Source organism: Opisthocomus hoazin, chromosome 1 (assembly GCF_030867145.1).
Source record: "Opisthocomus hoazin isolate bOpiHoa1 chromosome 1, bOpiHoa1.hap1, whole genome shotgun sequence".
Taxonomy (NCBI): Eukaryota; Metazoa; Chordata; class Aves; order Opisthocomiformes; family Opisthocomidae; genus Opisthocomus; species Opisthocomus hoazin.
Window position 1 is genome coordinate 72,047,766 of NC_134414.1, and position 130,811 is coordinate 72,178,576.

At 44.4% G+C, this 130,811-nt stretch overlaps 2 protein-coding genes across 4 annotated transcripts; one reads left to right on the forward strand and one right to left on the reverse strand.

Annotated features, from left to right (window-relative positions):
• Positions 1–818: 818 nt before the first annotated feature.
• Positions 819–79,006, forward strand: TMEM255B (transmembrane protein 255B). Of its 3 annotated transcripts, XM_075425401.1 has the most exons (9): positions 819–918; positions 8,236–8,378; positions 12,997–13,059; positions 32,249–32,338; positions 59,968–60,048; positions 63,903–63,988; positions 67,461–67,620; positions 72,893–73,036; positions 77,893–79,006. In XM_075425401.1, the coding sequence occupies exons 1-9, from the start codon at positions 861–863 to the stop codon at positions 78,058–78,060; spliced, it is 993 nt and encodes a 330-aa protein (XP_075281516.1). In that variant the 5' UTR covers positions 819–860; the 3' UTR covers positions 78,061–79,006. The 3 variants fall into 3 exon arrangements, with proteins under 3 accessions (XP_075281516.1, XP_075281536.1, XP_075281527.1); XM_075425421.1 differs by lacking the exon at positions 32,249–32,338; XM_075425412.1 differs by lacking the exon at positions 12,997–13,059.
• Positions 79,007–82,169: 3,163 nt separating this feature from the next.
• GAS6 (growth arrest specific 6) lies at positions 82,170–128,422 on the reverse strand. The gene is made up of 15 exons (XM_075425436.1): positions 128,331–128,422; positions 127,876–128,042; positions 111,177–111,201; positions 110,315–110,377; positions 103,220–103,342; positions 100,905–101,024; positions 98,943–99,068; positions 97,699–97,820; positions 96,813–96,931; positions 96,227–96,416; positions 90,576–90,740; positions 89,010–89,178; positions 87,205–87,377; positions 86,163–86,391; positions 82,170–82,756 (listed from the first exon to the last, which is right to left on the reverse strand). Exons 1-15 carry the CDS (start codon positions 128,398–128,400, stop codon positions 82,605–82,607), a joined length of 2,013 nt encoding a protein of 670 aa, XP_075281551.1. The 5' UTR covers positions 128,401–128,422; the 3' UTR covers positions 82,170–82,604.
• Between the last annotated feature and the right edge of the window lie 2,389 nt (positions 128,423–130,811).

The window sequence follows — 130,811 nt, forward strand, 5'->3', positions numbered from 1 at the left end:
TCATATACATTTAGAGGTTTGAGCAAAAGAAAACTAAGAATGTTAAATGGAGTTGTGTTTTGTTGCGAGTGGGAGAACATACCTTAGCGTAAGCAAAACTCTTGGTGGCCTATCAAAAATCTTGTCCACGAAAAAACGTGCTTATGTTCTGTGCTGTGGGGAAGGCCAGCAAAAGGAAGAGCAGGCACCAAAACAGCGTGGCAGCCGTTGGCTGTTTCTCCTCCGTTGTCACCAGGCTCTTTCAGACAGAAGCCACACATCCCTGCCGTCCGCAGCACCAGGAGCAGCAGCCAGCGGTTCCTGGGGAGCAGTGGGACAGGCGGTGGGTTCTGCTGGGGGAATGAAAACTGAGATGGAAGGACAGAGCCAGCGAGGTTGAGAAATGGCTAGGCACCGCGAAAGAAACAGAAAAGCCCTACAGTATCCCTTGACTATTGACGTTGCCTGTGCAAGCCTACGCGTACCTTACCCTGTGTCTCCCAGACGCCTGTTTTCGTTCTTAATTTCATTAACATTTCTGGTTGCTTTGGTATCTTATTTCTGGCTGATACTGGTGGTGGGTTTTTTTGAAGGGAAGAGGAAAGCTGAAAGGAAACCTCGGTAATGCTGATCCCCACCGGCTGACGCACCGCCTCCCGCCGCCGTGAGCCGCGGGGCAGGGCAGGGTAGGAGCGGGGGGGGGCAGCGGCCGGCTCGGCGTCAGGGACCGGCCCTGCCGGGGGCAGCGCCGCTCGCCCCGCCCCGGCCCCCGCCGCGCTCCCCCGCGGGGCGGGCCCGCCGGCCCGAGGGCCGCCCGCACCCCGCGGCCGGGCCGGCCGCAGCGCGGAGCGGAGCGGTGCGGGGCCGCCCCGCGGAAGAGGATGGCGGCGCCGCCCGCCCCCGCGGCGTCGGGTCCGCTGGCCCTGCTGGACCCCGCAGGTGAGCCCCGGCCGCCTGCCCCGCCGCAGCTTCCCTGCCTCGCCGAGCGCCTGAGCCCCGGGGACGGAGCGGCGGGGACCGGGCGAGGCCGGCGGGGAGCCGGGGCTTCCCCGGGGAGGCGGGAAGGGCCGAGGCGGGGGCCGCGCCCGGGCGGTGTCCCGCACGGTTGCCGGCGTGCGTCGTGCTGCCTCTCGGCCACCGAGGTGTTGAAGGACACCGAATCCTCTCCGGGAGCTTTGCGGTGCGGGGCCCGTGGCCGCGGCGGGACGCGGGGTGCGGGGTGCGGGTTCGGTCCGCGTCCCGCCCGGGCGGCAGCGGGTTTCCTTCCTCCCGCTGGCAGCGGTTGCGGGCTGGCTGCCGAAGCGGTGTGCTGCCGGTGCCTGCGGCGGGCGTCCCGGGGAGTAAGGACACGCGACAGAAGGGACAAGAAATGTTCTTATTCCGGTGGCATTCGTTAAAGTCGGGAAAGCACAGAACTTACTGCTGGGAATCACTCTGTGTAGTGGTTGAGAGACAGGGACTTCGCTGTGCACCCGAGGTTTGTAACAGCCGGTTAAAAAATGTACTAGCTCCTAATTTTTGTCTTAAATTTGGAGGAAAAACGGTTTCGGTGTTGAAAAGGTAGCGGTGGCAGGTGTGCTGTAACTTAAAGATGCAGGTGGTCGGCGGAAAAAGAAGGATCTGTCTGCTAGCTTTAATGATTAGCTGCTTATTAAATTATTTATTAGTGAAACAGTTGCTTCCAAAGTCATAGTGATACTGCGTGGTATCAGTTACTATAGCTGTACTACGTGGTATGGCAGGGTTTATGAGTTTTTTGTTTTGTTTTGTTTGGTGGGGGTTTTTTTGGTAATAGAATTGTAAAAGAGCACAGCAGTGTTTCCTGTGGTCTTGAATATACAACACACTCGTGGATTCTTCCTCGACAAATTCCTAATAAGGATAAGAGGCGCCCTGATAAAACCTGCTATCTTGTGGCTTGAAATGAATGCTGTTGCATCTGGTTTAATTAGTTCAGTGCTCTGGACAAGTCAAGCATTTAATCAGAAAAGCGAAAGTAATCACCGACAGCAGGTGTGAATATCTTGTTTAAGCATCTCAGTCCATCACATTTAATTTTGGGAGGCAGTGAAGGATTAATTCACTTTCACTGGCATAAAAGCATTTTTGAAAATACACAATGAAAACTGTAGCCAAGAGAGAGATGGCACCGAAGTGAGCACTGCAGTAATTAAAAATTATTAATTTAGCTCCAAAGTTCTCCCCACAAATATTTTCTCCATAGCAGCAAAGCAGCAGATACCTTTGATATTATACTCCTCTGTCTATGGTGATTTTCTGCTTAAATTATCTTACTATATATGGTTAATGCCACTCTCTGAAACCTGTCACAATTTTTGGTAGTATTCATTAGGTAATAAAAATGCACTGTTTTTTCTGCTACAAAACTTTCCTCCCTTATCTTTTCTCTCATTAGGTTGCTAATATACATTGGACTGGGGCATTATTTGAAATAAATATTTCTGTTTAGACCACCTTTACTGATCAAAGAGGAAGGTATGAAGTTCTGTGGTGCTAGTATTCAGAAAACGTGATTGTGGCCCCAGAAAATTGGTACATCCTGCAGTGATTCTTTCCTTGCCAAAAATCATTCCACACTTTTTAATAGACGTTATGACATCTAGATTTGGGTTTTAAAAGGAAAGGTGAAGTTATCAAAGTATAGTTGCCTTGGTCTAAATGTAGACTTTTTTTGAGTTAAGTTACAGAATCACAGAATGTTCAGGGTTGGAAGGGACCTCTGTGGGTCATCTAGTCCAACCCCCCTGATGAAGCAGGGTCGCCTACAGCAGGCTGCACAGGACCTTGTCCAGATGGGTCTTGAATATCTCCAGAGAAGATGTCCATATCTCCAGCTGCAGATCAAATGCAAGTTTTCCAGAGTTGAGAGATGCTGTTTCACTCTATTCTTTCTTTCCTTTGACCACTGGCCACTTTCCATACCATGGACATGTTTCATCAGAAATTTGTTTGCTTGCCTTTTGAACTCACCCTTTGCTTCATTCCAATCCAAACCCCAACATGCATCATTAGATCCACCATGTTGCATTCTGCCAGCAATCTGATGTGTACGCTCCCCACAAACCCATTCATTTTCCATAGTCTTCCTACAAATTGAATTTAACCCCCAGCCATTGAGAACAGAACATTGTAAACCTAATTTTGTTTTCTGCAACTGATGAATGGGCAAAAGGGTTTGCTGAGTCCAGGAGAGATTGGTGTTCAGGAGGCACTTTTTACTCTCTGGAGGATGATCTCAATTTCTCTCTTCAAGGGCCTTTCTCTCTCCCAAAGAGACAGCAGTCTGCTGTCTCTCCTCCTTGTCCTGATGGCTTTCTCTTTCCTTCCGCTAGGGTAGCAGGGCTGAGAGGCTCAAGCAGGTACTTTGCTGACAGACGTTTAGGAAGCAAAACAGAGAGTGTTCCTGGGACTGCTCCTTTTCATGCACAGTTTAAGTCTATGCCAGGCAGAGCACAAGCCAGTGATGTGGAAGCAGCATTACCTCTCTAATTTATCTCCCAGCTTTTGCTGTAGAGCCCATTGCTGCAGTATCAAAACTCCGTTAATGCTGTGGTGGCCAAAACTGCTGAAGAATTTTGCCAATAGAAGGTAACAGCATGTTCACACCCTACCCTGGTCTCAAGCTAGTGCTAACAACAATATGATCAGAAGATATCTTTCTACACACTTGATTTTTGGTATGCTGAGGTAAGAATTTGAAGCTATAACTAAACTGGAGTAAAGATCCAGACTAAGAGTTCGTATGTTCATACTGATCATTGTTAAAGAACTTAAAAGGGGATAAATGTCAAAATTATTCTGAGAATCACTTCAGTATTAAAAAATTGGAAAGTCAGTAGCCTACATTAACTGTTGCCTGCACTACAGGAACGTCGACGTTGGAAGAAAATTCAACCTAGAAATACTGACAGCAACATTTCCTCCGCTCTTCCTTTAACTGCTATTCTTGTGCATGGTCGGCCTTCGGTCTGAGGCACAGAGAGTGTCAGGGCAGAAGGGTGTCCCTCTGTCTGTGCTGCAGAAGGGCTCCTGAGGGAACAGTCCAGCATTGGGTTTTGGCTGGTAGGTACGTTAAAAACAGATCCAAAAAACTGCATGGCAACTGCTACAAACACCAGTAAACAAAGACTCAAAAAATCTTGGGAGCCAACATAACTGAAATAGCAGAATGGAGCTAATAGTAGGAACCCTTTGCAGCTGTAGCATTTTTCATCTGAAGATACTATGGTGCTTTACAAATACTACTTAAGCTTCACAATATGCTGCTGACTTATATACATGTAATTATACACATTTTGATAAGGATGCCAAAGATTTTTGTTGATGTGACTGAAGAAAGCCAGACAGCCAGAGCAGAGATCACAATTTAGACCTGATTTCTGCCCATATTCTCTGAGCCTTTGAGTACACGGGCCATCTCTGCTCCAGAAGGGGCCGTTCCATGCTGCTGCCTGTAAGTCATCTCTCCTAAGGGTGGAGTTTATAGCTAACTACATGTGGTTATGAGAATTTCCAAACTGGAGTATGAAAAATAAGAGATACGAGTGGGTATTTGCCTCTGATTTGAGGTGCAGCTGGTAAAAGATCAATGAATGTGAGGATTGAAGGGTATCACATATGTAAATGCTTTCTGGCAAGTGTAAATTTCAAAGTAAAAATGTAGTTCAGCTCAAAAAATGACCTTATTAATAATGACATCCTTTTCTGTTTTATCGCACTAAATCCTTGTCTGATTTAATCCAGTTACAAATAAAAGCATGCTTTTCCTAAGACATTTCCCAGAGAACTCAGTCTGGGCAATAAAACTCATGTCTCTTTTTGCATATCATTATTGATAACCAAAACTCTGGAGGGCATGTTGGATCCTTAGTTTATCTCCATGCAATCTGACTAACCTTTGCCAGTACAGGTGTTACTTTGAGAAAAATGTGGAGGCTTCGCTTCTCAGGCACCTATCATAAAAGCAGAGATTCATTGGTTTTGGAAACACTTGGCTGAGGAGTGTCTGTCCCACTGACTTGCAGAAGGTTTGTGTTCCTATGTCCCATTAGAGTATGTCTATGTTGCAGCTGAAGTTTCATAATCATAGATATGAGCACACATACCCCAGCCACCTTTAGTCTAGCTGTCTTGACTATCATAAAACCATTGAATAATTCAGGTGGGAAGGTACCTCAGGAAGTTGCTAGTCCGAACTCCTGCTCATGGCAGGGTCAACTGTGAGGTCAGACCAGGTTGCTCATGGCTTTTTCTGGTTGGATCTTGACAACTTCCAAGGATGGAGACAGCACAAGCTCTTTGGGCAACCTGTTCCATTGCTTGACTGTCCTAATATTGAATTTTTTTCTCCTTATATTCAGTCTGAAACACTTTTTGTGTTTCAGTTTATGTCCACTGTCTTTTGTCCTTCTGCTGTGCTCCACTATGAGAAGTCTGAGTCTGTCCTCTTGACAACCACCTCACAGTCACTGAAAGATTGCTTGTAGCCCTGCCAAAAGCCATCTCATCTCTAGGCTGAGCAAGCCCTGTTCCCTCAGCTTCTTTGTGGTGATGCCCCTGTTAATACAGCCCAGGATGCTGTTGGCCTTCTTTGCTGCCGGGTCACACTGCTCCTGCATGCTCAGCTCATTGTCTACCAACACCCTCAGGTCCTTTTCAGCCAAACTGCTCCCCAGCCTGGCAGTCTGCAACCTGTATCACTGCAAGGTGTTATTCCTTCCTTCGCTCAGGACTTTTTATCTGTCTGTTGGATTCTGTAAGGTTTCTGCTGGCCCATTTTTCCAGCCTGCCTAGCTCTCTTTGAATGGCAGCCCTGCCCTCCAGGCATTGACTTGTCCCCCAGTTTTGTGTCATCTGCCAGCTTGATGAGCATGCACTCTATGACTTTCTCTACGTCATTGATGAATAAATTAAATGGACAGGTGCCAAGACAGACCCCCATTGTACTCCAATTGTTACTGGCCTCCAGGTAGAGCACAATCCATTAACCACTCCCTCTGAACCAATTTTGTAACCATCCTGCAGCCAATTTTTCAACCATCTGCTTGTCCACCCATCCAGGCCATGACATCCCAGTTGGGTCATGAGAATGATGTGGGATACCGTGCTAAAAACCTTGCTAGATTTGAGGTAGAAGACATCCACTACTCCACAAGTCCAGTCATTTTGTCATAGCAGGCAGTTGTGTTGGTCTGACACGATTTGCCTCTGGTAAATCCATACTGACTCCCAATCACCTTTTCTTTATGTGCCCAGAAATGTCTCACAAGAGGAGTTGCTCTGTAGTTTTGGTCCCAGCCTCCCAGGAAACCAAGTGAGGTTGATTTGCCTTTAATTCCCCAAATTGTCATTTTGGCCTTTTTTAAAGATAGGTGGAGCATTTGTCTTTCTTCAGTTATTGGGGATTCCCCGATCTCCGTGACTTTTTGAAGATGATAAAGTGCAGCAAGGATATCAGATATTTTTAAAAATCTGGTGGATATATTGAATTAATCAGTTTATGGGAAGGAAAACTGATTTGTGGAGTTGCAAGTCTGAAGTCTGCTTTCCCCTCTTGGACATGTCAGCTGGCTTCTTTGAAAGAGCTGCCTTTAACCCCATACACTTCGTGAAGAACTGACTGATAATGAAGAACCTCTCCATTTACATGTCCCCAGTGACCCTCCATGGATTAACAGGGAATTGCCAGAGGCAGGCAGCTGGGGCACAGGCTGGAGGGGAGGTATCTGGAGAATCCTATGAATTATTTCTTTAGCAGGAAGACTTTGTACATGCAGGTGAAAGAAACTCGTGTAAGCTCAGTAGATGGTATTTGTCCTTGGTAAGTTGCTTGCATTTCGTACTGAAAGACTGGACTCATTTTGTCTGATTGTTCTACTGGAGAAATGTCAGCAAACATACAGATTTTTATTATAAATGCATTTATTTATTCATTGGAATTATTTGACTTGGTTTGCAAACATCACTAATCTAGCCTGGCGTTTGAACTGTAGACATGGGACCGAGTTACCTGACTTTAAATTGGCCACGTAACTCAAATGGCTTGTGGTGAATGGCTTCTGCTTGCTTTTCGACTTTCCTCCATTCCCCCTGCTTTTGCTTGCAGCAGCCGCATCGTGGCTCACCCTCAGACCCTGATCCACACAAGGCTGCCTTCCCCTGTCACCTGCCCCTCCCTGGCAAGGGCTGTGGCCCCCAGTATTCGGCACAACACCATGGCCTCTGCCTCATCACAAGATGGGGCACGCAGGGAGTTTAGCGAGGCCATAGCGGGAAAGATGTTGGCCCTGGTGGGACAGGTTCTGGTCTCTGGCTGGAGCTCTGTGCTGCCTAGGGTCACATGGCATTGCGTGGCCCGGTGCTCCAGGGGTAGTCCTGCACGCTCTTGCCTTGCCTTTCAAAGCAAAAAGGACCAGAAAGAGGGACCGTGGTTTGATTCATTTGGGTGCCTTTTGTTAGTTAGGGTCACATTATTGATTGCTGGTTTTAAATGAGTCTTACATGAATCTGTGCTATGGGCTGGGGCTCTGGTGTTAGTGACCTGTGGTTGCAGCTCAGATATGCCACTGCCATAACAAGGTTAAGTGGCTTGAAGCAGGCTGAAAGCAGCAGAGGAGCCTGCCGTTTTTCACTTTGAGGTATCTGGATCCAAATCCCATCGGGACTGGATGTATTTCACTGAGCAGCTTAAAAGGGTAGTCCCATATATCATTGCCTGATCAACAATATCACAGTTTGCTTCGGAGATACAGATTGGTTTGATTACCCTAGCAAATATGAAGAGCGCATTCGTTTTCATGATTGCATGCAGAGCTTCTGCTGATCTTGTTTAAAATATAAATTTTTATGTTCTGTCCAGGTAGAGTCAAATTGGCACTTCACGTAGGTAAGCGTTTAAGGCCTGCAGGATCCGACTTATGGATGTGGGCAGCATTTAATTATAAATGTTACTGAAGACAAGGCATAATTATCATTGTCACTGACTTTCAGTTTAGCTGAATAAAAACTCATCTCGTGCTCGTACCCAGTGTGCCTGTGTTAAGCTGTGCTGAGCTGTAGCTAATTCTGTGTTTTTTAATTCTCTCTGTTGTCTGCCAGCTCTTTGCCTTAGTGGGAGAACAACAGTGGGTTAACAACGGGAAAGATTAATGAAAGAAAATCTTCCATTATTTTGTATTTGTTCTGCCATGGTTGCAATGAAAAGCTCTCTTTTTTTCTCCTTCCTACTCCCTACAGGACAATTTGTGAAAAGGAAGAAGACTTCGCTTTGGTTCACAGTTGCTCTGCTGGTAGTGTCTGTTTTCATACTGACCATAGGTCTGGCAGCTACCACAAGGACAGAAAACGTTACCGTGGGAGGCTACTACCCAGGCATCGTTGTGAGTAAAGATACCTATTTTACGTTATTGGGTACATCCAGATAAATTATTGTCAGCTGGATATGGGAAGCTGTGATCGATTTAAAAAAAACAGCCCTGTTGCTTTTCATGGGAGAGGGATACTTCTTTGTTTTTATCTAGTTCAAGTGTGTGATAAGGCAGGGGGTAAACTCTGTTTTTGTGAAGTGCCCCAAAGGGGAGGCTGGTCAGGGCACAAGGGGCTCGAGGTTGTGCTGCACAGCAGTGTGTTGGGCATGGGGGGGCCTCTGTGAGAACCTGTGCTTGGCTGCCCATGCTTCTCTATTAGATGTGGGCGTATAGGTGACTGGACCATAGGCATGGGGTAGATTTAAATGGCCTTTTAGAGGTTTGCTAAATTGATGGCAGAAAAAGCCACTCCAGTCTCGTGTCCATGTGCCAGGAATTGTGCTGGGTCCATCGCAGAGGAAGCCCTGCGGATGGGCACATGGAGGCTTCTCCCTGGAGCCTGCCTAACGAACACTCTCTTGTGCAGTCTTGCTGTCAGCCCTCTCGGACAAGATCCCCTTCCAAAATCCTTAGTCTTGTTTTTGCCTCAGGAGCAGACCGCTTAGACACATTCCTGCGCTGGGCACAAGGTCTGAGTTAGGTCTGCGTCACCCCGTGATGCCTCTGTGACTTCTGGGCAGGGGTGGCCCTGCAAGGCCCTTGCTGCTTCAACCCCCACAGCCCTTTCTGATCTCAGAAGGGATCGCTTGTAGCCAAAAGGGTGGAAACCCCTTGAGCCAGAAAGGTTTTTGAGATGCCTGGGCTGAGTTTTAGAAGAGAGGAGTGTGGGCAGCAGATGGAGAAAGGCCCATCTGCCTCGTTTGGTCTCCCCAAGCCAGCCAAGAGGAGGCAGAGGGTGCAAGGTGAAGAAACTGATATACTTAAGAGTTAGGCATCTGCTTAGGTGTGTGGCTCCACCACTACCGAAATGTGTTGCAAGGTACTGTTATTTCTTATTCTCTGTGGAATGAAATGCCCAGAGAAGAGGAATATGTATCTTTTGATACTGTGCATGCATTTTGCATTGCCATTAATAATTTGTGAGTTAGAACTCTTCCTACTAAGCAAGCCCTCTGACATCGTAGTGTCATGCTGAGAAGAAGTAATTCAGAAAGATAATTTTGGGATAATGATCTATAAGGAGGGGTGTTTTAAAAACAGAACGAAAAGTAGTTCCAAGAATAAAACCTTAAAAGAATGAATTTTCCTTTCATTAAGCTCAATTAGATAGATTAATACTGATAAAGGTCTCTTCCCCTTCTGTAATTTGAATTCGAATATTTCAGAAGACCATATGATCTGCATTCATTCCCTTGAAAGAAGTTGAATTTTTGAATTGCTGTCTTTAGAAGTGTAATAAGCCCATGTGCACAAGCCAGTTTATTTCAGCATTTAGTTTTTTTTAGGAATAACACAATGTCTATTCGCTCAGCTGAAAAATATAATCTACTAAAATAATTTTTTTGAAGAAAATCTTGGAGTCACTGATAACCAGACAGAATAGCTAGAATTTATCAGAACACTCTGAAAACACAACCTTTTATTAATAGTTTTCCCCCTCAAAAGATCGTTGGAGCTAAATAATTTTCCTAACATTCAGAATTCTTTTTGTGCGCAGGTGATGTATTATTGAAGTAGCTGACAGAGACTGATGGGTAATTGTCAGTGTAAACTTTATTAATACACTAAATATCCCAAACTTTTATCAAGAGTTAAAGATGCTGCACACAGCTCGTGTGGTGTCTTGCCCAAAGCCTAGCTAGATGTGTCTGACAGGGCTGCTGTGTTCCTGCCTCATTGCCAGAGGTTACTGACTCCAGAGCAGGCTGGCAGATGGACCATGGGGTGGCCTCCCTACCTCTGCCGCCCAGAGTCAGCCACTTCTTGCAGAATGAGCTGAATAACCTTCAAAAGGTGCTTCTTGTCTCCAACTTCTGCTCCACTGACAGCAGAGGGAGCTTAGAAAACCAACAGTGCTGATCCCAAACTTTTAGATACCTAAAGCTAGGGGAGTGAATGCGACACCACGTATTTAACTGTTGGGCTCAAAGAAAAGAAAGATTATGAGGACAGGCAGTGTTAATTACAATTAAAAATAAGGTCTAGTTCTCATAGAATTCAGTAGTAAAATATTAACTTCGGAGCTGATAGGTGAGATCTAAACTTGCACCAGCTTTGGGTAAGGGATTTTGGTCTTAAAACCCATGCAGAATTAGGCCCTACCTTGCAAACACCTACAAATGTGAATAAGACTATCCACTTGCGTAGATCTGCTTGCATCCAGAAGCATTTGCAGAGCAGGGCTTTAGGCCTAGATCCATAATACAATTTGGGCTTCTGTTTAGTTCCCACTGGCTTCAAGAAGAGTTAGGTGCCTTAATTTCTCTGCATATGTTGTCATTTCTCATTTGTTTTGGAAAAGGCTTTTTTCTAAAGGCGTTTTTATAGGGGTAGGTATTATGTGCATTTATGCATCTGAAGTAATTCAACATAAGGTATTTCTGTGTGTAGATGAGTTAGTATAACGTTCCACTTTGGAAGGTGTCTGCATTTAGTAGATTACTGCTTCACTATCCGCTTGGGTTTAGTGCTGTCTTTGTGGAACTGGCTGCAAAGCCGGAGTTGGAGCTTCTTCAACCTCACTTCCTTATAAATATTGTTTATACTTAAATGTTTAATGTCACTTCTCTGTGACTACTGCTTGTATTATTTTCATTTGCTATTTTTACAGTCTTTCAACCAGAAGTCTACAGAGTCTAATTGTCCCAGTCACCATACTGACCTGGCCTCCCAGAGTTCCCAACCCAGATGGCGTGTTGTCTAAACAGACAAAAAAAAAGCAACGCGCACGGCCCTAAACCAATCTCAGAAATGCCGTAGCTAACATCGTGATCTCTATCTGTGGTTCTGCTCCTTCTAATTTGATTGCTATTATTCTGTATTTGCTCATTTTTTCTTCACACGGATAATGTTACTCTGTCCTGTGCGCGCTGCATCAGCCAGAGATGGGGCTTTATGGATTGTTCCCGTTGGGATGAAAAATGGGGCTTAGAACCAGGTGTCATTTTGATGTAGCTATCTTAATTTACAAAGTTGCTGTCCCCTGAACAGAATGTCCTTGCTCAGGGTTCCAAGTCTCTGTCCTGTTCAGCTGTCAGCATGGATGCACTTGCGCACTCTTTCAAAGTCTCTGCTTTTAGTCTTTGTGCCCCCCTTTCATATAAATCTTCCCAAAGCACTCGAAGAGCAAATCTCCTTTCCCTACATTTGCTTTCTTGAGAGGTAGTGATGGATTCCTGTTATGGTACTGAGTGAGTAAAGTGCTTGCAGGAGATTTGCTCTTTGCTGTGAGCGGCTGTGCGTGACAGCGAGGAGTTCACGGGCATTGCTCAAGCCCTTGGCTGGGGCGCGTAGTCCTGAAAAACTTCACTTGTGCTTGGAGGAGAGGCTCTGAACCAGATTCAGAGACCTTGTTCCGGAAAGGGGCTCCGATTCCTTAGCAGAAACGTGATGCCCCATCCATGGGGTGGGTTGGGTGGGAGCCGAGGGGCTGTGTCTGGGCAGGGAGGAGTGGCCGCCCTCGTGAGGAGGGGAGCAAGAGGCGTGGAGCTGACTGGGATTGGGACTGAGGTGGCCACAGGGCAGCGTGTGGCCAGGCAAGGCAAGGAGGGAGCTCTGTGGAGAAAGCCTGCTGACACCTGCACTTCTGCTGTGGCTGCTTCTGAGTCCGGGGCCAGCTACGTCTCAGGTGTGTGGCACCAAGGGGACCCCTTTTCTCCAAGCCCACCTGAGCCCCATGGGAGTCCTGACTCCAGGAAGGTCTGATGAAAGGCTGGGCTCACCCATTGCTGCTTTACCTCATGTTAACGGCGAATCCAAGGAGTTTCTACCTCTCCAGACCTTCGTGGGCCTGTCATAAGGAGGGGGCTTTTTCTGCCGGCCTGGTGTTGAAGCAGCGCTGGTAGGAACAGCGAGGCCAGCTTGCTCCAGTGTCCCTTCCTCCTCTCTCTCCTGTGGCTGCTGGTGCTGCAGCTGTCCCGTGTTGAAATTAACTCTACTGGTCCTTGTGGCATTTCAGCAAGGACTGTTTCTGGGATGCGTGATAATGTTTAGTCATTACAATCAAACAAACCTAACTCTGAGGACTTGAACTTGGGTCACCTGTGTGGCAGCAACACATCCATTTTTTGAGGAAAACTGAAAATTGCCTAAAGCTTTGCAGTTTTCCAAAATAATGCTGTATGGGCTAAATTTAAGCGTCCTTTTCTCCTACTTCACTTGTTTTTCGCTTTAGAGTGAGTAAAACTATACGTGACTGTGGTAACAATAGCTGGTTATAGAAGCATATGTCTGTACAGGCTTCTGTTTACTACATGACAAGTTTTGCTCTGAAATACCAAAGAGCTGCAGTTCTGGTCGTTCCCCGTTACATTGTATGATTTCTGTCCGGCAATAACTTCCACCCTTTCCCCTGACCCACCCCAGTTGGCCCATCTGTGTGACACATCAGCTCACATCACTGTAATGCTTTGCTATGTTGACCAAAGAAGCTGACCTCATGTGTTTCTGTTGGTTTTGTTCTTTGCCTTAGCTTGGCTTTGGATCTTTCCTAGGGATCGTTGGCATCCACCTGGTAGAGAACAGAAGACAAATGGTAAGCAACAGCCCTTTTTGTTTTCATTTTCACTTATCAGAATGTCTTAAAAACACAAAAAGCAAGGATTTCCAGTTGACTTAGAACTGCTGCATCTGTCTCAAAGTGTTAGTCGTTTGCCTCACCTTTTCTGGGAAGTTTTAGAGAAACCTGAATTGGCTGGTGACTCTCTCTGTACAGGGCAAGGGATAGTTTCACTTCTGATAGGAGCAGCCTGCTTTTTTTTAACTCAGTTACTTTCCTGCTTGTTTAGTGAGTTGAATCGACCCGGGGAGGGCGAGATGAGTGCCAGAGCTCGGCCAGGACCATGTAGCTGGGATGAGGATGGGGAGAGAGACAAAATGCATGGGTTGTGCCTGTTTGGGCAGCAATGAGCCATGCGATCAGCTCAACCGTAACAGGCGATCTCATCCTGCGCAACAAGTTGAAGTCAAGAACCCTTTCCTGAAACTATACGTTTTTAAAAGAAGAAAAAACCCCAGAGCTCTTGCTATCAATATTCCCTGTCTAGGTCAGACAGGATCTGATGACACTTCGTGGTTTGTTTTTAGATTTAGCTTGGCTTTGCAAATGCCTGGCTTTTATTTGCATGAGGAAGTTATAGAACGTCCTTGGGGCATCTGGGTGAAGGAAGGTGTGTAGGACTGGATTTGTGGAAAGTCCTGCACTTTCCTTGCTCTCAGCAAAAAATAGCAGTGTCTTGGTTGAATAACAGCATGTTCAATGTGCACTTTACAGTAGACTGATTATAGCCAAACATCGTGAAATATGATTAATTTCATAATTCAGAGCCTTCAGTGTTATAAATCAAAAGTGGTGTTAAGCTCAGAGGAGGAAGTGGTAGGTTTACCTTGCATTTTACTAACAAATAACTGCTTTACTTACAAGGAGTCTGTTGTGATTTTCTGTTTTCTTCCTTGTAAGCGCAGTCATCTTGTCACTATTTGTAGGCAAACTTCTTTCATAATATCACTTTTTTTTGCATTGCCTTTAAGTTTCAGTGATGTATTTGCAAGTGTACCCCTGCTTTTAACTTTTGTTTCTAGCTGGGTTTCCCAGAGGTTTGAGATTTATAAAGCCATGATATTTGTTTGTGTTTCTCTGTTCTCAATTCCATTTTTTGAACGTGTTGACCAATTTGAGGCAAATTCAGCACGGAGGTAGAGACTTCAAAGCGTGCAGTTCCTTCAAGTTTTATGAGAATTCACAGGTGGAGAATTATTAATTAGTTCCCCCGTGCTGCTAAAGGCCGCAATGTCGGCTCACCTCTTATTAAACACTAGAAAATCGAAATGGTACATGACCTGTGAGACACAAATCTGCGGCAGGCCAGGCCTCATTAATTTTGCTACTAACAAAACATGTTATTGGTTTTTAAGAACTGTTGCCCCTGATTTCTGCATCAGAGACCAGAATGAACAGCAGGTTCCAAGCTGCGGACTCAATGGTGGGCAGATGAAAATAGCTTTGTTCCAAAGCATTCATGCTGCTTGCTAACAGGCATAACATTTTAGGGTTGTTTTATCTTTCAGTTTTCCTCTAATCTGCCTCTTAGCTTTCTATCGCTTCTGTCCTTAGCAGAAAGTAAAATGGCTGAAAAAGACGTAAGGTGGGTAAGCAGCAGTTAAACCATGTAACACTCAACGTGTTGTGTCATTTACACAAGGACTGTGAAGAAATAAGCGTCCAGTATGTTTGATATTAGTGCCTGTTTGCATTTCCCAGCATGGAACAAGGAAAACTGCTTTCTGCTGATAACAGTTAGTGATGATCTGGCTGTTGAAAGATTGGGTTTCTGGGGAACAGACAGAGAAAAAAACTAGAAAGTTTAATTACGCTTCTTGCCTTGAGTACCATCTACATTGGGCTAAGCCTTTTAACAATGTCTTTAGTAAGGCTGAGGGGCTTGTTCTCAAACGTTACGGAAATGAGATTGAAAGGGTTTATGTCATACTACAACTGAGGGCAGTAATTATTCCCTAGGGTGTAACTGAGTGTGTTCGATTGAAAGGGTTTAGGACAGCTTTAACAAATTTTCAGTGATCAGTAAGATTGTGAAAACTTACATAAGCACAGAAATGTAACAGAGATGTCATATTCCTGTAACTAAAAATTCTGTGCGTTGCAGCAGCACAAAAGGGAGCGGGAAGGAAAAGAAATTGTTTACCGAGTTGCTTCTATTTTAACTGGACTTCCTTTGAGCACTTAACTGCAGTATAATTTGAATTTAACCCAGTGTAGCTCTGACAGTTGTCTGGCCCTTGTAATGACTCAATACTTAATTTTTGTGTTTTGTTTTGTTTTTTTTTAAATTGAAGATGAATGTAGATTCAATTACACCAGGAAAAAAGTATCTATTTTAAATTGACCTTTTCTCCATAAATCTATTTCTCTTTTTGTCTTGAAATTCTATTTCCTTGTGACCTATCCTCTGTAAGTCCAGATTTATTCATGGTTGATGAAATGCTAAATGCAATATGAAATATGTAATGATGAGCAGAACTAGCACAGCAAAACCCCAGCACTCAATAAATGCAAGCACAGGGTTTGAGAAAGAAAGAAAACACAATTTGGCAGAATGGTTTGTTCTCAAAACACAGCATTAATAATGTTGCACCTCTTTGACTTCATTCTTGGCATCCCAGGGCCCACAGTGGGAGTTCAATGTGCTGACCAAGGTATAACCCTTAATTCAAAGGAACTGCTGCTTGCGGAAGCAGGCTCTGCCTCATTGCCTAGCATGATTTCACTTCAGCTCTTAGCATTTCTGCTTGGCTCTGCTATGTAGAACTTGGCACCAGCAGGGCAAAATTTCTCTTCGACTAAAGATTTGCACTGATTTGGGGTGTTTCTAACTGGCAGACAGCAGAAATGGAAGAATAATATGTTGGTGTCGCTTTTTGCCTCTCTTGCCCCCTGCAAAGCAGGTCATGGATTGAAGAACAGGGTATAGCTGTAGGTGGTTTTGTTCCAAAGACATGCTTAGTCCAGCTGGATAGGTGGAAAATATGATACTACTCAAATCAAATGGATTTTATTGTAAGACATGAAGTGTCCTTGCTTGTTTGCTTGCTTGCCATCTCCTCACATTACAGTACAAAGCATTTCCAGTTAGAAAATGAGATGCTGAAATTGCATACAGAGGTGGGGAAGACTGGGTGTGCGAGGGGTTCATGGCAGCAGAGCTGAGCTGAGAGCGGTAAGCAGGGACGAGGGAGTGCTGTAAAGGTTTCTCCTGAGATAAATGTGGAGGTGGTATGAGCTGGCACCCAGAAATGAAGCACTTTCTAAATGTGCGAAGTCATAAGACACCATGCGTGTTGTTTTAGCTAACCCGATGGATAAACCAAGCACTGGCTCACAGTTTCTACTCACACGTCTTTCCGATGCCAGTCTCATCAAGCCGTACGGTTCACAAGGCTGAAAATGAGCATGCTGAAACTGTGCTGCCTGCAAGGGTGACTGGGAGACGCAAGGGCACCATAATAACTGTCAGGGTTTGGCACATGTGCGATATCACAGTGCTGCCTGGAAGAGCTCTCGGTAGGGTGGTGGGCATCCCCCCGATGGCAGTGCCGCTGTGGCAGACAGCGGCAAAGGCAGGAGGGGTGGGAGGAGGTATGGGACTGTAAAGGACACAGAGAGGATGAGGAGGGGTCAGAGAAGCAGGAGTGACCCCTCGGGAGATGTGAGTTAGTGCAAACCTCAGTACTACTCACGATGAAGACAGTTGGCTGGAGCGGGTCTGAGACTTGAATTCATCCATTGCTGAGTCTTGCTTGTTTTTTCTTCATGCTAACACACAGTTAATTTTCTTGCTGACATGTCTAGGACGTGCTCAGTTGTAAATGTACTGCTCAGCTGGCTCAACCTGGCCCTTGACTTGTTCAGAGAGATGGTTGTAGCGATTTTAGCTGAGGAGTCATTGCTTCTGACAAAAATGGAATTTGGAAACGTGAGGAAGGTTGAAACATGGAGCTCTGCAGACAAACAGAAAAGACATAGCTATGTCTTCAGACTTCTCAAGGGATGCTAAGTTTAGGTGCCTTCATATGCTTGCTTCCTGATCTCTGTCAACAGTAGTTAGATTTCAAATTAAGTGCTGAAAAGCAACTGTGGCAGAAATTGCAGAAACAAAGTAGTAATTTTCTTTTCTGTTTTTAGTTGATAGATTTCCCTGACAGCGTGTGCATTCCTACCCTGTGTTGAGATGTATGTGAGGTAGTATTTCAGTATTGTCTGTCATTATTTTCTTGCCGCTGGAATCTGCAACTCTTTCAAAAGAAAAGCTTTTTCAAAGGAGTTACATGTGTGAGCCAGTTTTCAGAATTATAAGAGCCAAACCTCTTTTGCTTTTCAAAACTGATATATCTTGTAGATGGATGATGTCCATCAGAAAATGCCCACTGGACATTTTGTGTAAAGGTGGTGGTTATTAATATGTATACCAAAAAAACATACTGATATGGATACCTACCCTGCTCTGTTCAGAAATATGGTGCTTCATCTACTTTTTCATGCAAATTGAACATGCTGGAAGAAACTGACTTTAGTGCAGATTTTGATCATAGATGCTAATGGCTGATAGATTCCATATCACATATTAAGCTAATTAAAGCAGCTTGTTTACATAAAGAGAAAACCCATTACAATTCTGTAGATCTCCTGAGACTTTCTTTGATGTTCCTGCACAAAGAAATGGAAGAAGTCTTTATTGTAGTGCAGGGGAAATACAAATAATGTAAATGCAATTGTTGTCATTACCAAAGTATTATTTCTCCTTTGAACTCAAGCTTTAGAGAAAGTCAAAAGCACTTCTTTTTTTTTGTGATTATTTTTTGTGTGCTCATATTTCACTTAGTTCAGGGATAAACAATTAATGCTGATGTAAAATTATAATAATGGAACAAATTAGCAATCATCCTTGTCTTGTTTAGCACCTTCAAAATGATTAAAACTGAGAAAACCTACTACTATCTTTTCAGTCATAAATCTGCACTCGATTTTGTGGTGTGATCTAGCAGCACATTTCCGAAACAGACAAGGAGATTTATGTAAAGATAACCAATACAGGTTGACACTGACACTTGTGTGAGCTCAAGCATAGCTCTTCTTTAGGTGTCTACATTCCTTTCAAAATGTAACAGCATCTTATTAGCTGGTAAGATCGAGCAGGTTATTCTCTGAGAGCATCTTCAGGCTCTCTTATGCCTAGCTCTTAGACCCTTGTAATGAAGTGCCCTTTGGAGGCCTCTCATTCTTTCCTTGGGTTCTGGAAGGAGCCTTGAAGGATGTTTTAGACTAGACTCTGGAGTTTTAGGTAGCTGAAGTGTGGGAAGAAGAATTCTGTGTTAAGTGACAATTATATTTCTTTTCTGTAATATTGAGGAGATTGCTAAAGATACCATACTATAACTCTGCCCAATTTTGAGTTTAGAGCAGAGCAGCCTACGCATAGACTGTCCAGTCTCCTTTTGTGCTATAGACATGGTGCAGTCTTGGGTATTAGCTGCCTTATTTGGCAGGAGTCAGCTCTGTGACCACTTTTAAATCCTTTTTTGGAAGGATTTTGAATGTGGCCTGTCCATGGTAGGTCTGGGAAATCTGTGTTACTCCTTGTAATGCAGGAGAATATTCAGCAAAGTCATGCGCAGAAGTGAGATGAATAACTGGAGATGTTTTGAAGGCTCAGTTATTTCAGCTGAAGAGGAGTAGGACAAGTATGTCTGTGGGTATGAAAGCACCATCCAAAGTGAAGGCAGGTGAAATTAATAAAGTTTTATGGATGATAAAAATGTAAATAGTTGAAAAGTTTTTTATAGTTTATTTTAGTTAGTGTAATGTTATGAGAGACATTTTGCTGTTATTAGTATTATGTATTCCATGAATGAAGGACTGAGTAAAATATTTTGGAATTTTTTTGATGCAGTTCTCTGACCTTGTGCATTTAAAGTGAGGATTTCCAATTTATGACAAATATAAATGCTCACTGACACAGAGACTTCTTCCTTTCTCCTCTTCCCTTCTTTCCTCCTTCCTCTGTGTTGCCGACACCTCCTTCTCCTCTTCCTTAACACAGCCATAAAGAGTTTCCACTGGATTCGTGAATTAAAAGGTTTGTAGCCAAGTGAGCAACAGACATAGCAAAAGTAACTGGTGGGGCGAATAGAGAGGAGTCTGTGGAAGGAGGGAACAAGACTTGTCCCTTTTGCTAGGAACAAAGTGTTACATCAGTTCACTATGCCATGAAAGAGTCGTTTAAGTGCTGTCAGTGAGTTATGCCTGAGTATAAATTTCCCCACAGTGTCTTGAGAACGTTGAAGTTCAGGGGCTCAAGGACAAAAATAGATTCTGTGTGGATTACCAAAGGAAGTGTGGGGGATGTTTCAGCTTTTCTCTGCCTAGTTCCTTATGGATCAGTGTATCATGTCACATATCTACAGGTCTATGCTTCCAGATTTTGCCAGTGCAAATTCGTCAGTTAGTCATGCAAATATTTATTTATATGTAAATATTACAGTACATGAATTTACTATGACATTATAACTATAGAATATATAGCATGTAATATATGGTCACATATCTATATATATGTATTTACAGCTGATGTGCTGGCAAATAGCTGGCGTAATGATAAAAAAGTGTATGCCACTATGCCACCAACACTCTGTCTTTATTGTGCGAAGTCCTTTTTGTACTCTTTATGGAGGAGTCTGCCAGGATGGTTTAGCTAGTAAAGCTGTAATATGAAGTACTGTCAGGTCTGTAGTAATCTTTCTGTTCCATCATGAGGGCCGTGTCTGTCTGACATACCTAGAGAGATGCCACCAAGTACGCCCAGCTGTGGCCTAGCACAGTATTTCTTTCCCTCTCACACAACCCTGTGCTGCTCTGTTGGCTGTACCAGTCCCAGGTCTTATGCATCCCAGGTTCCGCAGCTTGTGACCCAAAACAGCATTAGCTCAGTCTCAGACAAGAAACTACCATGTTTTCACTGCTATCATTGGTAGAAGGAATGGGAAAATTTATTACAAAGGGACAATTTTAGGAAAGAGAGACTTTGGCTTCTATTTGGAGAGCTTTCTTGGCAACCAGAATGGCTTCAGTTTACTTTTGCAAGCTTAAATTCTATAGAAACGGAAGGGAGATTATACATACATACATACATACATATGTATATATGTATGTATGTATGTAATGCATGCATGAGCACAGCTTATTTTCAACACTCCAGTGTTTAAAGGCTGGCACTGTTCTTTTGAGTCAGAGACTCAAGCCACCAATTCAGTTTTTTAAGTCCTCCATCTTATTAAGTAGAAGTCTTTTGGGGTTGGTTCCTTTAAGATCTGTGCTTGGAGACAGCACACAGAATCAAGTGTGTAATAGAACACTTTTTAACTGCCAGTTTGTTTTCTTGCACAGTTCATGTAATGAAAGCATTACTGTCACACAGCTGAAAACAAAAGTAAGCTTTATGACCCATGAAATGCGTTTGCGGAACAACAAGGAAATCGATTACTCTCCCTAGCAAGCAGGAGCAGGGGATAAAACATCTCGGTAAGGATTCCGGGATAAGTGCTCATGTGTGCCTGGTGGAGAAAGGGAGGTGGGGTCTGCCGTGTGAAAAGGACAGGCGGTTTCTGATCCTCTTGTTGAAGAATGAGATCACATTAAACAGATGAGTATCCCGGTTGGTCGGATACAGCCTTCCAGACTCTGCAGGTAGAATTTCACTACATGAAAGCTTGTAATTTGATTGTAATGCATTTATGATCATTTGTATGTCTTGAGAAACCAGTGCAGTCACTGTAATGCAAAAGAGGATTTGTAAAGACACTAACAGACTTTGGTGTAAAAAAAAGTTCCTGCTGCTAGAACAGTGTCAGCTGTAGCAATCTTGGTCTATTTCAACTCCACCATTTTTTACCAGGAAGCATAAATTTGTGTGACACACAGTACGCTATTTATTTCTGGTTTATTGTTCTCGTACTGCTCTGAACAGCTACCTCTGTTTAAGTGATGAAATGAGCTTGTTCCATTTTATTCACTAAAAGAGCATCCATGAAAGGACATATGTGGTAGATTCCTATAATGTCAGCACTGCTGATCAGTGATTTTAAATTTATATTGCGCTTTAGTCCCCTTTCATTTTAATGCTGTGTTTAGTTTTTGCTTCCTGGCTGTATTTTGATATCCTCAAATCTGTAATAATTTTTAACCATTCTTAGAGAAGTGCTTTTGTTGATGTTTGCAAGGGGGAATTCCTACCACTTTGGAGTGCCTACTGGACTAAGGCTTGCCTAGGCTGGTTCCAAAACCATTAGCATTTCTCCAGGTGTGACATCCAGTGATTTTTTTTTTTTCTTTTCTGCATAACATCACTCCGTCTTCATCAAATCCCAGGCATCCTGCTCCTTCCACATAACTCTCCTCCCTCCTTTGCAAGTCCCAGGCAAATGGCTGAAGGAAATTTCTGCAGTGGAGAAGTGAAAGCACAAATCAGAGCAGCCAACATCAAGGGAATGAAGGAAGTATTGACAAGATGTTGGTTTTGGCAGCACAGATACTTCCTCATCTAGGCTGCCTCTGTAGCCAGTGGAAAAAAAGACAGATGCCATCAGAAGGTAATTCATCCCATTCTATAATAGGTGTAGAAGGTATCTGGAAGTGTCTGGCTCTCCACTGACTACAGAGGAGCACAGATAACTGTCTGAGACAAATACTTACATTTTCAGCAGGTGGAGTTGAGTATGATGAAGTCTACCTCTTGGGACAATTTTCTTAGCAGCTTCAGCACATACAAAACACCACAATTGGTACCACCCAGCAGCATGAATAAGAACTACTGCTTTGCTTTGGATGGAGCACTGTGACATTCCCCTTTCAGAAATACATACTGAGGCTTCAAACCCTGTACTTTTACTAAGCAGAGCCTAGCTGATTCCCAAACACAAACCCATTTGCTTTATGGACATGTGCTCTTCCCGTTTTTGGTATCCCCCAGTCTGTATCTGCACAAATGAATCAAGTCATGAGGGTATAATACCAAATGATCCGATAATTTTGGTCTCAAAAGTCATCTGGAATCAGTTCATGTGGTTTGCCATAGAATACAGCAATGCACCCCTATGAAATAAAAAGCTAAACACCATACAGCTGTAAAAAGATGAAAATTAAATCATTAGAGTGGTTGTATCTGCTCAGACTAGGGAGAAGGTACAGCAGTGCTGTTTGAACAAGCTGGGTGAAGCTGAGATGTGATGCTGCTGGAAGGAAATCTGTAACTGTGTGGTCATGGTTATTGGGATGTGAACAGGGATCCTCAGATGCTGTGGGGGCTTAAAAGAGCATCAATAATAAAAGTAACTCTGTCCGATGAAATTAGAAAAAAGGAACTTTTAAGGTTGCCTTCTGTTTCTTGCCTTGGAAAATGTGAATGAAGTACGATTCAGTCCGTTTTCCAACTTTGTTTTAGTAACATCTGCTGGACTCCAATGGCTGGAACTCTTAAGACTCTCCCAGACTCCCAGGGGACCTGACAGTGCATCATCAGTGGTGACAATTTTAACTGAATCAAGTCAAGCATTTACTCATCAGTGAATGAATTTGAATTTAATATGTGTTCATTTACAAATATATCAAATTCATTCTCTGATTGCAGTGCAATGGTGACTCCAGTTTTGAAGTCTAAGTGCACAGAAACTGCTTGATATAGGTTATTTCATTCAGGCTGGTCATTCCAGTAAAAATTTGCTTGTAAAAAAATTTGAAATCATCTCCTGGCTGTTCTAGGTCTGGTTTTGTAGCTGATGTTACATTGTGAGAGAATAAAGACTATATTAATCAGGTAACCCTTCTCAATAACTTTGTTTAATGTTTCATAATGGCTGTTGATTTAATTTTTGCCATTCTTTCATTGCTTGAAGAAAAAAATACAGGAAAATTCATCTTTATTTCATATAGCATCTTTCACAGAAACTGTATCTTCAAATGCTTTAGCAGTTAGAAGAAAAGACAAGATGGATTACAGGAAGAGTAGTGCAAAGTGGGTTGGTATAAATTAAGGATTAATGCTCAAGAGAGCGTTCCAAGAGGGTGAAATCGTCTGAGAGACCTAGACTAGGGAACTATTGGAGTTAATATACAAGGTTTTTATTTGAACAGTAAAAATGCTAAGGCAAAATGTTTCCATGCCACTTTTGGAAGTTGGAGTTGGGAGGGAGTTAAGCTGCTGTACTCAAACACCTGTGAGAACGGCACAGCTGCTGCTAGTTGGTAGGGAGGGTGGAAGGAGGACGGGAGAGATGCTTTATGCGTGGGTAGCTGGGGAAGCCTTGTGAGGAGCTTAACAACAAGGGTACTGAAGGAGTAGTTTTGAACCATGGAGTTTCATGTCCTAAAGAGAAATGGGAAGCAAAAGTAGCTGCTTGGGAGTATGCTTGATGCATACTCATAATGTCCCTGTTGGGCAAGGCAGTAGGTGAAGAGGCTATAAAGAAGAGTTCCACAATTCTGAAATGAAAATGAGAATTTAAGACTAATAGAGGCAGGGAGACGGTGATGAACATGCTGATGGATGCAGAAGTAATAATAGATGGATGCTTCTGGAACAGAATGCTGGATTGTGAAAACTATTAAGAAAATCAAAAGTGATGGAGGAAGGCATTGAAATGGGTTTTCCTGTGCTTCTCCTCAAGAAAATATTTGTTTTGAAAAGATGTAGCCAAAGGAGACAGAACCAAAGCTAGTTAAACAGTTAGTCAGAGCTTGCGGGGAAGTTTGCTGGGAAGAAATCATGGAGCATATCCGTAGTAGAGTATCTGCAGCAGAGAATCCAGTGCTAATACTAGAAACAGAGAAAAGCAGAGAGCATCAATACTGCCCATTGTCTTAGGTAAGTGTATTTGTAAATGTGTACAGACAGTTATGCGACATTATGCATTTAGGGAGAACGCTATATGGATACCTGTTAATTTGCAGAGCTCCCTCGAGCCTCAGGTACTGGGAGCAACCTGCAGCCTGCTGGTCACTGTCTCATGCTGCCCACCATGCAGTGTGGCACTGCCGCCTCTCCCCTGCCCACGAGAGCCTGGGCACTGGGTGATGTGTGGTGGTGGGTTGCTCAGCTGTGCCCAGTGAGAGATGTCCCGGAGCCTGGAGAGACACTGGCCTGTGTGGCAGCTAGCACATGCTGTATTGTTATGTACATTCCTCCATGGCAGCTTGGCTGTGAGCCACCTCCTGTGGTGGGACCCAGCACACCTATCGCACAACCCTGGGCACGTGTCAATATGATCAGATGCTAATTTCACCTATCTCTGTAACTGTTGCAGCAAATGGCACAAATAAAGTTCCCAGTAACTCAAAAAGTCTGTTTATCTGACCAGGAAAGAAACAGTCCCTGTCCTAAAGATCTCCGTGTGTGCCTGGAGGAGCTGGAGTAAGCAGCCTGAGAACCTGTGCTCCCTCTCTTGTCTTGCTCAGCTGTGCTGCGTGAGCCGTCTTGGGCTGGGGGAGAACTGGGACCATTAAGTCACCCTGTCATCCATGTCCTGTCCATGGGCACTGATGCAGTCGCTTGCCCTTCTGAGTAGCTTAATCGATGAATTATCTGAAAAAGTTGAGCATCAACACCATGGGAAGAGAAAAAGAGAAAGCAATATGCATTAACTATGCCTATACACAATAAAATTAACTGTGAGTATCTAAGGTGTAGCAAAAGATTCTGCCTTTCACTGTTCTGCCCTTCAGGATGTGGGGCAAGAAAAAAAGAGAAATTTTCTGAATGAAAATGTTGCCTTTATTTGGACAGACTTTGATCTGGTTTTTGCTCCTTGGTGTAATAATTGGTACCTCTCATGTGGTTTCTGTATTCTTTCCCAGCATTTGTTTATCTAATTAATTCTGCCTTTTTATGCATTTGAGGTTGCTTAGATTTCTCATGGGACCTCTCCCCTGCCTGTGTTACACCAACTGGCCTTTTCATGTTGCTATTTTTCCTAATTATCCCTGACATGATACTGGAAACCAGCAGACTTCTTCACAGGCAGCAAAACAAAAGTCTCCTTGACCACAAACAGCAAAATAACCCCAGTCCTCATCACTTATTCATTACGGCCAAAACCCAGCTTTTACTTTGATAATCCCTAGGAGTGCAAATTACATGAAATAGGTGAGACAACCCCATAGCTGCTGCCAGCACTTCTGCCTCCTTCCCGTCGGTCTTGACCACATGACCTCACCCTGTCATTTGCACTCTGTCTAGTGCTCGTCTCTCACAATTATCTGATTGAACTCATTTAGGGAAGCAAATAGTTTTCTGTGTAGTGAGTGAATTGCCCTGGCATGCTGCGCATTCGGGCAAGTACAGGAGCCGGTATGAAGGGACACAGCGCTTTGGGGGAGAGAGCAGGAGAGGGGGCTGGACAGGAGGGAAGCAAACGAAGGTCAGGGGAGTAAGACGCTGTTCCAGGTAGCAGTGAGGAGTCACATAGGCTCAGCTCAATGCCCTGGGGTGCTATTAACAACAGAGAGGGGGAACAAAATCTGAGTCAAAGATCCGTGTTGTTGGTGATAATGTTCAGCAGCATAGGACTTGATGAATTCAGCAGTGATGATGCAGCGGAAAGGCTGTAGGTTGCTAACTTGGTCACTTGATCTGAATGCAAGACTTGATCTAAACACTTGACAGCACCCTGTGTGCAGCGTCTCTGTCTGAAGGCCTTCCTGGTAATATAGGTGTCTGCTGTGGGCATCGGCCATGTTATTGGGTGTATTAACAGTCAGAAGCAAGCTACGTGTTTATGCGTGGGATCCCCCCCCTGTCCTTGTCTTCCTGAGCTGTACCAAAGCTGGTGCTCTTCAAACCAACAGACATTTTGTGTTTATTTTTCTTCCCTCCTTCATCTAAAAGCCAGTCTAGGAAATAGTTCTTTGGGCACAGGTTGGGTAGTCATAAAAGTCTTTCGTTGTTGTGAATTCATGTCATTGTAACTAGTGCCGTGACTGGAATTGGCATTAATGGATAACGAACATGACATAATCCTGTCTCCTGTGGTGCCACAGCAGAGCTTCAATTACAGCATTGCTATTACTGAAAAACCAACCTCTGGAAAGAGTAAGTTGGCAGGCCATAAATTGTGAAGCACATTACCTGGTGTAGTGAGAAACCTCAGAATTAGCCCAGTTGTGAAAACCAACATAGTAGGAGCGTTGCCTGAGCTTAATTTTCATCACAGCCACAAAATTTCTGTCCCAAGGGCAGGGGAAAAAAGTGGCCATTGTGGGAGGGGAAAGGGCCACACAGGAGTGGACTTTTCAAATTAGAGAAAATTAACTCACAATTACAAGTACTTTTATACTGTCCCACCTCACAAGACAGGCAACGTTTAGTTGCTAGCAGCAGCTGAAATGCAGTGCAATGAGTTTAAGTGTCTTAGCTTTGCAGGCTATTAATCTGCAGCCCTGCTGAGGTGCCATGGTAACAGATGCAGCTTCTGGTTGAGATTGCACCAGGGGTGGAAAGTCATTCTCTGTTTTGTATTTGTGATATAGTTTTTGTAAACTTCTGCTCTTACACCTTCATCCTCAGTGTCCCCAAAAAAGTGCAGCCAATTTATTTAAGCCTGTGTTAAGTTCTGAGCTTGGAGACATAGCGAAATCAAACCAGTAAGAAGGCCCACGCAATTAAACTGTGTTTTGGGAAATGTAGTGTTAGGGGCAGCCTACAACAAACTGCCCCATGCATTTCCTTTCCAAATATGCTTGCTTGAACCCGTGTGCGGATAAAACGGGCTTTACAGATCTGTGGCATAATGTTTACACAGCCTTTTGCAAAGCCTTCACTTCCCAGAGCAAAAGATATTAGATGACAGTGTTTCTCAATTTACATTGATGAGGGTAATTGTGATTCTTTCTCTGTCTCAAACAAAATCCCAGAGAGACTTCACGAACAGCACAATGCTTGGAGACATTGGAGGCTGTGCAATGCAAAAGTGGCCATTTAGCATCAGCAAAGTGAATCTGTTAGATATAATGTAACTTACATCTGATGCTGAGGTAATTTTGAAAGCAAAAATCCATGCATTTTCCAGAATCTTGGATCTACTTAGTCTAAATTGGAAAATGAGGTATGTCACGTGGCATCTGGTGCTAGAAATGACTGTCATTATCTGAGCAGTTGTGCCTTTTGACTGAGAACAGGTAAGGGCTAACTTAGAGCTGTGAGGGAACCAGGTGCGTGCGGGAGCGGGTGCCTGGAGCCCAGCGAGCCTCGTGGAGGTGTTTTGCGGGGGTGCTGGAAGCAGCCGGCGAGGTACCAGCCTGCAGCGAGCAGGTGCTTTTGCTGGGGAGCGACGTGATTGTCCGTGTGCCTGCTGGCAGACGCTGGCTGCCCGTCTCCGCGCGTCACGCAGCGGGGACACGGTGCCAGCGGCGTGTGACGTGGCACACCAGGAGCCTGGGGCCTGGGCTGCGGGGGTTACGTGGGAGCGTGGCTGCAGCCAGCGTGCCCCCCATCAGACTCCCCAATGGGTCTGCTCCGTGGCCAGCCCTGGACTCCAAAACCATGCCAGGAGCCTGTTGGTCACCAAGTGCCCGTGCCAGGTGTGTTTCTGACAGCTGACCAGTGTCAGTGACGGGGTTGTGTAGCCTTGGGGTGTCCCCTGGCTCCGTTGCCATCGCTAGGCTCGCTGGGCACAGGAGGGTGGACAGTGCAGCCAGTGCTGCCGTACGGCTGCTGCAGGGCGAGAGGTTGTCCAAGACAGGTGAATTCCGCAAGAAAGTGCATGCCTTTTCTGAAAGAAGGCAGCAAGCAAGAATTCAGCAGTCCAGCCTTTCACAAGTTTTGCATTTTTGAGTGTCTTCATATTTCTGTGACAGGACAGAAGATAGATAACAACTCTTCAGTTAATACTGTGTGCTAAAGTCCCTCATTCCAAGTGCTATTTTGCTCTCCCTTTTGTTAGAACACCTCTGTTAAACGTCTGGCTTTTGGGTTTGATTGTTACGCCCCCATAGTACAGTTTTCAGCGTTTAATAAGTGGCTTCATGGTTCCCTTGTAAATAACCAAATTACTGTATTCTGTATCAGAACCGGGAGTAAACGTGTTCTGATAGTAACAGCTGTGGAGAAGCCTGGCTGCACAGCAATGGAACAGCGAGAGCAAAACTGTTTCTTAAATAACTGTTAAAATATATTGTTGTAAGTAATTAATAGTTTTCCTGACAAAACATACTGGAGTTAAAAATGGAGATGAGAACGTGATGGATCAGTATTAATTTTTTTAAAAGTGCTATTTCTTTTACCCATCAAGAAAAATTGTCTCTGTTTAAATGAACTGCACTGCTTTTCTTTCATGACAGTGCTAGGCTTGTGAGCTCACAACTCCAGCAATCACCAACCACTCAGGAAAATTAGCTTTTGAATTTACAGCAGCTCTTCATTTGGCTGTCTTGGCTGCAATTTTTAGAAGTAATTTGTACTATGTTTATGTGTTTCTCACATTCTCAATAAGCAATGGGAGGTTTGAGACAAAATATAAATCTGTAACTTTATTTTAAGGATTTCTTTGTGTTCTTCTTGTATTATTACTTCTTTTATCATTCTCATACATATAGAAGTAATTTTAAGTCGTAAGAACCCCTGAGTATCACATTCTGCCACTTTGGCGTTGTAACAAATATTACTTCAGTGAAGAAATGTTCCTCTTCATTTCAAAGGGACCACTCACTGAAGTAGTTGCTAGTAGGCGTGGATAAGAACAGCAGTCGCTGGCTGGCAACCGGTGACTTGCACACAACTCCTTGAATGGGTAGATGCTCACCGACACGACTGAGGAGTGCAAAGACAACTCCATAGCTCCTGTCTGTACTACAATTTGCTGTGCACCTTTATATGCTGTCTCTTACAGCTATATGGTGAAACTGGAAGGCCAGCGTACTCGTTAGGTGATTCGAGCTATCTCTATGAGTGGAAAATGTTGGTTTGGGGATTGTAGATCATCAATAAGTTGCTCATGTGTGAAATGAAAAGCCACCTTGAGGTCAGCTTCTAGTAAATTCATCCTGAGCTCAGGCAATTTGGAAACACCTGGCTAAGCCCACTAATTACTTGATTGACTGCTATGACTTGAAAAACAAGATAGAGGTATCAGACAATAATGACTTAATCTGAACTTTTAAACACTGCTGCTTTTTCAGATAAAGAGATCAGGGTCTGGAGCAAATGCAGCTGCCACAGGGCAGCGCAGCCCACTGATCTGCAGTGATAATAGTTCTCTACAAGGAGCCCACAGCCTTCTGGATCGGCTGAGTTGCATGCCAAGATCTTTAGACAACCAGATTCGTGAGACATGACTCGCCATACTGGAGAGCCAAGGGATAGCGGATGTTGAAGGGTGATGCAGCCAACAGTGCTTTCATAGGGTTTTTGCCTCCTTACAACAGGATGGAGCAGGGGGGGTGCAGGAGGTTCCCAAGATCAGCCGGCACCATCAGCCTCAGTCCCTTTCCTCCCCACGCTGAAGGTTCCAATTATACAGCAATCACTGTGGCAGTGCTGGCTCACCTCTCATTATGTCATCTAAGAGCCACGAGCTAATGAGAGATTAGAAGAATGTACAAGAAAACGTTTGAAAGCTGTGATTCTTCTGATTTTTATGTTGTACTTTTTGCTGATTCATTGGGACCTCGTATTTCCAAATGCTTGATATTGCTTTGACCCATGTGCCCAGTGCTATGGGCTTATATGGCTGTAACTCCTTACTTGCCCAATATAAATTTTTTTGAGGAAGTCACCAATGCTATGTCTCCTGTTGATACTATTGACATTGTACTGTTGTTTGCCTAACATAAACTAAAGAGTCCATTTTTCAAGTGGGTTCATGATGCCTTACAAATTTTTTAGGTAATGCAGATATGGATTTTGTACAGGCGAAAGGGATATATGAACTGTGTGGGTGTAATTTTGGTAATCTATACCTGGGCATTTCTAAAATACATATTGTGAAGGAGCAATTAATGAGTAGTAAATAACAAAAAGATTCCAGATTCTTAACTGAAACCCTGGTCCATGTCCTCTATCAATTAAGGACACTGTTCTGTCAGTTTTCAGGGGAATTTTTTAATCTGTTGCAGCTATTAACCATAACTTAGTACTGTTTTACATTAACCTATCATCTAGGACATTTCAGAGGGTTCCCCTTGTGACTTTGCGTGAGAGGTGTACATTAAATCATGGAATCATAGAAAGTTTTGGGTTGGAAGAGACCCCTAGAGGTCATCTAGTCCAACCCCCCTGCAGCGAGGAGGGACACCACTAACTAGATCAGGTTGCTCAGAGCCCTGTCCAACCTGGTCTTGAATGTTTCCAGGGATGGGGCCTCCACTACCTCTCTGGGCAACCTGTTCCAGTGTTTCACAACCCTCATTGTAAAGAATTTCTTCCTTATATCCAGCCTAAACCTACCCTGTTTTAGTTTAAAACCATTACCCCTCGTCCTGTCACTGCTGTCTCTACTAAAAAGATTGTCCCCATCTTTCCTATAGGCTCTCTTTAAGTACTGAAATGCTGCAATCAGATCTCCCCGCAGCCTTCTCTTCTGCAGGCTGAACAAGCCCAACTCTCTCAGCCTGTCCTCATAGGAGAGGTGCTCCAGCCCTCGGATCATTTTTGTAGCCCTCCTTTGGACCCGCTCCAACAGTTCCATGTCCTTCTTGTGCTGAGGGCTCCAGAGCTGAATGCAGTACTCCAGGTGAGGTCTCACCAGAGCAGAGTAGAGGGGCAGAATCACCTCTCTCGACCTGCTGGCCACGCTTCTCCTGATGCAGCCCAGGACGTGGTTGGCCCTCTGGGCTGCCAGTGCACATTGCCGGCTCATGTCGATAGAGTCCATGTTAGGTTCACCTTATATCCTGCAGATACCCACTCATCCAGACTCAAGGTGCAGAGTCCTCAAAGCCACAAAACCCTCTAATCTGAAGGAGGAAGGAGTGACAGCATGTCTCCCTCATCTGATGGCATTGGGGCTAATGAGCCCAAGGGGAGCGCCTTGCCAGGCATACACAGGGTTTCTCTTCCAGGACTCATTTCATCTCTCCTTGCTTACAGCACTACATATTTCAGACATGCCCTCAAAACAAGCCGGTGCTGTCTCAAGAGTGTGTGCTAACACAGAGAGTGTCTCTTGACTGAGGCGCATACCAGTGCTCGGCCTTTCCGAGTCCTGTTACTCTCCTCAGAGCGAATTGGGCAGTAAGCTTGCCATATCTGGGGTTATGCGAGCCCTACAGTTGCTGATAGAGCTGCAGCTGTAGTCATCCTTGAAGACAGAGTGAACACGGCTAGCAGGGGCTCAGCATGCCCAACCTGTGCAGCCTCTTGCCCCGAGCCCTCTGTGCCACCACCACTTGTGCTAGAGCAGTGCTCGAGCGTCGCGCCATCCGCAGTCCTGTTGGTAAAGAATTAATAATGCTGAATGAGTGAAGCAGCTTGGGAGGTAGAATGAGGTCTGAATTGGTGGCTGGTAGGCTAACAAAGGCAGTGCGCTGTCTGCGCTGTGGCTGGGACATGTACTGAGCTCTGCTGTGCTCTGCCGTGCCACCTCCGAGAGTGAGGGTCTGGCTGGGAGCCCCAGCAAGGGCAGGGGCCAAGCCAGCACACCCCAGCCCTTCCAGAGGTACCAGTCCTATGAATCTCTGACTTTGTTTTGGAAGAAATTATCCTAAGCTATTTGGGATGATAAAAGCTTTCTGAGAGTTCACGGGCTAGTTACTAACTTACTGCAATGTCTTTATCTGTATGTGTGAACTGCTACCACTGTAGTAAAGCTCTAGAGATTGATGTGAGCCAACAGGGACGTGGTTTTTTGCCATGCTCAGTGTCGACACCACTGCTGTTTTATTAAATAAGTTGATTTAGAAGAAATCACCACTGATTTTAATAACTCTTACAGCTGACCTAATTTTCTCTAGAAAGATTTAAGCTTTTCTAGCAGACTTGATGGTATGTCAACTCAGCATCAAGAATTTCTGCCTTTTTTCTGGTGCGTGACTGGCATCCTGCCACACTGATGTAAAGTGAATTACAGCAGGGGGAAACATCATTTAAGAATACTAGAAAAATTAGTGTAATTGTTTTACTTAATGAATTATATTGAAAACATTACTCAATCTGTTTTTCTCTTCTCAGTTAGTAGCCTCCATCGTATTTATCAGCTTTGGCGTGGTAGCAGCGTTCTGCTGTGCGATAGTTGATGGAGTGTTTGCAGCACGACACATAGTAAGTACAGTGATTTTCTGTCATCTTTCATTTTTGATTACTTATGTCATTTCTAGAAGGAAAGCATTTTCTTTTAGTTTATGTCTAGCAGTATATTAGGTTTTTTGATCGTTCTCCTTGTTGGAGAAATGTCTTTTGGCAAAAAATTGACAGGAAAGCCCATCATGCCAGTACCCAGAGATGGTGCCAACTGCTTATTCATCTCTCAGGGAGTTCCAAATACAGAGGTGATGTAAAATGATGTAATGACAGGCACGCTAAAATACATACCTGCTTAGGAAAGGGAAGACACTTCAGCCACCGCCAGCATTTGTTTCATTTTGCAAAAAGGCTTAGTGGGCACGGTCAGGATTTGGAATGCACCGGGCGGTGATGAGCACCACAAGTCCCCATGGGATCGGTAGGGGGAAGTGGATTGCAACAGCCCAAAGGGAACATTTAGTTGGAGCAAAGACAGCAGAAGAAGTGGCAGGCTTTGGTTAGAGGTGGTGTGAAAGGGGAACCTACTGAGTGACAAACAACCCCAAATTCACCATCTGCCTGCCATCAAAGGGTGGGTCATTTAACCAGAGCGACTAGTATTTCCAGTGTGTCTTCAAAATGCAGTCCTCCTCCATCTCCCAAACGTATTGCCATCTCTGCCTCAAAAGGACATTTATAGGCATTCGTTGTACTGCAGTTGCAGTAGTATTACTAGTAGGGCATTACTGTCTATGAGTGCGTAGGAGTCTTTCTCACGACCTTCTTGTGTAAGCACTAGACAAACTTAGAACAAAGTTTCTTTATTTTGGCTCATGGAATTCAAATGAAAATATTAGACAAAAAGGATCAATAGAAGAACAAGAGAGACGGGGTTGTGGGGTCATATGAATATGCCAGCTTGCATGTTAGATATATGTTGTTTGCTGTTCTGTCTTTTGTGATAGAATACCTAAAAATCAATGTAATCTTTTAAAAAAACTTTGATTTGCAGAAGCATCAGGAAATAATTAGTTATGTGTTTTAACAGACAGTAGAACTCAAATGTAGTGTGCTACATAATACAGCAAGTATAACGGTATATGATCCCCTCACTGGTATGAAATATCATGGGCCTGTTCATCTTGCTGCTTCTGTTCATTGAGGGGCAGCATAACACCACTGGCATCAGTAGAACTCTACCTCATGTTCTGTTAGCAAGTGCATCAGAATGATTAGGCTTTGGATCACTTGGAGCACAAAGCTGTAAACTGGTTTCTTTTCTACTGTTGTTGAAGAGGACTTTAAACCAAACGTGGGCTTCAGAACCTCACGTGCATTGCACAAGGAAGGAGACATCTATTGGTATAAACAACCGAGTTGTGCAATTTGAGCATGAATAAACACTCCGGATTGTAATCATGTTTTGTCCTAACCAGACTCTGCCAAATGCTGAAGCAGCCTGCTTTTACTCGGATTCGCCTTGCTGTTGCTCTGGATGACACCTGGTATAATGTTGTCTCTGATTAGTGTAAGCCCGGGAAGCCTCTCCAAGCCTTCTCTGCTTGAAAGAGGAGGGGAGCAGATTCCTGTTTAGGTTTCCTGCTCCCGAAAGTTCAGTAGTTGTGCCCCAGAAAATGATTACCACTTATTCAAATATTGGACCGGTCTCCTGATTTCCCAGGAACCAGACTTATTTTTGTCCTGCTTCGATGTGATCGTTAGGGAGTGTTCAGAGGACACTCGTACAGCCTGACACCTTGTAACTGCAATGCAGCCACGCAGCCGCAGCCCGCCACTGCTGAGGCCGGGCAAGGTGTCACCTCCCCTGAGGCGAGCTGCTGTGTCAAAGGACAGTGTGTGTGTGCTCCATCTCAAACACAGAAACAGGCATCACCCCTGTCATCTTTCTGGGTGTTTCCTTTGTCAGTTTGCACTCTTTTGGCTTTAAGTTCCTTTCGCATACGTTACTTCACTGTTCTAGAAACGACACTGCCTCCTATCTAAATGAAACAGCAATATCATATTCAGGTATTGTTGTATCCTTCCATCTGAAGAAACAGCATCTCATATGTAATATGCAGAGTTTATATTCACCTCCTCTTTATTGTAGCATAAATAGCTGTGTGGCACTGCTTGCTGTCATGGCATGCCCTTGGTGCGTCATTATGAACTAAAAGTGATTCAGTTCATTGCAGTGCTCTCTGAGCAGAAAGTGGGCCAGCGAGTTGTTGCAGGAGAGCACCAAGGCACAAAGTCATTGCACTCACCCAAGAAGAAATCATCTTATGATCTTGAGTGCAGTTCTGTACCCGGTTAAGTCTGGGACTGGGTATGCCTGCATCACCTGTGCAGGGCTGGAGCCTGGAAGGGGCTGGTCACCCCCCAGCCCTCCCACTGAGTGCTGGAGATGTACAGCCCAATGGCACGAACCTGCCTCAGTCATGGCGTGGCATGCTTCATGGAAATCCATTTCCAGCTGTTTACGCTTTGTTATTCGTATCTGTCTCTCCTGATCTCCTTCACATATTACAGAACAAAGAAATATTTAGTAGCACTGTTTGTTGGAAAACTAATTTGCCTGATAACATGGTCACACTCACTTCATCTCATTCACCTGCTCTGTGTATTAAGGAGCTTACTAGGATCAGGTAAAATAAAGGTGTGCTTCACCTAATTTCTCTTAACACTCCTAGGGATATCTGTAGGGGTGGTAGTGTGAGTACACTTGCAATTTGATTTACGGGAACCTTATCAAAAGCAGGTGTGTCATGCAGACTATGGTATCCTTGCCACTGCGTTATGTCCCCTTTGTGTCACAGCTAATTTCCTTCAGGGAGAGCAGTAACACCACCTTTGGTCCATTCCCCACACGCCAGTATCAGCCATTTTCAGACCTGTGTTGTGCTGTTGCTGCTTTGACCACTGCCTTTTGGGGATAACTGCTGGAGAATCAGACTAATCTGTCCTCCGTTCAGACTAAGGACAAACTCCTGGCATGTCAGAGCAGGTGCCCAGGTCTACACTAAAGCCATTAATTTTTCATGAGGAGGATTTGGGCAGCGTTCACTTTTCTGTCTCTGGTATGAGGGTGCTGATACCAAGGCTCCAGGTCCCTTTTCTCCTGGAGGGAGAAGTACTAGGTGAAACCAAGCAGGCTTCAGACCGACAGACAAAAATACAACATCCTTCACATCAATTTGGAATAAGAAATAATTTCCGGTTTTTCATTTTATTTTTAACCTCATTTGAGTTGGGAGGGATGTGAAGAGGACAAATCACATTATTACACATTTTTCTTAGCGCGTGCCTGCTGTGGAATGAAGAAGATTACCTGCTCTTGTAAAACTGTGGATAGAATAATATAATACTATCTCTGTTTTATTTTCTTTCCAGGAAGGCATAAAATTGATAAAAATTCTTCCAGGAAAGGGATGTATTTCAGAAAAGAGATACTTAAATTTTTTAAGACTCATTTTAAAACACATTGCTTAATAGAAAGCTCTGGAGCACAGCACTTACTTATAAAGTTAAGAACACTGAAGGAAAAGTAGCTTGATTTAAAATAGCAGTAGCTTATTTAAAAAGTAATGCAGATGTAATTTCCTATGTAAAGTTGATTTCACCATTGGTCCCTACAGCTGCACTTTTCACCTAAATAAAAGAAAAAGCCAGAATCAAATTAATCAAATCAAAGCTGGAATTAACGTGCAGTGATGTTGTTTCAGAAAAGTATAGTGATCACAGAAATCTCTTATCTGCATTCATGTTTGCTTGAGACATTTTGTTATTTAGCAGATGAGAATAGCCCAGCTGTGCAACAGCTAATGCAGATCATTCAACAGCCTCCTCTCACCACACAGGGAGACCCCCTGTCCCACCCCATGTACACATTCTCTGCAGTGCCTGTTGCCCTCCTACTCATGACTGCAAGCCTTGACCATCACCACATGATCCTTAGCTTTGCAGTTAGCCCCCAGGCGGAAAGTAAAATAGCCAGCAGCAAGAAATATAGTTATGAAATGAGGAATTTGCCTGCAAGAGCTTCCTGAGAAGGTTAGGAAGATGACAGGTAGCAAAAGCATGGGCGGATATTTTAAGCTGTGGAGACAAATGTTTTGTATCGTCTTTTCACATGCTCAGCTGGGAACATCGGCACTGACACATGGCCAGTCACATTTTCCGGAAGCATGGAATAAAAGAGACTCAGACATGTCTGAAAGTTCTAGGAGAAACCAAGGGCTCAGGCAAGAGGAAGTCCTCTCTGCTTGACAAAGCCAAGTCCTGTACCTGGGTGGGGCCAACTCCCGCTGTCAATACAGGCTGGGGGATGGAGGGATTGAGAACAGCCCTACCAAGAAGGACTTGGGGCTACTGGTGGATGAAAAGCTGGACATGAGCCAGCAATGTGCACTCGTAGCCCAGAAGGCCAACCATATCCTGAGCTGCATCAAAAGCAGTGTGGCCAGCAGGTCAAGGGAGGGGATTCTGCCCCTCTGCTCCGCTCTGGTGAGACCCCACCTGGAGTTCTGCATCCAGCTCTGGAGCCCCCAGCACAGGAAAGACATGGAGCTGTTGGAGCGGGTCCAGAGGAGGCCACAAAGGTGATCAGAGGGATGGAGTAACCTCTCCTGTAAGGAAAGGCTGGGAGAGTTGGGGCTCAGCCTCAAGAAGAGAAGGCTCTGTGGAGGCCTTATTGCAGCCTTTCAATACTTAAAGGGGGCTTACAAGAAAGAAGGGGACAAACTTCTTAGCAGGGCCTGTTGCAATCGAACAAGGGGTAATGGTTTTAAACTGAAAGAGGGTAGATTTTAGACTGGATATAAGGAAGAGATTTTTCACAATGAGGGTGGTGAAATACTCGAACGGGTTGCCCAGAGAGGTGGTAGATGCCCCATCCCTGGAAGCATTCAAGGCCAGGCTGGACAGGGCTCTGAGCAACTTGATCGAGTTGAAGATGTCACTGCTCATTGCAGGGGAGTTGAACTAGATGGGCTTTAAAGGCTGCTTCCAACCCAAGATATTCTATGATTCTATTCTGATTCTATGACTATAAGAACTACCTTTTGATCTTGTTGAATGGAATTCACAGCCCACATCCAGACAGTTTTATTAGAGGGGATCCACTAAAAAGAAAAAGCAGAGCTGAAGAGCTTGGGATAACACCAATGAGAACATCGGAAGACACAGCAGTGAAATTGCAGCTTGGGACTGTTGCCATTATCCTTTCTCTATGCACCACTTGGGCTTTGTATTCTCTATAACAATTCTTCAGGTAGTTCAGTATAGCAATAAATATGCCCCAAAGCCTTCCTTTCTCCTCACTGAACAAGCCTGGTTCCTTCAACCCAAACTGGTACATCCTGTCCTTCAGTCTTCTGATCACTTATTGGCCCTCCACTGGTTGCACTGTAATTTGTCAAGGTCTTGCTTATATTGGAGAGGGATTAAAATTGGACACCATACTGAGATGTGGCCTCAAAAGTGTTCAGCAAAAAGGAATAATCACTTCCCCCGGCCTGCTGGTGATGGTTTGCTAATGCCGCCCAGTACGCAGTACCCCATCACTTTTGCAAAAGCACCCTGCTAACATATGTTCGACGTGTCCACAAACACATCCATTTTTTTTTCTTTGCCAAGCTGCTACCTAATGAGCTTGAACTGTTGCCTGGGGTTGTTCGAGCTCAGATGCAGAATTTTGCATTGATGCTGCACAAAAACTGACAGAATACTGTCAGACAATTCAGATTCAGGTTCAACTATTTTTAAAGATGCACCAGATTCTTCTTCTAAATTTCTGTCACCAACAAAAAAGAATAAAAAGGTTTGGATGCTCTATTAATTGCCATTTCATTACCATTTTTGGCTTTCTTTTACGCATGAACAGGGCTGAATTTCCTATGTTTATAAAGTTGAAGACTGTGATAATGACCCTTACATACCTTTTCATTAATTACTGCTACATCCTCTTAGCTGAAGTTCTGTTTTAATGCAGTTTATGGTCAGGCATGATTTTGCTTTAGAAGGAAATGGTTTTTAAGAGAGTCTGTTCAGCCTGAAGAAGAGAAGGCTGCGAGGGGACCTTATAAATGCCTACAAATATCTGAAGGGTGGGTGTCAGGAGGATGGGGCCAAGCTCTTTTCAGTGGTGCCCAGTGACAGGACAAGGGGCAATGGGCACAAACTGAGGCACAGGAAGTTCCGTCTGAACATGAGGAAGAACTTCTTCCCTCTGAGGGTGACGGAGCACTGGAACAGGCTGCCCAGGAAGGTTGTGGAGTCTCCTTCTCTGGAGATATTCAAGACCCGCCTGGACAAGATCCTGTGCAGCCTACTGTAGGTGACCCTGCTTCGGCAGTGGGGTTGGACTAGATGACCCACAGAGGTCCCTTCCAACCCCTACTATTCTGTGATTCTGTGATTCTGTGATTTTATGTGGTGCAATGAAGGGAAAGCATAAATCAAGGGATCAGAACCGCTGCGCATACACACTGTCCTGTCCCCTTGTGCTTGGAGCTGGGTTCCTGTGACGTGGAGAGCTGTAAGGTCCTGTGAAAAGCTCATCTCCAAGGGCTGTGTAACTAAAGCATCTTAGAAGCGCTTCCAGGGTTCCTCTGAAGTAGTCATTATTTCAGGGGCCTCCTAAAAGCAGCCTCTGTGTTTTTTGTCTGGGTGGATTGAATGGACACATCTTTGAATGAATGCTTGGATAGTGTAATGGATGGTGACCCTTCAAAAAATTATAAGCTGCTTACAACTTCTGATTGTGAATGGTGAAGTGACAAATTGGCAGAATAATCAGATGCACTTCACGTTAGCTTTTACAGGTAGCCAACATTGCTCACTTCATTACTTATTACTAGCAATTTGAGAAAACACGATGATAAGGTACTGTATTAGGAACTGAAACCTGAAATGGACTGTGCTAAGGGAAATCAGAGGATTTCCTGAGGAGCCTGAGGAGAAGAGCATCTTGCTCTGTTGGTTTGCATTTCAGACCTCTATTTTTATACAGACAGACCCTAATCTATTTAAGAATTTTCTTAAGTCTTCACAAATAAGAAACTGAGAAAGTGGTGGAATGTGAGATATTGGGAAAACTGGTCCAGAAAAAGGATAAAATCCATGTATCCATAACATTATCCTGCCCAAGATCCATGGGGGTTTGGTCATCTTCACTAGAAAGCACAAACACAAGTGGTTGCTTTGTTTATGGACATCTGGGGACTTTGTTATGCTTGCAGGAGACAGTCTTGGATCATAGTAGTGAAATGGCAGAGGTTTAAGAGACCATCTGTAGGTTTTTCATGATGTAGGATAATTTGGTTAACAACAGTTGTTCTGAAGGAGACTATATCCCAACTGCAGTGCCTCTGGGATAAAAATGTGTTGCAGCGGCTTTGAAATCTTGTATTGTATATACACATGATAAGTGATCCTGCCCAGATGAAGCCTTTTAATATGACTGCATGTATGTAGAGGAGAGGCTTCTTGGTGCCTTAGTCATGACATCACTCACTTCAAGCAAAGGTTCAAATTCCTGTCCTGCCTAAAAGCAAAGACAACATGTTAGATTCTGATTTACAATAGCATATTCTCACAAGCTGTTCTCAGCACTTCAGCTGTGCAAGAATTTGAACAGAAAAAGAGTCAGGCTCCCATCCTAGGCTCCCATTTTGCGCTCTTTCTGACTTTATGTGCCAGCTTTGCGTTGATGACTGAAGTTACCAAAACTCATGTAGATGTTAGAGGGGTCTATGTATAAGGAAAAGGAGGGTGCTGTGGAAAGACAGAGTCGCTTGTCTGTCATGAGATCTACAATGTGCATCAAACCAGGCAGTGTGAAGTTGAGCCTTGGATTCCTCTCCTCTTCTGCAAAACTGCTTTGTGTCACCTTGATTTAATTTCGTTTACAAGCTATCTAGTTTCTTCCTCTTGATATCACTGGCTTAAGGAATTAATTAAAATGGAACATATCATTAGGCACTGAGCCCTGAAATGAACCTGTAGCTGAACTGGAGGACACTAAAACACTTATCCCTAACATGGAATCTTCATCCATGTTGTTCCAGTGCAGCATGTGAACTGCTGAAGCATATCAGCTGGGTAATTACCTACAGATTTGGGAGTTTAGAAACTGAACTTATAATATTTGTCTTCTCTTTATGTATGTTAACTCAAAATACTGTTTAGTAAGAGTGGCATTATGTAAACTGACTTCCCAGGAAGCATAGAGACATGGCAGTGTGAACATGGAGTCTTTCATATGGGGGATGCTGATGCGAATTGAGCTCTGATTGGCAGAGCTCAAAAGCTGCTGTACTAAGTAATATCAATATGGCAGCCCCCATCTGGTGAAAAACTACATTATAAAACTGCAGTCCCATCCAGCCCCGGCAAAAAATAACGTGCGTGGGTGTGGGTTTTGGTTCCTTCAGCTCAGCCAAAGGATTTTGATCGGGGGTGTTTTGCATTGTACCTCTCTGTGCTGCAGAAACCAGATCAGGGAGTTGAGTGCTGCTTTTTTCTGACCGAAAGCATGTGTAAAATACTGTTAGTTATGTGGTATTTTATGCCTTTAGACTGAGAAGCTGTGAAATCACCGTGGCCACTTGGTGCTCCTTGGGAGGGAAGCTCCTGAGGAGAGCAGGGAAGCTGCACTCTCAGGTTTATCAGCCTCAGCAAACATCAGCGCTTTCAGTGTTCTGCCGGTTACAGAGCACAGGTCAGCTGTCCGCAGTAAAAAAAAATGGGGGGATTTTAAATAAGGGTGGCTGTCAAAAAGCGGCACCCTCCTTTCCCTAGTTTCATGGTTGTGCGTCACCTCTTGTGCTAAGGCGCATGAACCTGCCTGGGGCCGACTGAAGGGAGAACTCCCCCCATGTTCTTTCCCCCCCAGCTAGGCTGGCTCCCGGCGGGATTGCCCCGTGCAGTTTGTCTCAGGCAGACAGACAGACAGCTGTCAGTGCCAGCCCAAGGCGAGCGGTGGAAAGGTGTAGCCGGGAGCTGGAGGGAAGGCAGGACCAGGTCTTGGGGCAGCAGCATTCACTTGGCTCAGCTTGAAGCTGGTGTGGAGACAAGTTAGAAGCGATGAATCCAATGACAACTGAAACAGTCAAACATTATGAGGCCTCTGCTCGGGACGGTCGTTAGTCAGAGATGTACAGTCTGAAACAGCCTGAAGTTGTGATGGTTTCCGCTGTAAGCGCAGGACCCCGGGCAGGGAGGGCCACCCGGCTGTGGGTGCCTTGCGGCTTCCCCAGGCTCTGGGCAGGAGAGGCGGGTGCCACATGTCTGTACTCAGGAGCTGGACATGCAGTGGCCGAGAAGGATGATCCTCTTCCCATCTTTGAGGATTTTTGTTGAGATTACAGACACTCAGTCAAGAATTGCAGCAGGGGTGTCCAACAGCTTCACTGATGACCACTGCAGTTTAACTGCAGGGGGACTTCAGAAGCCCATGGCGTGTGACATGGCTTACTGTCACACCCCAAAGCCTTGCATGCTTCAAGCCAGAGCTCCTGAAAAGCCATTTGAAGATGTTCTGAGCAAGCCTGTAGGCCCCTCCTTTGAAGCAAAAAACAAATAGTTGTATTCCATGTCTAATGAAGTTGTTACCTTGATGACTGGTGATATAAAACGCTACTCAAAGGACAAGTAATTTCTCATTGCAATTAAGTTAGCTAGCTTCTCTGGAGAAGAACACTAAATGCATTTTACTTTCTCCATGCTGCTACATGAGACAAAATTACAGCTAATTACTTTTAATTCCATTTCCATCCTGTATGACTCATTAATATAATAGCATGGCATAGCATATACCATAAAGGGGTTTTTTTAGCAGAGTGAGCACTAAACATTTGTAACTGAAAACTAGCACTAATTCATTAGTGATTTTTATATTGATGGTCCACCGAGGAGAAAAATGTTTTATTGATAAACTGCTTAAGTACAAAGTGCTTAAGTTTGCAAGCAGTGCATTTTGAAGCCAATGGTCAACTATCACACAGTATTGATACTGGTATTAAACCTTGCATCTAACACTGAGATGGGAAGCACAGACTGCATTCCTACAGTACCAATGAATTACAAGGGGGAATTAATTCTTTTTTATGGACTTAATTTAAGGGTTGCAGCAAAGGAGGACTCTTGCAACCAGCTCAAGCCAGTGTGCTAAGATTTCTCTTTTGTACTTCAAGATGACCACATTCACGTAACAGTTGTGTTCATGCATCCAGATACAATGGAGTATACTTTAAATCAAATGATGGATACTCTTCTTTGAATGTGATAATCCAGATGGATTGAGCTCCTCATGCTCAGTAGGTCTCCAGCCTAACTGAGAGCCCTGGAACGAGTTACAGATATCAACAGGTGTCGGGTGCTTCCTGCCACATCAGAGCCTGGAATCTCTGCTTTGCTGTCTGCTCTGGCAAAATCACCGACTTTCAGGTGAAGATCTCTGCCACAGTAACTGCAGTTACATTGGTGCTGTTGTAGGTTATTGTGTTTTCACCAGAAGAACCATCCTGGGCCAAAGTAGGCTTTTTAGATGCCTTTTTGCCATACTAGGATTTTCAGTTGACGCACAGGCAGCAGAGTAGGGAAGAAGGACATCCTAGCTCTAGGATGGAGCCAAGCAGCAAGTCTAAGTAAGGAGGGATGAAACATCGATGTGGTAAAAATTCTGAACATTAAATAATCTTCCAGGGAGATACTGTAGTTAATTAAGCTAACGTAACCCACGAATTAGTGGACAGTAGTGCCTACTAGCAAGAGGAAGCTGATCAGGTTAGCTATAATGACAGGCATTCTGTAAGGTATTAGTTGCCATGTCTACTCTGCTGCTGTGGAATAAACTCAAGCATCAGGCCTCTGTCTAAGGGTTAGCTGCCACTTCCTCTTAGTTTCAGACCACCCCCATGAACTCTGTTGAAAATAAATGTGAACTAGAGGGATAACGCTAAGCTCTGTGGGTGTGAGCAGTGTGGATGGGACCATGTGGCCTCACGACTGGAGATTGCTCTCTGGCTTTTATTTGGCAATATAGGTGCAGCCTATGGGACCATTGCTAGATTACTGACTCCAGCTCTTCTGTTTCTTTGTGCTTTGCAAAGGACTTTATCAACTTGGAAGTAGTTCAGAGAAGAAAAATCTGAAATTTGGAGTGGCACCTTTTAGCAATAGTACTCAGAAGTTTGATTTATTTTGTCTGTCAAAGAAAAGGTTGAGAGGTGAATTGATCTTGGCCTCTCTAAGGCATCTATATAATCAAAGGTTATCTGATAACAGAGGGCTTTTAGTCTTTCACACAAAAGCACAAGTAAGTGCAGTGGGTTGAGGTCAGTGCTAAACAGATTCAAACCATGAAGCAGACACAGTTTTGACAATAATGGATTACAGGAACAGCTTTGTCGAGGGTATGGATGAATACTTCCATCACTGAAGTATTTAAATCCCAAGCTTCTTTTTACGTGATCTTATGAAGCTTATCCAGAAGTTATGAACTTGGCGCAGATGTCTTGGGGTGAAATTATTTAGCCTGTGTTATTAAGAAGGTCGTTACAGGGCAGGGTCTTCAAAGGAGGGTCCTGTGAAGTGTGTTTATGGTCAGGTGAAAACTCTATTGCCTCTCATCAGCAGGTCTCTCTGTGTGATGCCAGGATCTGTTCTCTGATGGAAAATATGTAGGGGTTTGCAGATTAAAACCAGCTGAAAATCATTTATCAAGATTTCTGATCCAGGTTTGCTGGTCTTCAAAACTGCAAAGGATGTACAGTCTTCAGAGAGAAGGATGTGAACATGAAAATAACTGAAATAATACCTCTACTAAAAACACTGTTCTTCAGATACCAGATAACACCCAAGACAACCCAATGATGAATACATTGGATGCATCCAAGGGCTTGTCAGCAAAACTATCGTCTCAGTAATGTTTTCAGGGCTGGAACGCAGTGACAGGGAAGGGCTTCAGGGTATTTGTCCCCATGACTCTGCAGTCTGATATTCTCCTGTTTCCAGATGTGTAAGTACTATGCACACAGCCTGAATATATTGACATGCAGAGGAGCTGTTAAGATGTTTAGTTGGTTGCCAGATATTTTCCAGTAAGAGAAATAATGGCACCCCTTTTTTTGGAGACCCTCTTAAGATCCCCCCTCCAGTTTTCAGGGCCTCTCACACTGGCGGGAACAAAGCCCCCTGGTTATACAGTTCCTCTTTCTTTTCTTTCACTGAAATTCCTTTAAGGTTTAGCCAAATTGCAAATTCTTTAAAATTCCTTTTTTTCTTCCCTGCTGGGACTTGTTTTCCTGAGGGAAATGGGCTGGTATTGTGCCAGCCAAAAAGAAATGTCTAAACCATTAGGCAGCACACACATTGTGTTTGGATGCCAAAGAGCAATTCACTTGTGGATGGGAAGGAAAACAAGAGATTCCCAGTTCCTTTCCTGGCGGCATCTCTCTGCATCTGCCACATGGTCTCCTCATGCGGTTCTGCAATCCCAGGACAGGGGCAGAGATAAGGCTGCCTCAGGCCCTCATGACTCTTCATCTCCATCCACCACTGTGTAGGACAAAAGCCTTCACTGCTGGCAAAGGCAAGGATCGGTCCAGCTTCCCCTAGCCCCACGACACATACGTTGGTCCACTGACTTCCCTCCTTGACCTGTAACAGCCCACATTGACATCCCTCGTTACTGTCGTTAGTTTGGTTATTCAAGCTGCAGTAATGCAGGTTTGAGGTAAAAATTCCTTGAAGATGCAGTAAGGGACATCTTAACTACAATTGCATGCAATAGGGAGGGAGGAAGACTACTCTCTTATTTTAAATTAGGAGCTTACACTCTGGGAAGACATTAAGGGAATGACCCACACAGCTGAGTATATGAAAGCTAATGGTTAAATGCCACTGCCATTTATTTACATGATCCTGTCTCATAGAGAGGACAATGTCAGTGCACAACAGGGCAGAATTTTCAGTGCACTGGGCTAACAGCAAATCTGGCACTTGCAATTTCTTTGGCTCTGAAAATTAATTCATTTTCTTTTAGCTTTGCTTCCAGTGTAATTAGATAGGTGCAAACTCCACCGAGTATACTGTGAATCAACTCCAGAGACATGGAGGGAAATTCTACACATTTTGCTCATGTTAATAATCATATTATTAGTGTGAGAAATAATACGAGAGGTAAGAAAGCGAGCAGGATTTGATCCATGTTTAAAATAACACTGTTATTCTAGTTTCCATAGATTATAATCTTCTGCATTTGTACATAGATTATAGTCTTCTATAATCTGCATCTGACTGGCTCCTATACATCTAAACATCAGTGCTGGTGGGGAATTTATTTAGCAAATGTAGAATAGGAGCTTGGATCAAGGGAGTTGTACTGTCTACTTCCATCTCTAACCGTATGTTACAAACTACTAGCCATGATGGAATTTACACAAAGCGTACAAAGCAAATTAATTACCGCTTAATCCTAAAAAAGGTGGGTGACTGGGACAAAGGGCCTGCAGTCTGCTCTGAAAAGCATAATCTGCTTCTCTTTGATGTGCTGCCATCAGAAGATAATTTCCTTCATTGTTTCCTATTCTCAGAAATGTTTTAGACTATCAGCAGATGCTTCTGTTCTATGAAAAAAATTCAAAGCTGCTACACAAATACATAGAGGGGAGAAGGACTAACCATCTGCAGACTTCAGACTACAGCAAAAATACTTGGCTTTTTTTCCATCATTTGTCAAAGGAAAAACAGTGCTTTGAGTCGCCCTGTGCAGAAACTAGTGGAGTAAAAAAAAGGAGAAGGTGCTGTTTATTCACATGGATCTAAATCAGGAAAGCATGTAAAAGTCCTTAAATTCTACTAGAATGAAAATGTAGGGTACTTAAGTATGCTGCATTTTGCCCTAGCAAAAAGTTTTTGAAAGCTGAGGTTTTATTTGTTTCATCTTTAAGAAAAAAACATGGTTAGTATAAATAATAATACCACATAGCAGGAATTTCTCTCTCTGTGGGTGGATGATTATTCAGCTGCAAATAGTGTCCATGAAAAGTATGTTCCCAGGTATTCAATAAAGTTTTGACTGATGATTATTTATGGCTCTGTTAAGAGCTTATTAAAATACATGTTGCACCAGCGTTGATAGATTATGAAAGTTCACACTTGTAATGTATTTATTTAGTCTTTGATGAGAAAATCCAAGTTTGAAAAAGTATGTTTTTAAGATATCATAGTTACAAAAATTTTTTTACCCAACCTGCCTAGTATTTCCTTGTGTGTAAGCCTCAGGGCAGTTCTGTCCGCACTCCTAGCCAGCAGTATATCCAGTGCCTTTTTTGCCTCTGGAGCACAGAACACCGTGTATTTGAACATGTCTGATCTTCTGAAATGCACGTGAGCATCAAAATGACAAGCCCGTGGAGATAGGGAAAAGCTTATTGTACCTGAGCAGTCAGGGTATGCATGAATCATTTCACTAATCGCTTAGACCATCTTGATTTTTTAACTTGTGTCTTTCGATTCCTCCTGGGGTTTCTCACAAGGACTTTTTACTCTCTGATGTTTTGGGGCCTAGTCCTGCAGTCCCTTCTGTTTGGACTAGCCCTGTCAGCCTGGCCTCTGGTGTGCTGTGGTGTGTGTTGGTGGGGGTCTCCCATTTACAGCTGTGATAGGGAGCTCTGATGGCAGATTGCTGGGCATTAACACCTACTTTCTGTGTGTTTTCTGCTCAATACCTAACATAAAAATTTCGTACATAAAGTTGTTATTACATTACTTAGATTATAATGGGAATATTTAAAGGTCCCTGTCAGTGGTGTGCCATCCTCTGAAAATTAAAATCCACACTACAACATTAATTAAGCCTCCAGAACTGTATTTGTATATGTGGATATTCAATATGTATATTGCTCAACTAGATGCATTTAGTCCAGCCTCTTTTCCTTCTCTTTAATGTAAAAAAAAATCCAAAAGAGCATTATAAATATAAACCTCCTACATTTCAGTCAGCAGGATATTCAGTATTTCAGGTGTGTAAAGGTTAGTGTGTTGCGAAATGACATTTCCTGCAGTAGTATACTTAGAGACATCTTTCTTACATATTGTGATAGCATTAAGGCAAGAGGGAGGAGACGGGTTGTATTTCATGTATTTAAGTTACATTACCAGAAACAGAATAAACAGTTCTTGCATTCTTGTGGAAAAGCTACTTACTCACATGGCACAACATCATTATAATCAAGACAGAGCAATCAGTTCATATAACAAACCCTATAATCAAGGTAATGTAATCAATGTAAGTAATCAGCTGTAATAAGCAATTAAACATCTAACTGCAGCAAGCAATATCTAAAATTACAGCCTTGAATAATATCAGCTAATTGCATCATTAGAAACTTGTGTAAAAGCCAGTGGTAAATCTAAGTTTTTAACTACGCAAAATAGCTGTTGCAGTTATCATGGGAAGGTCTACAGTCTCCTCCTGAGAGACATTAGTGAGCAAGACTTCACTAAAGAAAAGCAGTCAGATTCCAGTGCCAGGCTTGGATTTGCCAGAGGTCTGGGTTATTAGGACAGGAGTAGGCTTCCTCGCTGGAGCCTAGTGTGGCCCCAGATCCCCAGTACAGCCAGAGCAACTGCCTCTGATGCCGTACTGGTTTGCAGTAGAGCAGCCCCCGAGCAGACAGGCACGGCGTCGCTCGGCGGCTCTGCGCACACCTCGTCTCTGGCTGCCACCACCTTCGCCCGCGTCAGCTACAGGCACCAGGGCTGCCGAACCTCCGTGGGGGTGCACAGGGGAGTCAGCTGCCACTTCGCCTGCTTGTCCCACTGCGCTGCGTATGCTGGCAAAGGCTGATGGGCCTCTCCTCCTGCCTTCACGCCAGGGAGAGTGTGCCCAAAGGTCATTGAAATTAATAAACTATTTGAAGAGGATTTAACCTCTTCTAATAGAACTATATCCATCTGAGAACAGACCTGACTCTCCACATCAAGAACAGACCTGTCTGTGCACATCGTCTAGCAATGGGCCAGCTCCAGCATCTGGGGGCTTTTCATGTGACTGTAGCAGTACTAGCAGCCCAGAAATCTCCCCCAAATAAAGGAGAGTGAGACTGAGGCTACTGCTGCAAAATATTTTAAATAGAAGAGAGATCAGTGAGGGAATGCAAAGTGAGACGAATCCATGTATGCATGTTTTTCAGCCATGACAGTATACACGTACTCTGAGTACTTGCTGGTTTAAAAGAGCTGAAATGAATGCTGCTCCCAAGCATTAAGAGAAGAGGATTCTGTAGGATCTAGTCTTTTGAATTAAATAGAAATCCTAAAAAGAGCCGCTGGAAAGCACAGTGTGGAGTAAACCTGGTTTGTGAGAGTGAAGAAGTGTTTAAGCCACACCAGCTGCTTTTCCTATTTTCAGCACTGGAGCTGGGTTATTTCAGCACAGCAGACGAGACAGGCAGGGTCCCTAGGCTGGAGCCCAGCATTTCTGGAAGAGGATTAGCTCCTAAGTTAAGTTCATGCAGGGCAGACAGAGAAGCACGAGGAATGGTAAGTGGAGACTGCAGCCCAGAGTGAAACTTGCAGCATTGCTCTCATGGCACGACCTCACCCAAAGCGTGTAAACAAATGCCGGCCTGACCACCTCCTAAGTATTTGAACAGAACTGGAAATGTGTTATTTGCACCAGGGGATCACTAATCTCATGTGGTTATGGTAGAAGTATGGCATGGACAGAAGTGTCCCGTCTCTGTCTCCCTCTGCATCACGTTGAAGGGTTTGTTCAACTGTACATTTGGGAACCCTTGACTCTGAAAGCAGGGGCAATACATGGAGAAGCTGAATCAACACACACTAGACAGGTCTGCAGCTCAGGTCATGTGAAAACCTAATTCTAGAGCTTAGAGTTTCTTAATATAGTTTGCTAATTATTGGCTGAATTTTGAAAAAATGGCAACAAATTTGAAAACATTCTATTCCTGATGTTCCAGTCCATTGCAGCCCTTAGCAGTAGCATAACCTCAGGGCTAGGCCGCTGCATGGCTTGCGCTGGGTTTTTAGCACTCACCCTTCCAAATCCCAGCCAGCATGCGCTGTGCCTTCCCTGACAGCCCAGGACTTTCTGCATTGTTGGTCAAGGTGATGCTCTCAAGAGGACAAAACACAGAAGAAAAAGTAAGAAACAAACACTGGTATCACATGGGAGGAAAACTGCTGAAATGCAGAAATAGAAAGACTTTGAGGCCCATTTGGTGAAGTAAAACTTAACTGACATTTGGATTCGAAAGCTGATCATGAGCTTGGTGGTAAGGAGATAAAAGCTGTTCATAACTTTATAAAAGACTCTCTTGGTGCATGGTCAAAATGTGAAGCAGGTAGGGATTATCACAGAATCTTTTAGGTTGGAAAAGTCCTAAGATCATTGAGTCCAAGTGTAAACTTAGCACTGCCAAGCCCACCAGTACAGTTGCTTTTCTTCACATAAGGGTACTTTCCCAACTACCTTAATTTTGAATAAAATTCAGGGGTTTTTTTCAATTCTTGTCTTTCAGCTATCTCTCCATAGTGTTCAGGACTTCATTTTCTAGCATGTGGACTTCCTTTCAGGGTCATAGTTTTTTAAAACCTGTGATTTTGTAGCAACCACAGCATTCCCGATTGCTGTCAGCCAAATGTTTACAGCCAACTGATCATGTGTTTTGAACTTCTTAGTGAATGAGATAGATGGAGCTGCAGTGGCTGGTTCAGGTACCAGCCCCTTTAGCATCCCTGGTACTGACTGAAACAGCACTGTGGCTCAACCCAGTGCAGCAAAGGCCAGAAACTGATGCCTGGCACTCCCATAAGAGCAGTCCCTGATGCTTTGACACTGTCTCCCATGACATCCTCAAAGGCAAGCTCAGGAAGTGTGGGCTGGATGAGTGGTCAGTGAGGTGGATGGAGAACCGGATCAATGGCAGAACTTAGAGGGCTGTCGTCAGCGGCGCTGAGTCTAGTTGGAGACCGGTAACTAGTGGTGTTCCCCAGGGTCAGTACTGGGCCCAGTCTTGTTCAGCTTCTTCATCAGTGACCTGGATGAAGAGTTAAGAGTGTACCCTCAGCAAGTTTGCTGATGACACCAAACTGGGAGGTGTGGTGGATACACCAGAAGGCTGTGCTGCCATTCAGCGAGACCTGGACAGGCTGGAGAGTTGGGCAGAGAGGAACCTGATGGAGTTCAACAAGGGCAAATGCAGGGTCCTGCACCTGGGGAGGAACAACCCCATGTACCAGTACAGGCTTGGGGTGGACCTGCTGGAGAGCAGCTCTGCAGAGAGGGACCTCGGTGTGCTGGTGGAGGACAAGTTGACCATGAGCCACCAGTGTGCCCTGATTGCCAAGAAGGTCAATGGTATTCTGGGGTACATGAAGAAGAGTGTGGCCAGCAGGTTGAGGGAGGTTCTCCTCCCCCTCTACTCTGCCCTGGTGAGGCCCCATCTGGAGTACTGTGTCCAGTTCTGGACTCCCCAGTTCAAGAAAGATGAGGAGCTACTGGGGAGAGTCCAGCGGAGGGCTACGAGGATGATGAGGGGACTGGAGCATCTCCCCTACGAGGAGAGGCTGAGGGAGCTGGGCTTGTTTAGCTTGAAGCAGAGAAGGCTGAGAGGAGACCTTATAAATGCCTATAAATATCTTCAGGGTGGGTGTCAGGAGGATGGGGCCAGACTCTTTTCAGTGGTGCCCAGCGACAGGACAAGGGGCAATGGGCACAAACTGAAGCACAGGAAGTTCCGTCTGAACGTGAGGAAGAATTTCTTCCCTCTGAGGGTGACGGAGCCCTGGAACAGGCTGCCCAGGGAGGTTGTGGAGTCTCCTTCTCTGGAGATATTCAAGACCCGCCTGGACAAGATACTGTGCAGCCTGCTGTAGGTGACCCTGCTTCGGCAGTGGGGTTGGACTAGATGATCCCCAGAGGTCCCTTCCAAGCCCGAACATTCTGTGATTCTGTGAAGGGAGAGGAGGAGCCCAGTGAGCCCCATGGTGGTGACGGGCAGCCCCAGGACGCTGGCCTGTCCAAGGAGACACCTTTTCCTGTGGGAGCACACGCTCCATCCTGCCCAGAGGCTCCTACAGTTTGGCAGTGACCCCTCTCTTCCCAGCCACTCTCTGAAATGCAAGGGTTATGAAAATAGTGCCATTACGTACAGAAATAAATTTCAATGAGGCATGTGAGGAGTAGTATTTTAATAACTACCTGTAAACTATGTATACAAAAATTTAACATCTTGTGAATTATGGGTCAGGCATTCTGTTGGTCTGCTAGGAAGTTAAAGATTCTTTATCAAGCACAAGAGGAGATACAGATCTGTAAGAAACTAACCAGTTTAAAACAGTTATTGTAATCAGTTTATTTTCTTTTCCATCCGTTGATGTGGGTTCAATATTTGGAAATCTGGAATTGGAGAGTTAGGGGCGTTATTATTTCTGTTCTTTTCTTAAAATAGTGAAACTATGGAAGATAATCATAATTATGCAAACTGAAAACTGAATTGCATCTTTAGCTGCCAATGAGTAAGATCCCCCCAAAAAACCACCCTTGTTTCTGATTCCAGAAGGTATAATCATGTGCTTTATGTGGGAGTTGCAAGGCTGAGGAGCAAACAGAAGTATAAGATGCTTTGTTTCTTAAAGCTGACACCGCCTCACCGCAGTGTTGAGGACACTGAATTGTACCTTAGACTCAGATGTTGCTTAATACCCATCTTGTCACAGCCAATATGGAAGCTGTTCATAACATTTTAAAAATGCATGGATTTTTTTTTTGTTCATAAGCGAAAGCACAAAGATGTTTGTATTGATCACTTCTGTGAATCCCTGGGATCTCCTAGCAGTGGTCTGCCTCAGATAACACTGATCTCCTTGGGAATGTTGTTGAAAAAGACTGAGAAACAGCTCTTGGTCAGAGAGAGACAGGAACGACAACATCTGTAGCAATTCCTGTTATTCTTTGTACAGGGTGGGATCCAGTCCCCTTTAGCTCAGGTCCCCACACAGTGATCCAGTCTGCCTGCTTTCCCAGACTCCTAATATGTTGGCACGTTATTCCATGAGATTCTACTGTCTTTGGTCTGAGAGCTCTTGGGTCTGTGTGCTCCCGTGTGCTCTCATATAGTCAGTGCGAGGCAGACACAAATACTTATGCTCCATCTAGCCCTCCAGAAAAGCATGATAACATCTGTTTGTTCATATTTGCGTTCCTGCTTTCAGAAAGTTATTAGAGAGCCTGATCTTGAAAGGGAGTGATAAGCTCCAGAGCACCCAGCGCCTGGCACAAGGCTCAGCTGGCACTGAAGGGTTACGTTTCGGTTTGCTTTTAGGATTAAACTTGAAAAATCTTGGCAGCTCCCTCTTTTATTCATTGCTAGCTATGCTGTAGATGAAAGGGACCTACAAAAATGTTGTAGGAAGAAACAGAAAATGAGAAACTTCAAGTTAATGAGCAACTAAAAACATTAGTCTGGGTTTGGTCTCCTCGATTTTATCTATATTTGTCTTTTACATGTGCCCGGGACCGTTCTGTGGTCCCCAGGCCAGCTGGCATGGTGAAGCCCATGTCCTTACTCTTAAATAAGTCTCTCAGAGTCACAGGCAGCATGGCAATGTCCAAATTACTTACTAGGAGTGGTTCTTGGCCCATGCTAATTTCCAAACCGTGCCCAGAAATTATTTTGGAAGAGTGATAGTTTGCTGAGGCCAAAGCCATCACAGGCACAGTTCTAACAATTTAACGGGCTAGATGATCGAGTTTCAGGCCTGGCAATATTCCCTGGCACTGATTGATCTACACTTCTATTGAAGCAGCCATGAAACCTAAGACTAAATAAATACTGTAATTGGAAAAAAATAGCCCTCATTATATAATTATTTCAATAAATTACTAGCCATGTTTTGTGTCTGTAAAGTATGGTTGTGTCTGTAAAGTATGGCACAAATTTCAGTCAATACAGTTTACACTATATCTCGGTTTTCAGAACGTGGACTTATACGTAAGGGAGGTGGAATTTTCACTATGTTATCCAAAATATATGTGTTCTCTAAGGAAACAAAAACTGGAGTAGAAAAATCTACTTTCCATACCTCAGTTAAGAGCCATACAACCTCCTCCCCACAGACATTACATCAAATTCACCGAAGATACTTTTTTACACAAATAATGTGTTGCAATGCTCCCACCATCAAAGAGAATGTGGGTTTTTTATTGCGTACTCTTAAAAGCAAGCAACGAACCAAACCCAAACCCTCTATATCAGGGGCCAAATCTTCTCTTCCTTGGCATAAAGCCTCCCCTCTTAGCCGTCTGTTCGTCACCCCCAGGTTTTAATACACATGCAAGCAAAATCTTGAAATAAAAACTGTACAAGAACAGGGAGAGGTACAGTTTGCTCTGTAGGGTTCAAGGCTGGGCAGTTCTGATTTGCCTGAAATTAAAGGGAATTACTGGGTGTCCAGATTTTTTTTTTTTAACACCTCTGAAAATGCTCTAAACTTTGACTGATGGCAATCTGACTGTATCTGCCCATTACACACAAACACAGTCATACGTAATTAGCTAAGAAATTATGTTTTCCAGTGCTCAGGAAAATTGAATAAAACCCATCCATTTTTCCCTTTACATCAATAAATAAACCAAAGCATGCAACTACATTTTTATACAGAATTATTTCTCTTTTTGCCTGCCTGCTGGTGTTTGTCCTGTGCATATATCAGCAGAGCTCTGACCAACAGATCTTTCCTACCTGCCCATTCCTAGTTAAAGAGAGGTGCTCAAAGAAGCAGACAATGGGAACACATTATTTATTACATAATCATATATTAGTATTACACATTAAGGGAAGGTATTGCATAGCTCTGTTCCTCTGTTTCTTCCTCTCGTTGAGGATGCTCCTGGTATCAAAGGAAGTAAGTTAAACAGAGTATTGGTGCTATATACATTAAAGCAACTGTTAATAGATGAAATATATATGTACCTACACATATAGTATGTAAAAGTAGCTGTCTCTACCAATATTGCTCTAAGCAGTAGAATCAAGTCTAATCAAGGACTGGTAGATATCCTGTATTCACACACAGTCTGCAGTGAGCACTATGAAAATGTCAAGTGTTTATGAGCAGTTCGTCAGGAATACTTTTACAGCTTTGACGTATGTCTCGTTTGCCTTAGTTATTAGAGAGGCCAGTAAAATCCAGTAGGTGCTAATGCAGTGTGACATACTGTTGGATAATTTTTAAACACTTTTTAATGTCTGTGTGGTGCTTTGGTCATATAAATGCCTTAGCAGACAGACAGACCACAGCACCTCTGTGGCATGAAATGTAATTCAAATGGAAGCTTTTACCAGTTCAACCTTTTGGCATCTCCAGTGTACCTGTACTTAAAAGCTGCATGCTTTGGGTGTTGAGTTCTGTGGGTGTCTGGATAAAGTCAATGTTATTTAATCTGTTATTTTTATACACTCAATCATCACTCGTTTATTTTGATTTGGGGTTGCCAGACGGTTTGCACATACAAATGCATTTAGAAGAACAGACTGAATGCAGAAAGCTGCCCTTGCTAGTGCAGCAGGCTTGCTTTTCAAAATTAGGTACATGAAGGTAAGTACTCATATTCCATGATTGTGCATGCGAATGTATTAACTGTATTCACAGTGGTCACTACCATGTCACAGCTCTGACCTCTTCCCTGCACAACAATGTGAAGCGGTAATAGCTGGTCTGTATTAATCAATCACCTCTCTCCCCAGGGAACAGTGCTGCTTCCAGTCACAAGCACACTTGGATGAAAAGCATGTTTGTCTTCTCCCTCAAAGACCAAACCAATAAAAGGACCCATTTCTTTTTTAAGAGGAAGTAGGTGCAAAGGGTGGGAAAGCTGTGTGAGCCAAGAGGTCAGGGCCAAGGTGAGGGTCTTCCTGTACTTGATGGAGGCAGATTAGGCAGCTCTCTCACTGCCTTTAACAAGATACAGAGATGTCTGAGGAGAGGATCTTAGCATTCGGGGCCAGGCATAGCCTCCTAGTGTGATGTGGTTGATGAGTGCATCAGCAAACTGTAGTAAGGGCATGCACGCCCAGAAGATAGGGTCAGGGAGCATTTGTCTCAAGTGCTAAGGTATATTTGCTAAATTCACAACCTGCGATACTTTGAGAGAACCTGTTAGTGTGCTTATATCCTGAGGTAGGGTCTGACCCTCAGAACTGTGTCCAGCTGGGCTTTGACTGTCTCTGAGGATGGAGACTTCTTGAGGTTCCTGTGGGCCATTTCTCCAACCCAGGTCACTCTGAACAATAGCACAGTTCTCTGGTGTTTCAGCCACTCTTCTCAGTTTTCTGTCATCTACAAGCTTGCAGAGCGTACACTCTAGCCATCATCCAATTCGGTAATTAAGATGTTACACAATATTGTCCCCAGCATTGACCCCTGGGGTAGACCGCTATTGAGTAGCCTCCAGCTGGACTTCATGTCACTGATCACAACACCATGACCCCAGCAGTTCTGCCAGCTTTCAGTCCACCTCACTGTCCATTTATTTAGCCTGTACTTCATCAACTCGTGTGTGAGAATTTTGTGAGAGACTGCCAGAGACCTTACTGAAGATAAACAACATCCAGAAGCAGATAAGTGAGAAGCTGCCTCATCCACCAAGCCAGTCACATGCTTGGAGAAGGCTAACTGGTTGGTCAGACAGGATAGCCCCTTTGTAAATGCGTGTTGACTCCTCACAATCACCTTCCTGTCCTTGAGATATTTGGAAATGGCTTCCAAGATAACTTGCTCCATCACCTTGCCACCAGTGTGTAGTTCCCTGGATTCTCTTCTTGCCATTCTTGAAGATTAGGAGTGACATTTGCTTTTTTCAAGTCCTCAGAAATCTTCCCTGACCACCATGACCTTTCAAAGACAACAGAAAGCGGCTTTTCATTGACGTCATCGAGCCTCCTCAGAACTCCTTGTTTGATGAGAGGAAATGGCCTCAAGTTGCATCAGGAGAGGTTTAGGTTGGGTATTAGGAAAAATTTCTGTACTGAAAGAGTGGTCAAGCATTGGAACAAGCTGCCCAGGGAAGTGGTGGAGTCACCATCCCTGGAGGTGTTCAAAATCCGTGTGGATGTGGCACTCTGGGACATGGTTTAGTAGGCATGGTGGTGTTGGGTGGATGGTTGGACTTGATGATCTTAGAGATCTTTTCCAACCTTAATGATTCTATGATTTCCTGCTTGTTGGGATGAACTTTTCTTAAGTTTGGAGGAGGTGATCCTTGAACATCAACCAGCTCTCCTGAACCTCACTGCTTTCTAGGACTGGATCTCATGGGATTCTTCCAAGCAGACCATTGAATAGGCCAAAGTCTCCTTCCCTGAATTCCGGGGTTGGCATCCTGCTTTTTTCCCTGCTCCCTCCTCTCCAGATTCTGAACTCCACCATCTCATTATCAGGGGCAAGGCTGCCCCGACCTTCACATCTCTGACGAGTCCTTACTTTTTTGTAAGTATGATTTCCAGTGGAGCTCCCATGTTAGGAGGTTGTTGTTAACACACTCCAGAACCCTCCCAGATTTCTGGTGTGGTGCTGTCCTGTCCCTCCAGCAGATACATTGTGCCTCCCCCAGATGTGGGGTAAAGTCTTTTACTACTTTGAAGTAGTAAAGTACTCCATGAGCACCGGGGACTGTGAGCGCAAGGCTTCTTGCAGTTGTCTGAAGAAGCCTCATCTACTTTTTCCATAGCAGATACCCACCACAGCATTACCCATCTTGGTTTGGCCTCGAATACTGATATACAAACTCTCAGCTGGCTTTTCATCTGTCCCTGCGCAGAGCTCCATGCAGTCTTGCTGCTTTCTCTCGTAAAGAGCAACTCCCCTTTCCGCCATCCTACATGTCCTTCCTCAAAAGCCAAGTATCCTTCCATGGCAGTACTCCACTCCTGTGAGCTATCTTAGCATGTGTCTGTGATCCCAATGAGATCATTGCCCTGTCACTGCACACAAACCTCAAGCTATTTGTGTTATCAAGAGTGCTAAGCATCCTAGAAAAGGGATGAGAGCTCTCCTTCTGCTGTCCCATGGGTGCTTCCTTATTCATGAGCATACACTTGAAATGGGCCCTATTTCACAGAATCACAGAATGGTAGGGGTTGGAAGGGACCTCTGTGGGTCATCTTAATCCAACCCTCTTGCCGAAGCAGGGTCACCTACAGCAGGCTGCACAGGACCTCGTCCAGGTTGGGTTTGAATATCTCCAGAGAAGGAGAATCCACAACCTCCCTGGGCAGCCTGTTGCAGTGCTCCGTCACCCTCAGAGTGAAGAAGTTCTTTCTCATGTTCAGACGGAACTTCCTATGCTTCAGTTTGTGCCCATTGCCCCTTGTCCTGTCGCTGCGCACCACTGAAAAGAGTTTGGCCCCATCCTCCTGACACCCACCCTTAAGATATTTGTAAGCATATACTAGGTGCCCTAGTTACGTTGATTGTGAGATTTCTCTTGTCCATATCACCCTGTTCACTTCACTTGTCTCATTGGTCCACTACTTCCTCACTTGATTGTTGTTTATCATCTCCCTCCTGTTGCTCCTAATTTAAAGCTCTCATCACCGGTTGACTAGACTGTAGGTAAAAATGTTTTTGCCCTTGTTAGTCAGGTGGATCCCATCTCTTCCAAGAAGGCCTTGATTGTGGAAGATGCTCTTATGGTCATAAAAGCCAAATTCTTGTGGCCTACACCAGAGGCACAGCCAGTTGTTGACCTGCTGGAGCCATCCAGCTCCGCAAGTAATTTCCTCTCATCAGCAGGATTGAGAACACCATTTGGGCTCCATGCCCTTCACCATCGACCCCTTTCCAGGATCTTCCAGGATCAAACTGAAACTTGTTATGAGTATGATGGACAGCAGTTTTTCATGGATGTACTCCACATGGTAGAAAAAGCCATTTCTACTGCCCACTCCGCTTCTCTCTCATTTCATCCCCATGCAACAGATGAAATCAGGGTTGGAGTATTATGCTTTATGAATGAAGGGCAGCACAGCCTTTTGCTGATCTTATGCTTACCATGCTAGCAGAGAAACTACAGTCCTGCTAGTCCTCCCAACCAGATCTGTCCCTGGAAATCATGGCTAAAGGCTACACTTTTCCAAGCATATGGAGGAATGTTGTCCTCGTTCAAGACATGGCATCCCGTCTGTATGGTATTTGCTTTTCCTCTAGAGAAAAAGAGATATTGAAGCACTTTTTCTTACACTTGTGTGATATAAATAAATATTTTTGGATGCAGGAAGCTAACCTTTCCCTAACCCTTAGGAGTTGATTTCCAAACTTTGTTGGATTTGCCAGAGTAATTGGAAAGGCAAACAAGCTGACGTACAAGCTTTATTCATTGACCTGTCTGCATTCCTGCCTAGCTCTGCATTTTCACTGATTATGTATTTTGGGTCAGCAGATTTATACAGTTCACACTTCATTATCCAACAAACATAGAATAGTCAGAAGTGATCTGAAGTAGTGCAGATCTTTCTGCAGTTTCTGAGTTGTTCCTGAATGGGTCATAAAGCTTTAAAATGTAGTGAAAGTTAATCAGCATAGACTGCTGCTAACAACCGAAGTAGTCCTTTGCTTTTAAGTTAGCATGGAAAGAGGGGATGGCGACATTGGGTTTCCGTCTTCTCTCTTGGAAGTGGTCTGACTGACATATTGGGGAGCACTTGAGTACATTTGAAGGCAAAGATCGGGACTAGATAAGTGACAGAAGGTTGAAAAACACTGGTTTTTTGCCAGCATAAGTCATTCCCACACTTTGCTTTGGGATAGATATGTGATCAAAGGGGATTCTTCTGTCATTAAATCTTCCCTAGGCAAATATGGCTTAGACCTGAAACTGGCTGGGGTGTGCACCCTCTAGCCTTCACGTGGCCATTCGCCGAGTTTGGGAAGACACATCTTCCATCTGGCCCAGGGCATTTCATTGTGTTCTTCCTTTATGACAGCTTGTGGGAACTGTTACAAGCAAAATATGAAATATGAGCAGTGAATGCATCTTTCGCAATAAGCGTAAATGGAAAATAAGGCAAAAACAAACAGTGCAAATCGCTTCCCCTTCATGCCTTCATTTTATCATTATTTTTTGTTTTGCTTTTGGGGTTTGAAGTGTGTATAGTAAGTGGAATGCTTAAAGTATTAGCTATTTTAATTTGTTTTCACTATGGACATTGTTGAAATCCTTTAAAAACAAAGTCCCATAGCTTGAAGACAAATCGCAAGTAATTTTTTTTGTGCTAGGTAAGAAACTGTACCAGGAAAAAGAGTGACTGGACTGTTCTCATAGAGCAGTACTATTTGACATCAGGGAAGGAAGTGGTTAAATACCAGGGGTGATGTCTTCTTAGAAAAGGTGACTGATACAGAGAAAAATAAATGATACTCACATAGCTCAGTGGCAGAGTAGGAGGGAAAATGTAACCCTGAGGAGAGCCATTTTGGAAAGAAAGCCAACACGGGGGGGTGTGAGCCGCTTAACCAAGTGTCTGCACTGGCTTCGGCTCCACAGAGGTGTAAGCCTCTGGCACGGGGACATGGGGCATGGTGCCTCCACACTTCCTCCAGACTGAGTACTTTTTTGGCTCTTTTTCTCTTTGCAGGAACCCAGACCTTTGTACAACAAAAGGTGTCAGTTTTATTCAAGTGGAATAGGATTCCTATACGATGCCTACCAGACAGAGGTAAACAAACTCACCTCAACATGTGTTTGTTTCTGCTGTGCTTTGAGGGGCTGGGGTGGAGGGAAGCAAGTGTTTGAGAGCGTGTCTGTGCGTGTAGGTCACAGGTTGATAGAAACCCTACTGTTTTTTCTCCTACAAGTGACTCCCTGCTTGTCCAAGCCTCTCATGGCTACAAATCATTACAAACAGTGAGGTTTTGAGTCATCATCAGTGTTTCTATCCAGTACATTACTCTGCGACTGGAATGATTCCTAGTCCATCTATACTGTATAATAGCTGTCTGGAATGTATTTGTCACATTGGCATCTTTTTCTAAGGAGGTTTTTGTAGACTTCGAGTGGGATAAGAAATACCTAAATGAATCCATTTGCATTGTCCAGATTCAAATCTCTGTATTCATCCAGCACAGGCCAAGAATGTCAGCAGTTTGAATGCAGCTTTTTTTATTATCTCAGTGACATTAACATGGTCAGAAAAGTGCCTGTACCTAAATGGCTAGCCTCCTGAGAAGTCCAGCTTTAGTTTCTTTTCCTATTTTTCATTTTATTATTGTGGTAAATTGGTGAGAGTGAAAAGGAAATCAAGCAAAGCAGGACTGAAAGCAGCTAAAGAGCGGTATAACTTACAAGAAGCCAGATGTCCTTCATCACCGTTCCTTCCATGGCTGAGAAAAAGTGTATGGGGAATGTTACTGTTACTAATTCTAGACAGCTTAGGAAAGTGTATTACCAGATTAAGCAACTAACACTGCTTAAGTCTTGCTGCTAGGGCACCCTGTTGTTGATTCCAGAAAAAGTATGGCAAAAAAATTCCATTGACCTCCTTGCCTAAAGACCTACCCAGACAAACTTATCATCTGTGGCAACACCCTGTCCTGTAAGTTTTACTCCATCCTCTTCTGAAGTGTGCTTGAATACTCAGACACAGACATGGCCTGAGAAATGCTTCTGATTCCTGCAATAAGCGTGTAGCTGGCCTCGCGCTGACCACAACTCCCTGCTGGTGACTCCGGCTTCTGGTTTCCCAGCTCTGCAGAGTCTGGCAATGTCTAAAGTTGGGCCACCCAGAGCTCCTTCCTCTACTCTGGCAAAACCCCCATATCTTTTAAAAGTGTAGTTAGTCTATAATAACATTCTTGTCTGGTTGTCCACTGATCTAGAGTCAGCATGTGCTAATTCAGAGTTAATGATCCATAGCATTTGAACTTGGCCTTTGCTTTTCCAGACTTAGCCAGCTAGTGAACATGGGACATGCTCTGCATACCAGGTGAACATCTAACTAGGAAGGCACATTGTTTACTGAGTGCAAGTTTCCTTTTGATTGCCATCTCTTACCTGTGAGTGGTCTCGAGTTCATGTAGTTTGCCCGTTGCGGTTCTTCTCTTTGCTCAAAGCAGAAAAAATTTGATTTTCTTGCAATTACTATGAGGTGAGAACATCTCTGCAGTTGGAGCTGAGGGGATAGACAGGCACAGACAGCCAGAACATGAAAAAGCTAAATGTCTGGTCACTGAAGTTAAACAATAGGTCTTGACATGCAGAATACCCACAAATGGCCTGTTTCCACCACCCTTGCTCACACCACACAGTAATTTGTTTATTTTGGTTTATTCACTGTTCTCCTGAAAAGGAGTGTCTTGCTCTTTGCATGTTTTAAAAATGCAGTGATAAAAATAGACAACTACAGTAACTCCCTTGGCCAATAATTTAATACATCTTGTAGCCTAGAAGCAGCTAAAAACATGTTTAAGATCTTGCTGGTCTCCCTCTTTTGTACTTCTTACCTTCCACAGTAAAAAGGAGCAAACTGGCCTTATGGATGCTCGAAGAGGGAGGGGAAAATTACTTTTATTTCCTGTCAGAAGCAGTCCCCAAAGCCAAGCATCAGAACGAACCACCTTTTTAGCAGCCCACTCCACTTTATGAAGCCCTCCGATCCAAATCACGCATGTGTAATGGGAAAAGCGTATTTTAACTATGCATGTCGTAGGCCATTTTGACCGCATGCAGGGGGTCAAACCCAAAGTCTTATGTTCCACTCAGTGCAAAAGCACTAGGGCGTCCCAAGAAAATGGCTGTGGTGGCAGTGCTCTGAGAAGTGGCCAGGCGTGACGTTTCATTTCCTTCTGAACTGGATATTGATTAAACCAACGCAGCTGTTGAGGGTAGCACACTCCTTTTCTGCAGTAAATTGCAGCTCGGGCTGAGGACAGCTGCAGCTGAATGCAACTTCAGGCCAACAAAGCCCTTATGTGAAATTCCAGCAACTTCAGACACAACAGAATGAGGCTGATGAAACAAGGTCCTGTCTCAGGGTGAGATATTCTTGTGACAAGTGGGATGTGTCTGTGTCAAGCTGTGAGGTCTGTTTCCAGATTGCAGCCTAGACTGAGACCGTCCTTTTATAACCTACCTAACTTCCATTTTGGGTTAGAAGAGCTGATTTGTATGAGACACTATCTACAGGTACAGCCTTGTGCTGGCATGCAAAGCAATCCCAAGGCATCATTTTAACTTCCTTTTAACTTGTAGCTTTATCACCCTTGCAACTTCCACTGCTCAAGCAAATCCTGCTAAGGACAATAAGTGTGCCAAGTCTGAGACCAGCTGCAAGATGAATTTTCTCTGGTGCTGAGTGTGTGTGTGTTTAAGACTTTCCTTTTTGCTGGGAACAAACACGTGAGGACTACAGCCTCGCCAGCAGTGGCAGTTTTCACTAAAAAGAATGCACAGATCCAGAAATGAGGAGCTGAGAAACATGGTTTAACATCTCCTGCGGAGACTGTCCCACAGACTAACACAGTCATGGCTAAGCAGAACTGTCTGATAGAAGCTTTTCAAAAGCGGGCATGTGTTCCCAAGCATGCTCCTTCTACTTTTTCATAATGAGGAATTTTCCATTCAATAATACATTTTATTTGCATTTTGTGAACTAAATACTTCTCAGTGGTTAGAGCACATTTTTCCTATCAAAATGAAAACTACAGAAAGAATGTCTTTTCTGTCCTGCTACATTTTAAAACCTGACAGTTCTCCAGGATTTCAAAGTCAATAAGCTAGAAATCTCAGGAAAACTGAAGTCTTGCATATAAAATATTTCAATTGGTCTGTAGGACCAAATAGAAGTGATATATGCTTACCACACTTAAGGAGTCATTTCTTGTCTGCACGGAGGGTGACCTATGTGTGCCTACCTTTATTTTTCTAACATCTATCAATCCCTGCAGTTCCTGCTCACACAAATAAACCTTTTCAGTTTTATATTGAAGAGCTTGGAGTGCTTGGATCTTTCCTGAGCGGTTTTGTCTGTGGCTTTGAAGATTGTTCTTCTTGTTGTTGTTCCTGATTGTTTCCTTCTTCAGGAGGGTGCTACTGAAAGGAGAAGCTGTTCAGATAAATTTGCTTCTTTGCCCATTTCCTCACTATAATGGAGTGGTATTCTTACCCACTTCAGTGGCTTGCTGTGGTGTATCTGTCAAGACCCGTGGTCCCAGCGTGACATGCAGGGATCTGCACCTCGCAGCTGCAGACACTGGGTCTTAGCAAAATAGCACCAGGCAGTGCAGCAAAGCGCCTGAAAACTCTGGCAGCCCTGGCTGCCGGTCGGTGCTGGGGGCTCCAGGCTCCATAGTGCAAATGCCCCGAGACTCGGGGGCTGATGTCCCGAATGAAACTTTTGGGAGCTCAGGGGTGTCTTTCTGCCCTGCAGTCATGGATTTTGGAATCTCAGGACCTTTCTGCACAGCAGTAAATCAAACCTGATGCTGCAGTAGCTGCTTCTTTGTGGTCAGTAGGATGATTCACACATTGCACTGAAATACTGAGAATAAAAGTCAGTCTCTTCTTTTGCGGCAGGTGACGTGTTATACCTTAAACAGCAAGTGCCAGCTGAAAGTGAAGAGTAACACATGCTATTGCTGTGACCTGTACAACTGTGAGAAGTAAGTACCTGTGTGCAGTTAATGGCCTCCAACAAATCCTTGGTTGGTTTGTTGTCCCTGCTCTTAAGTTATGGGGGACATTTGCCCGTAGGCCTGGAGAAGCAACACAAGGGGCTTGTATGCTGAGCAATCCAGTTCCTCTGCAACTGGAGTCCTGATGAATTTCAGAGAAGAGGTCAGGGGTTGCATATTGCTGTTGGCATTATTTCATTTTTTTTTCTTTAAATGCATCCATAAGCTCTTTGCCGTGTGATCAAAATCAACCACTCAGTCAAGATTTACTGTTGATCTTGCAATGCAATTTGCCAGTTAGATTTAATTAATCCTTTTTTTTTTCTACTAAACTGAGGGAAACAATAGGAACATAAGTGTCCATGGGCAGAGATCATGCCATAGGCATATGCAGAGCTCTTCTGTTAGCAACAGGCTCTGTAGGTGTAGTATTTTGCTAAATTGTCATAGGATAGATACAGAGTCTTGTGAGTATTTTCTGAAGCTGTCCACTCGAGTTCATCATTACCAAAGCAGCAGATGTCAGAGGATAAGAGAGGAAATGTCTGGATATGCTTATGAGGATCAGCTGAAGGTTAGAACAGGATTGCCATGCAGCGATTTAACAGGAGTAAAAAAGGTGATTAGGAAAGCTGCATCACAGCCAAATCCAAGGGTTTATAATGTAGAAGACAGATGAAATGAACTCGCACAACTGACTGGCCACCTGGCACACAGAGATTTCAACTGCAAGCAGCACCATGTCTTGCCACGTAGAAGAAACTGGGGAGAATTTCCCAGAGCAGATCTTCTGCCTGAGTCACCTTCTGCATACCTCAGTATTACCTTACCATGCGCTCTCATGCAACCTCTGCAACCTTCTACAGTTCACCCAGTGTCACTCTTCTTTCTTTCCCTCTATGTATTTCTCTTCTTTCTTTCTTCCGATGTCTCCTATTTTGTTTTGGTTTTGCCTCCTTTTTGCATGCCAGCAGCCCTGAATAACCCCAGTCCTCTGTAAGCCTTGGCTAGCGTGCTGCCAGACGTGAACATTTTAGGTGCAGGGGTAGAAGGCTGGCACAGTGAGGCTTCTGCGCAAGGTTTCTGCCTAAAAGAGTAGCTCTTGCCCAGATCCTGCCTCAACTAGAGAAGCAAAATGAAATTTGGCACTGGAGGGTAGTCATCTATGCACGCGTATTTCTCATCCACATAAGAGACACAAAGTGAATACAAGTCTATGGAGTGGATTAAAATCCCCTGTGAATGTTAGAGTCTTTTGCTTGTGTAAGAAGTGTTAAATTTGGACATGATGTAGGAATGTAAAACAAATGACACGGGAAAGGCAGAGTATGCACAGCTTTGGCACCTTTTCTATGATAGAGAGCACATCATAGCTACAATGCAGTGTCTTTACACTGAGAATGCTTTCTTCCATGGTACACAACTAACTGCTGCACATTAACAGCTCAACCCAATACAGAAGAGAACAGGGGTCTTAAAGGGTGAAAGCATTCAGAGTTACCAAATAAAGTGACTGAAACTCTGTTGTCTAAAGCATAATGTAACAACAAATGGAGATCAGGAATACTGCCCCTCCAGATGGAGATCCTCAGTGACATTTTTCTAAGACACTGGGTTTGTTTGAAACACCTGGGACTGATCACTGCTGTGACAGTATTCAATGATATAGTTAAACGTGTGTGTTCTGCCGTTGTCAGCAATCCACAGTGGACAGCAAGATCTTATGGCACTGGCATGGGCAAATCCAGAGTAAAGAAGCAGTCTTGCTGCTCTACAGACTTGGCAATTCCAGTTCATAGGACGGCTAGAGAGAAGTGGGAGGTGACACAGTCACACCAAGTGACTTGGTGTCAGCCATGCAATAGCGGTACGCAGGCAGGATTGCAAGTCGGATTTCCTCAGCCTCATGGCACCTGAAGCTGTAGGTTTATTTAGTTGAGCAACGTCTGGGCTTATGAGAGGGCCCAAGTGAACTCAACAGTAGCAGATCCACAATGCTAGAACCATGCTCCACAACAAATGGTTGGACGTTTCCAGGAAGTACTACGCTTTCTTCCCAGAAATGTTGTGGGTTTCTCCAGGCTACTACCTTCCTCTGCAGAGCTTTCCCTAACCATCATCTCCACTGCTGCCCCATGCGCTGGGGATGGACGTACAGAAGAGTGAGCACAAACTTCTCACTTCTGGTTTCCACCGTAATCTGATGGCAATTTCCTAACAGTGCAAAAACAGACTTGGCATTTAAAAAATCTTTCCAACTCAAATAGCTGCTCTAGGAGCTCATTAGTGGGCTAGCATTACCGCAGGTGCTGGAAAGGACTTCAGGAAACTGTGGTTTCAGATTTTGCAGTAGGATGTTTCCGACTTTCGGCAAGGCAATGCGGATTAACTTCACAACATGCCTGATTTACAATAACGTGTGCCGTGTAGAAATATGAACAAAGATTTCTGGATAGTACAATCCATAGTGCAAAGGCACATCTTTATGCTGTACTGTGTTGATGGAGCACTGCAACAGGCTGCCCAGGGAGGCTGTGGAGTCTCCTTCTCTGGAGATATTCAAGACCCACCTGGACAAGGTCCTGTGCAGCCTGCTGTAGGTGACCCTGCTTCGGCAGGAGGGTTGGACTAGATGACCCACAGAGGTCCCTTCCAACCCCTACCATTCTGTGATTCTGTGATTCTGTTGCATCTGTTCATTTGGAACCGCAGACTCCATAAACAAATGTAGCCAGCTGGCAAAATGGCAAAATCTCCCTTCCTGTGGTTGAATTGATGCTTAAACAACTTGCCTTCCCCAGAGCCAGAGGTGCCAGCAGATTTCCAGGTGAGCTATGAAAAAAACCAGTGCTAAGGATGCTTTAGCTGGTAGCTAAATGAGAAGGGCAGCAGCCATATGCCAGGACCAGTCCCTTCCAACCCCTACCATTCTGTGATTCTGTGATTCTGTGATTCTGTTGCATCTGTTCATTTGGAACCGCAGACTCCATAAACAAATGTAGCCAGCTGGCAAAATGGCAAAATCTCCCTTCCTGTGGTTGAATTGATGCTTAAACAACTTGCCTTCCCCAGAGCCAGAGGTGCCAGCAGATTTCCAGGTGAGCTATGAAAAAAAACAGTGCTAAGGATGCTTTAGCTGGTAGCTAAATGAGAAGGGCAGCAGCCATATGCCAGGACCAGACACCCTGAGCGAAAAAAAAGTCCCTGCTGGTGCACAACACCGATCAGCCAAACTAGGGATGGTAATAGTTGGACCACGTGCATAATGCTGGCATTAGCACAACCAATGCTTGTCTACAGTAGGGCTTTCTCCAGTTCATCTGAGCAGGGTTTGGTGGGAGCATGGATGAAGTACTTTACCAAAGAGGAAAGTAAGCAGGAGGGATTTAGATGCTCTGGTGCTCTGTATGATATGCAAACCCATTCCCACTGCAGTGACGCTGTCTGCATTCCCTTTCAGTTCAGAGCAGTCCTCCAGCTACTACGAATTTCTCGGCGTGAGCAGCTGTCAGGACGTGGTTCACCTGTATAGGCTGCTGTGGTCCTCCACAGTCCTCAACATCATCGGGTTGTTTCTGGGGATCATTACGGCAGCCATTCTTGGGGCATTTAAAGACATGGTAAGGCTGACAGTCATTTGTCTTATGTGAGGACTTCTGTGCTTGCTGACGTTATCAAATGGGTTAAAACCAAGGAAGCATAAGCGTAAGAAGGAGACACTTTAAACATTTCCTGTGTGATCTGGGAGTCAGGAGCCATATCTTTAGGCTAAGCTGTTGCCAGCTGCTTGAAGCTAAGTAGGTCAAGCCTGGTCAAATACATGAATGGAAGGGAAAAAACAGGCATCTGTGTGAACAGATACTGGCGATTCACTTAGTGGCATCTTTTTTTTCTTCAAATTCCGCACTGAACATGCGGGCCAGCACAGAGTTTGAGGATGCGAATTTGTAGCTAACATGTGAAACTCAAGTCTTAGGTGTGACTATTTGACTTTATGTAGTTCTTTTCCCAGTAATGAGGATTAACTCTGAAGTACCAGTCAAGTTTTTATTTAAACAGTTGTATTCAGGTCACATTAATCTCCTTGTCTTGTTTCACTAAGGAATGCCACGCTCCAGCTGCTCCCTGTGCCACACCAACATGTTGTGCTGATGTGCACCACTGCATTCAGAAGAGGCTGTGTGCTGGGAGCATTCTGTAATACAGTGCCTCATGTGCCTAGATTTTCTGACACATTAAAAGGGTGAAGTAGCTCGTCAGTGGTCATGTTTGCTAAAGCAGTGCTTAAGGACCAAGTGGCTCATGATTTACTAGGCACTCGGAAGAGCAGATGGTCCCAGCCCAAAGAGCTTGCAAACGAAATGGGCAGAGGTGTGGGGATGGAGGTGAAATGCAGGAGCTGAAGGGAGTTGTGACCCCAGCACAGCTCATCTTAGATCCATGATATTTCTGGTGAGTATTCCAGAGGAGAAAACTGAATAGAAAGATTGGTTAAAGAAAAGAAGAGAGGGATATAGCAGGGAAAAGAAAGCAAGAGGGACTGGTGAGATGTACACCAAGGGGGGGCAGATGAGAGGGAAGAGGCTGCTAAGAGCTGGCAGCCAGTGAGCAAAGGACCCAGTCAGTCTGGAGGCCATCCAGGCCCTGCTCTGACCACCCAGTGTCCCTTAGCAAGCACATCCAGGTGATCTACAACATGTGTCGGGTGCTTAAAACCATGTGACAGAGCAGGGCAATATGAGTTATTTGAAATTCACCTTTGTTAAGCTTTGTTTGCTGGAAACATTCCTCTCTCTAGCTTAAGGCAAAGAAGCCACTGAGCCTTCGCGTGAGCCTTCGCGTGTAAATGTGCAGCTGAGCTGTCCTTTGTGTGAGGGGACCCTTGCAAGGAGTTGATAACAAATTGCAGCCAGCCAGTAAAGAGTTGCGGTTGTCTGACGGGAAGGAGTGGAAGCAGCTTTCCCAGCTGAATGCATCCCCTCGCTGGGAGAGGAGCAATGGCAGAAGGGGCGCAGAAACAACCACAGTGGGAAGCAAGGGGAAGAACAGCTAAACGAGGAGGGGGGGGCAGGCATCGTCTGCAGTAAATCCTTGGTAGAGCACTGCAGCTTTCCAGTGTTGCTAAGTATTTCACCCTGCCTAGCAGATGGGTGCAGGGTGTGAGTGCCTCCACCAAGGGCAGCTGTGGGAGTTGCTAGTGCTCCCCTGAGATGGGGAAGGGTGCGGAGAGCCAGCCCGAGTCCACCTAATGTGTCTGGCACAAACCAAGGCTTACGAGGGATTTGGGCTGATGCTTTGCAGCAGGGCAAGCTCCAGCCCCGGCACACCTCTGTGCTGCGTGGAGGCCATCGCTGCACTGATCACCAGGGACGCCAAACCGAGGAGACGTTTCTGGGGGAACTGGGATCTCCGTGACCTAGCACGTTCCCTTGCTGGGACGCAGAGCCTGGGTCAAGGTCTGGGTCCTCTGACTGCACGGCATAAAGCTGAGCAGGGGAACTGCAGCAGCAGTGGACGTGCAGCTTTCCCCCAGGCTTGGCTGGAGCAAGCCTGTTGGGGCTCCAGCTACAAACCTGATCTGAATAAACTGTTTAATGTCTCCTCTGCAGCGGGAGCAGAAAAAAAAACACCTCGTTAGCTTAAGGGAAAGATGAGTTTGTGTCAGTTACCTCAGCACAGGAGCCATGCTATACTTGCAAAAGTGTTAGTAAAGCAGGAGTCCAGGGTCCTTTTGAGTGACATACCAGAGCTGGTTTGCTAATCTGCTGTTCGCTTTCATTATGCAAGGAATAACTCTTGGGGGAAGGTGGGGGCCAAGAAAACATCAAGCAGAAGAGGGAGAGAAGGGCATGGGACTGGAATAAGAAAAAAAGTCTTCGAAGTGTGCGGGAGAACAATCCTCTTTCTTTCAGGATGTCACCTTCCCACAGAAATGCTCACTGGCATTTTGCAGGGAGAGCTGCAAAGCCCTCTGAAACGCCGCACGGCTTTGCTCCCAGGTTGACTTCCAGAAAACATAGAGCCAGGCTGACTAGTCAAACAAAAAAAAAATCATGTTTATCTCTAGGGAATGCTGGCAGCCAAAACGTGTTACAAAGGGGAGAGTTTGCAAAACAGGGCCATTGCCTTTAAGCCTATCACATTTCCTGGACAGAAAAAAAGAAGAAATGTTGTTTTGGTTGTTGTGTGTTTTCTTTCTTGTGACAAATTCCCTGCAGACCCTGGCACGCTCCCCATGGTTTTGCTGCCTGCCAGAGGGCTGCGCTGGGTCAGTGGGAAATATTTCATCCTGTCCTGATGCCCAAGTGTCAGCTCTGTGACCACTGTGTCACCCGTGGGGCTATCCTCTGTGATCTGCTGGGTGCTGGGGGAGCTGCAGTGGTTTACGACGGTACCCTGCTTTCAGAGCTACAGTGTGCTTGGACATAGGACACCAGCTAGGCAGTTACCTTAAAACCACCTGTAACAAAAAGCAGATTATGATATAATAGAAGTACGTACTTAGAGTATCCAAAATGGTAAAACACCATGATTATTTCTTACAGAAAACAGAGGTAAAGAAATGTATGGAAAACTTCACTTGCTGCTACAAAGAGTTAATCTAGAAGCTGCCTTCCCTGCCCTGGTATTCATCTGATGGCTTGTAGATGTTTTCCTGACACACCTTGCCAAGGAATCTGCCTTCCCTGAGTTTAGGGTTGCATTAATCAGAACTACTGATGGTCCTGGGTGTTGCTGGCTTTTCTTTTTTCCCATTAGTCTCCTCCTTGGAGTCCTCAAGGGAGTCTGAACAGATTAAAGATCATTCCCTTATCCCTTCTCCTCTTTCCTCACCCTGTTCTAAAAAGGAAAACAAAATGAACCCCCAATTACTGAGCTCTTTGCAATGTGTTCATGTCTTAGCACTCGTGCAGCTAAAGGTCCAGTCTGATGTTAAAAGTAGTCATAGCTCAGGACTAAAGACTCTGGCAGGTCTGTGTGACAGCCCCTTATTGCTTTGACTTGGGTGGTGTTGCAGCTTAAAATGTCTCCACCTACCCTTGTATTTTATGTGATTAACTTAATGTAGTGTCATTATTGGAATACTTGACAAAAGCATCTAACCAGCTTCAATACCTACAAATCCAGGCTGACACCAGATAGCCTGATAATAAGGTGCTTTGATCAGTGGATTTGGGGTGGATGAGTTCCCAGACCTGTCTTCTAGGACCGTTGTGATGTTCATCCTTAGCAGTTGGAGAGCATTGCTGCTATGGATGGAGAGAACATAGGAGGACTGAGAGAGGTTCCTGGCAGAAGGACAGCAGCACCCAGAGGAACCCACACCAGAACGCTGGTGACAGATGCAGGACAGGCATCTGTATTTCACGCTGGGCAAAACAAGTGTTTCTTGCTGCGTGTACGTCCCTAGCCAGAAGGATCTGATCGTGCCAGGGTTTCCTTGTCTGAGGAAGGGCATGCTCTGGGCACGGGTGGGCCATGTCGTGGGCCCCAAACCTTCTGGGCTGAGGCAAGCTCCTTAGCTGCTTCTTGCTACTTCTCTCTGAAAGGCAGTGTCTCTCCATTTCTCCCCACCATATCAACCCAGCAGGGCGGGTACACAGGAGGTGTTTTGAGGAGGGTACCTTGAAGATGAGAGACTTGCCTTCTCCCATGAAATAGGCTCTCTGTTTTCACCTTCTCCCATGAAATAGGCTCTCTGTTTTCGGGCCCAGCCTTTCTTGGCAGTGGCTCCTGGGGTGCTAAGTTTCTGCAGAGAGCTAAGACCTAGATTGTCAGGTAGCCTCATGGGGTACGTCCGTGACCTAGGTGATGTTTTTGATGTACAAACACAATTACTATACCTCTTTCTCAATCACAGAGAGAGGTCACACTATCTCCAGGGGATGCAGTGGTTTATGTCTCTCATTGATAAATCTGAAAGGACAAGACAAAAAAAAATCTTGGCAGCTGCTTTCAGCATTTGCCTGGCAACCACCGTATTTTATTATTTCACTAAAAAGAAAATTCCATGCTCTCATGTAGGGGAATCTGATAATAAAAACAAAGGAGAAAAAAGAAACCGCTGGATTTGTCTCGCTTTGCAAAGTGGAGAGACATGAAAATCTTTCACAGAGCTCTACTTTCCTTCGCAAATGTTTATATAGCACAGGGTTTTAGGGTTTAACAGAAGCCCCCTTTCACATTTAGTGTTTGCTCTTTTTATTTTTTTCTCTCCCCCAGATGTATCAGCTGGTTTAATATGAGCTATTCCTTCTTCCTGCAGACCTCATCTCACATTGCAGCTAAGGGACATGCCAATAAAGCCACAGGATGTGATGAAGGATTTTATGCAGTAGGAATGAGATATGCACATGGCGGGTGGTATTGGACAGCCAGCAGCGAACTCCATTTCACAAGTGAGAGGGAGATATGAAAGACGAGCAAGTGGTCTGGAAAGGAAGATCTTTGCAGATCTGTGTAGGAAAGCAGAGAAAAAAGACATGAGGGCATGAGGTAGTTGCTGTTGGAAAGAGTCTGCAGCAAATTGTGAAGGACTGGGTGTTTGGTGCTGGGGCGAATAAGCAGAGGCGGTCAAAGCTGTATGCACACTCTTCAGGGTGTCTTGGGTCTGGAGTCCTGCCAGTGCTTCTGTAACTGGTGCTAGGGAAGCACCAGCAGTCTTTTTCCAAGGAAAGAAGATTAAAATAGCTGTGTATTTCTGGTCAGAAAATGAACTCCAGATACACCCTTCTCTCAGTCTGTCTGCTCCTTGTTTTTTTGTAGTACCGGTATCATGCTGGAAAATAGAAAGATCTTAAATTGCCTAGTTGCTTGTGTTAGGACCAGTTCCTGCTCCAGCCTCTTGTGTGCTGTGCTCATATGTTTATTGTTGCCTTCTGTGCTCAACAGGTACCTCTGTCCCAAATTGCTTTCAGTGCTGCACCTCCTCCTCAGATCCTGTACAATCCTGCCCAGCAGATCCTGACGTATGCTGGGTTCTGTCCTTCTGCAGCGACTATTTCTGCGTATCCATCCTATCCGTTACCTCTTCAGGTACAGTACAAAACGGCACCCTGCTTACTCCATCAGAAAAGCATAAGCTGCTACTCAGTACAAACTCTGTAGCAGTAGATCTTGGCTCCTGGGAGATGGAAACTAGGCAAGGAAGTCGGATCCCAACTCACAGACTCACTTCTGGGGCAACTTAGTCTGGGCCAGCTTAGTCTGGGCCTTGTTCTCAGATTTGTTCTCAGATCTCAGGCTTTCTCTGTCTGGCCTCCAGACTCTGTCTGCTGACCAGGAATCCCAGTGTGGGATTAGACCTGCACTACAGTAGTCACGAAGGTGAACACAGCCCCTGTGTTGGGCAAGATAAAGCAGCAGCAGAGGCATTGGGGAAGCCAGTGGAAGCATCTGATAGATGCAGGATTTGGCAGAAAAGTTCACACACCTTAGCCCGCCTTACTCTTAATATAGAGGTAAGTAGATTAGGATTCATCAGATCGAAAGGAAACAAGAAAGGGGTGGAAATAAGAGGTCTGTGAAGCTGAGTGATATGGAAAGGATTGTGGATGGATATTAGTGGTAACTTCTAATCACACAAAGTTTTGGTTGCCCCAGTAAAGCTGCTGAGTGGCAAGATAAGCCAGAAATAGGAGGCACCAGGAATAGGTGCAGCTTTCTCCCCTTGCGGGAGGGGATACAACAGCTCCTTTGGAAGGGCAAGGTGCAAGTCGTGTTCCAAGCCTGTGCTGCTTCCTGCCAGAGCTGGCCCGGAAAATGCAGGGAGTGATGCTGAGGATGACTTTGGGGTGTTTTGTTTGTTTTTTGTGTTCTTTTTCCCTAGAGTGAGGTGAAGAACATAGGGTGAACTGGTAAATAACTGAATGTGCTGAGACACTGGAGCAATCAGAGTAGTTTTTAGATTTTTTTAAAGCACAGTAAGACTGTTTTGTTCTGTCCAATGGCTTGTTATACTTTGGCTGTGTAGTGCTAGACCAGTGGATACCACAAGTTTTGCAATACTTCTTAACTGAAAACACCACATGTTTCGCGTGAACTAGCTGTGGACCAGCTCCCCACAGCCTTCTGGACTACAGCTGTTCAGGGCCAGTAAGCTGCCAGGCACAAGTACTGGGGCATGATGATCATCCACACCAGTGAATTGTTAGCACGCTCCCAGCATGGGTTTGTCCCAGACCACCTAACAGTCTCTCAGCGATGCTCAGGGAGGGGTCAGAAGATGGCAAGGGCCATGGACCGTTCCCGGTACGTAGTGTGCGTACAGTCAGTCACACTGGTTTGGTGGTAAGCGTTCAGCTGTAGGGGTGTGATATGTGCTGCCAGTTGGCTTCACAGCCAGAGAACAGTCCTTGGCAAGTCTTATTTATTAACATAAATGGGGCCAGGCACTTTTGGAGACCACGGGTTGAGGAGAAAAAAAGAACATCTTTTTTTTGTTTGCTTTTAGCTGAAAAGCTGTGCTGTTCTGCAGAGTTCAATTAGCACGTAGCCAAGAGTAGAGAGAGAAGGGGATAAAAACAGATGAAAGAAAGCAATTAAGCTGAAAAGATGGATGCAAGTAGTCATGAGAATCAACTGTAACTGTTCAGTCCTGTGTCCACTGAGAAACAGAAATGCAACATATTTACCCCAAATTCTTAACTGCATTCCAAAATAAACACAGTTCTTTTCCTAGATTTCTACTTTTTCTAAGAAGTGTGTTCATTTGTCTTCTCTCCCCTTCATAACATTCAGAGGCAGACACCACCAGCTGTCTCCAAGCCAGGAGAGGTTAGCAAGAAGCACTGGGCTCCAAAAGGGAGAGCGCGTAATTCTTTTCCTGGAAAGAAAAAAAAAGCCCACCAAGCCACCTTCTTGCATGTATGAGCTCATTATGTTGTAGTTTGGCGGGAAGTAATTTCTGCATCAGTATATGAGTTGAAAAATCATAATAAACTTACTCAAAGCTACAAATGGTGAATGTTAGAAATAGGCCTGATTAGGAACAACCAGAAGCTTAACTGTCATCCGCTTCCATTACTTGAGAGCTGTGGGCTGAATCCATGAGGATGGAGGTCTTCATGATCCATGTAAGTGTTTCAAGCAGTGCCTAGCTGCTGGGTTCAGGCCTTCACAAGCCCTGCTCAGCTGGTCCTGGGGCTAGGATTCATCTGGCTAAACACGGGGACTGTTGGCACGTAGGCACCTAGTGCTGCCTGATAATGAGAGGTAGTTATCTGGCCCCTGCTGCCACTCTAGGAGGATCCAGGTCCTGTAGTCCCTGTGTCACGTCTGTGTGGATGTCTGGGATATCCCATGGCATCCCAAAAGGGCTGGACACTTACATGTGGGCAACTGAGTTAAACTTTAGCTGTCCATAGCGTAGGAGTCCCTGCCTGAGCTGGTCTACCCTTTAGAGTCCACAGAGAGAGCCACACGTGGATTGTCTCAGGCTAAAGATATATGATGTGAGTGCTACAAATGCACCCTAAAGGCTTTTCCACTGACTAGGGGTGGGATTTGTTTGTTACATGTCACTGTGCTGTGCACTTAGATATCTGTGTTCTTGAGCCTTCAACTGAGACATCAAAATCTGAGGCTGAACCCTGTATCCTAGTGGTGCAGTTCAGTTGCCCAAAGATACGGCATCTGAGATGGCCTCATGTTTGCAAAACATCCCTACAGGGCTGGCTGATGTGGGCCACATGAGACTTGCGCATATTTCTGGAGCAGCTGGCAGTGGCTGCCCTTGGGCATCTCAAAAGGCATAACATTTTGTCTCCACATAGACAAAGATCCACGTAAGGGCCCCAGGATGCACCTCTCTTCTCAGCGTTCCCTTTCACTCACCGAAGCTTTGGCTAAACACTGTTCCTAAGCCCCTGCACTTCACATTCTCCTGCACCTGCTCCCAGCTGAGGCAGGGTCACACACACGGTGATTCTGTGCAACAAAAGGAGCAAAACCTTCTTCACCTAAGAGTTAGAGGAAAAAAGGTGAATTGATGCCAGTTAATGAAGTAAAGCAGTTAGCAATCCATTACCAACTAATAACTCTATTCTGAACCCTCACCTCAGCTGGAGGAAATCCACAGCCATAGTTCCTCCTCCTGGGAATGCATCCCACCGTGGGTTGGTCTGGCACGCAACATGCCAGCCTAAGCACTGCCCTGCTTGCGTGGACTGAAGCTCCATCAGCTCACATGCTGTGAACCTCAGTTCACCTGTGGCTCCCACCACTGAGCAGATTAATTCCTAGTCCTCTGCTGAATCCAGTATCTCACTGAATAAATGCTTGCTGGAGGGGCAAACGGAATCTTTAAAGAACCTGAGCTGGTGGTAAACTCTCCTCAGTTCACCTCGTGCTTTTCTTGTCCACAAGCAGAAATCAGCCAAATGCAAAAAAGAAAGGGTGATAACAGGACTGCATTTTGCCAAGAATGTACACAACATTTCTTTTGTTTACTGTGGCATGTGCTAACAAAATCATTCATCCCTTACTGGCACAGTTCAGTCACCGCTAGTCTTGTAACAGGGCTGCCAACCAGTCAGGTAAATGATTAGCTGTGCAGGGACTGGCGGTGATGACAGCAGCAAGGGTTGTGCCAGTCCTGCCTGCCAGAAGAGAACTCATTACAGAAGCAATTCCAGGCAGACTGATGGAAACAGTGGCCACAGTTTGAGGAGCGAAGGAAGCAACAACTCCAAAATAAATGAAAAAAAATCCAAACCCCTAACAACTACATCTGGAGCTGATCTAGCCAGCAGGTCTGCAAGTATACCTGCACTGCCTCCTTGAGAGTTAAAGGGCATAATCAGCCTCCCTGTCAGGACATCCCCATTCTCACTCACCAAGTCACCCTGTGGTACAAACGCAGCCCAACATTCTCCTTGCCATGGGGGTCTGACCCAGGACAGGAGCCCCAGGGAGAAGCCAGGCACCGTGGCATGGGGTCTGTCAGCCCTGGGCAGCTCTGAGATGCCGTTGGCCAAGTGCCAGCCCTAGTACTGGCCTTCTAGATGGTGACTATTAAATTTTTTAGCAGCAGAGAGCAGCATTTACTTGCCTGGATTTTTCAGTTCCCTTGAAAAAGATCCATGATTATTATTTTTTGTTTTGTTTTGGTTTGGTTTTTTAAATTCCAGGCACTTTAGGCCTGAACCCAAAGGGATCTGAGCACAGCTCTTCTGGTGAAGCCCATGGACTGGCATGTGTTGGCATATGAGGGGAGGAGTGAAATCCCGACCCTCTTGAAATCAGTGCCAAAACTTAGTTTGAAGTAGTGGTAGGATTTTATCCAGAACGTTAGTCCCTACATGTATTCTTTTGTTTTAATAAGCTCTGCTTGCTCCTGAACATGGGCTGCTTCCTAAGCTCCATCTATTTTTCTTGCCTCTTGCAGCCAAAGCCCCATAGATGAGACAGCCAAAGTGAAAGACCTACAGGGCGACACATGCCTGCCTGTCAGATTTTCTCTTAAGAGGAGTCTGCGTCTGGCACGGGAATAAGACCTTGCATTTATGCAAGTATTATAACTGAGATTAATTACAACTCAGATAATTTAAATTTCACTGGGATGCCTGGAAACGAGCAGATACACGTAACCTAATCAGCCAGTCAGGTGCAGTGCCTCACCCAGGAAGCCAAAGCATCTTTGCCTGCAGAAATTCCTCTTCTACTCTATTGCCTACTGTATGCACAACACCAGTTAAAAAGCACTTGGGTTACAGATGGAATCCATCTTGTTTCACTAGGCATCATCATTGCTGTACTTAGGCAGGTGACTGTAGTGCTGCAATGCCTGAGAAGTTCAACCGTGGGGCTTCTTATGTAACACTTAAACGCAGAGCTGCAAATGGGTTTGTAATCTCTTACTGAAGAAAGTACTTTTCTTTGTCTACATACAGCCTGCCAGCAATTTTCCAGGAACATCATCTACTGACATTTCTTTATCAGAAGAAACTCAGCCACCATCTCAGTCCAGCTCCAGCTATGGTCTCCCCCCGAATGCTCCAGCCCTGTATACACCGACTTACTTCTTGCCTGGAGAAAAGCCTCCACCATATGCACCGTAGAACAAAGAGTTTATTTTAGGTAGCTGGTAGGCTTTTATTTTGTTTTTAAGACACCCCTGGAAACTGCGCTGTGCAGGCACTAGACTTCCCAGGGAACCCACCGCAGAGGGTGCTGCAGCCACTCTGCTTTTACCCGCATCTCACTGTGAGCAGAGCAGGACCCTGGAAAGGTAAGGGCAGGCACAGCACCAGCGCAGTGATCAGTCACCACCCAGTTTGCCTGCAGGCAAATTGCAGTGTTGCTTTCTGGCTACCATAAGCATGTGTTTCCTTCTCAGTACACTGCAGAATGAATTTTCTTCAAGAGGAGAAATGAATAAAATACTCTGGATATGTGTTCTGCTTTCGTGAGCCAGTTTAGAGGGGTTCTAGCCTGTGCTGTCTGAGTGGGTCGTCAGGAACACTCCAAGTCAACCATACTGGGTAGGAAGAGACCAGGTGTTTGTTTGCTTGCAGTATTTATTAAATAACTCTTTTTGGTGAAAGTGTTGTACCAATAAAAGTGTGGCAGTTATTTTACAATAAAATTAACTGTGTATATTTATTCTGTACCTAAGGCTGTGTGTATTTGTAAGGACAGAAAAACAAGAGAACGGAGGAAAAAGTAACCTACCAAATTGTTCCCTCTTCCAAGTTTCGAACAGAAAGGTTAATTTTATTGGGACTATTTTATCCAAACTTTGTGCCAGTCTAGTCTGCGTAGTAAAATGTGATATCAGAGTGCTAAAGATGCAATTTCCAGACAGGTGTTCCAAAGCTGTGCATTCATGTTCAAATTAATTCCTTTCTAGTCAAAAGACGACCACAACCAAAACCACTGTATGTTAAAGCCCAGTTATTTAAACTGATCAAGACCTGATCCAGGCATTTTACAATGACCAAAACAGAATGGATGAAGGGTCAAAATTCCTTTGGTTTGTTTTTTTTTTAATTATTTTTCCTACTGTAGAGACGAAAATACGTTGACAAGGCTAAGCGGCAATAGCTGTAGCAGCGCCATTGGCAGGAACAAAGTCTTGTCCCTGTCGTGTGCGTCCTTCGTCCTTGCCGTGCATCACATCAGCTGGGATCCCTAGGAGCACACAGCTGCCGTGTTTCGGGGCAGGAGTGGCTACAGCAGCATGAAGACCCATCAGACTGTGGCATCCCTCCACTGCGTTTTGCTCCTGCAGGAAGGGTGGTGGGGCTGCTTGCGCTATAGATCTTACAGTCTAGACGGCAAGGAAGCTATAGAAATTTCCTGAAAGGCCAAAGAGCAAAGCAGGGAAAGGAAGGTATTTCTCACTAAGCTTTTAAGCAGCTGCTTCGTATTATGGAAATATTAAAAAACCCTGTATAAACAAAACCAGCCTGCTTGACAGTTTCCTTTGACAGGAAGTGACACCATCGGACCAGCTGAAAATAGAACAAAGAATGATCAGTCTTTTACCTAATACTTTCCACCTTTCAAGAAATTTCTGTTAATTCCTGTGTTGCACCTCTATGTATAAAAAGCAGATTCAGTACTAATACACATAGGATCAGAAGTTAATTTATGTGGACAGTAAAAACCATGTTTTGTTCAGTTAAAGAAGGATTTTCTGAGATGCGAAGTTTTAGGCCAGTGACGTTAACATCAGTGACCAGGTGCCTTACGTGTAGTGTTGACAAGGTGAGTTATATGAACCTGGTTAAGAGAAACAGAAGCCAGAGATGAGACCATTATTTCTTCCTTTAAACATGTGAACACATCCAAATGCTCAGTTATTGTGCAAATGCATGTTGTGAAGAGTACAACGACCCTGATCACGAAATGAATGGAACGACACACTAACTTCGTTTTGCTTACTATGAGTACTAGCAGGGGAAGCACCTGGGTTCATTTTGGGGACCAAAGCGCGGAAGAGACTTGCTCCCTTTGAGTTGAGCACCTAGACTGCTGACAGGACAAAACCGAAATCAGTGTTTCCCTTGGGTCGAAGCACAGTGACTGAGGAGGAATGAAGGAACTCTTTATCACTTTTTTCCTCTTTTCAATGGTAGAAGCAGCTGCCTCTTCCTCCAGCGTGGTACTGCTGTAGGGTGTTAAAAACACTCCAGCTTGACACAGAAGACCTCTGTTTTCTGTAATTCTCCAGACTTACAAATTCTGGCGTTCTCTTCTGAACTACATTTTGGCTTTGGGGGTGTTGTGGTCTATGCAAAATATCTTTGCATATATGCACAGTCTGGGAAAAATTTTTGCTCTGAATTGATTGGTTTAAAAAATGGAATTAATAATCTTTTTTTTTCACATAATATTATGTCTGAAACTGCAGAGTACTGTACTGTACCACAGGTTTCATGTTTCCAGGATCCAGAATAATTCTGGCCTCATAAATAGTACCACTTACATTAACACAAAGGTCAGACATGCTTGTGATTCATTTATACCACATGGTAGTTTTTTGGGAATTACCACAGAAATTATATAAAAATGCCAGACGTAAGACTAGTTTGCTAACATGCTTCCTCTGAAAAGAACAAAGTAAACCAGGGTTTGTTTCATCTACTTGGTTTAAAATACAGTAGGTGTCTTCCAAGTTTGTACTGTTTTCATTAAAGCTACTCCAAGTTAAAAAGATGGGAGATGTATTTTGGTAAAGGACTAAAATAACCTTGAAAAACACACAGAAAAGAAAACACTGCAGTGTGGAAGTGCTATTAACCACAGTATCTTCAGGATTCCCGGCTCTCACTGGAGATACTAAACTAATGTTTCTTGGGTTCTCCATCATATCACAAGTTGATCCAGAGTCATCAACTCTAACAGAAAGCACTCTCAGGAATAACGTGGTTTCTCTTGTTCAATAAAAAAAAGCAAAAAGCATAGAACTTCTTCTGGGTTTTCCTATCCATGCACGCTCTGCCAGTAAGTTATTACTGTCTAGTGAGCAACTGTCCTTTCAGACTTGCATCTGGTCACACCTGAGTGTAAAGAGTCTTTTGCCAGGTCCTTCTGAAGTGTAAAAGAATAGATTGGTTGAAAGCAATAAAGCTCTGGTCTTTTCTGCCCTAGTGCATTACTGCTGGCTGATTTGGTCATGATATAGAGCTATGATGTCATGCTGTCTAAAGGCTAAGAGAGTACCTTCCTCTTCTCTGCTGAATAAAGCAGGGATCCTTACCAGAAAATATGTTTTGGGTAGTCTTCCCCCTCTACCGTCCTTTCCTCTGGGACAGTTACATCTCCACAGCTTGGTCACAGATGTTGTCACACATGTAGATGATTAGGTTAATCTGTCATCTCTGTATTTGGCTAGGCAAAACATGACATAGAATGACCAGGAACGATTTATAGAAGACCTTGCAGAATTAGACCTTTTCCATGTTGACCTTCTGAAGCACAGGGTAACCTTAGCCACCCAGTGTTTGGATTTCCACCACAGCATATATCTGTCTTTCTCAGTTCATGAATCTGATGCAAGACAAGGACCAAATAAAGCAAGATTTAAGTGCCTCAAAGCAGTCTAGGCAAAGCCCACCCCAACTTCACAAGGATAGCTTAAAAGTTGAATGCACTTTCTGGCTCTGCAACCTCTCCCGAGGAAAGCCCCACGCATATTCTCACCACACTGCAATTTGCCTGGCTAACTCTCACAGTCTCAAGCCTCTCTGTTCCCACTAGGCTCACAGTGAATGAGCCAACCCAAAAATTAAGCAGAAAAAATATGTCATCGCCAGATAATATTCCCCAATTCTTGACACCTCATCATTTGCTTCAGCGCTTATTGACACAAAAGCCATATGGCTTTCAACTTATTGAGCCTTTTCTTCTAATTGTTTCCTGCTGAACTGATTTTGTTTTCTGTTTTCTGTTGACCATGAGTTTTTCTAAAGGTCACAGCTGAGTCTTCGATCTGTGGTAACAGAAAGAGAAGCTCTAGCAGTAAGAATATCCACATCCATTTGCTCTCCAGCCCAGAAGATATAGAATACTGTCATAAGCACATAAACTCTGCCAACTCCAAACAAAAAACCAAACCCAGCAAACCCCCCTCCCCCCCCCGGCAGCGTAATCTCCACATCAAGCATAGCCTGAGTCATTATCTCCAAATAACAGAATACAGAATAATCTCAGTACAGGTAAATTAAAAACTCATATGTAAATATTTTATTCTCTCATATTTTGCAAATCAGAAAGCAGTGTTTGGTAATAAAAAATTATACAGAATTATTATTTTTCTTCCAGTCCACACTCATATATTACCGGGTTTTCCACATTACAGATAAAACTGTCTTACAGTCTAAAGATAACATTCACTTTAGCTATATTCTGTACTTTTGGCTTATTTAATATTAGTCTTCTGAACTATTTACAAATATATTACAACCTTTAAACCTCAAAGCAAAGGAGTATTTCAATAATCAATCTGACATAAGGATCAGTAGCTCCTACATAACTTCAGTGTTTAAGAGAAACTATACACGCAGTGCGGTAGGTCTGAATAATTTATATCTTTTAAAAAAAAAAAAGAAAAGCATTGAAAGTTTCTGGATATAAAACTTTCGCATTGCAGTGGTACCTACTGACCCGCCTCAACTGGAGGACAGGAATGTGAGGTGATGTCACTGTGCTTGTAGAGAGCCTCGTCTAAGTCCAGTGCCTTGTTGCTCAGCTTGACGGTCATGCAGCCGTGGTAGGGCGCGGTGACGGGAGTGGAAGTCACAGGAACGTCTGTGTGAAAGGAGAGACAAACATCTCTACCAGCTGGTTTTGAATAAATACCTGCCCTGCCTATGCTCAGATGAGCATCACTTCAACAAAGTCAGACTCTGGGATTTCCACCTCCGCCCACCCCTCTCACCAGAAGGCAAGAACACAGTCCCAGACATGGGGACAATGCCATCTGATCTCACGCACAAAAGCCCTTCTCCCAGGCTGAACTCTTACTCAGCTGCTCTGTGTCTCTGCCAGGCCTCCCGTATTGACGAAATCACACGCTGCACAGCAGCAAGGCTTCGCTCCGACTGCACGCTGTGTTCAAGCTGCTTTCCATCTCGACATTTCCCGCCCCCCCCATCTCTGGACCTTCTACTTTGTCTTTAGTGGAGTTGTTATTATCTTCTTCTAATGCTCTCTCTCTCTCTCTTCAAAATATCCGCCAAAAGATTGTAGGAAAAACTTCATGACAGAAAGGCTCCTCCTCTGCGCAGCCTCTACTACCTGCTGCATGCATCTACGCTGTTCTCTGATTATGCCCAAGGAGGTTGCTGGCATTCATCAGAAAGGTGCTGGAATATGTCAGCTGTGTTGGTCAGACTATTGAGACTAATTTTTTGTATGGAGATCCACTGATGACATTTTGATCAGTTTACCAGAGGCAGAAAATAAACAGCAAGGAAGAAGACAGTAAGTACAATCCAACAGACTAAAGCAAATGAGTCAATCTTATTACTAACTTCTGTAACATCATATACCAACTGACCTTAAATAAACAACAAAACCCGCATGTAATAAAGTAATAACATGAAAATTTGCGTGAACGGTGTCCTCTACCCTTCCCCAAAGGTTATTAGTTTATTTACAACCCAAAGCCGACCCAATCAAGCAGGTTGTGCAATGGAAAGCAATGAATGTCTCAGATTATTTAACTTCACAGTGATGCAGGTAGCTAAGTAAACCCCTTGTCTTTACACTGAAGCAAGGACAAATTGAACAATAGGTTGTCCTGTTGACCTGAGATTATGTGCAATTCAAAGGGTTCTGCCTGGAGACTCACAGGGCGAAATTTGAAGCTGATGTGATCAAACACAGCTCAGACTGAGGACAGACTCAGGGACTGAGTGAGAGAAAGAATATTTGTGTGGGATCGGTAAGCCACAAAGAGATACTATAACTTTTTCAGTTTCCTGGCTGAAAAGTACCATTGCTCAATCGTCGCTTAAACTATTATTTTAGCTGTTTCCTATTCCCCCCATTTATCAAATTGTATCTGTAAAGTCTGCTTAAGAGAAGGGGGCATCTGTGTTGTAGTAGCTCACATGAATGCAAACTAAGTTTTGTCTCAGAAGTTGACAGTGTTGGCTTAACAGCTTGAACACTCGCCTAAGGAATCATGCATGCCGCAGGGCGGACTGAAAGTGTGGCTTTGAGATGGATTTCTAAGATACTACCAAAAATAATTTTAAGAAGACCATTTTCTTTGTGCTATCATTGCAAATCAGGTCAAATATTTTATTTTCTGTTATGACTAGAAACGGATCTGTCTGAAATGTGGTCCTGTAAACTCAGAAGCCTTGTTTAAAGGCTCCTTCACCTGGTGGTATACATATTATATAAATTACATAATTTAGGATTTACCAGAACTGACAATACCACAGAAAAGGCAGTAAATGCCTCTATGTTCCCTATTATCTCTTGAAACTCTAAATAATATTTCTTCCACATCTTCAACATTAGCTGTACTTAGGATGGGACATACTACATATTTTGACCTAGAATTCTTTCTTTAATAGTAGCAAATGGAATAAAGACATTAAGTGTGACCACTGTACTTTGTTATTTCCACAGGGTATGGAAGCAGGGAAAAACCAAAAACGATGTAATGTTTTCAAAACTTGAAGGAGCCAAACTCCCTTAGATCTGACCATTTGGTATAGTTATTTAACCCAGAGTGAAGAATCCAACCAAAGTGCTGAAATGTTTATTCGTTTGACAAATTACAAGGTTTTTCAGTGCAAGTGCTGGGTTCCTCTCAATGGCAAAAGCAGACCACAGGCAGAAATTCCCATTGCTGAGCAGAACAGATCAAAGGCAGAAAGCAGCTAAACCTGTAGAAGCCAGCTGGGTCTAAACAGCCATGGCTATGGTATCTCACACTTAGTCCTGCCTAATTAAAAACTGTGCTTCACACAGCACGGCTAGTCTATGCAAACCATGGAGAACTCGGGACAGCGACAGAACGGGATTGCCTTCTGAGCTGTGAAAGTCTCTGCTGTGCATTTGAGAGCTGCCTGACAGAAAGCAGGTGACCTCTCTTGCCTGTGCAATGGCCAGCTTGGACAATTCAATCTGACACTGGAAAATGCCGCTTCTGGGGATTCAGCCTTGTTCCTGCCCGTGTGTGAACATCCCAGAGTGTGTGGCCTCCCCCTTTTAGGTGTGACTAGGAGCCATTCACATCACTGGCATAAATACTCTGAACTCTTGTCCGTGGTGGGAATGGTCACGCCATGTGTCCTGGCACACACGGCACGTCAGCCACCTCTTCCAGCCCGACTGCTTCACAAGAGGCCAACATTGCTGCCTCTCCCTTGCTGGGGCAAGTAAGGGCAAGATTTTGCTTAGCTGCTGGCAATAAAATAGGATGTACTGCTGTGCATCAGAGACGTAAATGTTTCCTTAATTGCATTCTGTAGCAGCAGGGACTGATAAACCAGTTCAGCCAGAACAAGAAACAAACCCCCAAATGTGGCCAAAATTCATTATTTGGATGAAAGTTTCATCTTCCAGGGTCAGAACAGAGGAGCAAACTGACCTCCCACGAGAAGCCCTGTTGTTGCTGAAAAGCCAGCAAAACTGTAAATGGTGGTAGCGCCTTGGTTGTGCCCTAAGTACCCTCTGCTGTGAGGAAATCTCTTAATCGCATAGTGCTGTGACGAGTTCAAAGAGAATATTGGTGAGGGAGAATCGCCACACTGGGCTTCTCAAGCTTCAGTCAAAACAGTGTGAGGTCTTGGTACTCCCCTGAAGGACTGCTCACACATGTTCATTATATTAATGAAGTACTCCAGGAGCCTGTGGTCCAGCCTCTATGGATTTTACCAGGTTTAAGATAATGACCCTACTTACAGTTATCCTTCAGATAAATCATTCCTATTGCTGACCAAGCAAACCCTCCTCTTTCTATTTTTGCCTCCAGCTGTCCTCAGTAGGACATAATCATTCTAGAAAATAAATAATTGTCAAGCACACCATCACATCTGTTAAGATCACATGCCTGCATTGCAGACGAAGCCTGCTCCAGCAGAAACAGAGAGGGAGGCTCCCAGGTTGAATGAACAGAGACAGTTTTCCTGACTGCCAGCTCAGTGAGGTGAGCTGGGAACCTGTAGTCCGTGCTACAAAACTGGATGCTCACCTGGCAATCCTCCCACATATGTCTTCACCGTTGACTGTAAAGAGCTCTCCAAGATGGACAGGCTGTCCTCTAACTCAGAGATGCTTAATTCGCTCTCTCCTGCTATCCCATCTACTGTCAGGGATAAGTGATCTTTCTTGAGGAGAATGTCCACAGAATGTTCCTTCTTATCGCAGAGATTTATTGCCAGTCTGGACACAACTGTGTTCTCCAGGGCCACAACGATGAACTGGACAGCAGGGAAAGAAGAAAAAAGATGCAGTGAGCAGAAATATACCTAGCCATGCTAATGCAAGACCAGGATGACCCCACTGTGGCCTTGTTTAGAAAGATTTTGCAGAGCCACCAGAGAATTAGCCTTATTATTACTATTGCTGACCAAGTTCTGAGCTCATTTGCATAGATGAAAAACCAGTGGGTCTAATTGTTAGTTGTAACCACTGTGTTCTCAGGGAGACTTCTCAGTAGGTCTTAAAGAGGTTGTTATATTGCACTGGAACCAAACAGACTAGAGCTGCTGCACTACAAATGAAAAGTTGGCTTGTGGGTTTTAGTGAAATCTTTCCTGACTTATGCTCATGTAATGCCTGAATCCAGCCCTTTATTACGAACACCGTTAAATCAGTCGCTTCAGCACTCCATCATAACTGGCCTTTCACAGCACCTGGAGTGACACCTAAGCCTATCACTTGGCTACCTTGGGACTATTACTGATGAGCTCCAGAGGACGGAAATGATTTGCTTATGACATTAAACAGCTTCTGTGCCAGAAAACAATAACAAAACAGGCCTGCATTCAAGAGACTTGTTCCATCTTTTACTTAGACCACATTTGCAAAGAGCTCCCTCGCAGTGTCTCACACGTACCCACAAGAGGCAGAACTTCGGTGACAGCCAAGCACCTCGGTCTCAGACCATGTTCTGAACTGGTGGGTGCAAATAAACAGGCAGGCAGCAAACTCGAGAACTATTTTTTGAGAATGGCTTTAAGTTCCCAGGAAATAGCAAGGAGCCTTCTCTAGAAAAAAGCTGAAGTCTGTACCTGTTGTTTCAGTTTTTTTGTGGAGTGATAGTCAACCAGAGATAGTGACAAAGGGACAGATGCTTCTTCTGTAACGAGAGCAAACAGCACACCGGTATCTGTTGCTGGCTGAATTGCAGCATTTACTTCTATTTCCCAACTTGTCTTGGTTTCATTTCCAGAAGACAGTTGCACTACAGAAAAAGAAATGCATAGCATGACAAACATGGGACTACCAGGCCAAATGGGTAGGCTGTGCAATTTCTGCCTAGAGAAGAGGATAGATGGATGAGCATATGGAGGGACTACCACATCTCTTGTACTCAAAAAAAAATTTCCAAAGCACCTGAACATAAAATCAGAGAAGAAAATGGCATCAGTTTCCTCTTGTTACCAGCTTCTGCTGGCTTCTGCATTCGGCTGCCTTTCAGAATGTCAAAGGACAAGGTTAAGTTTTTTAATCACAAATTCAGATTCCTGTGGCTGTCAATCCAACACATTCAAAGAACTGCTGCAAGATAGGGCATCCAATTTTTGCATTGTTATTGACTGCCCAACGATCATTGAGGAATCAAAGTCCAAATCTGCCATAGAGGAAGCACTTCTATGAAAGCCTCTGTTAAACTGAAAAAGGATATAAGCATACAACACTGATCACCTACCTAATAACTTCCTGATCACCAGCCTCTCAGAATCATCAGATGTTTTATCTCCCCTGCTGAACTCTGAATTAAACTCTCTGGCATCTTTCTTACTGACCCAGCGCCCTTGTAATTTGAAAGGTGATGTTGGCTACAAAGAGCGAGCCCAGTACTGTTTCTGCAACCTCCCTACACAGTAGTATTAGCTATGCTGGTTCACCACAACTGGAAATACAATAAATAAGTTCTTTGTAACTTATTGTTACAAAGCCAAGGAAAAAAAAGGAGGATTACTGTAGAAAGAAGAAAATAAAAATGCAGGTGCTGAGGCCTCATCTCTGCTGAGTGCTGTCATCTGCACTTCAGATGCTGCATTGTCTCTTTTGAATCCATGTGGTAAATGAGACAGCAGACACCTGATACTCCCTAATTTACAATTGCACAGCAGAAAAATCCACACGATGCACAGAAGGCTTCTGCAGAGGAGGACTTGCACACAAAACTAAAATAGATGATTTGCATTTGAATGAGTTTAAAAATACTGACAGCTGATTGCACATATCAACAAATGAAATAATCCAGAACAACAAAAAGGTGCCTTTCTGAGTGCTAAATTAGTATGGCCAGGTCTGTTTGAAACTTGTTATTATTGTATCTAGGCCAATTTCATTCAGCTTGTGTCAGGGATACGTTTAGTGTGTTTGTCCCAAGTGTAATAAATACCACCCAATGATTAAAAGTGAACCTGATCTTGGACATTTGGCTACAGACAATATTCATTTTCTGTCCATCACGAACTCAAGATATAGCACTATGGCCTGCAGCTCTGCCTCTTTAGCTGAAAACAGTGGATAGTGCTGGAACCACCTATGCTGCTGACAGAGGGATGTGAAGCCCCTAATGCTGAGCATGAGCTGGAACCAGCCTGGCTGTGAAACGCATTACTTAAGCTACACAGAACCTAATCCATCCTGGTCATATACGTACTGGCTCTAACCATCATACACAGGTCTTTCTTCGCTATGAACCACAAGTTTAGCTATTCCCTCTCCATCCACAGCTGCCAGTCTTTTCAGCATCAATCAACACTAAGTCTGGCACACATGTAAGTTTTAAACAGTTTATTAGCCAAGTATGGTTAATGGCAGGACAACAGGTCAGAAATAAAAAAAATCAAGTACTTACCGTAAGTAAGATTAAACACAGCAAAACCTCGGCCAGGATAGAAGGACCCTCGTCCTACTACAGCAAAGCACTGCATCTTTTCATTCATCTTTATGGTCTCTTGGATAGTGGTGTCTTCCCCATTCAGCCAGTTCCATGCCCGCATGCAGCCATCCAGCCGAGGGTTTAGCTAGGAAGATAAAGCAGTATCTCACACCTCAAAGTACTGTTCAGTGAAGAATAACTGATTTTTGGTGCAGAGGACTACTGAGTTATATTATGACACTCAACAGGAAAAATCATTTTGACATGTTACGCGCATGCAAACCAATTGGTGGCAACCCCAATCCCGCAATCCCAAGCAAGTGATCAGTATTCCCCAGGAAACTCCCCTGAGCTCAGCTTGTATCCACAGGACAGAAGGGCACTAGCTAACGCAGGTGCTGATCTGGTTGTATTGATCTTGTTAGCTTCTTCTACGTGCTGCACATCATTAGTGCAATTTACTTCTAAAGCTCTGTAGGCAAAGCTTTGTAACTCCCGTAATTCTGCATTGCGAATGCTGGAGGATAACTTGGAGTTAAAAAAAACAATCCTTTGTGTCACTGCAAACAGCCTTCATGACACACAAGTTGTTGGACCTGATTCTGGTATAAGTTGTGGGGTTCTGGCTTAAGCGAGGGGTGCCTGAGCCACAAGATGGGCACGCCACTCTGTACGCTTCTGGTTCCTTCCAGCTTCCAGTTATGTTATCCCGTACCAAACGTCAGCATTAAAATGTGAGACAGTATGTAAAGAGAAGTCTCCTTGCAAAGCATCTAGATCAGCACCATTACCACCAATTAACAGGAGCCTTCCTCAGCTGCTGCACTCCCAGTCACAGAGCTGCAAGATTGTCACCTCATTTAGAAATAAAGAGATGCCAATTTGGGTTTCAAGGTGCCAACTCTGTGTGGTGGACATTCAAAACAGCCTGAGCAGCAGCTATTTCAGAAACACAGCAATCAGCCAATCTCGCCCAAAGAGTGCCTTAGCTTTTACCCATATGCCCTATCTACTTGAATTAGGGGGAAATAAAGAAAAACAACCTTCCGTTTTTCCTGGGGTCTTACTAAACTGAAACAGCAAATGCAAGCAACAAAACTGTGATACAATACACGTGAAGCACAAACTTGGGTGACAACACAAGAAGTGTCCCCGACGCTGTTTCCAGACCCAGTGGGCACAATGGCACCCTCACACAGGGGTCTGTCCACTGCCCTCTGGGGCTGCTCATGGTCTCCAAGCCAGCACAACCACTGTTAACTTTGTCACGTGCTCCAGTTTTGCTGTGTCCTAGTTCTGCAGGCCAAGGGTGGGATACATCTCACCCAAACTTATCAATCAAAAAATCAGAAGTCTCACCTTTGCTACTGGCTTAGGCTCCCTCTATAGTCAATGGAGAGAAAGTTGTATCCAGAAGGTGCTAATTCCACCTGTTTCAGGGCAGCTGAACTGCTCTCAGGAAGGACCTACATTACCCCAAGAGAAGATGAAATCAAGCCCTTCAGGCATGCAAAACAACATGAGCGATAGCGCTATACTTACCGGTAGAATAAGGTCCTTTGGTTTGAAAGGAATGCCTCCTACTGTCAAATTCAGCTGATACACTCCTTTCTCTAGAGTAAACAGATCCCCTGAGACAGCTATTTTCATAACTGCATCCCTGTTGACCTTTATAACCAAACTTCTCTCGAATTCTTCAACAGAGATCTGAAAAAATCACAAATAGAATCCAGGATAAAAAGAACTTACTAGCTCCAGCCTTAACTAAAGGACAGACACCACCAGTGAAATCCCTGAGACGGAGAAATATTTTCTGTCCCCAAGCCTCTTTGTCTACCTTTTACATTACGTTCCACTTGATATGTAAATCTTTATTCTAGAAAGCAACCTGGGCTTGCCCAAACGGCGAAGACAGCTCAGCTACTTCAAAACAGCTACGCAAAAATACGAGTGGATTAACTACATAGTATTTGTAGCTTGCCCTATGCAAAATGTAAATGCAATAATGAGTTATGAATGAGAAACTTCCTACTGCAGCTGCATGTGAAAGGAAAAGCCGGAAAGACAGATCAGAAGATGTCTTTCGTCGGACCAGTGAAAAATAAAGCAGAAGCCTTCCAGCCACATTACGCCTAGCCTTTGAATACTGACCTCTGAAAAAAGAACAACAGAAGAAAACATATTTGAGAGGGTAATAAAAATATGTAATAGGTAATAATTTTTCTCTCAAAAGGTCTCTGCAAGTTTTACCTCAATGTCTCTGAAGAGCTACTTCTAGGAAGATTCTATCACCACTGAAATTTCAAAAAGAATTCTTAATTCTAACTACGGCCAGGCTGCACAGAGAAGCACTACAAAGCAGCCAGCTCTGCAGAGGGAGAGGAGGAGGAGGAGGCAAAGCACAAAGCTGGTACGCAGCAGGCTGCTGAACAGCAGCACGGATTCCTCGCCTTGGGACCCGGGTCCTGCTATCGACGGGGCGTTCTGTGGCTGCAGCGGAAGACAACCCCTTTCTTCCTCCAGAGAAGAAAGGAGCATACCTCCTCCTTTTCGTTATCTCCATCACAGCACTCCTTCGCCTCACTCCACGGCAGACACCTACCCACTCTTCATCCATATAGCTCTGCTCCCTGGGACACCCAGACGCTGCCTCCATCAGCGAGCCAGCCGCTGTATAGAACCAAATACCTATTTCAGCGTCTGGTTAGACCTGTTCTACCCTCTCCCTGATAGCAGGCCAGGTCACGAGCATCTTTCTCTTTGCATTTTGAGAGTAGCTGCCCCAAAATTGTTTCCATCAGCCACGCTGAGCTCTCGCTCTGTGTCTGTAACGCAATGGATGACAGGGTTGAGCAGGTTTATTCCTGGACACTCCCTTTGGATTGCAGTCTTCAGTAATGAAGATTAAGGGAATTTGACAGCTGAAAAGATTATTCGCAGAGTATCAAACTTTTTCCTTCTCTTGTGGATTCCAGTACAGTCTGGACATGAATTTATTTGCCTGAAGCTTGTTTGTTTAAAGTGACATCTACACCTCCCCACTGCACTCCATGAAGACACCCAAGCCAGTCTCCAACAGGCTTTTTTGGGCATCGGCAGGCTGCACAGTCCACTCAGTGGGTGGGAGCATCAGCCCACAGGTCCTGGCAGCCGCAGCCCAACTGACTCAGCTGCACCGGCTGTCGAGCTGAAACTCGCTCAGACACCTCTACTCGGTGTCATGGTCACTGCTGCCCTAATGCACCGGGGTGCAGAGTGCCACGGGGAGCTGCTGGCACAGACCCCCTTCCCTGCTCCCAGCATGGATTGTGGGCAGCCGTGGAGCAAACGGGAACAGGGGAAAGCCGGCTGCAGCAATGCCCACACCGCGCTTCATCTGTGAAGGAATCCTGCAACTTGCAGGGCCACCAAAATTCAGGGCCTTCTAAAATTTTATTAGATTGTATAGAAGGTAATAACATAGAAATTTTAAAAAATTAGTCTGAGTTCTTAGCTGCCTCTGATCACTAACATAAACAAACCCAAACCAGTGGAAACTTCCATAGAAGAAGGGGTTAATCCTCATGAAAGCTCTTAACAAATTCCAGTTTAGGCAATTACATTCTGCCTACTTCACGCTACCCTCTGGCAGCTTCAGCGGCAGTTCCTTATATTCCAAGCTTAATTGCTGGTGCACCACCATCACCGACACAGCCAAAGGGGAAGCATTTCAGCAGTTAGCAGACTGCTCTGACTACTTCCTCGCAGCTCACTGCTGCCTGCCACAGTGTGCTCGCGGATGATCAGGCAGGCAATTCTCATAGCTAAGGGTTCCCATATGGTTAACCATAAGGTCAGTCAGCTTTGTGTTTTGGATTCATGCCCTGGATAACTCCTAGCGCAGAGCCAGCCTGCCTGCTCTTTGCTGAAAAGCAAGTGGACAGCACTGAAAAGGGACAGGACCACAGGCAGCCGCAGGGTTAAAGCCAAATATGAATCTGCTTGCAATCGCTTAACCTTCAGTTCTGACATTTAACAGTGCAGGTAGGTTATTATTTTCATTAACCATACTGTTCTCATGCCAGTATGAAACTAGACATTGAAAATAAGACAAAATTATGACTTTTTTTCGGAAATACAAAACAAACAGAAGGCAAGTGCGCTCTCTGCTACCAACAGTTCATATAAGTCACTTCATCAAGCTGGACTGCACACAAATAACTACATTAGAAGAGTTTCCTGAGGGTTGCTTGTTTGTGTTTTCAATGCTGGGAATGATCATTTAAAAATAGATTAGGAGAGATCAGAGAAAATACCTAGGTAGAAATGTTGGCCTGAAGTTTTGAAAATGCCTTCATATTTCCATAAAAGTATTGAGCTTTTGCTCAAGAGTCCAAAAGACACACAGCACTAGTGCTCTGGTACTTTCTCTCATGTTTTGCTTTTGAATAGCCATTATTTTTTCATCTGCTGAAAGTTAAATAGTAAAATTACTATTTTCCCTCAACCCCCATAAAGTTCTCCCAAGTTCCAAACTCCGCTGTTGTAGGCCTAACCAAAACTAAGAGCTTGATCCTGTGCACACTGAAGTCCGGAGTAAAGATCCCAAACTGCATTTCAGTCTGGACCGTGACCTCTGAAGGTTGTTGGGGTTGTGCTTCACAGAAGATGAGGTTGAAAAGTACACACTAGTCCATACTTAAAATTAAATGTGTGGCTATATGTTTTGTAAAAGGAGACAAGTAAAAAGGAATAACCCCTCCTCAGCATGACTTCCCAAATTAAAACCCATGCCAGACAGAAGAAAAAGGAGAAATGAGGGCAGGGATAAAATAGAGGGGCAGATTTATAGTTTTATGGCTCAGTCATACAGATTAAATGGCATTTAGAGACAGTGATGACTCTGGATGTTAACCAGAAGAGAACAAAGTACCTGCAGGGTGGAGGCAAGGGATAAGAAAGCAGAGCAGAGAAAGGAGAAATCAACAGCACCCCAGCAATGCAAGCAGCATCCCAAGACTCAGAGGTGAGTCAACCATGAAGTCAAGAGACTGCTTCCTCCTGCTGCCATTCATCTGTGGGTAAATCCTTCTGCTTTTGGCCAGTATCAGGCACAGCATTAACAGTTTCACTTTGGGAGACAGTCACCAGAGCTATGGCCATCGACCCGCTCCAAGCAAACACTCCTGTGCTAGCACTGCATGATGCTCCCTCCTCCGCTCACGCTGTACTACGCCTCTGGCAGCTGCCGGGCCCCGCTCAGCCCACGGGCAGGGCAGCACTGCTGGCTGCAGGGGCTCCTCTGCATCCTCTTTGGCGTGGGTCCTTGTACCGCCCCACATTAAAGCAAACAGATTTTGAAAAAAGATCACCTCCCCTTACCGCCCCCCCCGCCAAAGTGGGCTGGGACAGTCCTCTCCACCCGCACCGTGCAGCACCCACAGCTCGCTCTGCGCTGGCCCAGAAAGTCTCAGGGACGGCTTTCCAGGGGATTTATACAACCTCTAGAAAACCGCACAAAAAGCGCATCGCTGCAGCAACCCAACCAGGCAATTTGTGGGTTATGCTGGCACCTGGGGATAAGAGCCCTGCCACTGCCCGCTGGCAGGAGAACAATAATTCTTGCCAAAAAATGATACTTCTATCATACTGCTTTCTCTCCCTGCAAAAAGCAAACACGTCCTTTGTTTACCCCCTAACTCCTATGTGTTTCAGCATTTTTGTATTACTTGAAGAAATAAAATACATTTTAGCTGTTTCCCTCCAAACTAACATGAGATAGTTTGTAATTACTTCATAATAAGGTCTGGCAGTTAACAAGTACGTTACGTTCCTGTGTTAAATGGTTTAGCTTGGTAATGACTGCTTTTTGTGACTCCCAAGTCACCCCAGTGGCATCAACTCTGCTTTTCACGTCTTCCATCACCATCCTCCCTGTGCAGGCAATGACAATTGCCATACTGCAAATCAGCAGAGCAAATCTTACAACAAATTTCGTGAGAACTGGCTTGAGGCTGTTCCTGCCTGTAAAGATACAGCATGTCATACATTTTACCTACAGCTTTGCTGAACCTCCACAGCTCTCCATTTGGAATCTAAAATTGTTTCAGTGACAGCAAAGGAACTGAATTAAACATCACCTCATCTGCTGGAAACATTACCAAATGTCGGTAGTTGACAGTGAATGCTCTCAAGGACTTCTTTATTTATTAGAAACAAAATTGTTCCCACCTTGCTTGCTTCTTTAATGTAGAATTCTGACTCATTTAATAAAAATTAAACCAGATAATTGTTCACAGTTACCACTGTCAGTATTTGTCTCAAGTGCAAGCTAGCTGAGAACTTCCCCACCTACTCCCCAAGAGATACATCAACATAAAAGTCAAAAGATCTAAGTAAGAAAAATTGAAAGGAGGAAAAAAGGCGTAAGTGAGAAGATGCATATATAAATTGCCAATCTAGTGTAGATCATACTACAGGATGTTTTTCATGATCCTATCACAAACGCTAACACTCACGATGCTTCCACAATCACCAGGAGATGTTCTGAGAGAGTGTCAAGAACGTGAATCCTCACAAGCGCCAAGATGCAGTGCATCATCTTGTGAGATTGCTGGGATTATGGTATCAGTAAGCAGAGATCCACTTAGTTTCTAACAGACCCGCATATCTTTACAAGGGAAACGGACTATTTTGTATCTAAACAAGCCTGAGGAGTTTGAAAAAGGATACTGTAGCATAAAAGATTTGTCAAGGACTCAGATTATCTGAGCCCTGTGACTATACAAACAAACGGAAAAAAAAAATCCAACCACACACACCATACAGCGAACCAAACACCCCTGGAAACTTCCTTAAGAGAACAGCTACTGAGTTCCTTCCCTCTTACTCCCTTCCAACCCTCACCAGAAAGCATCTTCTCGAACTAACACAAAGTCATCTTAGCACTGCTGCATCCCAGAGGCACTGCGGCTTCTCTGGTCAGGCTAGTGTTGTACAAACTAGTGACCCAGCCCAGTTTACAATGGATATAAAGTATAATTCAATTTCTTCGGAAAAATGTCATATTCTCACCTTAGGATGTATAATGTACTGGCGTGCACTGAATGGATAGGTTCTCAAAAATACAAAGAATACACAAAGTGTAGCAGTACTTGACAGAGCCCATCAGCAACAAGCCGAGAAAGGGTAAGATCTCGGTGGTCTGGACTCACCGTTTGCCACATGCCGTGGCTGATAAGTGGTCCGCTGCTGGTTACACGGCCTATTCCGCTGTATTTCAGCTGCAGCTCTAGCCGTCCTTTGCGCAAAGCCAAGACTACCCATGTGCTGTCTTGACGGCCTCCAGCAAAGAAAAGGATACCTTCAGGATCAAAGGTTCTAAAGTCGAACTCAGCCACAAGTCTGACCGCACAGGTGCCAAGAAATAAATTAGTTATGCAGAGTTCAAAAACCACAGAGTACTTTCCATACAGATAGCATCAATTCTAACAGTTATAAAGCTCCATTAAAACATACTAGCTTTTAATGCACTCCTGAAAGACTTAAGCTGTGCAGACAGATTTTAAAACAGCATCAAGAATAAAGAATATATTACTAGATTTCAGTAATTATCTTAGGAGCTCTGCGGTCAAGGCTGCCTTTCTCAATTACTGGTTTGGATAATGTTTCGCCTTACAGGGCTCCATATCCAAACAAATAAGGATGATCATAGGAATAATTGTTACCATAACAACTTAACTCCATTGCATGCATTAAAGCGGGACAGCGCATTCGACTGACACTCTCAATTGTCCTCACCTTGTCAGTTGTTTCCTTTTGAAGCGCAGCCTGATAACAGGAGTGCCACTGAACATCCTCCCCAGGTACAAGGATTTAATACTCTTTCCAACAGCAAAAGGCACGCACGGTATTATGTTCTATAACCAAAACACATTTTTGAGTGCTTATTCTCCTCACACAGCAGAAAGAGAATCAGATAGCACCCCTCCTTTTCTCGTGGAGTTGCTACACATATAGTAGGTTAGGGCACTTCAATGCTTATACTCTCAAAATACAGTTGTTGTGATACTGAGAACATTTCCTCTTTCCTTCCCTCTTCCCTCCTATCCACCTTGGAGGAATGTTTTCCTGTTGCGAAATGAAATCATACTCATAAGGTAGAGCGTAAGGTTTTGTACTGCAACGTCGTGCCTGCAACAAGAGCTGTGCTAAGAACTTGCTGTTGGATGGTTTCTGCAGAGGCAGCCTGTGCCACTGAACGACATTCACCTCAAATGCCTGGAGAATGAAAGCGTCCAGTGCAAGTGCTGGTCCACAACTTACACCACATGCCCTGAGACCTTCTCACCGTCCTACTGGGTCTAACTCAGAAAAGCTTGCGCAGTCAGAGGTAACTCATAGCCAAACAGAGGGCTGGCAGGGCTATCACTGGAATTGTCTTTTTGGAATGGGGACAGGAGGAGCATGAGAAGAGAGACTCTGAATGAACTTCCCCCCAAAAGGCTACTGAGATCCTTCTTCTCAGGAGAGTGACTGTCCCCAGCTCACATGGCCTTGCCAACATGATTCCCTCCTGCTGGTCACTCAGCTCAAATGGCTTTGATCCAGAGCTTCGTCAGTTATTCTTAATTGCAATGGAAAATAAAGGTCTGTTCTGCAGTTATGGCAATGAAGACTAACATACCTCGCACGTATTCATGTCCTGGGAAAGTTTTACTCCCCCTCTGCCATCGCAGTGACAGGTATAACTCCCTGGCGAGTTGACACAGGTCTGTTCACAGAGATTTTCTTCACATTCGTTTATATCTACACAAAACCAGCAAAGAGAGGAGAAAACAGCAAATGTGTTTGTTCAAACATGACTCATCTGAGGGAAAAAAACCCTTGTTGGTGCTGTTTTGTAGCATCTTTCATTTGAGCGTGCCCAAGTGCTCTGCAGCCAGCACTTACCCTATGCCATCTCTTTTACAGAGTTAGAATTAGCATCTGCACAAATCTGTTTTCACAGACAGATTCCAGCTGCCCAAAGGCACAGAGCAAGTCAGTGGGAAGGCTGGAAGCAGAGCTCAACTTCTTGTTTGCTGGTTCAGAGCCCTGGGCTTTAACTTCTAGACAGGACCTCCTCCCTTCAGAACCCTTCTGCTACGCCTGTGCTGACTGGCTCCTGCTCCTCCAACTCAGGTCCAGCTCGGGGACTGCTTGCTTCATTGCTACTCAGCAGCTGAATCCTCAACAGACAAGTAAAAGCTGAATTTGTCATTCATTATTTTATTTTTTTTTCTTCCACTTGTTTTCATCTGTTTCACAAACAAATGGAGGAAAAGAAACTGCGATGGCCACAGGGATCTCTTCAGGCAGAGATAAATATTTAGAGGCTGGCTGCCATGTGATTCAGGTCATTACGTTAACTTAGACAAAAGGCAGGGAACAATGCTGGTTTTGGAACACTTTCAAAACTTACTCCATTGAGAAAGCTTGCAGGCAGTGTAGCCAGCAGGTTCCAATGCATATTAAACTCCTAGTTCAGAGTAATACCACAAGACAGGTTTTAAAAAACAACAGCTACTGCTCTGTAACTTTTCGTGTTCTACAAAGAGAGACAGCAACATGCATAAATGCTTCTGAGCTTCCAAGAGATCTTGTACTTGTAATAAATTCAAGAAATCTCCATACTCTGTCTCGTACAGCTTGATTCAAGTCATCAGAGATGACTGCTAACTCAAAGGACTCAAAGATGACTGCAAACTCAAACTCAGAGATGACCGCAAACTGCAAATTCACAACTAGGGAAAGGGAACAGAAGTCCAGTGTGTAAGCAAGATTAAAAAAAAAAAAAAGCTTTTTCTGGAGCCTGAAATTAAACTTCTGGGTTTTTATAGATTTAAATCATGTAATAAATGCTAACATGATGTTATTTCATGAGCTTACCCTGACAAGTCTTTCTCAAGTCATCGTACTTGTAGCCTGCATCACAAACACATTCATACGAGCTTAGTAAATTTTTACAATGACCTTCTCCACAGATGTCTGTTGATGCTGTGCATTCATCTATGTCTGCAAAACAAGCAATTAAACAACACTACTTCAGATGAGTATAATCACTTCACTGTTCACACAATGGAGTAGGCTCAGGGTCAAATGATCCCTCTATTATTTTGGTAACTGAAAAAACAGTATCTTCAAGACTCTACCTTTAGGGTTAGCTATAAGAAGTTACTTTAGGCTTTCAAAATCAGTAGCTGTTTCTTTCTTTAAGCCATTAACCACTATTGGAAAAAACAATGCAAAGTGAGCCAAGAGAAGAACTGTGAAACAAAATAGCTTCCACAAAACCAGAAAACTCCACTCCATTCTGGGGGATGAAACGAGGTTAAAAAGCAGCAATGAGGGAAAGCAGTATGATCTCTACCAAAACGCAGAAGGAACATGCAGCCTGTGGAGCATCACAGATCTCTGTTCTCATTCCTCAGACAAGGCAACTACTCTTTTTCATTCACAAAACCAAGATCTAAACGTGCTGATTCGCAGTGGTAAAGGGGAATTGAAGCAGCCCAATTTGTCACAGAGAACAAGCGGTGTCTGAGAGATGTTGTGGGGTTTCACCACAAAGGCAGGCAACGGACTGGAACTGCAAGTCCATAAAAACAAACAAGTGATTTTCTAACATGTTAACTAATACTCAGCAAAATCCTGGTGTTGACAAAACACTTGCAGTATCCTGACAGATTAATATTTACTTCTGCTTTCCATTACATGTTAAAACTACAACTACATGTTACACTTTGTGATTTTCCCATGTATGAGTGAACTGGCCCATGCTTATACGCTACACTCACAGTGCTCTAGTAGACAGTACTAGGGTATTCTGCAAATATTACATACAGACCAAAACAAACGTAATTGTGAGCCCATTTGCCATCCCTCTGCCCATGCCAACCAGCACCAGAGGACAATTCAAAAGGGAAGCTGGCTCTTCTAAGCGGCTGCTCCCGTTGGAAAGGGACACCACGTAATCTATACAGTCATCGCTTTCAACAGTGGAAGTGACACAGAAATAAAACCCTGCTCTTTTTTTGCTGGTAGCATTAATATGTTGTTCAGATCAGGTATGCAAACTGTTTAGAAAGATGTTGTCACATCCATCTGTAAGAGGTATGTACACAGACTTGCCTGTTTTTTTATGAGATACACATAACTTTAACAGCCACCTGTGATCACTGAGTCTGTGTCTCAGCATGCAGTTTCTTAACACTTTTAAAATCTCAGTTACTAAAGTTTTGGTTATGTAAATTCATTCTGTAGTTTCAATCAGATGCTTCAGATCCTCATTTTCTGATCTCAGCTACTGTGTAAAACAGTTGCCAACCTTCACTAAGGCCTTTCTACAGCTATTAATATTTGGTTGCAGTGAATTTATCCATCTGTATCTATCTGAATTCATTAGCTGCCGCACATATCCAAATTTAGAAAAATAAACTAAAATAAGAAACATACAAAAGAAAAACAAACGGCTTATAGACTATGACACTGTGAGACTGGAAAGAATCACAACAACGCATCTGGCCAGTCCTCCCTCCTCTCAAAGTCAGACTATGAGAGTTGATCAGCTAAACCAATTTAGCACAACCCAAGCCACAAATCCTCTGTGAATCACACCTCTGTTATGATATTGGAGAGTAGCACGGTGCGATCGCTGACAAGCCCAGGCATGTAGTGCTGGCTGGAGCACCCAGCACAGCCACAGCAAAGCCCAGCTAACAGCAGCTACCAGCCAGTCTCTGCTGGGCTAGGGAATAGACTAGGGCTGCTCAGTGACCCCAGCTCTCTGAAATACAGTCACAAGTCACCAACCATCTGCTGAAGCGAACCGAGAGGCCCAACAAAGCTTACCTTCACATGTTCTGCTGTCTTTAAGAGCATAACCACTGTAGCATGAGCAACGGTAGCTGCCTATCTTGTTGAGGCAGAGCTGGTTACAGCCGCCGTTCTGCGCTCTGCATTCATCAATATCTGCATCAAAAGAAAGTGTTACAGTCAGCTTTTCATCTCTGTAAATAATCTGGAGGGTGAGAGTGGGGTAGGAGTTGGGAAGGAGAGAGAGCAACAAGAAACGCTATTACAGCTGCAATACAACGATTATGAAAAGTACAAAGATTTCATTCACACACTTCAATACATTAGCTCAAGTTCATTTCATAAAAAAAAAAGAGAAGGAACTGTAACTATCTCCTTTGCAGCTCTGAGAATGCAGAACAGTATCTTTAGTCACTCGGGAGGTGAAGAAGTTTGTTTGCAGAGCAAAATAATTCTAACTAATGTATTTTATATCATAACTAACTTTTAAAATTATACTATGACCAGTAAGTTTAGGATGAAAGTTTAAATAAAACCTGAACAATATATTCTTACTACTACAGAACTCTTGAGGACACAAAGTTTTCAGTTCACAGCTACTGAGCACTGTGAGCTGAACAGCAGTCCGCTGAAGTTAGCAGCAAAAGCCTGTTCAATTCAGGAGACCCTGGCTTCCACTCTCGATGTGCCTGCCCTGCTCATTATGTCTTGCTTGTGTATGGGACTCTAGAGTTAGCTGACTGGTAGAACATCATGTTTCATGACATTTTATAAGAAAAAGAGGGGATATGCTTCAGAATGATCAGTGGCTCTCTGTGGTGATTGCGTACTGATCAGACAACTGTCTGAAATGCTTAAATAAGCTGCTTGTGAGTGACCCTATAACCTCCCCACAATATCCACATTGGAAAGAGAGGCTTTGGATCTCCTGCTGTCTTGGTTGCCACAACTCTGGACTGGCTGAATGTGATTTCTGGCAATTCCTTCATTTTGGCAGGCAGAAAAGCAGTGGCCCTGACTTGAAGCCTTACAGGCACAAAAAAACAGAAGCCAGAAAACAAGAGGAGGGAAGATAACTTCAGTATTTCATAAAGGAACAGAGAAAGCCCTCTGGGGGCCTGGAACTTCTTGTACAAATAGTTTCTGCTTGAGTATTCTCTTTGGAGGTGATGGAAATATACAGTGGGATTAAGTGGACGTGGGATAAGGTCCTACTAGCAAGGAGGCTGTCCTGGTTTCGGCTGGGATAGAGTTAATTTTCCTCCCAGTAGCTGCTGTATTTTGAATATAGTACGAGAAGAATGTTGATAACTTTGATGTTTTCAGTTGGTGCTAAGAAATCAAGGACTTTTTTCCAGTTTCCCACGTCCAGCTAACGAGCAGGTGTGCAAGAGCTGGGAGGGAGCACAGCCAGGCAGCCAGCCAAGCTGGCCAGTAGAAATACTCCATACCACAGCCGTCATGCTCAGTTTATGAATGGGCTTGATGGGGGGTGGGGGTGGGAAGGACAGGAATCTTTCTTGCTTTTTCCATGGGTTTGAATCCTCTCTTGTTGGAGTTCGAACTTTTCTGGGAGTTTGTTTTTCTGGGGGAGTTTTGTGAAATTCTCAAAAATTCGCGAGTTTGGCGTTCTGCAATTGCTGCTCGGGGACTGGCTGCAGATTGATATAAAATTGTATATAATAATTTATAACTTATTTCTAGTAGTAGTATTATTAGTATTAGTATTTACTTTGTTGTCTTATTAAACTGTCTTTATCTCAACCCACGTGTTTCCCCTTTTTTCCATTTCCCCTCCCCATCCCGCTGGGGGCAAAGGGAGGGATGAGCGAGTGGCTGTCTGGTGCTTAGTTGCCAGCTGTCCAGTTAAACTACTACAGAGGCTTTAACAGACTAATTGCATCAGTTTGTGCATCATGAGATCCCAAGTGCCTGCTGAAAGTCACTGCTCCCATTGCAGAGGTGCTGGAAGGGAAGCTGGGCCAGTGCCTCTGGCTCTGCAGTCTGTGACCTGTTACATCAGGGTTCACAGAAGCAGTTTGAAGTAGGTCTGCTTGAAAAGCCACTACAACTCTATTTCTGCTGCCCCTTTCAGAGGGGTGGAACAGAAACTTGGAATGTAACTTCTTAGATTACCTTGCCAAGACCAAGCTGAGATCCATTAAAGTCATATACAAAATGCTGATGTGAGTGACCTGATTCGCAGAAAGGTAAAAACACAAGCTGTGTGTAATCCAGGTTCAATTCTGTGACTTTTGAATTGTGCAGCACAGTATCAACGACCATTTGAGAGTATAGCAAAGCCCAATACATCTTTGTTACAGGTATAAAAGACAATGAAACCCAATTACCTTTTTCACATGTTTTTCCCTGCCAGCCACGCTTGCATTCACAATAGAAGTCTCCCTTGAGATCTTCGCATTTGACGGTCCCCTCTTTGTGACAAGGATCAGGTGAACACTGGTTTGGCAAATCTGATTTATGTAAGGAATAAAACAAAACAAAACAAAACAGAACAGCACAGTGAAGTCACTGACAACCAGGTATTTCACTCGCATTAAAAATCAAGAAGCTTAAACAGTAGTGGGGAATGACTATCAGAAATACTCATACCCAGCAAAACTGCAAGTTAATTCTTAGTGCTCACATGCTGAACAAGCTGTGCCAAGAATTTTGCAGAGCACATGCAGTGAAATTAATTTCACTTCAAAAGGGAGTGAGTTACCACCCCCATATCTGAAGGGCACGTCCTAAAAGAAACAGCTCAAAGTAGCTAATTTTTAAGAAAGTTAATTCTGCTCTCCCTAGTTTTGGAGAAAACAGAAAGCGGGCAGCAATGAAGCAAGGATGGGTACTCTTTTCAATTACTTTTGGTAGTTCAACGGAGGATCTCACTAGGGTTGACAGATTCATTTCTAGCAAAGGTTTGTATCTGAAATTTATATCAGAGCTGTCCCACTTAGGCTTTTCTATTATGTAGAATGAGAATTAAAAAAAAATACCAATGGGTTAACAGCATACGAATCACAAAGCGCTAATCCAGTGTACGGACAGCACAATGTTCCTATGGGGACAACACAGAGTGAAGTCTGCCACTGATTTTGAAGCCAAGTACCCACAGCTGGCAAAGGACGTTCTCCATAGGAGCGCAGCAAGAGAGTAGTCACCATACAAATATCAAACTATCATGTAACTGCCCAAGGAATGGAAGTCACCAAATTCACCCACCCACCTACCTGCAAAACACTCGGGGACAGTGTTTGCAGAGATAGCTGGGGGGGACAATCGGAGAATACCCTTGTCCCTACAAAAAATGAACTGCTAGCTATCACATAGTACTAACCTGTTACACAGGTGTTCTAGACCAGTGACCTCCAAAAAAACATAAATGTATTAACCGTTTCCATGACCTAACCGAAAGGAGCAGTGCAGAAGCTCATTCTGTAGACTGCAAAGCTCACCTCGTTAGAGGGCCTTTCTGTTTACATATCCCCTCCCAGCAGTGGGGTTCAGGAGAGACAGGGCATTTCTGTGCACCTTCTACACTTGGGTGAATAGAACATTGGAACCTGACCAGAGCCATAGGAAACCTGAATGAATGTATATTCACAGTAGGACTGACCTATATTGCAGCAGTTAAGCGGCCAGTCCCACTGTCCCCTATGCTCACCAGCGCATGGAATGCATTGGAAAAGGAACTCCTGTGCCATAAAGGCATGATGTCCAGTCTTGTATTCTGATGAGCATATCTGGCAGTTTCTTGTGCCTGACCAGCTATGCCAGAGTGGGGGTGGCAAAGCTACAAAGCAATGATTCTACCCAATCCTTTGGTGCATGACAGGAACTGTTGACAGTTGCTGCAGCTAGCAGTCTTTAAAGGAAGACCTACTATCATTAACAATGCCTTCTGTAATCCTACAATCATGGCAACTCATCCTTACTACTCAGCAGAAAACCCAGTTGAGTCCAGAAAAAGGAAGAGTTTATGAGAAGTCAACCAGACAGAGACATTTAGCAACAGACCCCTGAAGACCAAGTTTGGTCTGTGACACCAGATTTGCAGTGCAAAAAGTGCTCAGTGGATACACATTAAGCAAGCAGCAGCAGCAAAGACCCCTTTTCATACACTGGTTCTGCTGAGACCAACATTCAGTAGACCAACATCCAGTTTAGACTCTCGATGATATTCTGAAACATGACTTGTGAATTGATGGGCACATGGTGTGGCAGAGAGGCACGTAGGGAGAGGAACTGTTTGTAGCCCCACCAGGCTTCTAAAATTAAGAAAAGTTAAGAATTGGATTAACTCCTACTTTTGTCAGGATTATACTGCTTCTACATTTGTCATCTTAACTTCCTCTGTGTGACCTTGAAAGTCACCTTCATGACAGGCTGCTTTGAAAAAACTTATTTCTGTGAGTGCAGGCAGAAGCAACTCCCTTTGATGTCTTACAAAGCACAGAATGGCATTTTTGTTTGCATTGACTGCCTTAGATTTCAGTAATCGCAGACTGGCTGAGCTCGGAAAGCACCTCTGGAGGTCCTCTTGTCCAAACCCCTGCTCAAGCAGGGCCACCCAGAGCTGGCTGCCCAGGACCATGTCCAGACAGGTTTTGAGTATCTCCAAGAACAGAGACTCCACAACCTCCCCAGGAAACCTGTCCCAGTTCTGGGTCACCCTCACTGTGAAAAAGTGCTTCCTGATGTTCAGGTGGAACCTGCTGCATTCCAGTTTGCCTTTTGAACTTTCTGTTTGCCTTTGGACTGCCATTAAGATTGGCGCTATGTTAGGCATAAAAATAAGGCAAGAGCATATGCTCAAATGTTGGACAGTTATCAAGAAAAAGTGGTCAGATTCTTGGGCTGCACTGCACTCTGAATTATCTGAAGACTGAAGTTAGACACACACAGTGCTGCAGTTTATTCAGATTACCATGGAGTACTAATTCTGTACTTCTTTACATTTATCGCATTGTACAATACAAAAGTTTCCCCCAGTCCTTCCTCTGTAGGGTATTTAATTGAGCCTTGGACATAAGGACTTTCTAGTGCAAGTTCAAAAACTATGACAAACATACCTGTCCACCATATGCATATGTTTATAATAAAGATTCCACTGGATTCTTCTGAAGAGGACTAACAGATGCCAGAAATCAGCAGATGATTGGCAATGGCTGTCATTAAATATAGTGGGCTGAACCAAGCAGAACAAACTAGATGAAGTGAAGAGCTCTATAAAAGGTTGTAAATTATCACAAATCTCCACAGCTGAAAGAACCTGCATGTCAAGTTGTGATTGTGTGGTGTGGTTAACACACTGGTGAGATGGGATGCCATCCAGAGGGACCTTGACAAGCTTGAGAAATGGGCCCGTGCAGACCTCATGTAGTTCAACAAAGCCAAGTGCAAGGTTCTGCACCTGGGTCAAGGCAATCCCAAGCACAGATACAGGCTGGGTGGAGAATAGATGGAGTGCAACCCTGAGGAGAAGGACTTATGGGTGTTGGTTGATGAGAAGCTCAGCATGACCCAGCAGCGTGCGCTCACAGCCCAGAAGGCCAATGGTGTCCTGGGCTGCATCAAAAGCAGTGTGGCCAGCAGGTCGAGGGAGGGGATTCTGCCTCTCTGCTCCACTCTAGTGAGACCCCAACTGGAGTACTGCGTCCAGCTCTGGAGCCCTCAGCACAGGAAAGACATGGACCTGCTGGAGCGGGTCCAGAGGAGGCCACAAAAATGATCAGAGTGATGGAACACCTCTGCTGTGAGGAAAGGCTGAGAGATGTGGGGCTGTTCAGCCTGGAGAACAGAAGGCTCCGGGGAGACCTTAGTGCGGCCTTTTAGTACCTGAAGGAGGTACTGAAAGGAGGTTGTAGTGAGGCAGGGGTTGGTCTCTTGTCCCAAGTAACTAGCAACAGGACGAGAGGCAATGGCCTCAAGTTGTGTCAGGGGAGGTTTAGATTAGATATTAGGAAACATTTCTTTACTGAAAGAGTGGTCAGGCATTGGAACAGGCTGCCCAGGGAGGTGGTTGAGTCACCATCCCCGGACATGTTTAAAAAACGTGTAGATGTGGCACTTCGGGATATGGTTTAGTAGGCATGGTGGTGTTGGGTGGATGGTTGGACTTGGTGATCTTAGAGGTCTTTTCCAACCTATGATTCTATGATTCTATGAAGGGGGCCTACTAGAAAGCCGGAGAGGGACTTTTTACAAGGGCTTGTGGCGATAGGTCAAGGGGTGATGGCTTTAAACTAAAAGAGTACAGATTTAGATTAGATATAAGAACAAAATTCTTTACTATGAGGGTGATGAGGCACTGCAACAAGTTGCCCAGAGAAGTTGTGGATGCCCCCTCTCTGGCAGTGTTCAAGGCCAGGTTGGATGGGGCTTTGAGCAACCTGGTCCAGTGGAAAGTGTCCCTGTCCAAGGCAGCGGGCTTGGAACTAGATGATCTATAAGGCCCCTTCCAACCTGCTGTGGAAGGAGAGGCCAGGTCACGGCAGAGATGAGCCATGGCAGAGCAGCTCCGATCAGCATGTTCCTTTCCTAAGCAGACTAGAAGCTGTGTACAGTAAACAGAATGGTTTAGGTATAGTCAGCCAAATCCGTTTTTTTGAAGAAGCACAAACTAAGCCTCCCAGACATGGCAGTGTTTTCAAAGTCACTTGACAACCAACACAAGTCAGCAGGGTTATGTGTGACTTATCTGGTGTATCCTCAAGCTTCTGATGCTCTCTCTCAAACTGTATTCTTATGTGCCTTGCAGAGCCAGATGGAAATAAGACTGCCCAGTAGAATACCACCCTGTCACAACCAATGGTGAATGGCATGAACAACCGTGGACATTTCTATCACATCAACACTGTGCTGATAGTTTGCTCCTCTTATCATGGGAGTCTGAGAACATGAGACACAGTCTTATACTGTGCTGGTGGCTTCACAACTGTGTAGTTCTGCCAACTTTGTAGAAGGTGCTCCTGATTTAAGCCATTGCAAGAGAAAACAGAGCTTTTGCCTCCACTCATTTACATGACAGATTGTAGTAAAACTTTCAAAAGTAATAAAGAGCATGACTTTTTTGTGTGCTTTGAGCTGTGTCTGACAGCACATATATAGCTCGTAAGTGCAGACAGAGAATAGAGCTACCAGTTCCATTTTTTGTCTGTATAGAAACAAAACTTTACGTAAGTACACTGACTGCTGCTTCCAGTTCATTACTCTGTACTGTGAAATTATTTTTTTAATATTCACAGAATAGTGTAAATTAAAACTTCATTGGGAAAATGCAAGGTTGCGAAGACCATGACACTCACTATTAAAAAGCAGACACACACGACACAACAAAAATCCCATCGTGTTTTTTAAGGCCACATGCAGCTTCATTTCCAAAAAATCCTGTAGAGTTTTCCAAACTCTTGCAGAATCAAATCTCTAATTCCTAGCTGATCTACGGGATCTCTTTTAGAAAAAGATTCAGATCTGCAGACCAAAGTACAGGAGTGTAAGGTAAGCATCTATCTGCAAAGCAACTGTCTTAAATTCTCGTTGCAGTCAGTAAAGACCTAGTCAGTACAATAAACGGAGTCGGTGGAGTGATTCAGCTCTCCGCAGAACAGACACAGTTTGGTCAGTGGAATCCCTCTAGAACCCCTGACTGCATGTTAACTCTCTGCTGACTCTGATGGGAATACTGCTCATGTAGGCACCTATGCTGGAAACACCTGCATCTATCTCTCTGAATCCAGAGCTGAATCCTACCTGTAAAACTGATCTAAGGATGTTATGAAACCAAGAATCCTCAAATACTCCGCTAAACTGTCTAATCACCGTCACAGTTACAATTTGTACCTTATTTCTAGTATAAATTAGTCTAGTTAACCACCCTCCAGCCCTTAGGTTGTGCAATGTCTTTGTATGACAGATTAAAAAAGCCTTCCACCACCTTGTTTTGAGAGGAGAAAGACTGTTAAGAAACATTTAAATGTGTCTTGCAGGCACAACCCCACAGAGCTACATATAGCCTTTTGGCAGCATCTGTGAAAAATGAAGAGGCACGCTGGAACTGGCCAAGTACAAAGTCTGTCATTCTTCCAAGCGCGTTTCAGGCTCCTTCTCTGTTACTTCTCCTGTGAATTGACAATGGCTAGCCAAAACTGAGCCATTTTAAAGTATTTTAATATTTTAATAGGGGAAAATATTATCATTTTATTTCCAAACCACTGCATCTGCAATGGGCAAAAATCCCTAAAAGCAATTATTCAGCTTTTACTTTTTCAGATTTTTTCATCACTATCCTTTGGACTTGCATTTCTAAAACACTGAATAGCTGTTTGGAACAAGGGTTCCCAGTTGATAACCACCATTTTCAGCACAAACTCCTGCCTCTTTGCTGTGTCACGCATGTGAGCAGAAGGAAGCATTCAGCCTCACGTCCCCCTTTGAACTAGCTGGCACACCGCAGCCCACACGGGCACCACGGGCCTGAGAGTTCCCGGTTCAGAGGACTCTAACATCCGTAAGTGACACTGCTGCATTATATGAGGGCAGGTCTTCACATACCACTTATTGGCCTCGGAATTCACTCTTCAAAAAAGGTTGCTGTAATGCAGTTTATAAACATGAAAGGTCGACTAAATCCTATTCCTCCTTTGGTAGCACTGGTATGAACACACGACTAGTCAAACTTGATCACAGTCGGAGACTGAACCACAGGGGTAAAAATGAAAATAAATATACATACATGTGATTTTCTCCCCATTTGAACTGATCTGCTCCCATAACATATATAGAATATTTATGCAGCTTTCTATCTTTAGCACTGCTAAGATTCAAGAGGGAACTGGAAAGGTATTAGAAGAGTTCCTTAAATTCTGATCTCTAGTGTTAGTGATGAACAAATACCCTTTCCCTTTCTACACAGATATCAGTATGACTGCAAACTGATTTGAATTTTTAAATGTTTCAATATTTAAAGCACAGTCACACGATGCATGAAACTGATCTCCTTAAGCAAAGCTGTCAGAAGCCCAACACAAGCCTGGGTTTGACTTTAAGCTTTTTTTGAGGTTCCTTAACAGGAGTGAGCGGAAGTTACCATTCAAGAAAATGAAAGGCCAAGCATAGTGTAAAACCTTCTGGTAAATCCTATTGCTCACCCTTCTTGTTTCTCAGATTATACAGACCTTAGGAAAGTGGTGGGAAAGAAACATCTTGCATCATAAAATAGTCAGGCGCTGAAAGGTGAAAGCGAGATTGCAACAGGCTCTATAAGGGAAAAGGTCTTGTTCTGCTGCTCAGATAGGGCAAGCAATATGGAGTCTCAAGCTGAGGGAACAGGAAGACCAGTACTAAAATAATATCAAAAATGGAGATGGCTGAGCTGGCTCCACCCCTTCAGGTAGCATGAGAGAAGATTTAACTACAGTATACAAAACAAAAATGCTTACTATGAACGCATGTAAGGAAATCTGGACTTCTTGTATACGGTGACCCATATTTCTGAATACAAGCTGAAGAACAGAAAATGAAATTATTATTATAATGATGACATGGCAGCTGTTCAAAGCATGTAACAACATATCTGGTCTGCTGATTCATTAAGCAAGGATTTGGAAGGTGGATGCAAAACATATGAAATATTATAATCTCCCAGATGCCTTAAAACTCTTAAGTTCATCAAAATTTTTTAGCTCTGATGTACAGTAGAGTTATAAGCCATCTGAAGAGAATGATCACTTTACCAGATGCTACCATGATTCTAAAAGCATGTTAGTAGCTACTCAAATTTGACCCACTAAATGTCTTTTTCAAAATCTAGACAGCACATGGAGTTTTCTAAAATGGTTGGCATTTGTGATCTTAAGTACTGCATATTAAACACAAATAGAAAACAATATAATGCCATGACTAAGATACAGTCAAGAGAATAAGCCAGTGGTTCAATCAGTAAAGGCACTTTTTTTAAAATAAGGACATTAGTTAACAGCTAAGTTAACTAAAAAGAGAAAAAGGTAGAAGACTGCAAATTATTTACTAATGCTGCAAGCTACAGATACAAATGCAACATCAACATTTTAACACGCAGAAACCACATAAAGTATCTCTGTATGCAAATCTATACATCGGTAAGAAACAAACCTCAAAATCATATAAGGAACGTACAGTCTATCTTAAAAGTTAGCAATGCATGTCTATTGCAATCAGATTTCCATCAACGTTCCTTAGCAGAGGCTTCAACTGCCACAAGCTCCAGTGTTAGGCACCACATACCAGCACTGCCACAAAGTGAAAGCGAAAGCTGAAACTCACCCAAGTATTTCGGGTAGAAATATTCCTGTAGGGGGAAAAAAAAAAATCAAAGATTTATTGAATCATATTTGCTTCTATTGTCATACTATTTAAGAGCTGCTGTTAGTTTGGCGATCTTGTATGACAGTCGTTTAATAAGGTCCAAACACCAACATCCTAATCTCTTTTTATTCAGAGCCAGAAGCAGCACAGTACCATTCATGCATTGAGCCTTTTGCGAAAGAAAGAAACGTTAGCTCCAGTCTCAAGGTATTTTTTGAGAGCAGCTGACCTGGTAAGTGGCACTGACTGAGCGTGTGAAGCCACTTACCCAGTATGCGAGAGGCAAAGGTGCTGCTGGTGGCATGAGGCAGGGGAAGGAAGAGGAATCGAGGGACAAAACCCCAAAGGGAAGTACAGGGTCACTTAGTCACCCAGCACCTCCCCGGAGGTCCTCTGCTGACGCAGAACATGGACAGCACCCTACCACAACCACTAAAATAAAAGGGTACCTTTTGCTCTTATGATGAGCATACTACAACTCCAACAGCACCCATTGCCATACCGCCCATTCCATCACATCATGGAGACGGTCCACTCAAAGAAGGGAATAATGCAAATTTTCAAGTGAGGGGAAAATTGCCATTCATTAATCTAAAGCCAGACTGCAAAAGGCATTCCCACTCCTCTCATGGTACACAACCATACAAACTGTTCCCTACCTTGTGTCAACACAGTGTAGCCATACAGAGAGAGCAACAGGTTGCTGATGTGATGTGGATCTAACCTTGCATGTCAGAAAAATACTCAGCCTGGTAAGGCCTTGCCAGTTGCATGACTGCTTGCACCAGCACAGAGGAACAGCAGGAAAATGCAGCTGTGCTGCATGGAAGGGTGGGAGATTGGCCTAAGTGGATCATTAAACCACATTCTTCAAAAAATACATAAATTCATGGCCAGGAAAAAGCATTTATTTCGAACTTCACTTCATATTGGATTTCATAATGTGTAAGTCACTAGTTCAAGTGCTGTTAAAATTGTAATTAGGGTGTGCAATGAGGGAGAACTTGTAGATTGTACCAGTGCTTAATTTTTTTTTGTTAAAATAAACCATTTCTCAGCTAATCATGAAAGCATGCACAGTATAATTCTCTTTCATACAACGTGAGCAATTTTCATATAACACTATCTGTGGTGAGATCAGGATAGTAATTATCCTGTATTCTACAAAATTAATTTGGTCTATGATGATGCAAGATTAGAAACTATTTTATTTTCTCCTCTTATTACAGGTGTTTGGATAAGCTCATGCACATATACAAATGTGTACATACAACAGAGACAGGCACACACCATAGAATCATAAAATCATTAAGGCTGGAAAAGATCTCTAAGATCATCAAGTCACACCACCAACCCAACACCACCATGTCTGCTAAACCTTGTCCCGAAGTGTCACATCTACACGTTTTTTGAACACCTCCGGGGATGGGGACTCCACCACTTCCCTGGGCAGCCTGTTCCAATGTCTGACCACTCTTTCAGTAAAAAAATATTTCCTAATATCCAACCTAAATCTACCTGACACAACTTGAGGCCATTGCCTCTCATCCTATCACTAGTTACTTGGGAGACCAACACCCACCTCACTACAACCTCCTTTTAAGCAGTTGTAGAGAGCAATCAGGTCTCCCTCAGCCTCCTCTTCTCCAGACTAAACGACCCCAGTTCCCTCAGCCACTCCTTGTAAGACTTGTTCTCTATATCCTTCGTCAGCTTTGTTGCTCTTCTCTGGACACGCTCCAGCACCTCAACGTCCTTCTTGTAGTGAGGGGCCCAAAACTGAACACAGTACTCCAGGTGTGGCCTCACCAGTGCCAAGTACAGGGGCACGACCACCTCCCTACTCCTGCTGGCCACACTGCTCCTGAGACAAGCCAGGATGCCGTTGGCCTTCTTGGCCACCTGGGCACACTGCTGGCTCATGTTTAGCCGGCTGTCGACCAACACACCAAGGTCCTTTTCCGCTGGGCAGCTTTCCAGCCACTCCTCCCCAAGCCTGTAGCGTTGCATGGGGTTGTTGTGACTGAAGTGCAGGACCCGGCACTTGGCCTTGCTGAACCTCATACAGTTGGCCTCAGGCCATCGATCCAGTCTGTCCAGATCCCTCTACAGAGCCTTCCTACCCTCCAGCAGATCAACACTCCCACCCAACTTGGTGTCATCTGCAAACTTACTGAAGGAGCACTCAGTTCCCTCATGCGGATCATTGATAAAGATGTTAAACAAGACTGGATCCAAAACGGGGCCCTGGGGAACACCACTCATGACCGGTAGCCAGCTGGATTTATCTCCATTCACTGCCACTCCCCGGGCTCAGCTATTCAGCCAGTTCTTTATCCAGCGAAGCGTACACCCATCCAAACCACGAGCAACCGTGATTCAATTCGACCTGGACTCTCTAATGCAATCAACTGGCTGACACGGTCATATAAACTAAAAATTTTGCATTGCTGTCATCCTCCAGAAAAATCAATCACTTCTGGCAAATATGCTCCAGTTACTGAAATGCACCCTGTAAATATTCAGCCTAAATCATGACAGCATCAATAAATATGTAGAAGAAATAGCTTACACTTATTCTGATTTTCAATTCTGACCTGACAGTAACAGGCTTGGCACCATTTGGGGTTGAGCTTTGTAATATCTCTTCAGGTTAACAAACTGAGCGAGGAGCTCAGAACTCACAACGGTCCCCTTTCCCTCTTTTTTTTTTTAAGGTTTACTTTTGGAAAAGACAAATAAAAAAAAATACAGTCAAAACAGAAGTAAATCTAAACAGTCTAAGTATTCAGATGAGTGTCCAGCTGTGCTATAACAACAAACTGAACTTCAGCCAGCACTCAAGGAGAATAAGATAGCAGCATGTGATGAAATATTCCAAACACTTTTTTCTTTATTTCCCCTTCATTCAATGTACGTCACACGAATGTGCAAATGTGTTTAACCACCAACAGCATAATCCAGACACTGGCAAGAACAACTTTTTCTGCATTCACAGGACAAGAAATAGGAACTTTCATATTCATGGCCACCGGCCTAATTGCTCCAAGTCAGTGATGGCAAAGGCATAAGACTCCATTTTCTCCTTGACCTCTGATAAATGAGTTGAGTGCCAGAAAAGTTGTATAGAGTTTACTTTTGAATGAAAGATTAAGGTAACTAGTTATTTTAATTTCACAAATAACTTTCCAAATGCAAACTGACTGTATATTTATTGAATGCCAGCTGAACAGCAGAAGAGTGAAACTCCAAGACACTGTACCATGACAAACTTCATTTCATGAGGTATGTAGCAGAGGTAAGTGATTTAAACAGGAGGCTATTAATAGAAATGCAACCCTTCTTTCCCTGTCTTCCTCATTTGCTTATGTTATACAAAACTGCTTGCTGATCAGTGGCACTTCTCCAGGTCTACAGGACCTGCTGATACTACCATCATAAAATAAAGCAATGTGATCGCAGGTTCCAACATTACTCATTTTTGTATGGTTAACTTTTCATTTTTCTCCATAATCGATTTTCCTTACAACAGACTTCTGGAAATACAATGACAATGTATTCTATTCAGCCAAAAGATTAATCAAGAATGATGGACAAACTATCTTCCACCTTGAGAAAAGGAACTTGCTTAAACTGAAAGTAGTAGTTAGTCCCTTTTCAAAAAGCACTGATAAGGAGGTTGTGGAGTCTCCTCCTCTGGAGATATTCAAGACAAGGTCCTCTGCAGCCTGCTGTAGGTGACCCTGCTTCGGCAGGAGGGTTGGACTAGATGACTCACAGAGGTCCCTTCCAACCCCTACCATTCTGTGATTCTGTGATTCTGTGGTTCTGTGAAGTTCTCGCAGTTAGAAGTTCAAGTTGTGCCTAACCTACACAGAAAGGTGTGCATTATTTCTTGTGTGAGTGTTCAACTCTACAATGACTTTTCAGTCTTCTGTGCTGTACAAAGTCTTAATGACCCACAGATGTCAGGGAAGGTGAAAATCCTGCACAGGGTCAGGTCCCTGTTAAAAGTGTGAGTCTCATCTTCCCTCCATCAGAAATCTCCTGTTGTATTCTCCAGACCCAACAAAAATGCCAAGATTAGCAAAAGTTCTCTGTTAATACTTTGCTGATTTCTCAACTAGTTGCCTTCAACCTCAGGCTCACCAAACATCTTATCATCTAGAAAACCGCCCAGTACTCACAGGGTCAAAACAGAGGAGGTTATTTAACTGTGACCACCGTGGTAGCAAAAGTCACCACAGAATTACAGTAAGTGTTAAATTTTCAGCTTGGACTCTGGTAAAAGAAGTCAACATTTAAATAGTGTCAGCCCTTCCCCTTCAGATTCGCTTTGCTAATTACTGCTGAAAATAAAAGAAGGAGCAATGGGCTTTTAAAAACAAAAGGCTATAAACAAATACATATTGGACATAAACATCCTTTGGATAATCTGTTGTACAGACACTGACCTCACCAAGCTTTCTAACCAATCTGTCCAGTACTAATCTCCCAGTGCATGCAAGAGGAAGACAATACCTTGCAGAAGCACCAACCTCCACAAGAGACCAACCTTCACAAACAGAGTTTCAACAATTCCAACCTCTCTGTCTGCTCCTAGCAAGAAAACCTTTACGTATTTCCACCCCTGCTTCTCGTGACCCAACGCACTTTCTGTCTGCTTGGTTCCCACACATCAACCTGTACAACGGGGATGCCAGAAGCTTCAGTCGTCAAGGGCCTGGCACCAGGACACGCACAGCCTGCAGACCTGCGTGGGGTATGAGTTACACACCACGCATCATGTGCCATCAGAGGCACGGCTCAGCAGAGATCTCAGGTAAAGAGGGAGGAATAGGAGAGACTGGGAAGTGCCTCACATCTACAAGCCTCCACCCTTTCAGTGAAGTGGAAAGTACTGCATAAGGCCAGTCCCTCCAGGCAGGTCTTGGCTTGCTTATTCCAGCTCAGCTCTAGAGACCTTTTCCTTGCTGTCCAGGAGGCAGAGCTGTGCTGTAACAGAAAAGATTTAAGCTCTACAGCCCCCACCCCTTCCACACAAACACAAGTACATGCCAGCAGAAAGTCTCCCAATGCATTAAACGCAATTCTTGGTTTCCACTACAGTAGTGCAAGACTTAAGAGTACATGCTTTTATTTCAGGGTAGAGTGACATCGAACACTTTTTCATGAGGTTAAGGAGTTCTTCTTCCACCTACATCCAGAGCTTATTCCTACCCTTACAGCACAGCCACTACAACACTTAGTATGGGTATCTAAAACGAAAAGAGAGCATAGGTTTGAAAGTGTCCTCAAAAAAAACCAACCCAAACAAATTCTGCCCCAAAACTCCAGGTTGTTCTTTTTCATATTTGTTTTTTCTTCCAAATGTTAATGGTTGCAGTGGAATAGTTAAGAATAGTTTCTGTGGAGCCACCCCCACAATACCCTGCATTGAAACAACTGAGGAGAACAGCAACACGAAGGTGAGAGTTCATAGCAGGGCTGTGGAGTCAAAGCGTCAGAAGTACCCTTCCCTGCCAGAGGAAACCTAGAGTGTGACTGGGGTCTCCATCTATTTTCCACTTTATGGCCAAACTGTCCCTTAGTGGTAAAATCCAAAAGTTAGTGAAATTATATTGGGTATGCATTAGTCCCAATGCATTTTTAGGGAAGATGGAAGAACACCAAATCAGAACAGCCGTTAACATGAGTCACTGTATAAAAATAGCCCTTCTGAAAACATAACAATGACCCTGTCTACACCAGGAAAATGTTCTCACTGTTGCTTAAAGTAACTGGCGACACTGGAAACCTCAGCCAAAACGGCCTGCCAACTGCTTCTGTTTGTTTTGCTTGAGTACTAGGTCAGGTAAGCCTGATCAGCACTTGAATTTAATCAAAAACATGTTTGAGCTGTAGTGGCAGCAGATAAAAAGCGTAGTATACAGAAGGACTGTTCATGTTCCTGGGCAACTGGCTGAAGGTGACCCTGCCTGAGCAGGGGGTTGGACCAGATGACCTCCAGAGGTGCCAGCCAATCTCAGTCACCCTCTGATTCTGCGACTGCAGCACTGCTAACACTGGAGGATCTCACAGACTTGTGTTAGCAATGGTAATTTCTAAAGAGCTCTTTCTTAGTTACCTAGTTACCTCTTAGCGAGCTGTGGCAACTCCCACATTATGCCCTTTTCTCATTTCCGTATAAAGACTCTCCCTTTTCCTCTTTCCTTCAGGACTGAATGTTTGTCTTGGGCATGGCCTCACCTCCTTGTTTATAAATGTACTTCATGTTTCCACACTGCAGGCCTGCACAATCCTGGCAAAGAAATGGCCGCTGCCAAACATAATTGGCTATAACTTAGCTTTTGACAGTTGTTTAACTGTTATAACCTGAGAATGCAAAGCTCATTAATGCTCAAGAGCTCACCACATTTTTTTAAACTCAGCCCTAGGCTTTCAATGCATAGCAAATCTCATGCTTTATGATTAGGCTTTTCTCCCGTACAATGTAATCAACCAGTCCTACAATTCAGAATTTGAAATCTGTAGAAGTTGTAGTTGCAGAAATTATACTCAAATCAGTGCCACATTGTTTGTACAAGCTTTCCTTCTGATTGTGAGGAACCCAACGCTCAGCCAGACTAGTATGCTTCCTAGTATGTTGCTTTGGGGCAATCTACATTCTCCATGCAAGTAGCAAAGAGAACTACTCTCCACAATTTGGCAAGTGAAGCTTTACAGAAGCAAGCAGGTCGTGTTACAATCCAAAAGCAGCCTTGAGATCTCATCTCCTACTAGTAGATTTACTGTTGTTTAGGGTGGCTTTTAGATTTTGCATCCACTTGCAGAGTATCCCTTTCACTGTCCAGTTATTCTGGTGCACAAAGACTATGACTGCCCCTTCCACCGAGTCGTTGATCTTTCTAAACAAGAAGCATGCAAGACCACCCTCTCCAGCATCACCCGTTTCACAGAGACTAGGCATCTCTGCAGAATCCTGAAGACTGGAAACAATCGTAGAATCATAAAATCATAGAATGATTAAGGTTGGAAAAGACCTCTAAGATCATCAACTCCAACCGTCAACCCAACACCACCATGCCTGCTAAACCATGTCCCGAATTGCCACGTCTGCAAGTTTTTTGAACACCTCCAGGGATGGGGACTCCACCACCTCCTTGGGCAGCCTGTTCCAATGTCTGACCACTCTTTCAGTAAAGAAATTTTTCCTAAGAGCCAATTTAAATCTCCCTGACACAACTTGAGGCCCTTGCCTCTTGTCCAATCACTAGTTACTTGGGAAAAGAGACTGATACCCGTAAATGTAAAATTTCCACTTATTAGAGTGATTGTAATTAAACTAAAGTAAATCCTTGTTGTTTTGAGAAGACAGGAAAGCTCCAAGATAAAGAGGCTCCTAAATAACGCTACTTAGACAAACCTGACTTGCTGTTTTGGGGAGGGGGATAGGAAAGCTCTAAGATAGAGAGACTCCTAAATAATGTTATTTGGACAGCTCAGCCTTGGGAGGGCAGATGCACCAAGCTACAGAGATAAAGAGGCACCAGGAGGGCAACAAGACCAGAGCAATACAACCTGGAAGGGCACGGTATACGGGATCTTAGAACTGAGTTTGAGCAGAAACAAAGGTCAACCAGCGAACACTGTGATGAGTATAAGCCTTCATCTTAAGACCCCCAAAGACCACCCAAGGATGCTAACAGACACGCGTGAAAAACATTAACATATGCTAATTAGTTATTGGAAACGTCATGAATATGATAAGCATTTCTCTGAAATACAATGAATATGTATATTGTGATTGTATTTAACCTGAAATGACAGGGTGTTTCGCGTGCATGTTTGGAGGAGAGATCCCCCATGTGACCGGCGCCATAATAAAGAATACCTGTTTAACAGTCTTCTGACTATTGAGTCTTCAATTCTGGCTTTTCACGGCATCAAGACCAATGCCTGCCTCACTACAACCTCCTTTCAGGTAGCTGTAGAGAGCAATAAGGTCTCCCCTCAGCCTCATCTTCTCCAGGCTGAACAGCCCCAGCTCCCTCAGCCACTCCTCATAAGACTTGTTCTCCAGACCCCTCACTAGCCTCGTTGCTCTTCTCTGGACATGCTCCAGCAACTCAGTGTCCTTCTTGTAGTGAGGGGCCCAAAACTGAACACAGTACTCCAGGTGCAGCCTCACCAGTGCCACATATAGGGCCACGATCACCTACCTAAAAAACATCTATCATTATAGCTTCCCTCACCCTGTTCTCAGAGGCAGGACTATTTTCCAACAGCATACTGATGTGCCACCTCAGCAAAAGATGCTGCTCTGCAATGAGGAAAAACCCACCAATTATTAGAATGCAAATTACAGGAAAAATGTAATGAGAAGAAAGACAGAAAGAAAAAAAAAACGTTCCTGTATGTCACAGCCAAGCAAAACACAGATACTTTACATTTGTGCCAACGCAGGGGGCACAGAGAGATGATTTCTATGTGTGGCCTGAGGCAGGGTTTGATGGGACATTAACAGTGTGAAATAGATGTAACTGGTGCCAAGGGCCAAATAGTCCAAAAAAAAAAATTTGTAGAGTTATTCCAATGAGTTGGTTGCATGGGCTTTTAAGTTATTCTTCATGCAATCCCATCAGGAATGCCTTGAGGTTTCCTCCACTGCTTCAGGACTGAAAGCTGTATCGATGTGCAATTTGAAAAGAGGATCCCCGTTTGATAACAGACCTTCACTCGGTGTTGCTTGTTTGAATCCTTACTTGTTGCAACAGTTACAATATTTGTAGGTGTGGTTAAACTAACACTCAGAAACTTCAGACAAACTCAGCAAACCAGAATCTGACAAAACACCTAGCATAAGTAAAAAGCTCTCCCTTCAACATCCGATATTGTGTCATTACTGTTCAATTATTTAAGCTGTATTTATAATAGAACAGATATGTATCCCATCTAACATGATTTAAATGTTTGCCACCTCTTATAGGCTCTGTAACATTTTATCCACTGAAGAAATATTACATTTTTCCCCCTTCCTGTAATCTAACGATATTGTTCCTTAGGATTTTGCTTACCTGCAGAGGTTGCAACTCACCACAACAGCGACTTTAAGGCATTGTGGCATTTGGCCTCAGAGGGAACAGGCAAGCAGGGAATAGGGAAGTTACATCCGAGACAGCACTAGGCCCTTGTGACAGAATCTGATCTCATACTTCCCTGTTCGTTATTTTAATAAGTAACTTTTCCTTTTGTGTTCCTGTCCTAAATGCTTTCTGCAACTAAACTAGGACTCCCTGTTCTGGGAGTCAGCCCAGTGCAGCTCTCCAGACGCACGTGATTTTGTACAGGGCAACCATGACCCATACTCCTTTTACCTCTTCATTCATGGACCCTTCTGTCCTGGCAGGTGTGTGAAGACAACACCAACGCTTGTTCCCCTCCCTGGGCATCCTCTTTATTTTCCAGCTTTGCTCTTCCTCTGGGTCCCACTGCTGATGCTCAAACAGACAGCAAGAAAACCCAAAACAGTAAATAAGAAAACTTCCCTACAGACACGTGCATGTATGGAGAGCCTCTAGAACAGCAGGTCATAACAAAACAGTGATGAAGGTTCAGATCTGGAATGGAGACCTGCTGAAAAACTTCAGTTAGATTCTCCAAGGCTTGGTTATTCATTCGCTTCTTCGACAGCATAAGCTGTGACGACCCTTTCTGCTTCTCCCCTAGCACCTGGCCTTCCCACCCTAAACCTCCGCTGTCATTTGCAATGTGTTGGTGCAACCCTTTGTGAAGGTGCATAGCGACCTGGACCAGGGAAGTGATCCAGCTGCAAAATGATCATTTTTCTCTCCAGACTACTTCTTCTTTAGATCAGTTCTTTACATCAGTCCATGCAGTTCCACAAATCCCTGTGCAGGAAGTGTGAACAGAATAGGCAAGGGGGTTGCTTACTCCAAGTAGATCACCTGAGCTCTCACATGTGAAACCAAAGCCTGAAAAGATTATAATGCGAGTGGAGGAGAAATAAACTGGAAGAACCGCTCCCCCCCTCACCTCCTTTCCACTGGTTCTGTTTTTAAATTGCCATGGTTTTAGTCATTTAGCGCTCGCTGAATTACTTCACTGGGGACTGAAGTATGAGATAATGAACATTTTTGCTGCTTCTTTAGTAATTGTCCTGCCCCAAAGTTTTCCACTCTTCATATCCCAGGTCTGTGTCACACCGTCTCCAGAGCGGTCCACGGCTCCCTTGCTATGTCCATTCTCATTCTCAGTTTCTTCTAAATCTCTGATGCTGATTCCATTCTTGTTCTTCATACTTATTGGAACGCAATTGCTTGAAATTCATTAAGTTCACTTAGAGTTGGAGCACGCATGAACCACAACTGCCAATTTATACAGAATCAGTGTTTCTCTTACCTGATTCTCTTGCAGCTGTACTAACAAACTCAGTATTAATTCCCAGTAGGCTGCTCCTCTTTTTTTTTTAAATTTAAAAAGAAAATTACATGACCCCTTAGCCACAAAATGGTTTTCTTCATTTTTAATTGGCTTTTTTTCCCCTCTCACATATTTACTGAAACCTACTGTATTCTTCTAAAAAACTGACTTAATAACTTTATCTGCTTTTTCCATTATCTTCCTTCTTGACCCAAACCTGTATAATCCCCCTGCTCCAATTTACCATTCTTAGCATCTTTCTCCATCCTATCTTCAAACAGCCCCTCAGTGTAATATCTGCCACTTTTGTTTTCTCTTGTTCCCTTCTTCTTGTTCTTGTTCCCTAAACACAGGTTTAGTGTGTAGGGCTTTTGTGATGCGGTGTTTCAGTATTTCCAGGTCTGTTCTGAACTGCTGTGCTAAACTCACACAAGTGGAAACAGATAAAGATCAGGTAGTCATGAGTCCAGCAGAGTTGATGCAGCTGTGCCTGCTTCCATCAACAGCAAACTTTGCTCACCCTTCTCAATATCTTCTGACAAAGTAGCATTTAGCTAATAAATGTATGACCTGCCTTCTAAGGCAAGCAGGAGTATTTTTGTCAGCCTCCTGCTGCAGAACCTCATGACCACAAGCAAATGCTGTGTCTGTACCACCGAGGAGATAGACGCATCCTGCTCCACAGTCCCAATCTGCTTGCCTTCCAGACCAGTTAGACCCACTGGAGTTTGGTATGACTCCCTCCAGTCCTTTCTATCCCATTCCTTCTCTCCTACAAGCCATTCCTGGACAGAAGTCTACATGTCTCCTTATTTCCTTTCTCAAAATCTATTATGCAGGTACCACTGCAAATCCATCCTCCCATATACTGAGCTCAAGCAGGTTAAATCATCAGCACAGAGTTGTTTGGTAACTCTTTCCCTCTCTCAGATGAAATCTGCACCAACAAGAATAGATCCAAAATTCACACCAGCTATAAATCTAGCCCTTCCTCCATACTCTGCCAAAAGCCCCTGACAAATTGGTAGATTGAGAAGAATTTTCGCAGGAAGCAAATCCATATTTTTGCCTGGATCTAGAAAGGAATATTCTATACAGGGATGATGACATCTGTATTTAAAGATGATATCAGTATTTTTCATGTCTAGACTACACAACATTCACTAAATTACTCAAAGAAATTTTATACTGCTTGATTCTCCCACAAACTCCTCTCCTATCCTCCCACTACATGCCTTCATACTTTTCCAATTAGTATTTACAAGTGTGTATCTACCTTGCTATTCTTAGAAATAAGACCTAAATATTGTCTGACAAGCACCCCTCCTAAAAGATCAGCGTAAAGTCTGGATGACTCCAGTCCACACATGCAGCTCCTCTGTGTTATCGTGGCCATGTCACATAATGGAACAAATAAAGAAATAAAACCAATGAGCCAGTAACACTGTGAAACACAACCAAACTGACCACTATCACACCCTATATATTGCTTCATCTGCATGTCAGCTTCTCGAGAAACCCAGCCTAGCCGAAAGAATGTTGACATTGCTGGATGTTTTGTTAGGATCAGTAATTTTCAAGACATGACTGCAAAAAGCCCCGAAAAGCCTGATCTGGTCTCACTGCTGCCCTTGCCATGAGTGGGAGACTGGACCTCCCGAGTCCCTTTCAGCCCGAGTTACCCAGTGATTCTCTGCCCGCATTTTGTGCATCTGACAAGTCATAGATTTTCACAGGAGTTGGCACACAAGTCCCTCAAAAAGCAAGAGAACTTTTCATGTGGGTGCCTGTGAATCCGATGTTCATTCAGCATGCATACGAAAACCATCCGGCTTTCCATGGTACCCTATTGAGGGACAAATCCACAAACAGTTAAGACAGGTGGCCGGGCTGACCTACGTCAGTGCCTCTGGTGGGACAAGCAGCTTTCAAAGTATTCAGCACGGCAATGTCAATGATGACCTGCAGGAAGACCAGCAATTCTTCAGCAGTAACAACAGCAAGCAAGAGGTGCAGTGACAGATGCTGTACTGACAAACTATGGTACCGAGCAATAACAGGCTGCAATCAAACGCCTTCCCTACGCTGAGCCTTTCAAAACAGAGAAACTCCTTGCACAAGGACACATTTTTGCTGTATTTATTCTTCAGTGACATCTAACATTTCCAAGAACACAAGAAACTACACTCCCTTCTGCCCTTTGTTTCACTTGCTTGGATGACCACATTTTTAGAACAGGTCAACCAAATTCCTGAGCAGTTTATCAGGAGGTTAACAAGCTGTAATACCTTGACTGCATACCAAGGTCAAATATTTCTGCAGTACTGCTTTTTATAAGGCCTCGTCAACGTCTGAAATAAGATAACATTCTTATCTCTATATCCAAGATATTTTGCAACTTCATCCCATCTATCACATCTAGCATATCTTTTTAATAGATCACATTTAGAAACAGTCCTCACATCTCCCACGAACATGTTTCCCATCCTGATTTTTTTTCCCAGCATATTATCTTTTTATTTTTCTGTTTGGTACCTCTCGCATAAATGAAATTACAAAACAGGAACCATCCCAGAATTCTGCAGTAACGTCTAAGGATGTTATAATCAGGCTGCAAGACTCATTAACCTAGGCTCACGCTTGTTTTTACCATGTATAGTCATACAAATAGCACAGGCTGAGTTTTGTTCTGCCTCCTAAACAAAAAAAACAACCACCTCAAAATGTTTCAATGGATCTTCCTTCCTCTAGTCTGGGTGAGCTGATATTTATATTTTCCGTAACATAAAAGACAAAAGCTGCACTGGCCTGCAAATGAATGGCTGTTTAGCCCCGCCTCACACACTATTCTTAGCAGTTGATGTAAGTAATCACACATGTGGCCACACCCGCATTCAGGTTTCAGAGAATGTGTACCTTCTGCTGACGGCTCGCAGATGTTGCTCTGGAAAGTTGATCAGTGAAGCAATGGAAGACACTGCAAAAGGATGCTTTGGTACAGGGAAACGACATAAACACTGCATAGTCAATTCCAGTAAATAGGAATGAAATACCATTTACCTATACCAGAGCACCATTTTTCCTTCCATTGCTTCCGTGATCAGCTTTCCATAAAATGCTATTAGGGGCCAGATGTTTCACTTGGCTGGACTGAGCTATGGTTTTACCTGGGAAGCATCACGCAAGCTACATTACAGCCTTGCTTCATCTTACCTGAACTTCTGGTGCTGTCTGATTGGACTGGTAAATGCAATTTCACATCACGTCTTTAAGTCACAGGCCTGGAAATCAGGCCTTGAAATTCTCTTCACACAACCATAGGAGAGTTAAGAATGGCAAGGTTTGTAACAAAGACTCACACATTTCATTAGATGATCTGATGGGAGGAGACAGGGAAGAGCGACAACACGTTTGTGCTCACATCGCAAGCCTTTCTTCAGGTCAAACAAAGAAGCAGCAAGCTATTAACTAATCTCAAACCAACCTTCAGTTGCCAAGGCTGCAAGACCATCACTCCCATGGGACAGTAAACAGCTGAATGCCTACATTCGCGCTCATCTGGTGCTTTAAAGCATACAACCTGGGAGATGCAGCAGCGCAGATGAGCAGTGCACTGACGTGCTCCCCGCGGCTTGCCTGCTACGAGGCCAGCCCCAGGGCTCAGCGCAGGGCGCAGTAGTTCATCTCTGTGACCAGATTCAGCAGGCAGAGACAAAAATGTCAGCCTTCATAAACTATAAGGAATCATCAGCTGTCAGCAGTAATCTGTACATTTCCCCGGTCAATAAGAAGTCCTCGCTTTACCAGCATGGACCAGCTGCAGCCCGACAATACGCTGAAGCGTGACTGCAGCTACTGTAATTCCTCATACTGCTAGGCATTGTTTATCAACAGTTTTCATCCTGTCTCAGCTAGCTTCCTTCTTCTGTCAGTCACCAGGACAGGACATACAAGGCAGCATGGGTGACACAACAGCACGATAACTTCCTGGCATTTAAGAAACCACTTCCATTACCTCCGGTGCGTATGAGGGAGACGCGAAAAGATCAAGTCAGACCAAAACGCAGATGAGAAAAATACTCTGCCCATCAAATCCAGAGATACTGCCGGAGGAGGAGTCACCTATGCCTTACAAAGCACTGAAGGCTTCCAACGTTTACAGTACTAACAGCCCGCAAACGTGACCTCTGCCACCACGCATCAGAAAACTGCTCCTGAAGAGCAACTGCTGCCTTCACGTCACACACTGATTGCAAAATGGACAGGAAGGGCCGTAAATCCCCCGATAGGCAGTGGCACACTTGCTCCCCAGTCAAACTGAAGGAAAGTAACAGCAAGGAGTAGGACATGCTGCACATAAGAAGCAAGTTCACAGCTTTTGGGAGGTTCGTGTCTCAGAAAAGGCAGGATTTTACATCACTGCAGGCCTAGAAGTATTATAAAATGCAGGGCTTTGGTGTAGAAGTGCATGTAAAATAAGCAAGGGGGCACAGGCACTAGAAGCTCATCTAACCCTAGCGGTATTTTTTCAGAGGTTTTCAGAACTAGAGAGAGACCGACCAGCAACAACGAAAGAAACGCACAAAAAAAATCAAAATCATTTGCAATGACACAAAGCTTGCGTTGTCCTGCAAAACACGCTTAGACGGCGTGACTGGGTCTTAGAGAACTTATATTACACATTAAAAGATTCTAAACCAGAATGATTTCATATTTTCATTACAGTAGAACTGTATATTTTTTTCCAATATACAAAATAAATACCAAGTACTGTTAAAAACTCTTTACACATTTACACAGTCTACCACCCTCTAAACTGGTCTATCCATGCATCGCATTTGGCTACTTTTTTGGCCAGAAGGCAGTTTGCAAAACTGGTGACCTCAGGTCACCTTTTTTCCAGAATGCTACAAAATCACATCTGGGATATTTTTTCCTGTATTCACTGCTATACGGTGAATATTTATACTGAGTTTAAAGTTACGTTCTTCAACATCAATATGGAAATAGTTGTGCCAGCCACTCTCACCACATTGCAGTTATCCATATTCTGTGTTGGCTCAGTTTTACAGGACAGAAGAAAATGCTGCTGCATGCAGATGTGACTGCACATGCACGTAAGAGGTGTAACGTTAAACACTGCCTGGGCAAGTGCTCCATATTAAGATCTAATTTAAAGATTGTCAAAAAGAAAAGCCGGCATCACACTGTTTTTGCCATGCTTACTACTGCCTTGTGACAACAAAGCTGCCGCGCTGTATATCCAGCGCTGAGCCTGCTAACGAAGCACACATGTCAAGACTTGTCTGACTGAAGCATGAAACAGCTCCTCAGATGAGTCCCTCCCTTGCCTGCACACACTCTCTCCTCTCTCTCTGTCCTATCTTCTCCCTAGAGCATCGCGCCATTAACAGGAACATGCTGTGCAGTCTCAAGCTTCAGTTCGAACACCGAGAAAAATCCACTTCCCACCGCTAAATCAATGCCAGATAATCTCTGCAATGGGAACAGCCCATCCAAAACAGGGTAGACAGGAGGTGTGAAGTAGTTGGGAGAGTAAGCCAAGCTCAGTACAGCAACACAACCGCATCCACATGCTGTCCAAAGCGAGAGGAAGACTGGAAGAGCCAGCAGCCCGTGGTGTGCGAGCTGTAACTGTGTGAATCCACGCTGAGTGTCGGAAGCGCAGCAGTACCACGTTCCCGTTCACGTGCTCTCCTGCTGTCGTAGTGACAGGTCCTGAACCTACTGATCCCAAAACTCAGACCAAGTCCAATATGGCCTGAAGGGATTAAAGTGTGTTTATGACATGCTTCTTCTGAGAAACCCCTACTCTGACATATGCCCCAACATTAAGGGGATTTTAAACACAGCTGGGACGAGAGGCTGGAGGAAAGAGGGACGACACGGTGTCCAGACAGAGGAGCCACAGCGTTACTCGCACTGCTCTTGCTTCATGGATTTACACTGTGGGTGAATAGGGCCCTTCCACTCTCCGGGGACAGCGGTCGAGCCCGCAGAACATCCCACACCATCCTCACCGAGGCATTTCTGACCGGATGGCACCGACACAGCCCTTGCTGTGACACCGTGGGCTTCCAGTCATCCACCTAATGGTTCTGGTTCCTCCTCCTCCTCCCAGCGGCTCCCCCAGCTGTGCGGGCAGCTGGCGGCCAGCCGCAGACGGATCCGCGAATCTCCTCCGCGCCCTTACCGTCTCGGGGTCGTTCTCGAACACCTCCCGGGCCTCCTCCTTGCTGCAGTGCTCCTCCACGCACTCCCTCTCCAGGTGCCCTTGCTTGGTCTCCTCGAAGATCTGGTAGGCTCGCCGCTGCCTCTGCCGCAGGAACTGGGCAGCCTCCGGGGCGCGCAGCAGCACGGCTGGGTGCCGGTCCCGGGGGGCGACAAGGAGGAGGAGGAGGAGGAAGGGGAGGCAATGGTGAACAGCGGAGCCCGCCCCCCCCACTCGCACACCAAACCGCCCGGCCGGGGGGCACCGACCGCGGCCCCCGCCGCACCGGCATCCCCGCCCGCAGCCTGGCCGTGAGGCCGCGCATCCCCCCCCCCCCCAGCAGCTCCCGCAGACCGCACACACACGGGGAGCGCGGGGGGATGCTCGGCGGCGTGTGCGGGGGGGTGGGGGGGTCCGGAGCCCCCCGCGGTACTCACTCTGCCAGGAGTCGGCCGCCAGCAGGGTCAGCAGCAGGGCGGCCCCGAGGGGCGCCGCGGGATGCGGCATGATGCGGCGGCGGCGGCTGGGGCCGGGCCGGGCCGGGCCGGGCGGCGGCGGAGCGGAGCGGGGCGGAGCGGGGCGGGCGGAGAGCGCAGCGGGGGAGCCGGGCAGCCGCTCGCCCCCCCCCCCCCCCCCCCCCACCGCCCGCCCTCCGCAGCCGCTGGCCGAGCGCCGCCGGGACACACCTCGCGGGGCGGCGGGGCGGCCCCGCGTACCTGCCCGGCCGCTTCCCGAGGGCCGCGCCGGGCGGCGGGGCGGCGGGGTGGGGGCGTTTACGGGGAGCCGGGCTGAGGGGGCCCGGGGAGCCGGTGGGAGGGCGGTCCCCCGTCTCCGGGCCGGCTCTGGGGCGAGGCGAGGCGAGGACGAGCGGCTCCGGCGGGAGCGGCTGGAGGGGGGGAAGGTGGCGCCGAACGCAGCCCGGTCCTGCCTCAGGTTGGACACCTGGGCTCTCCCCGCCCCCAGTGCGTGTTTTCTTCATGACTAGATTTTCAGCTTATTCCGCTATTTTAGGATAAACTCCTCAGGGAAGGGAGGGATATCTTTTATAGCGATATGCTGGGCGCCGTCCTTCACTGCCCCTCGTCCGTCCGTAGCCGCAGAGGACGCATCCAGTGCGGGAAGCCCTGTCAGCCGTGAGCCAGGGCTGCGGGGTGAGAGCTCACAGCTGCACCCGGGCTGCCCGTTGCCACCGCTTTAAAGCTGCCCCTGTTACCTGCGCTGCCCTGCTGGGGGGCACATGTGACGGGTGGCTTGAGTAACACCGTATCTCGACATTCTTCAAGACCACTTGTGCGACAAAAGAACTTCTCTAGTATAATTTTGGTATATAGGTATATCTAACACAGACTTGGTGTCTCCGCAATAGATTACTGCAAATATAATGTAACTAATGTAAAAAATGTATTTGTATTGCAGATTGTTGAAGTAAAGCACATGAAAACACAAGAGCGAGCCTACGCGTTCAAAGCAACAGTCCCTAGGCTGGTATCTTCTGCCTGACCATGGCCAATAGCAGACATATAGGTAAGAGTTATAAAAACATACAAACCACCTTGGAGTGGTCTTTTCTTTCTCATTGCAGCTTCCGAAGTGCAGAGGAAGAGCTCTCTTAGGTAAAAACTGTGTCCACTGTCAAGCTACCAGACACAAATGTACCCCTTCTCCATCAATCTGTCAAATACCTTTTTGATCTGTTGGTACTTCTGGCCTCCAGAAGTGGCAGAAAGTTCCCAAACATGCACAAAGACTAGACAGGAACTTTTTCTCACCAGTTTTAAATCCAGTGCTTAATAATTTTACAGGGTACTTGAATCTTCATCTAAGAAACAGTGAATTACCATGCCCTGTTTGTTTTCACCATACCGTTTTACATATCTCTCTCATATGCTTTCAGAACCATGCCTTTTCCTAAGCTATGGAGCTTTGGTTTATAATTTGTTACCAAACTCCTTTGAATAATAGAATCACAGAATCACTAACATTGGAAAAGACCTCTAAGATCATGAAGTCCAACTGTCACCCCAAAACCACCATGTCTGCTAAACCATGTCCCGACGTGCCACATCTACACGTTTTTTGAACACCTCCAAGGTGGCAGCGAGTAGCCGCAAGCGAAGGGAGTGTAGACCTGGTAATTTCAGCAGCAGAGCCAGTAAAGAATCTTCAGCTGCAGGCAGAGGTGTTGTAGGACTGGCTGTCACGTTCCTCCCTCTGTCGTGTGTCCCCGCTCCCCACGTCTGGAGATGTGGCTGTGCCATTTCAGCTCACTCACCTGGCAGGAGATTCATCCCTTTTTTTAGCACACGTATGTTTTCTACCAGGTTACTGTGCTGAACCAGCTCAGCGACAGGGCAGAGAAGCGTGCAGTGGGGTTGCAGCAGTCAGTCCATGGGCTGCTGTGGGGTTGCAGCCTGTGCTCCTTATACAGAAACCATAACCCATCTTTGTTTTCATACTTCTCTGTATGTCTTCTATTTATGCTTTTTAAATGAAGTGGATGAAACTGCATGCAATATTCAAGATGTGCATTTACAGTGGCACTGTCCTGCTTTTGTCTTAGTTTTGTTTTTTCTTACTATTTCCAAACATTGTACAGGTTCCTTTTTAGTTTCTGACCTGTTCTTTTCAAAGAGCTGTGAAGATAAGGTCTGAGACCTGTTTCCTGAGTGGAGCTGCTGTTTTACCAGCGGATACATACAGTGAGGGTTGCCTTCCATGGGTGCATCACTTTGCGTGTCCGTGTATTAATTTTCACTTGTCATTTATCACCCTGTCACATTAAAAGTGCTATCAAGCGTTACAGCTGAGCTAATCTAACAGCTTCTTTCTACCAAAACAGGTTGTCCCACTCTTCTTTCCCTCTATGCTTCCACCCTATCCCTAGATGCACAATTCTTCCTCCCTAGTCTTTGACATTC

Excerpts from the sequence above, each read along its gene's own strand:
- TMEM255B (XM_075425401.1), top strand. The coding sequence starts at position 861 with ATGGCGGCGCCGCCCGCCCCCGCGGCGTCGGGTCCGCTGGCCCTGCTG. Across the intron at positions 919-8,235 it reads GGCCCTGCTGGACCCCGCAG|GACAATTTGTGAAAAGGAAG; the intron begins GTGAGCCCCGGC and ends TACTCCCTACAG. Across the intron at positions 63,989-67,460 it reads GACCTGTACAACTGTGAGAA|TTCAGAGCAGTCCTCCAGCT; the intron begins GTAAGTACCTGT and ends ATTCCCTTTCAG.
- GAS6 (XM_075425436.1), bottom strand. The coding sequence starts at position 128,400 with ATGCCGCATCCCGCGGCGCCCCTCGGGGCCGCCCTGCTGCTGACCCTG. Across the intron at positions 111,202-127,875 it reads TCGAGAACGACCCCGAGACG|GAATATTTCTACCCGAAATA; the intron begins GTAAGGGCGCGG and ends TTCCCCCTACAG. Across the intron at positions 90,741-96,226 it reads GCCACGGCATGTGGCAAACG|ATCTCTGTTGAAGAATTCGA; the intron begins GTGAGTCCAGAC and ends TGATTTTTTCAG.